Here is a 144,179-nt window from a genome sequence, read left to right on the forward strand (position 1 = left end):
ACAAAGTAATATGAATATCCTTTTCCTTAGTTATATTTTATCACCTTCATGTCATTCCAACACTGTTATTTCTTCTGTGGAAAATAAATAGGCTCTTTTCCACAAGAGTTTAACAACACTACTGCTCCAAAAAGGTCATAGTAATCCGTAGTAAAAGTAAAACTTTTGTGCTGTAAAGTTTTTGGATTATAATTATTATCATTTGTGGATATTTATTTGTTTATGTTTATAACTAGATTAAATGCTGATTTATTTTGTAGTCTAGTGAATTTATGGAATGAACTTATTGAAAGTTGATGGATTCATCATTTAGCTTCATACTTTGGAGTCCCTTGTAGTTCTTATTTAGACTTTTTCCCCACTGACCATGTGGATGAGCAGCCACCATATAGATGAGAGCAGAACGTCTGCTGGTCTCCAGGGTTTAGGAGGGAGGGAAAGGCAGGGTCAGGCAGGCTTTGCATCTAAGCTGAGCAGCTGTCCAACTGGCCTGTCTAAACTTTTAATGCAGCCATATCAGGGCTGCTGTTCCTGGAAGAGCACAGTATGACAAAACGAAACTCTCCAGTTGAGCTCTCAGCCTGGCTGCTTGTAATTGAAAGGGTCAGAGGTCAACTGTTTAAAGGGAGGGCCTGAGCAAATGGAAAAACTGAGTTTAAGCCCTCCACTTGTCACATTTAAGAGCCACAAGGTTCAAGGCCTCTCATGGGGGACAGACAGATGATCATTATAACGTTTGAATGGTGTTGCAGACTAGTGTTATTTTAGTATTATTTTTATGCTGCTCATTTACATTTTAGTTTACATTTTAGTAAATTTGTAGCTTTTTTTTTTTTTTTTTTTTGTAATTTTGCTTATTGTTGTTTGTGTGTGTACTGTAGGAAAGACGCATAATGCCCATAAAACGGGACTTTTCCCCATTCTTTCATAGAAAACCTTCTATGAATGACATAGAAATCTCCAGGACATTCGGTGTCTGTGTTATTACTGTTCTTGCATATTGCCTTTTGTTTTGTTGTACTGTATACTGTTTATGCATGCATATGAGAGAAACACTAGTTAATACCATGTTTGGTATAGGTATTTGGTAGGAATTTGTATTTTGATGATCTAAATGATAGTGCATATCATATGTTGATAAGTACAGCATGCAAAACATCAGTGTTATAAGAATCTTTTATAGTTTTGCACCAACACCAACACAGTTACATATGCAAAATACCATGCTCAAAGACAAAAAGTCATAAACGTTTCCTCCGAAAGTTTAAGTTACCATTGGCTCAATGACCCCCTGAAAATGTGACCTCCACAGAAGTAAAAAGGCCACTACATCAGTGTCTTCCCTCTCTCATCATCTTCTGCTGCTCTTCTGCTTCGTCTTCTGGTTGTTGCTTGTGTGGGACACCAAGTCCCCTTATACTAAATTCTTCCGGGGTATGAGGCCTCTTTGTCTGGTAGGCCTCAACTACAGTCATGTCTTCACTTTCAACCTGGGAGAAAACTCGCCCAACTACCATTGAGTCCGAATCTTTGTAGTTTGTCACTCTTCAAACCCTGGAAGAATGTGATCGCAATACCAACACCATCGAAACTTTTTCCCGGTTTCATTCGTTCAGTCACATTTGCCTTCATTATTTATTCATCCATGTTGTTTTAAAACATATACTGTATGACATTATTTCTTCAGCAGAACACAAAAAAATTATATTCTAAACTGTTTTTGTCCATAAAATATGGAAACTGTATCATTCATTCACCCTCATGTCTACAGTATATATATATATATATATACATATATATATATATATATATATATATATATACATACATATATATATATATATATATATATACATACATATATATATATATATATATATATACATACATATATATATATATATATATATATATATATATATATATATATATATATATATATATATATATATATATATATATATATATATATATCAATGGGGACCAATGTTGTTTTGGACCCCATTGAATTTTATTATATAGGGGTGACATGAGGGTGAATGAATGATACAGTTTTCATGTTGCCGTGAACTATCCCATTATTCTTTCTATAAAATATTAAAATTTATGCAGTATGACATAATTAACTGTAAATGGGCAGCTTTATACTACTGCTCCATCTTGAAAGCCAAATCACACAGAATAATAAAGAATGAATCAGTGCGTTATTGGCATGTAACAGCCAGTGTGGAAAATATCACAATGATAATGCACTTGGCCCACATGCGTTCAGGGTAGTGGATGCAATCCCTCACATAGCAGCTATATGTCTGCTCGTGATGGCCCGTGTTCACACCACCTAGTAAAGACTCAGACAGTGGGTGGCTCATGTGGGCGACTGGGCATATGACTGTAGAAAGACTGAGCCCAGAGAGCTTCACTACCACCAACAAGACAGAGCGGCCAGTGTGTGTAGGTGGCTATGCTGCTGCTTTCTACAATCTGGCTCACTCAGGAAGGAGTGCTGAAAAAAAATACACATATTGATCTGAGGACAGAGCTGTATTTGTCCTGAGCACTTCAGTTCTGTTCTGTGTCACATGGTGCACATAATAATTGAACAGTAGCTCTTCATGTCTGGACTTTCAGACAGACAGTCTGGAATGAAACTTTTCATTTTGCAGAAGGACATTTTTTGAGTGCACTGTCAAAGGTGTGGATAAATGCAGTTATTTAAGTGCTAGTTTTACTCAGCAGGATATCTTCAACACAAAAGAGAATGACATACAAAATAGCGTTTTGTTCAAAAGGGGGGAAAAATCAATCTGAATTAAAGTCCCAGAGTTGGGCTGTTTCTATGACAACTGAGACAATGCAGCGGATGTGCCCACAGAAACTTCCTATTCAAGGTACAGAAGAATAGCATAATTTCGCTTTTTATAACATTAAGAACACCCCTTGAGTAGGGGTATTCACTATGCAGCACTGCCTATAAAAAGGTTTAAACAAAACTAATGTCGGCCTCCTAATGTGGAATACAACATGTAATGAGGCTATTATGTTTGCGCAGTGTTGTGCTCTCACATAGGCTATATCTTTGATTCGCTGCTTTCAGCCAGGCTATGAATCACGCCAAACTATTTCTCCAGCCGTGTGATCACGCCTCTATGTTAGAATCAAGCCAATCACAACAGCCACTCTGTCTCTGGTGCTTATGTCATCAGTCTCAATAGAAGAATTAACAGTATGCTTTTAACTAAAGCTGAACGTCACCAAGTTAAACTGAATAACAAATATGACGAAAGTTTTGTTGGGTGAATGAGTTTCAATATGATAACATACTTAGATCAGCAGTGTTGTTTTAGTATTATTATATATTCCGGCTTTATTTGAATGAATGAATAATAATAATAATAATAATAATAATAATAATAATAATAATAATAATAATAATAATAATAATAATAATAATAATAATAATAATAATAATGAAATAATAATAATAATAATAATAATAATAATAATAATAATAATAATAATAATAATATATATATATATATAATCACGATTAATCACATCCAAAATAAAAGTTTTGTTTACATAATATATGTGTGTATACTGTATATATTTATTATGTATATATAAATACACACACATGCATGTATATATTTAAGAAGAATATGTTATGTTTATATATTAAATATATTTACATATAATATAAAATATAAGAATATAAATATATAAATGTATATACATGTAAATATTTTCTAAATATATAATTTATTTGTGTGTATTTATATATACATAATAAATATACCCTGTACACATACATTTATTATGTAAACAAAACTTTTATTTTGGATGTGATTAATCGTGATTAATCATTTGACAGCCCTAATATATATATATATATATATATATATATATATATATATATATATATATATACATATATATATATATATATATATATATATATAAATATCTGTATGTATACAGCATCTATCAAAGACTGCATGAACACATGAAATTAGTACTGCATAGGCGGTACTGTTGTACAGTCAACCCTTCTGTTCAACATGCTGGCATTTAGAGATCTTGACAAAGACAGACCATCTGATATGTAAAGCATGTTGCATTCTCCACAGTGTAAACTCACTTTAATGCAGTTAGCATGGCCAGGCACCATTTTCACCGAGCAGCAACTAGCTGACCTCGTAATGCAATAACAGAAAGGTCTATTCTATTAGCCCCAAGTCTGTAGCTTTCTTTGAGAGATAACTAGGGCCATTAGCTGGCAGGCATTTTAAGCAAAAGGACCTCTTTCTGAAAATAGCAAATCACACGGCCACCTAAATCACAGTAAATGCCATTTACAATCTCATCATTTTAAAGTCTGCAGTGCATTTATAACACAAATAATAATAGAGGTGCACATACTGAAGATCAGTCCAACAGGACAAGAAAATGTAATTTTATTTTAAAAATAGGAAAAAGGAAATTACAAACCAATGCAGAGGTTCACAGTTATGGCTCTTGTCCTATAATGTCACTCCAACCCTCTGTCTATTCAAACACTTGCACGTGTAGCCTAACAAATAATGGCTGAAGTGGCTCTGAAGTGAGTCTTTTTAACTATAGTACATTAATAGCTGCTGCTAAGGACCTCTGTGCGATGTCAGAAATGAGTAAACACCCCTGCAATACTAATCTACCTGACATGCATTTATGCAAAAAAGTTCACATTTTGTACCTGAACAAATCATTTTGAGCGAATAGCTTAAGAGGATGATTCAATGCCTCGCTCATTAAGAAAGTTACTCGTTCTGTTCTTGAGGTATTTTTCACAAGGTTAATACATTAACAGTGTCAGTATCTCGGATCTGTTCATTAAATATGCCAAGTTCTGTCATGATGGCACAGGATGAAGGGTCCTTAGCGCAAACTGATAATATCACAGTGTTAAACTACTTGTCACAAGCTGATTGGTTCATGTTCCATACGCAGCCAATGAGCTTGCTGCTTTGCATTTAAATGGCTGGATAACCTTCACTAAAACAGTGTGCAGTGCACTTTCAGAGTTCCTCTGAAACTTAACAGCTTGATAAGTGAACTACTTATTTCAGTGCATTATTGGGTTCGTCAGCTTTAAATTTCTAAACTAGCAAACATATACACAACAAGTTGTAAAATTATGCGCAGGTTATTTGAGAGAGAGTATAAGTAGAAGAAGCATACAAGGATTATCGTGTTTAAATAACAGCAGCAGCGAGCACTGATTGTAATGGATTACTTGAGTCCAAGTTCAAATAACTCTATGAACTGCTCCACTGTAAACGTAAGGAGCAGTATGAACCAGCGTTAAAGTAAAAAGGAAGTGTTTGTCTGAACTCAACTGGTTTTGCGAGAGAACGCAAATATCTTTGCGAGTAAATGTAAAAGTTTTGCGAGAGAATGCAAAATATTGAAAAATATTTTTTCCTTCCACCAACATCCATAGTATAAGAAACGTTGCAAGGAGACAAAGTAACGTGAAAAAAATGTTATAAATACGTTTTTGCAAAGTTGTGAAAAAACCTGACATCTGTCGTATTAAATAGGCCTATTTCGGAAAAAAAAACGTTATCACAACCTTTTCCACAACATGAATATAAAACGTTTTTATAACATAGTTGTGTACAGTTAGGGTGATATTGAATGACGTAACCCGTGATGTAAGATTTTGGTCATATTGCCCATAAGTCATTCACCCCACTATGGGAAGTCTTTTATGTCATCGCATAATGACATAAATTCTATCATCCCGGCAAATGAAAATACATCCAAACACATTCAAATAAAGTAATTTGTAATCATAACTTAAAATAAACAGCAATATCGTCATCATCATCTTGGATAAGTTTCTTACATTTGCATTTTGCAAAAGCACCCAAACTGGAGCTGATGTGCAAGCGCAGATGTCTTAAATATATGAAAAATAAAGAAAGTGAAGTCTTCATCAACTTTGTACAGAAACCATAACAGAACCTTAACGGTACAGAAATCCAGTTTATAAAGCCGCTACACTTCTTCCTATATTTTGTTTGGGTGCGACAAAGTGTCACTGTGGCCTCAAAGCTTACAACTCACCTACTTTGACTCAATTGCTATTCCTGAGGTGAAACACGGAAAACAAATTAAAACTATAAATACTACTACTACTACTACTACTACTACTACTACTACTACTAATTAGTTATTATTTTTATTATTTACTTTGCTTTGCATATTTATTTACACATTTATTATTATTTTTATATATATATATATATATATATATATATATATATATATATATATATATATATATATATATATATATATATATATCCATACATACATACATACATGCAGTATATATATATTTTATATATATTATATATATATATATATATATATATATATATATATATATATATATATATATATATATATATATATATATATCCATCCATACATACATACATGCAGTATATATATATTTATATATATATATATATATATATATATATATATATATATATATATATATATATATATATATACACTGTAAAAAATCCAACTCGCAAATTGTTAACTCAGTTTAAAAATTATAAGTTAGGTGGACACATTTTTGAGCACAGTGTTGAGTTTACTTATAAAAATTATTTAACTGCATGTTTACTACTGTTTTGTGCAATGAAAATAAACAATTAAGTTGGGAAAACGTAATATTTTGATTTCTTCAGTCGAGTGCTTCACTTACTGTCATTGCGCATGCGCAGTCTGTTTCCGCGGCATTTTGCACGGGGTTTCCCCTCATCAACTGCATTTGAGAAGGGGCTCGATGTTCTCTTGTTCAGGTAAGTTTTCTTTTAGTTTTATTATCGAAAATAACCTAAATAAATTACACAAATGCTTACCGTAAAATGTAACGTTGTGTTTTGGAAAGACTATTCTAAGGAATGTAATGATTTAGCGATCTTCTAGTTTACTTCACGTGCTTCATTTGAAGGCGATGTTCAGTTCGCTTTGTAAAATTTGAATTAAAACACAAATAAAATACACGAATTTATTGTGTAAGTTATAGTTATTACAGTAAACTGTATTTAAATGGAGTGTGTGTTGTGGATGGAGTTAATAGAGTCGTCCAGTAAGGTTATTTTTATGTAATCAAAGAAGCATACGAAAGCCATACTGAACACATTCATATGCCTAATGCGAATTACAAATGCTAAATTGAGAATTAATCTTTCTTTGGATGCTTGATTTGCGTTAGAGGAAGGCTTTAAGACTAAGCAGAATCCTCTGCCTGGTCAGTCCTCGTTTTGATTTCTGCAAATCGGTTTTGGCAAACGTTAATGCAAAAAACGTGATTATTGTTCGTCAAGCCACGCCACAAAACAGAGCACTAACGTTAAGTTACTTGGGAAAAAAAATCTGAGTGAATAACGTTACACGATTGACAAAAAAAGTCGTCACTATTGTAGTACTGATAAAATAGAGGGAAAAACAGCGTTTACATTTAAGTTATAGGGTATTCTTAACCTTGTTAACCGTGTGGTTGTTTATGATCTTAGACGTAGAACATAACGTGCTTCACATAACATCTGGTCTAAAACACCGAATATATTCATGTTGAATTATCAGCAAATGTCTAATATTTCAGGAGCTTAGTTTTTTTTTTAGCATACCTCTTCTTAGCACTATTTAATTGGTTAAATGTAATTTGGCATTGTTCTTTTGCATTGAATGTGATTTATCTAATATTCTCCTTTTTGTAATACTTGTGTTTTAAACAATTCATGTCAATTTAGTTAGAATGTAACACTGCATGTCAAACTGATTTTGTTTTTCTTTTCTTAGGTTTGGAATGCAGTGTAAGCTTTGCAAATTTTCCCACAGTAGCAGAGAGGTCCTCTTGAAACACTACAGGCTTCGGCACTATCAAGGGCGATCCTGGCAGCATCCTTGCTTGTATACTGACTGCGTCTGCACTTTTAAAACTGTAGGTGCGTTTAAAAACACATTTGACAAGATCACACAAACACACTGCTGCACTTAATGACCACTTTAATTTTTCATGTGAGTTATGTGATTTCAGAGATGTTTGTCAGCCATCCCAGTTTTTTAAACCATATCAGAAATCATTTGAGGAGGCATGACACAGTCAGTTGTCCTTTTAAAGATTGTGAGCTGACAACTAATGTCCTTTCAACTTTTAGTAGCCACATATCTCGGAAGCATAAATCTCAAGGTTTTGAAGATTTTAGCTCTTCTGTTACATTGCGAACTGATCGTTTGGAAAGCTATGAAGAGACAGGGTCGGAAGAGTCAACAGATCCTATGCAGAATCTGCAGTCAAATGTTAGTGATGTCACTGTTCCTGCAGTTCCTTCTGAACATGAAACAAACGTGTATTTAGAGCCTGTAGAGTATAGAAGTCTGGAGCACAAACTTGCATCATTGATCCTTTACATGCAGACAATTTTGCATGTTTCAAAAAGTGCAATTCAGGAGATATTAAGTTGGATGTGTGATATTGTTTCCTTGTCTAGGTATACAGCAAAACAATCGATCAGGGATATTTTAAGAAAGTATGAAAGTCACATTGATGAGTCATTGGCAGAAGAGCTTGCTGAATTGTTATCAGCAGAAGTGCTCAAAACAAATCCTGTTTTTACAGCCACTGCAAAGAAGGGTACTCTCTCAACAGAATACAGATGGAATGCTTATTTTAAAGAGTATTTTCAAGTAATTGATCCTGTGGAGTACCGATTTGATAGACTACACCAAAATAGCTTTGTGTATGTCCCGGTGTTGAAAGTTCTTGAAGTGTTGCTGAACAGAGCAGATGTCTTGGAAAAAGCTGTTTTTGTTGAGGAGGATTTACCAGGACAGTACACATCAACTCGTAGTGGGAAGTATTACAAAGAAAACCAACTTTTAGGGGTACAAAGTGATTGCATTTCAATGTCGATGTACACTGATGAATTTGAGGTTTGCAATCCCCTGGGGACTTCAAAAAAGATTCACAAAATCACAGCAGTTTATTGGGTGCTTCTGAATTTGCCTGCCAAATTCCGTTCTACACTTTCCTCAATACAACTTGCTATGCTTGGAAAAAAGCAGTGATATAAAACAGTTTGGCTATGACAAATTTTTTGATCCACTGTTAAAAGACATGAAAGACCTGGAGCAGAAAGGTGTGTTTGTTGAAGCACTGAATGCACATCTCAGAGGAACGGTGTATTGTGTATGTGCTGACAATCTTGGGGCTCACAGTCTTGGTGGCTTTCAAGAAAGCTTTCAGGCTGAAAACCTGTGTAGATTTTGCCAAGTCAGCAAAGATGACATACAGACACAATATGCTAGTTGTTTTCAGCTTCGAACCGTTGAACAGCACAACTCCATTACAAATGAACTGAGAGACCACCATGAGCTTCAGAGCAGACTGGGTGTAAAAAAAGAATGTGTTCTCAGTAAGCACCTTTCTTTCTTTCACCCAATAACTGGGTTCCCTCCAGATGTCCTCCATGACACTTTGGAAGGAATTGTTCCATCTGAGTTATCAGTGTGCTTAAAAGAACTCATCACAAAGAAATATTTTACTCTTGATACTCTGAACAAATGTATCAAGTCCTTTCCTTACAAGGACTCAGACAGAGTAAACAGACCCCAAGTAATTTCCCGGTCCAGTTTCTCAAAGAAAACCATAGGTGGGAATGGGCATGAGAATTGGGCATTACTACGCTTATTACCATTATTGATTGGTAATCTTGTACCCAATTCTGAGCCTGCTTGGGAAATTTTGATGGACTTGAGGGAGATAGTGGAGTTGGTTATGTCAGTCAAGTTCTCAGAAGCAATGCTATGCTTTTTAGAACGAAAAATTGTAGAACACAGACAACTACTCCAAGACACATTCCCAAACCTGAAATTGCGCCCGAAACACCACTACGTGGAGCATTATCCACACCTGATTCACTGTTTTGGGCCATTAGTTGAGCTTTGGACATTCAGATTCGAGGCAAAGCACAGCTATTTCAAAGGTGTTGTGCGTGATGTCCACAATTTTAAAAACATTCCACTCACCTTGGCAACTAAGCATCAGCTTATGATGGCCCATTATCTCAATGGTCCAAGTCTCTTTTCGTCACCTTTGTCTGTGCAGAAGGTAAAAACTGTAAGAACATGTACATTGGAAGAACCTGCAGAAGACTGCAGTTCGTAAAAAATACCCGCACAAAGAGGTTTTGTCACTTGCGTCTGATGTGCATTTGCATGGAATTCACTTCAGTGAAGGCATGATTTTGTCCTCAGGTCAATGCAGTGGCTTTCCTGATTTTTTCAGAATACTTAGTGTACTTGCCAATGCTAACAAGGTGGCCTTTCTTTGCAAAAGGCTTTCATCATGGTACATTGAGCACTACAGGTGTTATGAGTTTTCTGAAACAAGTGCAATTGAAATCCTTGATCCAGACGATCTTAATGATCCTCATCCTCTCACGTCGTATACAGTTCAGGGAAGGAACATGATTGCGCTAAAGAGATTCCTTCTCCATTAATTGTTCTTCACAGTCACACAATTTACATTAAAAGTGGGTCATTGTATTCTGATTTGAACTTTAACGTAACAAAGTATGTCACAGGTTGATGGAACTGTTCCCCAAAATGTAAATTACATTTTAGACCTGTATGACTTCCTAATGCAGAAGACAAAAGTGGTTGTTTTAAAGGGTAAGTTCACTCAAAAATGAAAATTCTGTCAATAATTACACACCCTCTTGTCAGTCCAAACCTGTAAGACCTTTGTTCGTCTTCGGTACATAAATTAAGATATTTTTAATTAAATCCGAGAGCTCTCTGACCCTCCATAGACAGCAAGGGTCCAACCACGTTTAAGGTCTAGGAATGTACCAAGAACATCATCAAAATATTCCATGTGACATCAGTGGTTCAACCATAATTTTATGAAGCTATGAGAACACTTTTTGTTGGTACTCTCCAAAATGCCACTAGGGTGACGTTGAGGAGAAGAATTGTTGTATAAAGTTTTTTTTTTTTTTGTTTTTTGCAAACACAAATAATACTCGTAGCTTTATAAAATTACAGGTGAACCGCTGATGTCACATGGACAATTTTGTCAATGTTCTTGGTACCTTTCTGGACCTTGAATATGGTAGGACCCTTGCTGTCTATGTAGGGTTAGAGAGCTCTCGGATTTAATCAAAAAAATATCTTAATTTTTGTTCTGAAGGCGAACAAAGGTCTTAGGGGTTTGAAACAACATGAGGGTGAGTAAATAATGATAGAATTTTCATTTTTGGTAAACTATTCCTTCAGTGAATTTGACAGTCTGCTTTTTTTTTTTTCTCAATAGAGCCATATATCTAACTTTAAAGATTAAAAAAGACCCGGAAATCTCAAAAGTACTTCATTTTACTTGTGCATTTTACTTGTGCATTATATCCCAAGTTTTATAATGTTTTTGGAACCTTTCAGTAAGTCAGTATACACTGCTGTTGTGTTGAAAAGACAGATATTCGTTCTAAAAAATTATTTTTTTTTTCTTCTGCATTAGAAAGTAACACAGATTTAGAATTATGTGACTTGGCAAGGCTTAGCAAATTATGAGTTTTTATTTGGGAACTACCCCCTTAAGTAATTTTACATGTTACCACATATTAAGCTTTGCCATATACTTAATGTACTTGATTTATTTTTAATCAGAATTTTGTTTTACAGAATATGCGGCTCCGTGTTGTGTTGGCCCCTGATAATATTAGGAGGCTGGATATTTTGGAAAATCTCACTTCGGTTGAACACTTGAAAACAATTCTTCAAGAAAGGGCTTGAAATCAAGGATGATTTTCTGATTCAGTTTGAGGATCCTGAGTTCGGAAATGAACTCTGTAACTTGACCAATATAACAGAGCTTCCACCAGAAAGAGCAGTGCTGAAGATACTCCAGAAAGTACCTGAAGACTCAGAACCAGAGACCTCGATTTGCTCTTTAGACACTGCCAGTGTGTCCTCTCCATCTGATAGCTCAAACCAGAGTTTCCCCTTTGTTTCTGTGAGACAGCATGGAAATTCTCAGTGGCCATCTCCTTTCCCGATTCCCAAGTTCTCTTATGATGTTGAGTTGCGGCTTGAGAAAGGGAATGGGAATTTTAAAGAAGATGGAACACTGCTCACTGTACCAAGAGAATTGAAAATGGACATCCTGGACAGCATAGCTCAGGCAATTTTTTCATTCAAAGCTTACCCAAACAATCAAGAGTTGGAGTCTGTGTCTGCTGCACTGATTGAAAAGTATCCATGTCTAAAGGACCCAGGCTCAGGAACAGGTTATCACAGCTGGACTATGAGCATCAAATATAAGATTGGAAACTACCGTCAGAAACTCCGAACAGCAGGTTGCTCTGAAGTCACTGTGAACCAAAAAAGAGTGAACAATGACTCTAGATGTTTAAAGAAAGCAAAGAGATGTGAGATAAACTTCCTCCCGGACAACCCAGTAGGGCAGACAGATTATTCCTTACAAAAGGAAAAAGATGCACTACAGGAGGAAATGAAGAAGAAACATTTCAGCATGGCAGTTGTTGACTCCAAAATGGATCTGACGTTCTCTCTGAGAAGGAAGGAGATAGTTGATGAAGAACCTCTTGTGGCTGATGTCCTAAAACAATGGCCAGCATTGTTTTTGGAAGATCAGGTGAGTTTATGTATTCGAGATGTTTTATTTATTTAAAGATTAATTAACTTGTGTGGTCTTAATTCTTACTGTTCACTCTGTGTGTGTGTGTGTGTGTGTGTGTGTGTGTGTGTGGTGTTAAGGTCTGTGCTGAGTTTTACAGAATTACACAAACCAACCTGAAGAGTACCTTTTTGTCTTCTTTGGATGAATACGCATCAAAGATGATTATGTTGTACCGATCATGTGGTGGAGCCTATGGAGATGAAATGAAGACCCTCCTAGACCAACTTGATCAAGTAATAATTTAACAAATTAAGTAATTCTTTTGTCAAATCATGTAAACATTGTAAAATTTGTAACCTGTGAGTGAGCATAATAGTTGCCCTTGAACACTCCACTTTTTTGGAAATGGGCTCATTCTCCAACTCCCCCAGAGTTAAAAAGTTGAGTTTTACTGTTTTTTTTTTTTAATCCATTCAGCTGATCTCCAGGTCTGGTGATAGCACTTTTAGCATAGCTTAGCATAGATCATTGAATCTGATTTGACCAGTAGCATCGTGTTCAAAAATGACCCAAGAGTTTGATATTTTCCCTATTTAAAACTTGACTCTTCTGTACTTACATCGTGTACTAAGACCAGCGGAAAATGAAAAGTTACGATTTTCTAGGCCGATATGGCTAGGAACTATACTCTCTTTCCAGCGTAATAATCAAGGAACTGTGCTGCCCTACCATTGGCCAGCAGGCGCAGTGATATCACGCAGCGCCTGAAAACAGCCAGATCCTCTTGCTTGCACAGGGAGTGTGTGTTGCACGCTGTGGACTATTTCCACAGGCGCTGCATGATATCAGTGCACCTGGTGCGGCCATGTTACGGCAGCACAGTTCCTTGATTATTATGCCGGAATGAGAGTATAGTTCCTAGCCATATCAAACTTTTCATTTTCCGCCGGTCTTAGTACACAATATAACTACAGAAGATTGAAGTTTTAAATAGGGAAAATATCGAAACTCTTTGGTCATTTTTGAACACGATGCTACTGGTCTAATCGGATTCAATGATCTATGCTAAGCTATACTAAAAGGGCTATCCCCAGTCCTGGAGATCGGCTGAATGGATTCAGAAATGGTAAAACTCAATTTATTAACTCTGGGGGAGTTGGAGAGTGAGCCTATTTCCAAAAAAAGTGGAGTGTTCCTTTAAAGGTAAGCCCTAAGCTTTTGGTTGAATATAACATGCATATAACTTTTTTCTGTGTCATTCAGGCTTCTGATGTGCTTGCTCAAAGAAAAGCTACAGCTCTCAAAGGTCTACCTTTGTTTATGAGGGAAAAGTCTAGAAACTTCCTGGAGTCATGCCTGGTAAGCGTGTTATCAGTCTGTTGTCAACATATACACTCATACCTGAGTTATGACCAGATGCTGTAAAGAGAAAACAGTTTTGTCTGGTGTCCGAAACTAATCTGCTAACTGTTCTCTGAAAGAGTAGAATGGAGGAGACAAAGTGTTGGCAAAAATGTATTTATTGAATAATCCAAGTTGAATCATTCTCAGTGATGAGTCTAACAGCACAAATTAAAAAAGGTGTTATATCAAAGCAAACACAATGGAAAATGACCAAACAATATAAAAAACTCTTTGTGGTCCAGCAGAATTTAATCAATTTAAAAATGTGTTTTGATTCTGTCTTTGTTGTTTTTTTGTTTTTTTTGATGCAGGACACAGACCCAGAAAACACTCGCACAAAAGGGATGAAGATGGGTATCTTAACTGTCATTGAAGATGACGTTGCCACCATCCATTCAAACCCAAATGTAAGGTGCCTGTCTGTAGTTCTAGAGGAGCAAGTTGTGTTGGATAATGTTCAAGACCTCCCTACAGCTGTTGCTCTCCTATTTGGCTTGATTTACGCTCTCAACATTAGCTATCCTAAAGAACTAAAATACACTTTTGAAACCATTCAGAAAGTGTTTATCGGCCTTGACCCCCAGTGCTCTGCAAGAGTCCAGTCCTTCAAAAGCAAATTGTTAAAGTTTAAGTAGCTGCAGTTCATATGGCTAATCAAAAGTGCAAGTACTGATTTGTTCCTGTTAGTTCAGTAGCTGTATAACAGTTTAACATATGCCAAAGACAGTTTTGAGTTTTAATGTAAGGTTTTATGACTAAGTTGTGTTTTAACAGTTGTAATACTTGATACCTCTAGCACATGTTGAAACTCTGAAGTCGTTTATTGCTGCTGCATTTTAAGATTGTTATTCTGGCTCTTGTTTGAGAACAATTTTGTTTAGCACTTTAAGAGCATTTGTGTTGTTTTACTCCAGCACTTTAAAGGCATTTCAAGATTGCCTCTCTTTCTCTTGCCTTTTATTTTATTTAATTTAATTTAATTTTATTTTGATGACTGGATTAGAACTATATCCAAGTCCAAGTTTTGCATTTCATGCTGACAGAAAATGTGTTGCTTGGCAGAATTGTCAAATAAATATTTTTCTGTAAAAATTAGTCTTTATTTGTGTTTACAGTATGGTTTGCAATCTCTGTGTTTGATTTTTAAAGTGAAGGCCATAAAGGAATCTGTGGAAGAAGTTTGAATGCAAGATTTAAAGCTGTAAATTAAAAGAAGAAAATTAAGTTGAACCAACTTAAAACATTAAGGTAATTTGCTGCAAAGCTTTTTTGAGTTTAGGGAACTTCCAGTCTGTAGTTCTCCCTATTCGTTTCTTAAAGTTCACTCAACCCCCTTTTTAAACTTTAAACAAACTCAGGATGACTAGTTAGATGTACTTACTGAGGAAGGTATACCTAACTTAAACTAGCAGTTTCAATCAACTTTCTACAATGATTTGGCAAAACTTTAATCATGGAAGTTGAGTAAACTCAAAATTGCTTTGCAGCAAATTACCTTAATTTTTTAAGTTAACTCAACTTTTTATTTTTTTTACAGTGTATATATATATATATATATATATATATATATATATATATATTTATATATATATATATACACACACATACATACAGTCTATTTATTTATTTATGTATTTATTTATTTCTAGTTTTGACAGGTTTGGCATTACACACCAGCGAGCCAGTGCCAGTAAGCACTAGTTGTATTATCAGTGCTGGACAGGTGGTTAAATTTAGATCTGGCATTCATGTAATTGCAAAGTCTAACAGTACGGGAACTCAAAAGTACATGCCTTACAGCATGTCGCAAGGTAAATATCTCATGTGTCTTACTAATGCAGGACTAACTGTGCAGGGTAGAGGATGTCATTCTGTTCACAGACTGTTAAAGTAAGCTACCTTTAGAAAAACGTAAATCGGGAATTCAATCTGAAGTGACCCTAAGAAAACTAGCTAAAATTAGACTTTTAATATGAAAATATACAATGGAATGAATGTATGTCGTATTAACAAGTTGTGTTCTAGTCATTTTGTTAAGATATTATTTTTCCCGTTATTTGTGGAGACTTTTTGGCAGTGTTTACTCAAAAACTGAGGTGCATGAGATCAATAAGTAAAAAAAAAAAAAAAAAAAAAAAGAAAAAAATTACAAAAATATTGAATCCAATGAGTTAATAATCTAGCAAGATGAGCATAAAATTAGTTTACATGCAATTTTATAAGGCCAGTAACCAAACCAAATTAGAACACCAAATTAGGAAAATGATTTTTAACACGATAAGGGTTAAAAGTGAAATACTGGACCTTACTTAGTCAAAAAAGGAGTTAGACAACAGAGATTACAGGTATTTGTTTGGATCAGCATTGTCTGATTTTAATCAAACTTCAGCAGTTTGTTTGTTGAAGGAGGCTGACCCGATATCTTGAATTTTTAAATGATATATCAAATAAAAAATGCCCCAAATTTTAATTTCAGAAATTGGAGCACCTTAGTGTACAACTCAGTTACATAGTTACCTATGCATACCTACTGGTATGCAAAACAACAATAAAATGTGACATTAAGTCTCACATATGTGAACACACAAAGTGAAAAACAAACAAACAAAAAAAAAAAACACTATTATTGTAATGAAAATGTAAATGCTGGAGAGGACAGCTGGATGAATATGCCACATGAGGTTGTGCTGCAGGGTGCAATAGGGTGATCTGAATCTGAATCACTGACTAAACTGAATTGCATGCTTGTCCCTCTTCACAAAGCTCCACTGGAGACTGCTTCACTCAGTGTTGTGAGATTAAATATGCATCAGATCAAGACAATTACATGTTTTTCTGGTTGAAGGAGGCCTCTCCGATTTAGACGGCTAACCTTCACTTGCCTTTTCCAATATCAGCTGTGGTAAACAAGACGGGTCGACAGGGAGAAGTGGAGAGAGTCTAAGTGTCTGTGGCCCTATTCAGTTAATCAGGCAGGTGAACACTTGCCTCATTTTGTTTAGATTAAAAAGGATTATAATTAGAAAGATGCAGAGCGCTGCTGATGTTGAATCCTGGCCAAGTGTGAGCACATGGCGTGTGTGGAAGGGTGTCGCTGAACCTGGCAGGAGTAAGAATGGCCAGTCTTCATGCTGGACTGCTCGCTGTGGCATCACTTTCAGGTCACCAGTCCCTGCCTCCACATTGTGTAAACAGCAAACGATAAGTGCTGCTGATGAGCTGTGAACCTTTACGTTCTCTGGGAAAGTGGTGAGAAATGGAGGGACAGTTAAAGGAGAGGGGACACTGTCCAGCTCTGGAAATGACGAATATTTTATACAAAGAAATTTTCCGCAAAACAACTGCATCATAGGTACTTCATCACACTGAAATGTGTTTATATGTCTCACGTAGACATCACAGCTGCACTCTTCCTGGCCAAGAATAGAAGCAGGACTTACAGCTGACCGAGACATTTGGCAAATCACTACAGGACTCATGCAGAAAGACTTTTTCATTTTCAACCCAGGCTCATTGGAAAAACATGCCTGTGGGCAAAATGATATTATGCTGCTTTGTGCACATTTAGTGACACTATTGAAGTGGAAAATGTCCAGTGAGTTGAGCTAAAAGCAGTTTGGAAATTAAATGTCCATTGTGTGGCACTAAATGGTTAATGCTCTATTGTGTTTGAAAAGACTGTATCACCTACACAAATCCCTACCTTAAACCTAACCGATAGTCTTAACACAAGTAATCATAAGATCAATACACATTCGCTGAAACATCCATGCTTCTACAAGTCTATAAGCTTCTCTTTTTTTATGACCCGTTTCATGGGACTAGAACCCAAACGTTACACATTACAAGTGCAATGCTGTACCAGGTGAGCTACTGACAAAGTTTGTCAGAAAAGTCATACATATGAAGCTGTATCAAAATATATTAGTTTACAAATTATGCACTATGATAAAACTGTTCCCTTTTGAAAGTGGTCTCTCATGTTGCGTAAAACACTATGGGGGGAAACTCCTGTTTACTCTGAAAACTTAAGCCTAATTTGTTCACTTTTGTGTACAAACTACACGAACACTACAGTACCTTGACTAGGTTTTATAACCTGGGTGCCCCTGCCCTTCAGGCATGGATCCTGTCCGTCTAATCACCCTGATCCCCTATAGGAGTGGAAAAGGTCTTAGTTATGTAGACCCCGGCCTCAGGTCCTGGGTTTCATTATTACCTCATGCTTCTTAGCAGCCTTATTGCAGACATTTATAGCACGTCACTATTGGATACATTCTCCATTGTGTTTTATGCAACATGAGAGACCGTTTTCAAAAGGGAACGCTCCGGTTACTAACGTAACCTCTGTAAAGCTGAATGATACACGATGCAGCTGTTGATGGCTGTTACTAGTGGTTGAAAGGTTCTGATAAAATGACATTCAGCACAGTTAGGCAGGTTTTGGTGGGCTGAAATGCCATTTGTTCATGCAGCTTCATGAAAGTGAACAAATCAAGCTTCAGTATTCAGAGTAAACAGGAGTGTCCCCCAATGCATTTTATGCAATGCTTGTTCCCGTTATCTAAGGGAACCAAGGTTACGGTGGTAACCAGAGTGTTTTCAGGTCATAACATAGTATTGTTCAATATCGTTCAAGTATTGTTCTATATAGGAACCGAACAAAAATAAATCTTTATTAATCTCTCTTACCCAGTGATCATAATTTGTGTTAACAGGGAAAAAAAGTTGGTGTTTTACTGCCACTGGTATTCATTTCAGCTGGCAACTACTGTGAATTATACTGTATGTATAGGTAAGCCTTTTTTTCCCTTTCTTTTTTAATTTTTTTTTTTTGGCAAAAGCATGTTTTTCCAGTGAGCCTGTATTTCCTCTCTTTATAACAGAATGTACATAACTTTGACAGAGTTTAAAAGCAAAAGCTTACAGTTACAGCTGGTTGATAGTTTAATCTGTACTGATCTGATCCTAAGAGAACTAAAACAAGGCCAGAGAATCTAAATATAGACCCTGCTTTCCACAGTATTATTAGGCTTGACCTACGAATGACTACATTTTTGTAAATATTCTTTTAGGCTGTTGTCCTTCAAAAATAGCAAACATAGCCATTCATTTCCCTCATGGGGTTGTTTGTAGCAAAATAATATTTTGACAGTTCCAAAAGCAATTCATATTTTGTAATATCTGCGTACATGTTGTATTTTAAGATTACATTAGGGAACATCTTGAAAACGTCTGTATCGGGAACTCTGCTTGAAGGTAAATAATCAGCATGTTGTTTTTGGACATTGCAATTCTTTCCTTACGCCCCAGCAGAATGAATAACCCTGGATGTGATATTATGGTTTAATAGCAGAATACTCATGAAAGAGATCCTGAGAGATTACAATGTGCATCTGCTGAATATGAATGATTTTCTCATGGCAAGATTTAGCAGCAACATGACAGGAAGAGCATGAGGCAATGTGACAGGCTTACCAATATTTTAAAAGAGCACCTGAGGCTGGTGTGTGCTACACATTCGATGTCAAACAGGCTTCGTTTACAGTCATAGTGGGAAGGCTGCTGTTTGGAGTCACTAAGTGGTGTGACTATTTTTAGTGCACTGAATGTCTATATATAGCATACTTGTAAGGTCATCTGGGTCACGTTTGCCAGTGTCATCTCACCATAAACAGGAGATGGCTGGCTAAAAGGGATTGTGGGTAATATTTCCTGTTTCACTAAATGTGAAAATGTTTCAGCCTTGTTATTATCCTGAGGGATGGGATTATTATTCTCCATCTCTAAAACAGCTTGGCCTGAAGATGACCTGTAAAAACATGAATGAGGTTAAGCTCTCTCTTGCTCTCTCAATGTCAGTCTACTTCATTTATGAGTGACCAAACAGAGCTTGTTTATTACATTTGAACTAAATCAATCATACACTTCAGGGAAAAAAAGAAAAATAAATATTATACATATATAAATGTTTTAATCACCACTAGTGTATGTATGATTGCAAAGAGGACATTCTAATTTGCATTCAAACAAATAACCAAGGTCTGATTAAGTTCATTAACTTGAATCTTTTTCTAAATGTATATGAGCAATAAAACTGAACTTGTTTTCTGATTGTCTTTATTTCAGTTCATCAATCACACAACTCAGAGAGGAAAGAAAATTAACTGATTTATTTATTGATCCCAAATTTTTAATCACCGCTAATTATTATAAACTATGATTGCAATAAAGATAACTACATAGCTACTAAAAAACAAATAAATAACATAGAAATATCACATGTAGAGAAAAGTTTTGAATTCTTCACTGTGGTAATAATCTATATGTATTGTCTAAAAAGTTAGTTTTCACTAAAACCAAAAATGTAGTGTATCAAAAGTAAGCAAACTTGACTTAAAACAGAGAAATCCTTCAGTGAGTTGATTTCACTTTCAAAACTGTAGTGACCAACTGACTGAATGGTCTAGAACACTCAGAAGTTAGAGAGAGACTTTAAGTGACACGCGTTCCTGGCAGCCTTTGTTTGGTGGTGTTGAATTCTGGTAGGACAGTCTCACAAATATAACAATCAGTATAACGCCTGTAAACAAGAACATAAAATGTGATTGCAGGAACTGCAAATTGTGTTATCCTCTTCTGTTTCCAATCATTTCAGGATGTTCTGAATGAGCTGTGTACATGTCTCACCTATAACTCCCAGAGTTCCGAGCAGGATGCCCACTGTTGACTGAATAGTAGGCATGCCCTGAAGCTGTTTTGGTGCTGTTCTACAGTTCCCCCTCACATTGCATGGGCAAACCGTCACTGTGAGGGAAACATTGACCATTGAGCTCTTTTTAAATGCGTTATAGGGACAATAGTTGCACACAGGAAAATAGGACATATGGAGCACTAGACTGAGGGTGATTGCTTCGGTGAGGTCTCGTGGGAAACTAGCATAAGAGTCAGACAAGATGAGACTGAGACAGGGAGGGAGAGAGAGAAGCCATGCACCTGTGGCCATGCATCACTGGAGACTGTGTGAATAGGATGTTTTATGAGAGAAACTATTAAAGCAATGGATGTGAATGCAGGACCCAAGCAGACACAACTCTATGTGACTCTATGGCCCCCATAGATAATTCCTATGGTATTTCTGCTGTAATTACAACAACTGCTTGTTTTAAAACTTTTTTTTTAAAAATTAAGATAAACTGGCAGTGTTGATATATAAATTAGATTCAGGATCCTGTAGGTTTTTAATACAAATAATTTATTGAGGGGGAAAATAAATATAATTTTAGATTTTATCTTTTTTTTTTTTTTTGCATAATTATTCATTAATAATAAATAAATAATTTTAAGTCATCCTGTGGCCCCTTTGAGAACCTCTTCTTGTCAGTTAAATATGCACATACCGTATGGTCAACATAAAAAAAAGATCAGTTTTTATTCAATTAAAAAAATGTATTTAATATGAATGAATCTTTTTTTTTATGTGATAAGATCAACTGGTTTTATTTTTTAATTAACCTGTATGCATGTTTTATTTATTTTTAAGCAAATTAAATCTACCTTCAACTGCATAAATCCATTTTTAACAATGGGCTTTCCAGGGAATATGTAAATGAAGGCAAAATCTAAATAAACATTGATTTAATTAAAAAAAAAAAAAAAAAAAAAAAACATCTGACCTATTATCACAACCTCACATCAGTGAGCTTTATGAGAAAACAAGGCTCCATCATTACAGATAATGACTACATTAGTGCTAAATTGTCTCACAAAAATCCTCTGACTGAACAGTCATTAAGCTTATTTGTAAATTTTTAATAACACATGAATGACGTGACTCTGCCTGTTTTATCATGGAAATGTGGCTTAATTGCTTTTTATGTGACGGGGGAATATAGTGAGAGATCCAAATTTAAACAATGTAATTTGTGACCTCCAACGAACATTACAGTCTCCTGTGAGCCAGTTTAACACTGTGTTCAGACAGTTGATGAATGCAATGTATGAACATAATCAAATGACGTACATGGTTTCCTTGTTTACGTAAACATGCTCTCTTTTCATTCATTCAGTTCTATGTTAGTCCGTGTGTTACCTGGCAGATTGATGAATGTGCTTCTGGGTGGAGAGCTGCTGTCTGAGATGGTAAAAGGTACAATGTAAACCTCTGGAGGCAGGTAAGGGACATTCAACGACAGGTTGGTGTGAGTGTCTGTGGAAAAAATGACATCCCAGCTTACATTTCTATGAAAGATAATAAAGAACAATGTCGTTGCTCTTATCAGTTATTATGTTGGCTTGGCAACATGAATATTAGCAATGCGCTAAAATATGTTAGCATGAAGTTAGTAATGAGTTACTAAAACATGCTAACAACATGCTAAAACATGTTAGCAACATGTTAAACTGCTAAAATTGTGTTAAACAGCTTCGCAATGTGCTATAACTTTCTAGTAATATGTGCCTGTTAATATATTAAGACAATGATAGCAGCATGCTAAATCATGCTATCAGTGCCAACTAACTAGCTGTATAATATAAGCATCAAACTTTCAACTTTATTTTAAACTTTAAGATGAGGCCATCATCAAAGTTTGTCCTTACAGACTTTATTTTCTTTAGTTATTTATATGAGTTATAATATTCACCCTTAACATTATAAAAAAAATAATAAGAAGAATTAGGTGACACAACATTAAGTCAAGCAGTCGAGTGTAATGCTGCTGTGCAAGTCTTATGGAAAAACTCCTCACTGGGCCCAATCAGGATTTGGCCATGTGACGTAGAAGCAAGAACTGAGTCCAGTAAACAAGAGGCTGTTATCAGTCTCTGCTCACTCTTATCAATGGTCCAAGAAGCCCCACTAGTGTCCTTTGACACTAGAGTCCTTTAATGTGCTAGTCAACAGGGGACTAAAGGGGTCACCATTACTAAACTTGTACAGGATTATCTCTCACAGGTATCTCTCTTGTCAGAGGTGACCATTATGTTGCCCATGGCCTCCACATCAAAAGCTTTTTGGTGGAACCACTTAAAGAAATGTATAGTTAATTCTACACAATATAGACAGTACAATACAACTATCTATCGGGACTAGAGGTCGGCCGATATATCGGGCCGATATTTGTCATTTTTTAATATATCGGCATTGGCCGATATCCGTGTTTAGTAGCGCCGATTTAAATTCAGGCACGTCGGCGGGCAGCCCCATGTTATTGGTGCGGTGGAAAGTGCTGCTGCCGCATGTGAAGGACCCCAAGCCAAAACTTTTGGAAGATTCAACAACAGTCCTGGGAGATAAAGGTAGTCAGAGAATTTCACTCTGTAAATGAGGTGGAGTAGGTGGCAGTTCTCACAAACACTGCAGCATGATTGAGGGCTAACGTTACTCCGCCCCGCTCACAGACAGCACCGTGCTCGGAGAGACAGAGCTGTCCTGGAGCAGCACGGTGAATGACATTTGTTGTGAAGCATGGTTTGATGCAGACAATAGCCAGGTTTCCATCCAACTCATTTGCATTTAGGGATGTCAATATTTGATCATTTCCATGATCGATTGTCGTTTAAATTAACAATCAATGAATAAGCTTAATGCTGCAAAATGCGTCTGCAGCGGTATTATTATTATTATTATGTGCAAAAGCCACTCGGAAAAAAGCTTTCTCACACCGAATTAAAGGGGTTTTAGTCTGAATAAAATGCTAGTAGCAGGACTGTAAAATGAATAGATGTGATTATGATCATTTGATAAAATGAAGAGAGCGCTATACGTTTGAGATCATTTTACTTTGTTGACTTTTTCCCGTCAAGGAAACCGCTGAATGCGCCTCTTTAAATGGTTTCGTGGTGCTCGTTGTTGTATTTTAAAATGCAATTGCAATGTTTTCAAATAACTGTGGCGCTTGTGGCTGTGCTGCGCAGTCAGTGAACTTTTTGCATTCCGGTAGGCCTATTTGTTTTAAAAAATCCTGCATTTACAGTGCATTAGATCGTGACAGTGCATGCGTGCGTGCAGACGAGGCCGAGCGCGCGCGGGTTTGGCTAGATGTATTTGGAGGTAGTTGCTCACGTCTCGTTCTGCACATATCCAAATGTTTCCATATTCGCAATGTATCTGAATGTTAAACTATAATATTTTTTATTTTTTTAATGTAAACTAGACGGAAAAGATCATCCTCTTTTCATGAGCAAAAACGTCCTTGGCATAACAGCAGAGTGGACCGGTATAACTACGGTCTATTTAAAACTGACCAGTGTAACCTTTTATATGTTTGGTTGAGTGTACTTAATCTTAATAATGAACAGACTGCGATGTAAGTTTGAAGTTAGAATGCACTTTAGATGTTCTGTGTCATTTATACCAAACACAAATGTTGCTGGTTGCTAGTGTGTTTGCAGCACTACTTTTATTTATTTTTTATATATTTTATTTTTTATATTTTTCAGTTTAATTGATTTTTATTTATAAAATTTTATTTCTTTTATTTAAATGTATATTTAAGTTTACATTTATGTTCCAACAAACTTGAAAAAATCTGCTTAATAAATGCTCTAAAACTTTTATGTAAATGATTGACTTTATATATATATTATATAATATATTATTTAATATATTATTTATATATATATATATATATATATATATATATATATATATATATATATATATATATATATATATATATATATATATATATTACCTGTTTTACATATTTAATACTTGGTCAGTTTATTGATTTGTTTGGTTAACTTTAGATCATTTTTTTTTTATTTGTAATTACCGTGCAGTGCACAAAATTAAGATTCGAGAGATGGTTCAAGTCTGTGCTCAATAAATGATGATAAGTTTAGAAATGCTGTGCATCCACTTATTATTAGTGTGACATTTTAGCATGCAAATGAAGGGGGAAAACTTCAAGATATCGGCCCTAAAAATCGGCAGCACATATCGGCCATCGGCTGACCCTGACCTCTAAACATCGGCATCGGCTATAGAAAAACCCATATCGGTCGATCTCTAATCGGGACTGTTCATAGTTTTCAGTCACGTGACTGGCATGAAGACCAGGAAAACTGCAAAACAAGCATGTTCTCTTTCATTCCATGAATATTTAGATCACTTCTCAAAAGAAGAAAAACAAAGATATGTGAGCAAACTTGGGCACATATACATTGTGAAAAATGATAAACATGGCTTAATGTAGACTGTCTTTTTAAAAGATCAAATTCAGTGTACACCTTACTGATGATGCGTAGTAAATAAAGGCAAGCAGATGACTTTCTTATTTGTAATTTAGATTTTTTTCATCCTTAATTCAAATTCAGTTTAAATTCAGAAACTGAACTCCATTAAGACAGTGAAGAGGTGGATGTGCTTGTGTCATGAGCGGACACACACATCACACAAGCTAAGACACATGTTCAGGGTGAAATATAAATTAAGACCTAGAGACGTCAGACTACGTCATCCATCACCATCATTCTCCACACGCTTTCATGATAGAGCAAAAAAGGAAGAGAGAGAGGTGAGTGTGAAAAAACAAACAACAACAACAAAAAAACTCACTGTTGGATATCTAAAGATCAGTCACATGAAAAGTCAATGGAAGTACACTTTTAGCCTCTCAACCTACCGGCCCCAGCTGTGAGACCATATAAATTAAAGGTAGCATAATTACCCTATGTCACTAGAGGGGGGCTTTTTATCCATTATCAAGAAGGAAAAAATAAACTGAGAAATACTGAGACAGAGACCAAGAAGAAAAATTGAGCGTGAAAGACAAGGAGTGAACAACAGAAACAAAATCAATTTGATTCTGGTCTGTGACTCAGACGCTGCAACTAAGTCAGCCTGCTCACCGGCATGAGCTTGGCATATTAACGACACCTAAAGCTATCAGGAAGATATCAGATCAACACAGATTTGTCTGAAGACACTAGACATGGAGGACAATTTCCTTTGACAGTACGCTCTTTTCCCCAGACCTGCACTGTGTGTGATTCAGCAAGTGGAAAGCATGGCACCCAATACTGATGACGTCTTAACTTGACTGTACAGATGCTACAGCCACAGAACAGCAGTTTTTTTTATTTTATTTTCAATTCTCTAATTTTATCCACATTTACGTCATTGCTAGAGGAGGTCAACATAACCGGGCATGTCAGCGCTATTGTGATTATAGAAGGTTTGGGCATATTAAGGGAATGAGTGAAGATCGTCTGACATGTATTTTTGCAAAGACTGACAGACAAATAGATCTTTAAAGACGGGTCACGTAGTTCTTGGGCGACAGGGAAGATCTGTCACTTCACATTCAGCCCGAGTATAATTCAGTTCATAGAGGGGCTGGAAGTGGGTAAAGGAATAGACAAACCATTGATGGGAGTGAGCTTCCAGTTGCGGCGGACAGTGGCGTCACTGCGGAGGGAGAAGTTGAGCCTTCCTCCATGCTGGGGCCCATCGCTGTCCCGAGAGGCCAGAACCAGAGCCTGATCCTCCCAGCGAGGTGTGCACAGGTATTTCCAGGAGTAATCGCCCACCAGAACTGGGCTGTTGTCATTTACATCCAGAATGTGCACTGTCACCAGCGTGGAGGCCGACAAAGAGGAATTGCCTGAAGGAGAGAAGAGGTGGCAGATAACATTTTCAGTATTTAGTGTGCATTTAGTCTGTGTATTTCAGTATGTGTGGAACGTCTTAAAGGGATAGCTCACTGAAATGAAGATTTTTTTCAAGAATGTTGGTAACCAAACAGTTTTGGTGACCATTGACTTCCATTGTATTGACAACAAAAGACATTTTTCAAAATATCTTCTTTTCTGTTCCATTAAAGAAAGAAACTTGTACAGATTTGGAATGACATTAGGGTGAGTAAATGATGACATTTTTAGGTGAACTATCCTTTAATGAGAGTTACGAGAGCGATACCGGCTCTATATCAGCATGGCTGTGATTAGGCCAGAGGCTGATATAGAGCCGGTATCGCTAGAGTACCAGAATGATATTGCATTCATACAACAGTTCGACGGAATGAGTGTGTAAATACATAAGAAAAACAACAACGGAGTGTATTTGAGAAAAAGTTTTTTTTTGAAATACTTCTTTTGTGCAGAGATTTTTATTTCAGTTTGAGATTTTAATAGATTTTTTCAAGATTTTTTTAATAGTTCAAGCCTCCGTCTTTAGAACTAGTAACGAAGGAACGTTGAGTCGCTTCATTACAAACTTATTGTATTACTGTATTAAAAGCTCACTGTATTATGTAGAGTATTATGAGAGAGAGATGGACTGAGAGTGTGATTCCCTACATCTGAAACAGCATTCATTCTTCAACTCAATCTCATGTTCACAATAAAACATTAGTCTGAATGTCTAAAATATGTCTGAATGTCTGAAAGCGATATCTTTGTTGTACTATCTTTCATCCGTTAAGGGTGATTTCCAATTACAGTGCTGCACACTGCATTTGTTGGCTGCGCCTTACAAGCTGTTATTAAAAGTAAAAATAACTTCCGTTTCAGTCTCTTTCAATATAAAAGTCTTTACTGCTGACACATCTTGTCACCATCTAATGGCGGAACAATGTCACAAAAATCACCATCACGGACACACACACACACACACACACACACACACACACACACACACACACACACACACACACACACACACACACACACACACACACACACACACACACACACACACACACACCATTTCCCAATACTAAATACTACTATGAATATAAAATATTATTTATTGAATGATAAACAACTACAACAACAGCCACCATAAAAGTTGCTAGACAATTCAGTCAAAAGTACAAAGGCAGCGCTCTAATATACAGCATTAAAGTTACGTAAAATATACCATGATAAGATGTTTCCTTCAGCTGAAACTATTTGCTCTGGAACAAATAATAAATTAATTAAACCAAAGACTGCCCATTAGAATTACTCTCATGTTGAATTATGAATTATATCTCATGTTTATCCACTATAGAGACATCAGAGCCAGCTGCAAATTCCAGAAGATCTGGCCGAGGTGAGGCTGCTCTCGGCGGGTTCATGAGCGCTGAACTGCCGCTGATGCCCTGGAGCCCACGTCTCCAAAATGTTGAAGCAAATTTTCAAATAGACCTTATCTTTATTAATAAACCGCATATTTGAAGTCTAAGACACAAAAACAGTATTATTTTAAAATTTTAGTAGATTAGGGCGTCCGCCATGACCCTCGCTGTGAGAAATACGGGAAGCGGAGTGATACGAACGGTGAAAGGGTGTGCCTGTAGCGATACCAGTACAATATCTCATGGTTCTCAACCAATCAGATTTGAGAACCAGAATGAACTGTTGTATAAAGTGAATTAAGCCATGCATTATTGATATCATGTACATAAACAGAGATGAAACTCTAGCCATAGTTCAGTGGATTTAAACTGTTGGTATAAATAAGCTGCTGCTGCGCCTGCTTGCACTGACACATCACTCTTTTCACTGCAGGAGATGGTTTAACAGAGGCATTAACTTGATGCTAAATATCGGTCAGGAGCTGCATTAAAGAGAAGCTACTTACTGCAGAGTGAATGCAGAGTAAATGGGTGGAGCTTACGTCTCACTCCTCCTTGCTAGACGTCCAGCGAGGAGGAGCAAATGTAATTTGTGCCTAATGGGTGGAGCTAGAATGTCCAACCACACCTTAACCTTACCCACAACTCTCCCTCCACCCCATTAGATGTCTAGAGAGGTGGAGCTGGAAGTCATTTGACTTTGCAGTGAGTACCACATGGCATTAAAGGCTGTGCAGACTGAGATTAGTGCAACAAAGCTCAATGGCATCAGTCTATTTTTAACCAAGAGAGAGCTATTATTATAAAACAATAAAGTTTGATTTGAAAAGGAATATTAAACTTCATAATCTTTTTTTTTTCTTGCAAAGAACAGCTCTTGCTGCCAGAATCACATTAGATGAAAAAGTACATAGACTACATATTACAGAAGAAAAAAAGAGAAAAAAAGCCTCCAAAATAAACAAATAACAAAAACACCAAAGATAAATTATAATTTTCCTGAAGGTGGCGAAAAAAAAAATCACATCAATCACTAGCAAACCCAAAGCAAATGAATAATAATAATAATAAAAAATTGCAACTAATTTCAGACAGACCTTTTTATTGAGTGTTTGCATTTTAAGCCTGCCTTGTAAAACATTCATATAGTTACACATTTATGAATTTACATATTTTGTTATGACACCTATATAGCAAAGACATTAATACATTGAGCTGAATTTTAGCCTCTTAACTTTAGAACTATTTTTGTAACCAGACTAATATTTCTCACAAAATAGTTTGAAATTAAACTATAATTGGCAGACCACCTGCGGTACCACCATGGACGTCCCAGGGCTTATGGACCCCCGGTGAAGACCCCAACACTAATGAATGACTAATAAATGACTGCCTAGCTGAAGACCAGACTTTAAACAAGAAATTTGTTAGATTTTGTAAAAAAACATCCTATTAATCCAGTTTGTTGCTCATCGATTACTATAAGTATGTCATTCATGGGTTTATCTCCCCTAAAAGTGTAATCATTGAACTTCCCACGCACCATCAAACGATTTAGGGTGGCCCACTCAGATTTGTCAGTCTTTTTCCAGCCTAAACTAAAGAGAGAGACTGGGGGGTAGCTACTATTGCAGGCAGAGCTAAAGGGTGATTAGCTGGTGTTGGACCATGGCTGATGTGTTATATGGGAAAAGAAATTCAGATTTGGTTATAGAAGTGCAATTCAAAATGTGAAGATTTGCCAAAATATGCAGAGATAAACAATGGGGCAAAACAAGCGGAATCTTTGGCTGTGCTTTTAAAAGATGTAGGAATTAAATGGAATGTTTGAGTTTTAATCAAGATGCATAATTTATGGAGCTTCTTCTTAACAGGTACCGTAAAGCTAAACTCAAGTTTCTGCCACACATGTTAGCTGTATATATATATATATATATATATATATATATATATATATATATATATATATATATATATATATATATATATATATATATATATATATATGCACAACAATTCCTTGAAGGTCAGAAGCTCTCAGATACTGGGATATGTGTATTATTTTTATCTATCATCTAGAGTTTTTTTTTTTTTTCCTCTTATACACTCTCTCTCATTTTCGAACCCTGCTTCAACACTCAAGGCCACACAAGACAGGGAGTTGTGAGTCATATCTCTTCTTCTTGTCTCATCTCTCTCTTTTTTTCTCCCCCGTAAACATTTGTGACTGAGCATTCTGGACTGGACTGATTTCTCATCTGAGAGTGCTGATGGGGGCAGAAGGTAATTGAAGGGTGAACTGTGACCTTCACACCTTAAATCTTTGATCTGCGCCCTACATTAAGGTGCGGAGAAATGATGTGGAATTCTATAGCACACACACATCGTTCACACACCGCAACATCTCAGTTGGTGACTCATTCACTGCTAGTTACAATGTCTGAGATTTCTCTCTTGGCATGTGGATGTGGCCCAGAATTTTCAATGAGATTTGATACTGAATAAAGCCTGTCACAGCGTTTTGAAATGTCAAGTGTCTCGGCAGCAGTGATGATTCTGAAAAAATGAAAGCCGAGGGATGTTGATTTTCTCCAGATGTCTCGTATTGATAGCATCTTCTTTTTGTACTTGCTCTGTATAATAACTTCAGTTTGATGGACATGTTTATTCAAACAAACAACATGAATTGACAGCCCTCCACAGTGAATGCACACATGAGGAGGGGGTAAATTGTCACTTACGCCCATCTTCAGCTACCACCTCCATGGTGTAGGTGCTGTTCTCCTCTCTGTCCAAAGCCTGGACCGTCTTGAGCTCTCCTGAGTACTTCCCAATGGAGAAATATTTCTTAGTGTCTCCTCTCAGTGAATACCTGAGGAAAGAACAGCTTTTGAATCACATATTCTCTTTCATAATCAAGCAATTATAACATTATGGATTATAATGAAAAAAAAAAAAAAAAATCTTTTAGTAAAATAATATACAAAGAATTACATTAAATTGATCAAAAGTGAGAGTAAAGACATTTAAAATGTTACAAAAGATTTTTATTTCAAATAAATGCTGTTCATTCTATTAAAAGAATCCTGAAATAAATGTATAAAATTTTCCACAAAAATATAAAGCAGCCCAACTGCTTTAAGATTTGAAATAATATGTTTTCAGCATATTAGCATGATTTCTGAAGTATCATGTGACACTGAAGACTGGAGTTATAGCTGCTGAAAATTCAGCTTTACCACCACAGCAAGAGATTACATTTTAAAATATATTACAAAATAAACCAGTTATTTTAAATTGTATTGTATTGTATTGTACTGTTTTAATGAATTTTAGATCAAGATTCAGATTCTTTTCTACCTTCCAATGGAAAATGATTGAAATCTATATAAACAACATACGACATGTTAAATTATGCTTCCACACATTTACACTTCTGGATTAAGAGTTTGTGTGTGTGTGTGTGTGTGTTTTTTAAACAAGTTTTTGTTTTTAAGCAAATAGTGAGTTTTCTCTGTGTGTTTTAGATTTTGAGAAAGATGTGTTCTTGTCAATTGAGATTTATTAATTTGGGGAATCTCTCATTGTTTACGAATGTAAGGGGCAGCTGGAAATTGTTACAGAATGGCAACTGATGTATAGATACAATTTGTATTGTGATTGGTAGTTTTACTAATTTAAATGAGTGAAATATCATCTTACCTGATTGGATGAGAGTCAGGGTCATAACCTCTGATTGTGGCAATAACACGTCCTGGCTCCTCCCCTTCTCTGACAGTGACTTCATAATGGCTTTGAGACAAAACAGGGCCTTCATTGATGTCATCAATAAAAATGGTGACAGTTGCTGTGGATGCTGGTCCGTACCTGCCTCGGACCAGAGCAACTGGGTTCTGAGCGCTCAGTACCAGTATATACTCATTCTCCCGCTCAAAGTCAAGCACCTGCACGCAGTTAGCCAGTGAGCACACTGTTAGTACATTACATTTTTTCAAGAGAAATGAATGGCACACTGTAATTATGAAAATAATTATATAAAAAGAAAAAAAAAAGCAGTGTTCTGATTTTCACAGGCAGTTGTCTTAATAATCTGTACCAGCACAGTGTAGACCAGGACAAAATCACACAATCTGAGAGTGTCTCACTGGTCATTACAAAAAGTGTCAAACTGCATTTCTGAAGGTAAAATGTGTTCAAATCAGGTTCTGAATGACCCATTGTATGCTCTGATGTCATTCTTCAGGCTGAAGGTCAGATATTTCAATGGATGCGCACACCTGCTGAAATCACTTTGGCTGTATGTCATACACTGGGATGTTTTCCAGAAAAACAAGGCTGTAATACAGAATGTAACAGAATGCAGATAAATGCCTATCTGAGATTGGGCGATGTCAAAACAGTCTTTGGTTATCCATACCTGTAATTGTCATCTTTTCATTTTCATTTCTCATTTAACTTAATTCTCAAGGCTTCACCTTTAATGCACGTTTACATTAACAACAAAAATCATCCTTATAATTTAGAACAAATTATGATGTTGACAAATGATGAAGAAAGACTGATGGATATTCCGAGTAGATTGAAGAATGCTTGCCAGACCCAGGGAATGAATTTGGGACCATGGTCTGACATGATGTCCTTGGGTAGTCAGCCGCTTCCATCACAGTGGTAGACCCATTAGTGGAATAAGTTTGGCATTTTATAGATACTCCAGATTTTTATGATCTGTGATGATAGTAAATGGGTGACGGGATCCCTCGAGCCAATGCCTCCACTCTTTGAGGGCCAAGCAGCTCATGGTTAACAATATCATAGTTACGCTCCACCTGGGACAGCTTTTTTTTTAGTAGAAGGCACATGGATGGAGTCCCGGAGGTTCACCCTGCCACTGAGAGAGGATGGCTTCCACCATGGTGGTGGATGCGTCTACCTCAACCAGGAAGGGAAGCTTGGGACCAGGAAGCACAAGGGTAGGAGCTGGAAAGCCTCTTGTGCAGCGGATGTCCAAGATGGGGACATGGGCCTTTGTTGGAGCCGGGATGTTAAAGGTGAGCTAAGCAGACTGAAATTAGCAATAAACCACAGGAAAAAGCTGGCAAAGCCCAGGAAGCATTGGAGGTCCTTGATGGTCCTTGAAGTAGGCCAGTCCCTTACCGCCTGGACTTTCTTCAGGTCCATTTGTATGACGTTGCGGTGAATAATATAGCCCAGAAAGTGAAGCTTGGGATGATGGAACTCACATTTCTCTAGCTTGAGGTAAAGATGGTGCGGTTTCAGCTTGGTCAGGACCTGATTCACATGGTGGCGATAGTCTGGGCCAACCAGAATCTGTGGATGACAGGGGAGGTCTACAGACTCCTGAAGACGTGGAATGCTGCCTTCAGAGCTGGAGATGAGGTGGGCCTAAGGACAGCTAGGGCCAACCTATCCCGTGGCATCAGAGAGGCTAAGAGACAGTACTCCAGGAGGATAGCCAATCGATTCAGCGACACCAGAGACACTCGGAGCCTGTGGCAGGGGATACAGACTATTACGGACTACAAGCCCCCACTGCGGCAATTTGACAGCACCATCTCCCTGCTGAACGCCGCCTTTGCTTGCTTTGAGGAACAAAACAGCACCACTTCACAGAAGACTCCACCTCCTCCCGGTGACCAGGTGATGACGCTGACCCCAGACAGCGTGAGGAGATCCTTCAGCAGGATCAATGCATGCAAAGCTCGGGGTCCTGACAATATTCCTGGACGTGTACTGAGAGACTGTGCAGGGGAACTAACTGATTTTCTTTACAGACATTTTCAACATCTCACTTAGTCAGGCTGTTGTTCCCACATGCTTCAAAACGACCACCATCATTCCAGTCCTGAAGAAGCCGTCTCCATCCTGCTTCAATGACTACCATCCAGTTGCACTTACCCTATTCTCATGAAGTGCTTTGAACGGCTAGTCATGCAGCACATAAAGTCTGCCCTCCCCCTCCCTGGATGCCTTCCAGTTTGCATATCGGTCCAACTGCTCGACCGATGATGCCATCGCCACTACCCTCCACCCAGCACTCACACATCTGGACAAAAAAGACTCATACGTCAGAATGCTGTTCATAGACAGTTTAGCATTCAACACAATCATCCCTCAACAGCTCATTCACAAAGTGGTCCAGCTGGGGCTCAACACTTCGCTGTGCAACTGGCTGTTAGACTTTCTGACTGGAAGACCTTAGGCAGTACGGTTAGGCAGCAACACATTCAGCACCATCACACTGGACACTGGGCCCCCCCAAGGATGTGTGCTGAGCCCCCTCCTCTTCACTCTGCTGACCCACGACCGTCACCGTCACACAACTCTAACCTCTTTATTAAGTTTGCGGATGACATTACTGTGGTGGGTCTCATTAGCAACAGAGATGAGACAAACTACAGGAGCGAAGTGAGCTGCCTGGCCGGGTGGTGAGGTGACAACAATCTCTCTCTGAATGTGGAGAAGATGAAGGAGATTGTTGTTGACTTCAGGAGAGTGCACACTCAGCATGCTCCTCTGACCATCAATGGTGCAACTGTGGGCAGGGTGAGCAGCACCAATTTCCTGGGTGTGCACATCACAGAGGACCTCTCTGGGACAGACAACACCGCAGCACTGGCCAAGAAAGCACAGCAGCATCTCTACTTCCTCCGCAAACTGAGAAGAGCCAGAGACCCGGCCCCTTTCATGTGCACCTTCTACAGGCACCATCGGGAGAATCCTGACTAGCTGCATCACTGTGTGATATGATGCCTGCAACGCGTCCTGCTGGAAGACCCTTCAATGCATAGTGAGAGCTGCTGAGAAGATCATTGGTGTCTCCCTCCCCTCCCTCCAGGACATCTACGGAACCCGTCTCACTCGTAAAGCCCTCTGCATCGCAGGTGATCCCACCCACCCGACACACAGCTTCTTCAGTCTGCTGCCATCAGGGAGGAGACTGCGGAGTCTCCAGGCCTGGACCAGCAGACTGAAGGACAGCTTCATTCATCAGGCTGTCAGGAAGCTGAACTCCCTCCCGACCTTGCCCCCCTCCTCTCTTTTTCCCCATGCACCACTGAACTCTGAACCTCAGTCCCCCCCAGCTCCCACTACACACTGGGACCTGCCCCAGACACTTTGTGCAGCACTGGTCTGCTCACTACCACATTCAGCATTTAACTGACCTCATTCAACTACCTCTTCTGTCAGTTTAAATAAAGAACTGCTCTCTGAGATTTTTGATACTTTAATCAGACTGAATAAGCTCTTTGCACTACAATCACTATGTCTGCACTGTTTGTTTACTTCACTGGTTTGAACTCTATCTGCCATGTGCCTTGTGCTTTACTTATCTTTATTTTTACATTACCTATTTGTATGTTTGTATAGTTGTACTTTATATTTTATCTGTATTTAATGTTCTATTGTTAGTGTTATCTGTATGCACCAAGGGTCTGAGAGTAACACAATTTAAATTCTCTGTGTGTATGTATTGTACAAAGCAGACTTGACTTGACTTGATTTGGTCAGGTTCCAGGAGTAGATCAGGATATCATTGATGTAGACAATGACCAACTGGTGAAGGAACTCCCGGAACACCTTGTTCATGAAACCCTGGAATACAGAGGGTGAGTTAGCAAGCTCTGCAGGTCCAGCTTGGTGAAGATACAAGCTCCCCACAATTGCTCCAGGGTGGGAGGGACTAAGGGTAGAGGATAGTTGTCCCAGTGAGGCTCTGTGACTAGAGGCTCTTATTATGATAAGGACTCTTAATTTGACACAAGACTGTTAACTTTCATGTATGCAAACACTTCCCTGTTTGTTTTGCACAAACTGAACACCAGTTAACACAGATCTATTTGTGTCACTGATCCTGTATAAAGTATTATTTAATGTTCCTGTCCTCATGTCATTTCTTCCTCAGTTTAACATTTAATTATTCTTAAATTTCACTATGTTGATTTATGTAATCATGTTAAATGTTTATTGTTTCATTATTACAACTTACATAATGTAAATAGTCATACTTACGTACTGGAAAATTTTCCCATCCCAAACAGACAAAAACCCAGTCACAGTAAAAACCACAATTTTGAAGATCGCATTCCCGCCAATAGATGGCACAGTTCATTGTTCTCATGTATGAGGGGGAGGTTGATGATCTGTAGAGTTCTTGGTTGAGCATTGTTAAGTATAAATAATTAATTCAGTTTGTTTTGTTTCTAATTTGTATGTATTTTGTCATATTATAAGAGTTTAAATCTTTGTTGCTGTTAAAGCATATTTATTTGTATTTATTAAGTTTCTTTATTACCTTTAATTTCCAAACGGTTTAGTCCAAGTAGGAGTGATTTAGCTTTTTAAGATGGCCAATCAGAGTTGTTGTGGGACTCGTAGAGTGAGCTGAAGTACAGCTGTGGCTTTACTTTATGGGTCAATTTATTGGCATAGCCAAAAGTTTGTTTGTAGATAATATGAACAGTTTTTTTTTTCTTTGTATGTATATTTGGACTTTCATTGTAAATATTGGCACACAAGTGAGAAAACTTAATTTTTTTGCACTTCTGAGAATAAACACTGAACTTTTGATTTCATTGTTACGTCACTTCATTTTTACGCCTTCATCTGCTGGTACATTTAGAGCAGTGGTGATTATACTATTTGAAACATCTCTGTGCCCCCCCTTTTTTTGCAGTTGTCACACCGCTGTCTCTCTTATAATAACGGTATTTGATGGTCTGAGCATAATAGATGCAAGGCCTCAAGCCCCCATCCTTCTTGCTGACGAAGAAGAAACTTGATGTGGCAGGGGAAGTAGATGGATGAATGAACTTCTGTTTCAGAGCCTCTTCAATGTACTACTCCATGGACTTTTGTTCTGGGATGGACAAGGGACATACCTTTCCCTTAGGCAGGGATGTCACAGGCAGCAGGTCTATGGCACAGACCCATGGCCGATGAGGTGGTAATTTTGTGGCCAGCTGCTTACTGAAAACATCCTAGAACACCCGGTATTCCTGTGGAATTTCATTATGTTCAGTGGGTTCTGGATTCCCAATAGAGGTGGAGTGAATGACCACAGTGGAAGAGATGGAAGATGATGGGCCTTGGTAAAGGTGGTAGACAATATGGTAGATGGTAAAACAATAATCACCCCACTGTAGGAATTCTCTGCTGGACCATCGAATGTTGGGGAATTCTGAGATAACCATGGGCATCCCAGGATGACATCTGTTTGAGCCCTCCAGCACCATGAACGAGATGGTTTCAGTATGCTTGCAGCCAATGTATAGAGTTCTAGGAGGTGAGCAGTGAGTGATCTGTCCCAGCAACCCTCCCAGGGCTAAGTAGACTTTTAAGGCTTGGGAGAATGGTTTCCTCTTGATATTAAGTTTCCTGAGTAATTCGGCAGGGAGATGAAGTTGCCTTCTCAGCCAAAATCGGATAAATCCATATTGAGCATTGGATGAAGGCCTCTAGTCCAATTATGTCATCATAGATGGCCATTTGTTGATGGATCTGCAGGTACAGACCATGCCAATAAGCCATTAAGAGGGGTGTCTCGTTCTCTAGTACTCGTTGATGTGATTGTTGGTGTGTTTGTGGGATAGTTTTTGGGTGTTGTCCATATTTCCCTTTGATTTGACTTGGCGTTTGGTGATTTGTTGGAGAGGGTATTAGCAGTTTGACCAAACACTTATTTGAAATGGGCGGTAAAGGTCGTCAGAGTGCTGTTAGCTGGGCCATTGGCATCCCAAATCGCTCTAGCCCATTAAAGAGCTCTTCCTGATAGAAGTGAAATGATGTATGTTATCTTGGTATGGTCTGAAGAGAATAAATGAGGCTGAAAATACAGGGAGCATTGGAGAAGAAAACCGTTTTTGCATTCCTCTGCCTCTCCACTGTAGGGCGCTGGCCATGCCATGGGACTGTGGTGTGGTGGTGAAGAAGATGTAATGGTTTGTGGGGGTAGAGATTGCCGTACAGCCTGTATGAGTTCAGTGAATGGGTCTGATACAGGGCGACGAACATAGATTGGGTCCAAGATGTGTTGTTGGTCTAGTCTTCTGTCACGACAGAAGAGGATAGATGGCAGATAAGCTCAACAGAGATCTTTAATTAGCAGTGGAAGCAATGGAGGCAAGCGATACACAGCAATGGTAAGTACACAACACCGTAAATAGTAATTCAGCAGAATGGAGGAATGAACAGTCTTGCAGGTACAGGCAGTCGGACGAGAAGACAGAAGAAGATGAATCCAAACTTGAATCAGGGACAACAAGATGAGGCTAGGACTATGACCAAAGGTAGAGAAGAGACGAGACTAGACAATGGTGACTGGTGCAGTGAGTGCTTATGAATGGTGGGTATTGGTGTGAGTGATTAGAATTCCGGGGTGAATGAGTGGGTGAAGTGCAGAGGTCTGGCGCTGCTCTGTTGGTTGACTCCGTGACAGTAGTCAGTGATGATGCAAATGCTGAATCTGTGTTTATGTTCCCAGAAAGGAAAAAAAAAAAATTGAAAGACAGAGGCAGAGTTAAAAAGACTAATGCTACTGACTAGAAGTGAATAGCATTACCGTTTTTTCCACTAGTAATATTACATCCAAACTTCACTTAATTTAATTTAAGTCACTTAATTCACTTGTATTTTAAATGGAAGACAGCATTCTGACCAGACCCTGATGTTCTGCCATTCTTTGCCCTTATTCCAGTTGTCATCCCAGTCAAGTTGAGTCAACCAATCAATCAACCACAACAACAGTGTACTGTACAACTAGGATCTACAAATCAGCAGCCAGAAACCTGATAGTGGTGTCCAGTTGGCCACTTCTCCACAACCAGACAACCTTGGAGGTTCAACCTTAAGACTTTAGAAAAATCAGACACTTCTTGTCATGTTACTTTGACCTCTTTTTTTTTCTAATTCAGTTTGAGAAACCTTTTTACAACAATGAATTTCTAAAAATGTTACACAAAGCTTAGTGCCCTTCACATGGAATAGTGAGTTCCTATATCCTTTTGCTTCACTTAGAACACATGAGTGTGTTCAGCACACCTGTTACTATGGACAAGAAATGAGCTGTTCTCAAATCCTCAGCCAATCCCTGCATTAAACTGACCATACACAAAAACTCACACTGGTCTCCAGTGTTGATTGCCTGTGCTGCAAACATGGCATACTGTAATTAACGCTTGCCAATTAAAAATACAATACAACCACTTAATTACTGAGCCACAGAACAACAACAGAGAGAGTTGTGCAGAGCAAACGAGAACACAGATGAACACAAGATAAACAAATGGCTCAGTTCCTTGACATATCAGCAAACATCAGGATTCAGAAACCCTCTGCTGAAATGTCAAACTCCCTGAAGGGAATGTGGGTCACAGTGAGGATCAGGCCTTGAGTCCTGGATGAATGGCCTGCTAAATAATGACTTAACTGCTTGTTTTCAAACAGTGTCCTCGAAAATATGTACACTTAATATGTACCCATTTAATTGTGCTATATCAAACTAAATGGCATTTGATACTAGACATTTTCTGGTCATTTACTTTATCTATATGAACTTTTTTTTTTTTTACCAACTGTGCAAAGACATTTTTAGTTCACATTGGTGTCAATTTTTGAACGGTATATAAACTATTTAAAACCCAAACATCTCTTTTTGTGAAATATTTGAAAAGTAGTGTTTGAGGGGCTGAGTGGTGAACAACTTAACACTTAAACCTCATCATGTCCTTAACTTTACCTATAAAAATAGCAGCTAGTATAAATGAAACTGTTCCAGCGAAGGTAAACACAGAGATAATTATAGTAACTCAAGAGTATGAACAATCATACATTTTGACGATTTGACGATGAGTATCTGCAGTGTCAGTCCCATTCTGTAAGCACTTCACAAAACTGCATGTGGCTCACTTGGATGTGTTTCGAAGTTTCCGACAGAACATCGAATTCAGATCACAGATTAAAAGTTGTATAAACATAGAACAATCACATTATGTCAGGGTGATAATTCAAGATTTTTCCCCTAGATCAGTGAAAAAGAACAGACCGTTGAAAGTTCTTTTCTTTTCTTTTTTTTTTAAAAATCTTTAGCTTTTCCCAAGCCCTCATTTAAAAAGAATGTTTGTGCTTTAAAAGCACATTCTTTAAAACAAGTGCAACCTGGTTTGATGTGTATCTATGCATCTATGACCAGCGGTAGTTTTCAGGCAGAGAAGATACCTTATCAAGGATGATGGCAGCTTCATTGGTCTGTCTGTCAGTCACTAGAGTAAAAACCTCCTCCTCATTCCCAGATTCAAGTCTGTAGTCCACCTGCCAGCTGTCCCCACCCCACTCATCCGCATCCCATGCCGACACTACAGTGACTGTGGTGCCCACTGAGGAATCTTCAGCCAGGTGGAAGGGTCCATACTAGAGAGACAGAAATGAATGAAAGATTTCTAAGATACTGTATGCAATTATGATAAAAATGGAGAATAGAGAAATCATTAATAGGTCTGTGATTAGAAACCACAATATTTGTAACAACTTTATGGTCAGAGCCTTTAAATAAATGATACAGTCATGGTCAGAATTGTTGGTACCCTTGGTAAAGTGATCAAAAAAGGCTGTGAAAATAAATCTGCATTGTTAATCCTAATGATCTTTTATTTTAAAAATTAAAAAAAAAAAAAAAAAAAAAAAATCTAACCTTTTATTGAAAAATAAGAATTTAAAAAGGTGTGTGGGGGGGGTGGTCTCATTATGAAATACATGTTTTTCTCTTATATACGTTGGCCACAATTAATGGTACGCTTAGAAATTCTTATGAGTAAAATATCTCTGAAGTATATTCCCAATCATATTTGCAAATTTTAGCACACCAGGGTCATTATGAACATGAAATTATCCAGCAATTGCTTCCAGTTTCACATTAATATAAATATGAGGGAAAACAAAGGTCAGATTCCTTTAATTATCCATCACAATGAATAAATATGTGACCCTGGACCACAAAACCAGTCTTAAGTCGCTGGGGTATATTTGTAGCAATAGCCAAAATTACAGTGTGTGGGTCAAAATTATTGATTTTTCTTTCATGCCAAAAATCATTAGGATATTAAGTAAAGATCATGTTCCATGAAGATATTTTGTAAATTTCCTACTGCAAATATTTTAAAACTAAATTTTTGATCAATAATATGCAATGTTAAGAACTTCATTTGGACAATTTTAAAGGCGATTTTCTCAATATTTAGATTTTTTTGCATCCTCAGATTCCAGTTTTATTTATTCAGGTTTCAGATGATGTATACATCTCAATTTCGAAAATTATCCCTTATGACTGGTTTTGTGGTCAAGGGTCACATATTGTTCTCAACATGAATATATTTCTGTTGTGCAGCAACAGATAATTGAGCTTCAAAAAAGCTGAAAAAAATGAACAAATTTATGCATTTTTGAGTGTTCTCCAGTTTAGAGAAACAAAACATGTAATGTAATGAAATATTAGCAATATACTCCACTGTACTGTACTTTTTTTTTTTTTTGAAAAGAAATGAATAATTTTATTTAGCATAGAGACATTAAAGTGAGGCATTAAAGTTCACCCAAAAATAAACATTCTGTCATCATTTACTCAATCTCAGGTTGTCCCAAACCTGTATGAGTTTGGCAAAAGAAGATATTTTGAAGGATGCTGGTAACCAACCAGTTGTCAATGGCTGTTTGGTTACCAACATTTTTCAAAATATCTTATTTTGCGTTCAGCAGAGGAAAGAAACTTATACGGGTTTGGAACAAGTGGAGTGCGAATAAATGATGACAGAAGTTTCATTTTTGGGTGAGCTATCCCTTTAAATTGACTGATAACAATACAGAATGTTGTGGGCCCCGTACTCAATCCCACGTTTCCCCTGAATGGCTGTCAATGGAGAAAGATGCTTTCTGAATTCAAATGGTGTAGTTACAACATCTATCAGCAGGACAACTACACAACCATGGCCACTTGCTGTTGTGTTCAGAGTCTTCAGAAGAGCTGTATTCTGATGCTAGTCACTCTTTCACTGGTCTGCCCAACCAAGAAATGTCAAAACACCTCCAGCACTTCACAACTAAACTCCTAACATACAGGCATGACCTTCTATAAAATGTTTCTACTTCAGGAGAGAGTGAAATAAAAATGAGGAAACTGAGGAAGAGAAGAACCAGAATGTTAGCTGATTGTGGCATGACAGTGTCTAGCAGGAGAGTAGAAAATGTATGTGTGTGTTTGTGAATATTTCTGCAAGCTGTTCATTAATGTAAGTACAGCACCATTTATCAAAACATCATTCATCTAAGAAGTTTTGGCTGCATTACAGTTCCTAAAATTCATTGTCAACTAAATTAGGGGATACATCATGAAAATGAAGGGCACACAGCCAGTGAGGAGAGCTTTATGGATGTTTCCAGAATGCAGAACAGAGCATGTCTTTCTCTTCTTTCCAAGCGGATCTAAATATACCTGCTGAATTCAAGCCAGCACTGCATTTTCACACCGGCACTCTGTCTGCACCCACGTACATCTCCTGTATTATTCACAACACGTAGGCGTAAACACGCAGGGTGTTTTCCAGAAATCAGGGACCACTGCCTGCCTACATCCTGCATCTGCTCTTCATCTCTCCTCTTCCCGTTATTTTAGTCAGTGATCATATCACTGTTTATTATTCAACTCGGCTGCATTAATGAACAAAGATGATGACATAAGAAAGGTGCTTAGGGCTGTTCTGCATAAGTGAATGCGCTCATGTAGCATAAATAGATAGCGCTACAAATTAGTAAGTGGTCTTATTTAGAACATCACCTCAGGATAAGAAATATTTCCAAAAATAGAAGAATCAGATATGTTATGCAAACATTTGAAATTATGCTCCACATTAACATCATGGGACAATACATCATGTGGGGAAGTCGTGGCCTAATGGTTAGAGAGTTTGACTCCTAACCCTAAGGTTGTGGGTTTGAGTCTCGGGCCGGCAAAACCACGACTGAGGTGCCCTTGAGCAAGGCACCGATCCCCAACTGCTCCCCGGGCACCACAGCGTAAATGGCTGCCCACTGCTCCACGTGTGTGTTCACTGCTGTGTGTGTGTTCACTGCTGTGTGTGTGCACTTTGGATGGGTTAAATGCAGAGCACGAATTCTGAGTATGGGTCACCATACTTGGCTGTATGTCACGTCACTTCACTTTACAATATATTTCATTTGTTTACTCAATGTAATTATGCACTGATATTAACATTTTGGCTTAATATAAGTTGATCTGGTCAATAACCAAATACATTTAATTCATAATATATATATCACACACACACACACACACACACACACACACACACACACACTATAATTTTCCTATAAATTAAAATTCATCTTAAAATTTGACACTATTATGTCTAAAATAAGAGAGAATCTTCAATTAATCATATACTGTAAATGCTACAAATGATTTTAGGCTTCCCAACATAAAAAAAAAAAAAAACTACATTAAAAAATAGATATTAATTTTGAGATTAGATAAAATCATTTTACATTTAACAACTAACTATTCAATAAAAAAAATCATAACTTCTGTCATAATTTACTCACCCTTGTGTCATTCCAAATTTTTTGGGGGGTGGGGGGTGGGTGGTGAGGAACATAAAATAAGTTATCTTTTAAGAATTTGGTAACCAAACCGTTGTATTGTATGAAAAAAAAATACAATATAAGTCCATAAGAACCGAAACAGTTCTTCAAAATATCTTCTTTTGTGTGCCGCAGAAGAAAGAAATGCACAGGTTTGAAATGAGAGTAAGTCATGATAGCAGTATATTCAACATCAATGGATACCAATAAATTAAAAATATATCATATAAAGTTGGCTGATAATTGATATGATATGCAACATTCATTCCTAAATCTTAAATATTTTCATGTAGAGATCTAGTACCTTGAATATAACAATCTTGAATATAATGAAATATATCCATAACTCTGTAATTAGAAACGCTATAATAAAATTGAATAAAGAAATGGCTTGCAAGCAAGCAAGCAATCAAAGATATGAGATCATTACTGGAGAAATGCAGAATTCATCTGAATAAACTTAATTGGTGTCATCCAATTATAGCTGTGAACACTGTTCATTTGTAGTGCTCAAAACTATAAAAAGAAACACTCCCAGCTAAATTACTACATGTCCATAAGCCTGAGATTAAAGCATGGATTCCCCCTGAAAGCTCTTTATCTCATCTGCCTCTGTAAATCACATTTTCTAGAACACAGGTCTTGTAAAAACAACACATACACTAAGAGATAAAGATAAATAAAAAAAAACAATTTTTAAAAGGGAGTTTTTGTAAAAAAAAGATATATAATGTGTGTTAAGGGTACTGATCTCATTCACCTTTGAGAATGACAGGGCAGAGATGCTACATGACATACTATTTATGTCAGCTGACACACTAGTCACACTGTGTGTGTGGAAAAAAAGTGACATTTGTGAGGTTTTTGTTGGGTCTTTAAGTTTGCTTAGATAGACTGACCAGAAAGTTTGAAAAATTTAGAAAGTTTGAAAGTTTTTAAAAAGTTTAAAAAGATTTAAAATTTTGAAAAGTTCAGAAGTTAAAAAAGAAAGTGATTAACATATTGCTAGCATTAAAAGCAAGTGACTAACATGTCATTAGCATGATTAGCAAAGTTGCTAGCATGTTGCTAGCATAATTAGCAAGTGACTAGCATGTACTTAACATGATTAGCAAGGTATCTAGCATGTCACTAGCATGTTTGTAGTATGATTAGCAAGTGACTAGCATTTTTTTAGCATGATTATCGATTGACTAGCATGTCGCTAGCATGTTTCTAGCATGATTAGCAAGTGACTAGCATGTCGCTAGCATGTTTCTAGCATGATTAGCAAGTGACTAGCATGTCACTAGCATGTTTTTAGCATGATTAGTGAGTGACTAGCATGTCAGTAGCATGTTTTTAGCATGATTAGCGAGTGACTAGCATGTTTTTAGCATGATAAGCATGTTACTAGCATGTCGCTAGCATGTTTCTAGCATGATTAGCAAGTGACTAGCATGTCGCTAGCATGTTTCTAGCATGATTAACAAGTGACTAGCATGTCACTAGCATGTTTTTAGCATGATTAGCTAGTGACTAGCATGTCGCTAGCATGTTTATAGCATGATTAACGAGTGACTAGCATGTCACTAGCATGTTTTTAGCATGATTAGCTAGTGACTAGCATGTCGCTAGCATGTTTCTAGCATGATTAGGAAGTGACTAGCATGTCGCTAGCATGTTTTTAGCATGATTAGCAAGTGACTAGCATGTTTTTAGCATGATTAGCGATTGACTAGCATGTCGCTAGCATGTTTCTAGCATGATTATCAAGTGACTAGCATGTCGCTAGCATGTTTCTAGCATGATTAGCAAGTGACTAGCATGTCACTAGCATGTTTTTAGCATGATTAGTGAGTGACTAGCATGTAGCTAGCATGTTTCTAGCATGATTAGCAAGTGACTAGCATGTCACTAGCATGATAAGCAAGTGACTAGCATGTCGCTAGCATGTTTCTAGCATGATTAGCGAGTGACTAGCATGTCACTAGCAAGTTTTTAGCATGATTAGCGATTGACTAGCATGTCGCTAGCATGTTTCTAGCATGTTTAGCAAGTGACTAGCATGTCACTAGCATGATTAGCAAGTTACTAGCATGTCGCTAGCATGTTTTCTAGCATGATTAGCAAGTGATTAGCATGTCGCTAGCATGTTTCTAGCATGATTAGCAAGTGACTAGCATGTGACTAGCATGTTTTTATCATGATTAGCGAGTGACTAGCATGTTTTTAGCATGATTAGTGATTGACTAGCATGTCGCTAGCATGTTTTTATCATGATTAGCAAGTGACTAGCATGTTTTTAGCATGATTAGTGATTGACTAGCATGTCGCTAGCATGTTTCTAGCATGATTAGCAAGTGACTAGCATGTCGCTAGCATGTTTCTATGATAATCTAGCTAAAACCAGTTGATTCAGTAAAGAAAACCAGCTAAAACCAGCTAAGACCAGCTAAGACCAGCGTGACAGTGGCCAAAACTACTTTAAAACCATGTTAAAAGCATGTTAAAAGCATGTTTCTAACCTGATTATCAAGTTACTAACATGTTGTTAACATGTTTCTATGATAATCTAGCTAAAACCAGTTGATTCAGTAAAGAAAACCAGCTAAAACCAGCTAAGACCAGCTAAGGCCAGCGTGACAGTGGCCAAAACCACTTTTAAACCATGTTAGAAGTATGTTTCTAGTCTGATAAGCAAGTTACTAGCATTTTGTTAACATTTTTCTATTCTAATCCAGCTAAAACCAGTTGATTCAGTAAAGAAAACCAGCTAAAACCAGCTAAGACCAGGTAAGGCCAGCGTGACAGTGGCCAAAACCACTTTAAAACCATGTTAAAAGCATGTTTCTAGTCTGATTAGTGAGTAACTAGCATGTTGTTTTCATTTTTCTATACTAAACCAGCTAAAACCAGTTGATTCAGTAAAGAAAACCAGCTAAGACCAGGTAAGGCCAGCGTGACAGTGGCCAAAACCACTTTAAACCATGTTAGAAGTATGTTTCTAGTCTGATTAGTGAGTAACTTGCATGTTGTTAGCATGTTTCTATGCTAATCCGGCCAAAACCAGCTTAAACCAGTGGATTCAGTAAAAACCAGCTAAAACCCAGCTAAGACCAGCGTGACAGTGGCCAAAACCACTTAAAAACAAGCTTGGGAGACTAGCCAAAGCAACTGATCAGCTTAGGCTGGTTTTAGCTGTATTCTCAGTAGAGAGTTTTTAAGGTTTGCTATGGTAGTAGACAACTTAAATACATTATAAGTCTTATTTTGTAAAAGTTTGCACCCCCTCAATGAAAGTCTATGGGATTTAAGGTGGTTTTGGTAGTCTGGTTTACGAAAACCATAAGCCGGATCAGTTAGAAAAGATATAGCAACCCGAGTCAGACCAGTCTGAAGGTCTGACCCGAGTTTGGTGGTTCTAGCTTGAAAGCTCTAGGAGGAGATAGTGTTTAAAATTTGGCTCAGAAGAATAATAATAATAACTAGATAAAAAAGTTCGTCAAGACAAACTTTAAGTTGGCTTGAGAAAGCCTGAACAGAAAGTTTGAAAAGTTTGAAAAGTTTGAAAAGTTTAAAAAGTTTGAAGTTTGAAAAGTTTGAAAAGTTTAAGTTTAATAAAGCAAGTGACTAGCATGTCATTAGCATGATTAACAAAGTTACTAGCATGTTTCTAGCATGATTAGCGGGTGACTAGCATGTCGCTAGCATGTTTTTAGCATGATTAGCAAGTGACTAGCATGTCATTAGCATGTTAGCATTTAGCATGATTAGCGAGTGACTAGCATGTCGCTAGCATGTTTCTAGCATGATTAGCAAGTGACTAGCATGTCGGTAGCATGTTTTTTAGCATGATTTAGCAAGTGACTAGCATGTTTTTAGCATGATTAGCGAGTGACTAGCATGTGGCTAGCATGTTTGTAGCATGATTAGCAAGTGACTAGCATGTCACTAGCATGATTAGCAAGTTACTAGCATGTCGCTAGCATGTATTCTAGCATGATTAGCGAGTGACTAGCATGTCGCTAGCATGTTTCTAGCATGATTAGCAAGTGACTAGCATGTCGCTAGCATGAAAATGTGCATGATTAGCAGTGACTAGCATGTCGCTAGCATGTTTCTAGCATGATTAGCAAGTGACTAGCATGTTCACTAGCATGATTAGCAAGTTACTAGCATGTTGCTAGCATGTTTTTCTAGCATGACTAGCATTTTGACTAGCATGTCACTAGCATGATAGCACATGAGTTAGCAAGAGCTAGCATGTCGCTAGCATATTTTTCTAGCATGATTAGCGAGTGACTAGCATGTCGCTAGCATGTTTCTAGCATGATTAGCGAGTGACTAGCATGTCGCTAGCATGTTTTTAGCATGATTAGCGAGTGACTAGCATGTCGCTTGCTTTTTAGCATGATTAGCGAGTGACTAGCATGTCGCTAGCATGTTTTTAGCATGATTAGCGATTGACTAGCATGTTGCTAGCATGTTTTTAGCATGATTAGCGAGTGACTAGCATGTCGCTAGCATGTTTTTAGCATGATTAGCGAGTGACTAGCATGTCACTAGCATGTTTTTAGCATGATTAGCAAGTGACTAGCATGTCACTAACATGATTAGCAAGTTACTAGCATGTCGCTAGCATGTTTCTAGCATGATTAACATGTGACTAGCATGCATGTGATTAGCATGTGGCTAGCATTCTTTAGCATTATTAGCGAGTGACTAGCATGTTGCTAGCATGTTTTAGCATGATTAGCGAGTGACTAGCATGTCGCTAGCATGTTTTTAGCATGATTAGCGAGTGACTAGCATGTGTACGTTTTTTAGCATTGCGAGTGGCATGTTTCTAGCATGATTAGCGAGAGACTAGCATGTCGCTAGCATGTCACTAGCAGTTAGCGGTGACTAGCTAGCATGTTTTTAGCATGATTGCTAGCGATGTGACTAGCATGTCGCTAGCATGTTTTCTAGCATGAGCATGATTAGCATGAGCTAGCATGTCACTAGCATGTCTCTAGCATGTGATCTAGCATGATTAGCAAATGACTAGCATGTACCACTAGCATGATTAGCGCTGTTACTAGCATGTCGCTAGCATGTTTCTAGCATGATTAGCAAGTGACTAGCAGTCACTAGCATGTCACTAGCATGTTTTTAGCATGTTTTTAGCGAGTGACTACCAGCATGTCGCTAGCATGTTTTTAGCATGATTAGCAAGTGACTAGCATGGAGCTAGCATGATTTTTAGCATGATTAGCGAGTGACTAGCATGTCGCTAGCATGTTTCTAGCATGATTAGCAAGTGACTAACATGTCACTAGCATGATTAGCAAGATTTATAGCATGTCGCTAGCATGTTTCTAGCATGATTAGTATGTGACTAGCATGTTTCTAACATTATTAGCATGGTACTATGATTAGCTAGATAGATAGATAGAAGATAATAGATAGATAGATAGATAGATAGATAGATAGATAGATAGATAGATAGAGTAGCAAATGACTCAGATGATAGATAGATAGATAGATAGATAGATAGATAGATAGATAGATAGATAGATAGATAGATATATAGATAGATAGAAGACTATAGATAGATAGATATAAATACTCAGATGATGATAGATAGATAGATAGATAGATATGATAGATAGATAGATAGATAGATAGATAGAACCATAGTTTAGAATAGTGTGATGATAGATAGATAAATAGAAAGATAGATAGATTAGAAATATTAGATAGATGAGTTTGAATGATTTCAAATGGATTAGAAATAGTACATAGAGGCGAAGCTTGATTGAGTCTAATGGGCTTCAGTTTGTTTAGATTTGAATTTTGACAGTTGGAGCTTGGCTCATCTGAACATTCCGTCAATGAAAGTCTATGGGATTTTTATGATTTTTAATCTTCATTTTTATGAAAACCATAAGTCTGATCAGTTTAGAAAAGATATAGCACACCCGGCGAGATCAGTCTGAAGAGCTGGGCTGAGTTTGGAGTCTGTAGAGTTAAAGCTCTAGGAGGAGATAGAGTTGAAAGTTTTTAGTCTCACGGAATCTATAACAAACTAGAATGTACATTTCCTGAAGAAAATGTGAGTGGTGCTTGCAGTGGCAAAACTCGGCCCTCAGTTGCTTAGGTCTTTTTATAGAGTTCATAGCCTGATTTGTCTCTTAGCTAATAACTATTAGCATGTAGCTATTCACTGCTAGCATGACTAGCATGTTTGAATTCCAGTTTGCTAGCATGAGTCAAAAGAGCCAACCGCCATGTCTGTATGATGTTCTGATTCAGAGATATAGGTCTTGCAAAACGGTTGCTAGGGTACTCTGTTTGGTTGCTAGGGAGTGGCCTGACAGCTCCCAATGACGATACTCCAAAGGATGCTTGACAGTATAAGCCAAACCCCATGTCTCTACGTGTTTTCTGATGCAGAGAGATAGCTCTTGCAAAACGGTTGCTAGGGTACTCTGTAATGGTTGCTAGGGAGTGGCTTGGCAGCTGGGAATGATGTTAATCGAAAGGATGCTTGACAGTATAAACCAAACCCCATGTCTGTACATTTTTCTGATGCAGAGATATAGATCTTGCAAAATGGTTGCTAGGGTACACTGTTTGGTTGCTAGGGAGTGGTCTGGCAGCTGCCAGTGATGATACTCCAAAGGCTGGTTGCCAGTATGAATGATATAAACCAACCTTTATGGGTTTATGACATTCAGATTTGAAGATATCCCTCTATGATTTGGGTTGCTAGGGTGCTCTAAATGGTTGCTAGGGCGTGGCTATGAAGTCTTGAAGGTGATTCGTGATTGGTTGTTTGCTGCCCCGAGTCAAACGAGCCCGCCCTCATGTTTCTATGACACTTCTATCCAAAGATATTAATTTGATATTTTTCAATGGAAGTCTATGGAGGTTGTTACTAAGGGGCCCTAAATGGTTGCTAGGGCGTGGCTTGACTGCTTCACAATGATTCTGACAGACTGATTGGTTGCCTGAGTAAAATGAGCCCACCCCAATGTCTCTATGACATTGTGATCCAGAGTTATGTTCAATGCAAAACTACTAGGTAAAGTACCATAGTAGGAAAAACCGCGCTGTTTCATGGGCGATCCCTCACCATAGTATGTCTATGGGGCAACTTTGGGGGGCTCTTGCGCCCCAGGGGTACAACTTATACCCCACTGCGGGGTATGTTCTCGCACAGCCTGATAGCCTCTCCAAATGTGTTGATTCACATGTTTCTGCGAAATTCTCTCTCGGAGCTATGATCCGTCAAAGTTGGCCGCAATGCATTGTCTATGCGATTTTTCGGCCGATATTTCGCCCGGTGTGCGAACATCGTACGCCCGATCGCTTATAAAAGTCATAGCACACCATTCCCGTATAGGGCGCACGATTTGACACCACTTTTGCGGGTCTGTGACAAAAACTGCGGGACTAGTTTACGCGCCGAAATTTGTACGGAATAATAAAGAAGAAGAAGAAGAATAATAAGTACGGTGCATAGTAATAGTGATGCTTTGCCTTCGGCAAGCACCACTAACTAGAATGTACATTTCCTGAAGAAAATGTGAGTGGTGCTTGCAGTGGCAAAACTCGCCCCTCAGTTGCTTAGGTCTTTTTATAGAGTTCATAGCCTGATTTATCTCTTAGCTAATTACTATTAGCATGTAGCTATTCACTGCTAGCATGACTAGCATGTTGGAATTCCAGTTTGCTAGCATGAGTCAAAAGAGCCAACCGCCATGTCTGTACGATGTTCTGATTCAGAGATATAGGTCCTACAAAACGGTTGCTAGGGTACTCTGTTTGGTTGCTAGGGAGTGGTCTGACAGCTCCCAATGACGATACTCCAAAGGCAGCTTGACAGTATAAGCCAAACCCCATGTCTCTACGATGTTTTGATGCAGAGAGATAGGTCTTGCAAAACGGTTGCTAGGGTACTCTGTTTGGTTGCTAGGGAGTGGCTTGGAAGCTGCCAATGATGATACTCCAAAGGCTGCTTGCTAATATAAACCAACCCCCATGTCTGTACGATTTTTGTTTCAGAGATATAGATCTTGAAAAACAGTTGCTAGGGTACTCTGTTTGGTTGCTAGGGAGTGATCTGACAGCTGCCAATGATGATACTCAAAAGCCTGCTTGCCAGTATGAATGATATAAACCAACTCTTATGGCTTTATGTCATTCAGATTTAAAGATATCCCTCTATGCTTTGGGTTGCTAGGGTGCTCTAAATGGTTGCTAGGGCGTGGCTATGAAGTCTTGAAGGTGATTCGTGATTGGTCCTTTTGCTGCCCCGAGTCAAACGAGCCCACCATCATGTTTCTATGACACTTCTATCCAAAGATATTAATTTGATCTTTTTCAATGGAAGTCTATGGAGCTTGTTACTAAGGGGGCCCTAAATGGTTGCTAGGGCGTGGCTTGACTGCTTCACAATGATCCTGATAGACTGATTGGTTGCCTGAGTAAAATGAGCCCACCCCCATGGCTCTATGACATTGTGATCCAGAGTTATGTTCAATGCAAAACTCCTAGGTAAAGTACCATAGTAGGAAAAACGCGCTGTTTCATGGGCGATACCTCACCATAGTATGTCTATGGGGCGAATTTGGGGGGCTCTTGCGCCCCAGGGGTAAAACTTATACCCCACTGCGGGGTATGTTCTCGCTCAGCCTGATAGCCTCTCCAAATGTGGTGATTCCCATGTTTTCTGCGAAATTCTCTCTCGGAGCTATGATCCGTCAAAGTTGGCCGCAATGCATTGTCTATGCGATTTTTCGGGCGGTATTTCGCCCGGTGTGCGAACATCGTACGCCCGATCGCTTATAAAAGTCATAGCACACCATTCCCGAATAGGCCGCACGATTTGACACCTCTTTTGCGGGTCTGTGACAAAAACTGCGGGACTAGTTACGCGCCGAAATTTGTACGGAATCTATATTACGAAAAAAGAAGAATAATAAGTATGTGAGATAATAAAGTGATGCTTTGCCTTCGGCAAGCACCACTAACTAGAATGTACCATTTCCTGAAGAAAATGTGAGTGGTGCTTGCAGTGGCAAAACTCGGCGCTCGGTTGCTAAGGTGTTTCTAGGCGGTTGTTAGAGCGGTTGCTAGGGTACCCAAGGTGGTTGCTAGGGTGTTGCTATGTGGTTGCTAGGTTATTTTGGGTGGTTTCTAGGGTCCCCAGGATGGTTGCTAGGGCCGTTGCTAGGGTACCAAGGATGGTTGCTGGGGTAATTGTGGTGGTTGCTAGGGTGTTGCTATGTGGTTGCTAGGTCACTTGGGGTGGTTTCTAAGGTGTTGCTAGGCGGTTGCTAGGGTGTTCTGAGTGGTTGCTAGGTGGTTGCTATGGTAACCGGGGTGGTTGCTAGGAAGTTGCTAAGGTACTTGGGGTGGTTGCTATGCGGTTGCTAGGGTGTTCTGGGTGGTTGCTAGTGGGTTGCTAGGCAGTTGCTAAGGTACTTGGGGTGGTTGCTAAGGTGTTGCTGGGCGCTAAGGTACTTTGCTATGGGTGGTTGCTAGGGTGTTCTAGGGGTTGGGTGCTAGTGGGGGTGGTTGCCTAAGGTGGTTGCTAGGTGGTTGGGTGCTAACAAACTTGGTGTTGCTAGGTGGTTGCTAAGGTGTTGCTATGTGGTTGCTTGCTAGGGTGGTTGCTAGGGGTTTGTTGGTAACCTGGGTGGTTGCTAGGCAGTTTTGCTAAGAAAATTGGGGTGGTTGCTTGGTGGCTGGGGTGGGTTGCTAGGTGGGGCTTGCTAGGTGGTTGCTAGGCGGTTGCTATGGTAACCTGGGTGGTTGCTAGGCATATAGTTGCTAAGGTATTTGGGGACTATTTTGCTGTGTGTGTTTGCTAGTGTTGCGGTTGCTAGGGTGTTCTGGGTTGGGTTGCTAGGGTCGGTTGCTATGGTAACCTTGGTGGTTGCTAGGCGGTTGCTAGGCAGTTGCTAAGGTACTTAGGTGGTTGCTAGGGTGTTGCTAGGTGGGTTGGTAGGGTGCTCTGGGTGGTTGCTAGGCGGTTGCTATGGTAACCGGGGTAGTTGCTATGCTGTTACTAGGTGGTTGGTAGTGGTCACAGATGGTCACTATGTAAGTTTATATAGGAGTTCTAGCATAGCATGTTGTTAGCCAATTTGAGCACTTAGCTAATCACTATTAGCATGTAGCTATTCAGTGCTAGCATGACTATGTATTTTTAGGTTGGAAGTCCAGTACACTGTGTTGCATGATGTCACAAAAGCCAACCGAAAACCGTTGTTTGCTAGGATGTTCTGGGTGGTTGATAGGTGTCTTGCTAGACGGTTGCTAGGGTTGCTATGCTGTTAGCTGGTTCACTATGGTAGCATGTAGCTATTGGCAACTAGCATGATAGATACTCCAATTCCAGTTTGCTAGCATGATCAAAAACCAACCCCCATGTCTGTACGATTTTCTGATGCAGTGTAATAATACTTGCAAAACGGTTGCTAGGGTACTCTGTTTGGTTGCTAGGGAGTGGCCTGGCATCTGTCAATGATGTTTACTCAAAGGCTGCTTGCCAATGTATAAACCAACCCCCATGTCTGTACGAGTGTTCTGATGCAGAGATATAGGTCTTGCAAAAACGGTTGCTAGGGTACTCTGTTTGGTTGCTAGGGAGTGGCCTGGCAGCTGCCAATGATGATACTCCAAAGGCTGCTTGCCAATATAAACCAACCTCCATGCCTCTACGATGGTCTGATGCAGAGATATAGGTCTTGCAAAGCGGTTGCTAGGGTACTCTGTTTGGTTGCTAGGGAGTGGCTTAGCAGCTGCCAATATAGATACTCCAAAGGCTGCTTGCCAGTATGAATGATAGAAACCAACCCTTATGGCTTTATGACATTCAGATTTGAAGATATCCCTCTATGCTTTGGGTTGCTAGGGTGCTCTAAATGGTTGCTAGGGCGTGGCTATGAAGTCTTGAAGGTGATTCCTGATTGGTCGTTTCCTGCCCCGAGTCAAACGAGCCCACCCTTATGTTTCTATGACACTTCTATCCAAAGATATTTTTATCTTTTTCAATGGAAGTCTATGGAGCTTGTTACTAAGGGGCCCTAAATGGTTGCTAGGGCGTGGCTTGACTGCTTTACAATGATCCTGATAGACTGATTGGTTGCCTGATTAAAATGAGCCCACCCCCATGTCTATATGACATTGTGATCCAGAGTTATGTTCAATGCAAAATTCCTAGGTAAAGTACCATAGTAGGAAAAACGCGCTGTTTCATGGGCGATCCCTCACCATAGTATGTCTATGGTGCAAATTTGGGGGGCTCTTGCGCCCCAGGGGTACAACTTATACCCCACTGCGGGGTATGTTCTCACACAGCCTGATAGCCTCTCCAAATGTGGTGATTCACATGTTTCTGCGAAATTCTCTCTCGGAGCTACGATCCGTCAAAGTTGGCCGCAATGCATTGTCTATGCGATTTTTTCGGGCGATATTTCGATTTTGCGCGAACATCGTACGCCCGATCGCTTATAAAAGTCATAGCACACCATTCCCGAATAGGACGCACGATTTGACACCTCTTTTGCGGGTCTGTGACAAAAACTGCGGGACTAGTTACGCGCCGAAATTTTGCACGGAAGAATAATAATAATAACTAGAATGTACATTTCCTGAAGAAAATGTGAGTGGTGCTTGCAGTGGCAAAACTCGGCCCTCAGTTGCTTAGGTCTTTTTATAGAGTTCATAGCCTGATTTATCTCTTAACTAATCACTATTAGCATGTAGCTATTCACTGCTAGCATGACAAGCATGTTGGTATTCCAGTTAGCTAGCATGAGTCAAAATAGCCAACCGCCATGTCTGTACGATGTTCTGATGCAGAGATATAGCTCATGCAAAACGGTTGCTAGGGTACTCTGTTTGGTTGCTAGGGAGTGGCCTGACAGCTGCCAATGATGATACTGCAAAGGCTGCTTGACAATATAAACCAAACCCCATGTCTGTACATTGTTCTGATGCAGAGATATAGATCTTGTAAAATGGTTGCTAGGGTACTCTGTTTGGTTGCTAGGGAGTGGCCTAACAGCTCCCAATAATGATACTCCAAAGACTGCTTGACAGTATAAACCAAACCCCATGTCTGTACATTGTTCTGATGCAGAGATATAGATCTTGCAAAATGGTTGCTAGGGTACTCTGTTTGGTTTCTAGGGAGTGGCCTGGCAGCTCCCAATGATGATACTCCAAAGGATGCTTGACAATATAAGCCAACCCCCATGTCTCTACGATGTTTTGATGCAGAGAGATAGGTCTTGCAAAACGGTTGCTAGGGTACTCTGTTTGGTTGCTAGGGAGTGGCCTGACAGCTGCCAATGATGATACTCCAAAGGCTGCTTGCCAGTATGAATGATATAAACCAAACCCCATGGCTTTATGATATTGAGATTTGAAGATATCTTTCAATGCTTTGTGTTGCTAGGGTGCTCTAAATGGTTGCTAGGGCGTGGCTATGAAGTGTTGAAGTTTATTCGTGATTGGTTGATTGCTGCCCCGAGTCATACGAGCCCACCCTCATGTTTCTATGACACTTCTATCCAAAGATATTAATTTGATCTTTTTCAATGGAAGTCTATGGAGCTTGTTACTAAGGGGCCCTAAATGGTTGCTAGGGCGTGGCTTGACTGCTTCACAATGATCCTGATAGACTGATTGGTTGCCTGAGTAAAATGGGATGCTTGACCATATCTCTATGACATTGTGATCCAGAGTTATGTTCAATGCAAAACTCCTAGGTAAAGTACCATAGTAGGAAAAACGCGCTGTTTCATGGGCGATCCCTCACCATAGTATGTCTATGGGGCAATTTTGGGGGGCTCTTGCGCCCCAGGGGTACAACTTATACCCCACTGCGGGGTATGTTCTCGCACAGCCTGATAGCCTCTCCAAATGTGGTGATTCACATGTTTCTGCGAAATTCTCTCTCGGAGCTACGATCCGTCAAAGTTGGCCGCAATGCATTGTCTATGCGATTTTTCGGGCGATATTTCGCCCGGTGTGCGAACATCGTACGCCCGATCGCTTATAAAAGTCATAGCACACCATTCCCGAATAGGGCGCACGATTTGACACCTCTTTTGCGGTTCTGTGACAAAAACTGCGGGACTAGTTACGCGCCGAAATTCGTACGGAAGAAATAATAAGAAGAATAAGAAGAAATAATAAGTATGTGAGATAAGTAGTACTAGTGATGCTTTGCCTTCGGCAAGCACCACTAACTAGAATGTACATTTCCTGAAGAAAATGTGAGTGGTGCTTGCAGTGGCTAAACTCGGCCCTGTAGCCACCCATGATGTCTGTGTGAAGTTGGGGAGCCGAGATATAAGTAGTTTATATTGCTTTATGGTTGCTAGGGTACTGAAAATGGTTGCTATGGTGTGGCTGCATAGTTTATGGGGTGATATTTAGAGACTATGTGCCAACCTGGATCCAAAAAGCAAGAACCAGTGTTTCTATATTGTTGTTTTGCTGAGATACAGCTTTTAAATGTTGTTAACCAGTTGCTAGGGTGCCTAAAGTGGTTACTAGGGCTTGGCTTTGAAGTAGTTATGTCACTACTTATGGACTGCTTGATAGGCCGAGTCAAAAGAGCCCAATCCCAAGCCTCTATGTCTTTCTGATCCAAAGATATGATGTCAGATAATTTTTCCAATGTTAAGTCTATGGGATATTTTTTCACACATTTTTTTCTTCGCCCTCAGTACGAATATCGTACATCCGATTGCTTAGAAAAGTCATAGCACACCTCTCCTCAATAAGCTGCACGATTTGACACCTCATTCATGGGTCTACGACAAACGGTGCAGGAGGAGTAGCGTGCCAAAAGTTTTTCAGGGCGAATAGTAATAGTAACACTAGAATGTACATTTCCTGAAGAAAATGTGAGTGGTGCTTGCAGTGGCAAAACTCGGTGCTCGGTTGCTAAGGTGTTTCTTGGCGTTTGTTAGAGCGGTTGCTAGGGTACCCAAGGTGGTTGCTAGGGTGTTGCTATGTGGTTGCTAGGTCACTTGGGGTGGTTGCTAAGGTGTTGCTAGGCGGTTGCTAGGATGTTCTGAGTGGTTGCTAGGTGGTTGATATGGTAACCTGGGTGGTTGCTAGGCAGTTGCTAAGGTCCTTGGGGTGGTTGCTAAGGTGTTGCTAAGCGGTTGCTAGGGTGTTCTGGGTGGTTGCTAGGCGGTTGCTAGGCAGTTGCTAAGGTACTTAGGGTGGTTGCTAAGGTGTTGCTAAGCGGTTGCTAGGGTGTTCTGGGTGGTTGCTAGGCGGTTGCTAGGCAGTTGCTAAGGTACTTGGGGTGGTTGCTAAGGTGTTGCTAGGCAGTTGCTAAGGTACTTGGGATGGTTGCTAAGGTGTTGCTATGTGGTTGCTAGGGTGTTTTGGGTGGTTGCTAGGTGGTTGCTAGGCAGTTGCTAAGGTACTTGGGGTGGTTGCTAGGGTGTTGCTATGTGGTTGCTACGTTACTTGGGGTGGTTGCTAATGTGTTGCTAGGTGGTTGCTAGGGTGTTCTGAGTGGTTGCTAGGTGGTTGCTATGGTAACCTGGGTGGTTGCTAGGCAGTTGCTAAGGTACTTGGGATGGTTGCTAAGGTGTTGCTATGCGGTTGCTAGGGTGTTCTGGGTGGTTGCTAGGTGGTTGCTAGGCGGTTGCTATGGTAACCTGGGTGGTTGCTAGGCAGTTGCTAAGGTATTTGGGGTGGTTGCTAAGATGTTGCTAGGCGGTTGCTAGGGTGTTCTGGGTGGTTGCTAGGATGTTGCTATGGTAACCTGGGGGGTTGCTAGGCGGTTGCTAGGCAGTTGCCAAGGTACTTTGGGTGGTTGCTAATGTGTTGCTAGGCGGTTGCTAGGGTGCTCTGGGTGGTTGCTAGGTGGTTGCTATGATAACTGGGGTAGTTGCTATGCTGTTACTAGGTGGTTGGTAGTTGTCACAGATGGTCACTAGGTAGTTTATATAGAGTTCTTAGCATGTTGTTAGCCAATTAGAGCACTTAGCTAATCACTATTAGCATGTAGCTATTCACTGCTAGCATGACTAGCATGTTGGAATTCCAGTTTGCTAGCATGAGTCAAAAATGCCAACCGCCTTGTTTCTACGATGTTCTGATTCAGAAATATATGTCTTGCAGGACGGTTGCTAGGGTACTCTGTTCGGTTGCTATGGAGTGGCTTGGCAACTGCCAATGATGATACTCCAAAGGCTGCTTGCCAATATAAACCAACCCTCATGTCTGTACGGTGTACTGATGCAGAGATATAGATTTTGAAAAACGGTTGCTAGGGTACTCTGTTTGGTTGCTAGGGAGTGGCTTGGCATCTGTCAATGATGATACTCAAAGGCTGCTTGCCAATATAAACCAACCCCCATGTCTGTACGATTTTCGGTTGTAAAGATATAATACTTACTAAATGGTTGCTAGGGTACTGTGTTTGGTTGCTAGGGAGTGGCCTGACAACTGCCAGTGATGATTCTCCAAAGGCTGCTTGCCAATGTAAACCAACCTCCATGTCTGTACGATGTTCTGATGCAGAGATATAGATCTTGCAAAACGGTTGCTAGGGTACTGTGTTTGGTTGTTAGGGGGTGGCCTGGCAGCTGCCAATGATGATACTCCAAAGGATGCTTGCTTGTATGAATGACATAAACCAACCCCTATGCCTTTATGATATTCAGATTTGAAGATATCCCTCTATGCTTTGGGTTGCTAAGGTGCTCTAAATGGTTGCTAGGGCGTGGCTATGAAGTCTTGAATGTGATTCGTGATTGGCCGTTTGCTGCCCCGAGTCAAATGAGCCCGCCCTCATGTTTCTATGACACTTCTATCCAAAGATATTATTTTTATCTTTTTCAATGGAAGTCTATGGAGCTTGTTACTAAGGGACCCTAAATGGTTGCTAGGGCGTGGCTTGACTGCTTCACAATGATCCTGACAGAGTGATTGGTTGGCTGAGTAAAATGAGGCCACCCCCATGTCTCTATGACATTGTGATCCAGAGTTATGTTCAATACAAAATCCCTATGTAATTCCCCATAGTAGGAAAAACACATTGTTTCATGGGCGATTCCTCGCCATAGTATGTCTATGGGGCAACTTTTGGGGGCTCTTGCGCCCCAGGGGTACAACTTATACCCCACAGCGGGGTATGTTCTCGCACAGTCTGATAGCCTCTCCAAATGTGGTGATCCACATGTTTCTGCGAAATTCTCTCTCGGAGCTACAATCCGTCAAAGTCGGCCGCAATGCATTGTCTATGCGATTTTTCCGAATAGGGGCGACGATTTTCACCCTTTTGCGGGGTGTGCGAACATCGTAGTTACGCGCCAAAATTTGTACCGAATATCGCTTATAAAAGTCATAGCACACCATTGCATAGAATAGTGATGCTTTGCCTTCGGCAAGCACCACGAGTTTTGACAAGTTGGCTTTCTCAAGCGGGTCTGTGACAAAAGTTGGCTGTTTTTGCTTTGTTTTAGTATTTAACTAGCATTTATATAGTGTGTGTAACCTTTAGTCGCAAGCTCCTTGACCACGGTGTGGTACTGCATCTGTGGGAACGTGGGCCTATTGTCATTGGCGTCTCCCACCATCACTCGCAGCTCCACAGGCTTAGCAATCTCTCTACCATCTGGCCTCTCTACCACTATGTCAATATGAAACTAAAAGGGAAAAGGGATTCTTTTGAATTCTCATTTGCAAAGAAATCAGTGTGTCTTCTGCTGATGTATTATAGTCACCTGGAGTACACAATGAAAAAAAAAATCATGCTCACTGGAATACCAAATATACTATATATTGAATAGAAAATTGATTAAAAAACAAAATAGAAAATTTGTTTCTCTGTGTCTAATACACATGTTATCTGATGTTATCTGATGTTATCTGATGACGGGGAATCTTCAGTAAGCAGACATATTTACATTGGAACATCTTAAAGGGATACTCCACCCCAAAATGAAAATTTTGTCATTAATCACTTACCCCGATGTTGTTCCAAACCTGTTAAAGCTCCGTTCCTCTTCAGGACACAATTTAAGATATTTTGGATGAAAACCGGGAGGCTTGAGACTATCCCATAGACTGCCAAGTAAATAACAGTGTCAAGGTCCATAAAAAGGTATGAAAGTCGTCGTTGAATACTCCATCTGCAATCAGACGTGCAATCTGGGTTATATGAAGCGACAGAAACACTTTTTGTAAGCCAAGAAAACTAAAATAATGACTTCATTCAACAATACCTTTATCAACAGTCTCCTCTGTCTCTCCATATCACCATATGCTGTGCATGCTCTTCTGTGTCAGCTGCGCCACAACGATGCTTTGTTTCTATGTGTATTTAGCTTTGATTTGAAATAAAACAGCGCATCCTTGTGGCGAGGATGATACAGAAGAGCATACACAGCATAGGGTGATATGGAGATACACAGAGGAGACTGCTGACAAAGGAATTATTGAATAAAGTTGTTATTTTTGTTTTCTTTGCTTAGAAAAAGTGTTCCCGTTGCTTCATATAACCCAGATTGCTAGTCTGATGGCAAATGGAGTATTCTGACAACAACTTTCATACCTTGTATGGACCTTGACACTGTTATTTACTTGGCAGTCTATGGGACAGTCACAGGCCTCCTGGTTTTCATCCAAAATATCTTAAATTGCGTTCCGAAGACGAACTGAGCTTTTACAGGTTTGGAACAACATGGGGGACATTTAGGCAACGTTCACACCGTCAGTGTTTGGGACTGACAACTGCATTTATTTTAGTGTGAGTCTTGAAATGTTCTGTTCAATCAGCAGTCTGAACATGCAACTGAAGTCAAGCTCATATTCATTTTGTGATTATCAGCTTTAACCATAGCAACAGTGACTAAAGTAAATATAAGGCGACATCCAAAATTGCAAAGTCTTATCACTTGTGACACGAAAAGAGTTCAACTGAGGTCTTCCATGTTAATTAATCAACAGAAGGTTTATACCTCAGTAAGCAGGGGATTTGAGTCACGCGCAGACCAAATAAACTGTGGAGGACGGTGACTGGATCTAAACCTTCAGATGACACAAAGCTCATATCTACATCTCTGAATATTACTGAAACCATACATGAAAACCCACAACATGTCACAGAGGGGCTTGCTCCCACTGTATAATGTGACATACGACTAGTTATGAGTCCTGAAAATTTACTGGTGTGAGTTTGGTTATAGAATGTGGCTGACACTCTCGTAAATAAATACAATTTGTTTGAATGCAACCATATTAATGACTCAAATACTGGACTGGCAGCAGCATTTTGCTGCTGAGTGAATGTGGCCTAATGGAGTTACGTGGCTGGAGGAGTGAAGTCATGTAACATCACTGTGTGATCAGTAACAACAATTGGGATTTAGAATGGTATATTTAGGAACAGTATTTGTATAATCCTCAAGCATGACATAGGATTTGGTGTGCTGTCAAAAACGTTTCTGAGTGTAGGACTCAGACTTTAACTTTAAGTCTGTAGGATATCAGACTTTAACATGGACTACTGGTGGACAACTTGATATAAAAAATAAATACAAATGGATACAAATGACCATCAATGAATGATATTGGAGTGTGGAATAAAATGGAGCTATGCAACATCATATTGAGGTTTTACAGTTCTCACTCTTGTTCTAATATCATTTTAATAACAAAAGCAAAACAAGTACATACGAGATTAACTATTGCACATTAGAGTTTCTGCAGTCATTCTGTTTTTATAAAATTCAGAGAGGGTTTAGCACATATAGTACTGATGTAAGAATATAAAAGTATGACAGAAGTTTTTTTTTTTTTTTTTTTTTTTTTTTTTCACCTGGTCCTGTGTTTCTCTGTCCAGAGGAGCATTCAGGTAAATGATTCCTTCCCTGTTGATAGTGAAAAGCATTTCTGGAAACTCTCCCTCAAGACTATACTCGACTGGACTGCCACTCCACTTCACCTGCAAACACACACACACACAAACATATGTTGGTATTGGTGGTTTATGGGGACTCTCCATAGGTGTAATGCTTTTTTATACTGTACAAACTGTATTTTCTATATCGCCCTACACCTAAACATACCACGCAATTTCACCACAAATTTCAAAACTAGCTTTCACTTATACAGAAAACTTTTTTAGATTTTCAAAAAAAACACCATTTAGTATGTTTCTAAAGCCTTTTGAATTATGGGGACACAGGTAGTGTGTCATACCAATGTCATTATACAAATGAGTGTCCTCATAAACCACCCAAAGCAGTGCACACACACACAAAATACACAACATAACCAATCATTATTACTGAAGACATTAACAGTAGTTAACTTGAATGAACATGTTTACCCAAAGGACAATCTTGAAATCAAGATTACTTTCTTTGTACAATGCTCACACAAGCCATCTGTGAAGGCACCATCCAAATGGCTTGGACATCAGATTTAAACAAAGATGAGATACAGTGTTTGAGGAAAACCCTGCCTGTTTAGGCACTGCTGAGAGCTAGCTGATAAGTGCGGTGAGCCAAAACAAACCAGCTGCCCTCGCGATGGAGGGATTTTCCACTGCACTGCAACAAATGATGCAAACGGTTCTTGAAAAAGGTGTGGAAACGCACCGAAGAAGGAGAGGACCCTGTAGAGGGGAGAGTGAGGGGGACATGTGTATCTCCTCAGTACCTCACCCTCCAACCGTTTGTTATGGAGATGGCTCTCCAAACTCAAGCACTTTGTATACATCAGTGGGCCTCTCTAAAGATGACCTGCCCACACTGTTATGAACCGTCAAGAGCAGGGCTTTGAAGAGATTAATGTGTGCCGTCCTGCTGTTCTAAAAATGGTGAGCACCAACTAAGGTGATGTCATCTATTTAGTTTCCAAAGCCTGTTTTTTGATAGAAGTGATAGAATCCTCTTAGGACGAGTCAGTTCTTGCCTTTGATGTTTAGTGCTGTGGACTGACAAAAGAGAATGTTAACAGTTGGATGTTGAATATAAATTCTTGTGATAAGGAGTCCATCCATGCACAATGAGGAGATGCAGGTTAATATGGAAGCCCTAGGAGGCCATTGTTATTTTTGTTCTGTTGCGTTTTCTTACGATCACGAGAAAAAAAAAAACTCACTCTTTCACCGATCAGTCGAAAATCATTTAATCGCATCTGACAAACATCATTCTATAATCATGCAGAAGTCCTGGACACTTGATCTGGCTAACAATTCAATTAATCACATGTTCTCAGTTACTATTGTGTCTATGATGATGAAGTTGTGGCCTCCTGCTCCTCCTCGTCAAGTGTTACTGATACTGATTTGGAAATGCTTCATCACTGAGTCACAGTAGTGAATCTCTGATCAAAGTCATTAAAAATAATAAAAATAAATTGCTCATCCATGATGCAGCCATCTATATTGGAGATATACATTTTAAAAAAATGAGGGGAAACAACTTTAATTTTGAGATCCTGATAAGCAACATTTGTTGTGTTGAACTGGTAGACAGGAAGTAATGACTTGAGAAAATTAATTCCTTATAGATGTTTCTGTGAAGGACAGAATGATCAGGCTTCTTCTAAACATATGTTTAGAACTTAATTAAAATGCAGCACTGCAAAATCCAAGCACCATGAAGAGTGTTTCCTGTTTAGATATTTTTACCAGCATCTTGTAAAATAAATCACAGAGTATCACAGATTTACTGGAACAATGCCTTTTTTAAGCCTGGAGCTTCATGACATCCTCCACAGACTAGATTTAAAATCCTTCTGCTGTCACCCTATCTGTGTCTCATACACACTCAGTCAAAAACAGCAAATTGTGGCTCTTGAGATGGGATTTGTCATGTAAGGTAAATCTGAGAAAAGAAAGAAAGAAAGAAAAAATTGGAGAGAAAAATTTGATTGCACTATTATGGCATCAGCTCAACACAATATCTATGAAATGGGGATTGGCCAAGACACTCAGTTTAACTGCTCTCCTGAATTGTGTCAGCCCTGTATTTGGTGGATTTGAGTGAGAGCAAACAAACAAAGCTGACATCCCAAGCTGAAGTCATCCACTAAGCATTATGATCAAATAAGCTCTTTATCTGAAATACCAAAAGTGTTTGTAGGAACACATGGAGTTAAGAGGATTGAGATCAACTTTTTTAGGTTTATTTTAATGCCGTTTTAAAAACCGAAAAATGGAGAATGATGAAATGAGGAGAGTACAGGCAACGCTGTCCAGCAGTGTTGCTATGAGAGACAGAGAGAAATGCACGACTCGCAGACTCTGAGTCCTTCATGACCACTAATCTGTTTCATAACCAGTGTAACTACAGCCACCCACATGCACATCACAGCACACACTAGTGGGTGGGAAAAGGCTTTTCCCATTTACAAAAAAAAAACAACATAACACACGTATGATTGTTCCTTATCTGACTCCCTTACATCAATAGTTATTTGATGTAAATTAATTTAAATATGATGCAATGCAATATCAATCCGATGTTCCATTACAGCATATTTTGTATTTAGATTATATTACTTAATATTTTATATATATATTTTTTTTTATAAAAATATTAAGTTATACATTAAAATACCGGTAAAATTGCACATATCAGAACCAATACTATAATGAAGAACAGTATTTCTAGAGCCTCAACGGTAAGACTCAAGTAATCCTTCATCCACATCACTAAAGTTATATATTTTTCTTATTTAAATATCAATGTGGCTAAGTAAATAAATAAATAAATAAATAAAACTCACAAAGTCACAAAAGCGCATACATTCTTTTATAAATGTCATTCACAGGAATTAACTTGCACACATTTAGCATATTACATGTTTTCTTTTCTTAAAAGAGTCCTGAAAAATTGTGATATCATCATTATTTCTTGTATCTACTGATAGCCCTAATATTTTAAAGTTGGAATTTTATGTTTTAGGTTTAAAAAGCAACATCAAAATCTTCCACCCTGCTTGAGTACATATAGCCCTGGTTGGGAAATGAATGCATTTCCAGTAATTTTAGTGGGTGGAAAGGCGCTGGTGTGTGTAGGAGGCGCCCAGAAAGAAGAGAGAGGAGGATCTTTTGCCACAAACCCACGAACAACTTGTGACTGCAAAAGATTATTCTGCAAACACATATCATATGCACTTCCCCTGCACACTGCGCAATTTTACTCTAATATCACTGGCTGTATTCAAGCATTTCTTTCTACAATACTTTCTACAACAAGATTTCACCTTTGCTGTGGAAATAGATGCAAAATTTAGTAAAGATAAGTGCTAAGAGGCCAAAAGTAGATGCCCCACATCCACTATCATGCCATCAGGTGTTCCATACACAGTGACTTTGTGTTAAGATGGCAGTGAGTCGTGACTAATATAATATCTGAACATCAAGCACAAGGTCATGTCATGATGAAAGCCATGTGCAATTGTGGGATGCTGCTACAACTTGCCTTTGAAGAGGATGGGTGATGTATGAAATATAATAAAGTATGTTATTTTTTATTATATATTCAATGATCAATGAAAAAAAAAAAAAACACACACAATATCTATCTCATGCCGTCAGTGCACCTAGAGTCCTCTGCTTTCATCGTACCTGTGAGATTGGGATTGGATATGGTCCAGGCAGATTCTCCTGCAGTCTCACAGGGTCAGGTGAGGCCCACGCATTCCCAGTCACCTCCACTAACACAGTTCCAGTGGAGAAGAAAGCGTTGGCCTTGCCGGCCATGTCCTGCACCATCACAGACAGCTTGTAGCGGCCACACATCTCTGGATCTAGAGTTGAGGCACCTGGACAGATAAAAAAACAAACAAACAAAAAAACAAAAAAAACCGGCTGACATACAAAGATCAACAACACACCAACAATAGCTGAAAAAGGAAAATATATAAATTATTTTATTTGCCCAACCGTTCCAAAGATTGGGATTTTAAATTTTTGAAAGAAGTATCTTACTCTTACTCTCACTTTATTGTGATGTTCCTAAAATAAGAGATGAGTAATCTCTTAATAGTAATTGTAATGTCAATTTTGACCAATTTAATGCATACTTGTTGAATATAAAATTATTCATCTCTTAAATAAAAAATACTGACCCAAACTTCTTAATGCTGGAAGTTTAAGTCAAATTAAATTTCTTTTATTTGGATTAATCTGACTACATTTGGTTGCACCACAAACAATTTCAATGTTTTCAATTGCACAGTTTCAGTTGTTGGAGTATAACTGAGCCTTTTCAAGATTTGATTGGTATGGTGTTCAGGGGACACTGACTGTTCTAATGCATAATAATACATTTATTAATTATTCTTGACCAAATATATCAGTTGGACTATTAATTTAATTCATCCTAATCTTAGTCACACACAAGCAGGGGTACTTTATTACCATCCTCTGTAAGGGACACTTCTCCAGTGATGGAACTGATGGAGAACATGTGGCTGGCAGGGATGCGTGGTATCTGGTCCAGAAGACTGAAGCGCAGGTCCGCGTGGGCAGTGTTTCGGTCGTCTCGGTCCAGTGCTTCCACCTGCATAAACGGGATTCCTGTGATAATGACACACACACATATATCAGAATTATTTATCACATGAACTGACACATTTAGATTGACAAGCAAATGGTGGCTATTTGCATATTAACTGAATTTCAAAAATAGCTTTTTCTTACAATTATATCATTTTAATCATATATTCAGTGTGAAAGGAGACAGGAAACGACAGTGAGAAGAGGGAGGAATGGGACTGGCTTCTTGTGCAACATATCAAAGCAAAGTTGTCAATTACCACTGAAAATAATTCAGAGAATATTGGCATGAGCTTAATTTTGTTGAAACCAGAATACATTCAAATTCCTTTAAATGCCCCATTCTTAATGTTTGATTGCAATCAAGTGATTGCAAAACAGCTTAAAATCTCGCAACTAGCCTGACATTCAACACAGGTCATTACTGATTTTCTATATTCAGATAATTGCCAATGTATATTAAACATAAGTGGATGACTTCACTGCACTGATAATAGATGTTGAATCATTATCATTGTTTGTTTCTTAAGTATGTTCGTTTTCATCCTCAGCATGAAGACTTTGAGGTCAGAGTACACGGGTCTCTTTATTGTGATGTTCCTAAAATAAGAGATGAGTAATCTCTGATTATTAATGAGCAAAATCATTTTTCATTTTGGTCTTCTTATTCACTCCAATCTCTGTTAGCGTTTCTGAGAAAACATTCAAGAACCTAAAGGACACATGAGTGTTAGTGCTTCAAGGGCATTTCATCTGTCCTCACAGTGATGAAAACATCTAACAGACATAAAAAACTCTTCATGTGTCTCATTATGGAAAGGAAAAAGGAGGGGGAAAAACTACCATTCATTTACACCACACTAAGCTAATTCTAACTGCACTACTATGCTACTCTAATTCATGGTGTGTAAGAAATGTGTGACATTCAGTCTGTATCTCATTTAGCATCTCATGGCTGTAGAAAAAGTCAAGGTGATTAGGATAAGCATCAAGCAAAGGCCTGCTGAGCGCTTCCCCACCCACCTTTGAGAAGCCCCAGCTGCACGCTGCCTCTCATGCTCTCTTCCAAGAACACTGGCACGTTGTCGTTCTTATCGATGACACACACCTCGACAGTAAAGCTCTGAGAGTGCATGGACTTTGTGAAGGACACCTGGGAAAAAAATGACTCAGGTCAAATCACTCAAGCAGCATGTCTTATTAGAGCTCAAACCTTTTTGCTTCACGTTGTTGGGCTGCCACCGGATGTATTGGATGTGGAATTTTACATGCTGAAAAATGAACTGAGTGGCATAGGTTTCATTTGAACATTAGAGAGACACTCAAGAAGCCATGTACTGTAGCTGCCAATGCTGAATTTACATGAATTTTAAAAGAATAAATGACAAAAACAAGTCTTTTTAAAATATAATTGATACATATGAAAGTGTATCATGATGTCTTCAATGTACTTTTAAAAACTTGCATTAAATATGGGTCTAAGACAAAGGAACATTTCTTCATTGAATGATTTTTAACAAAAAGCAAATTCATTTACGATTCTGCACCTCCAAAGAGTAAGACGGCTGCTTCTCTCTGTCCAGAGGTTTAAGGGCATACAGGAAGCCTGACTCCACCCCAAAAATTCCTTCATCGTCACCACTTACAGTCAGATCAGAATAGGTCAGGGGAAGATCTGGCAACTGTAATATCAAAATATGATTAATATATAAAACACATGTTATAGATATCAATAGAGTGAAATTGTATGCTCTGTGTAGTTGTCAAAAGATATTCTGATGAACATCTATTGCTTCATTCATTTGTATTACAGACACCATTATGTACTATGAGAAATGGCTCTGGTTGGCGCTGTCTCAGTTTACACTTGGCGTTAATGTGATCTCTGTATCTGGAATGGATGTTGTAAACGTATGCATTAAAAAGACAAGTGTAAAAGCTTTTGCGAACTGCCTGTTATATCGAGAAAGTTTGGGATTGGAAATCAGTGTACTCTTTTTAACGCTATAGTCATCATATCTGTATTCAAATCACGCAAACCCCACCCACTCCACCAAAGGCTTTACCAGGTCTGATATGCTCAGCCACCTGATTTCTTTTTAAAAAAAGAATCACTAGCTTTGCATTGATGTAATTTCTGCAGTTGTCACTCCCGAAATTTTGCATTGTGTAGATAGTCATTGGCCTTTTTAGCAGCAAGGAAACCTTACTGTGAATCACTTCTCATGAAAAAAATAAAAATCCATTAAAAGTAATTGATATTAATAATTAATAGTAATATACAGCATATTATTTACATCATGTCTGTACTTTGTTGGTAATAATAAAAGTGTCTGCGCTAAAAAAAAAAAAAAAATAAAAAATTAGATTTTGAACAGTTGACATTCAAATATATTCTGTTGGCCATTGCATCCATGTGCTCTTTGACTAGTTATAGCTGCAAAATAGCACATTGAAAAAAAAAAAACCTTTGCCACAGTGGTACTACATTTAAACATAATGCTGGTGTATCTGACACTTTTCACAGTTATGTTATTGCAGGAGCAGTGATCATAATCACTTTTTTTATTCATTGAATTATGCAGCCATAATTTTAATCAATTATCTGGATGCAGAAGCTACTTTACTGTATGTGGATAAATTAAACAAGCTACATTCTAATTGCTGGTGATATGTGCTTCTTGATTAAATCAAATTGTACATATTTTGCTGCCTTCAAGTGAAACATAACATGGAAGTACCCTAAACAAAACAAATGAATTTTATTGTGAACAATAAACCCACATAACAACATCAGAATTCCAAATTATATATGGAATATTAATTTTTGTCACTTACTGTATATAAGCTATCACAACTAGGCCTATCTGTGAAGCAAACTGTAAAAGTTGAATAATTAACACCATTCACTAAGGACTTGCTTTGTGTTCACTGATCTCTATACAGATTATACATTATATCATCTAATTTATAGACCAGTGTTTCTGCCAAGTTTCAAATCAACATGTTCCTTCCAACATCACCTTATGTACCATCTAGAATTTCTCACTTATGACTTGGCTTGGTCATTTGTGTGCTCAGAACTCGTAATTACGATATTTCCAACTACACTTGAAGAACACATTGATGGCTGTTAGTGTAAACACTGTTTGTGTAGTAGACGGTAATGATGTTTGGCTGACCGTTCTCTAGAAGTCTGTGAATAAACATGGCTGCAACTGTTGACAGCAGTTATGTGGCTCAGTGGTTGACACCAATACATATAGAGATTCTGAATTAAGCTGGGGATAAGGCTCCAAATGCTCTGTGTTCAGTACTGGCACATCCAATACAGGGTACAGTGTGCATGTGGTCACATATCTTAAATAGCACACAAACCTGGACAGTCAGTGTCATCCCAAAAATTCCTATCTGTGAATTTTAATTCTTTTGTTTGGTTCCTGGAATGTAACTCTGAAGATTGTCTTTTTTTTTTTTCTCCATGCTTGCCTAGCATATTTAGAATAACATGCCAGTGAGTGTTTGTTAGGAAAGGTAAAGATTGATTGAAGTGCTAACTGCACACACAGCATGACTCGCGTGGCACTTTGTAGCTTGCCTTTCCCTTTGTTCAATCTGAAATGCTGCCTACACGTCTGCACAGGATATCCAGGGAACTTTTAAACCCATGCTTGGTTGTTTTGATTGACTGCGGTTAAAAAGCTAGAGAAAATTGATCAGGTCTATCTGTGTTGCCTGTAGCCAAAATACAACACTCAACTGAGAGAAAAAAAATGAATTGCATCATACCTCATTTGTCACTTATTTTTGTAAGCCTAAACAAATATTATGTAGCCATCATTTTGTTCTTTCAGTGATTTCACAGGGTGTGGGTAATTATCCACCCACTCTTTTATAGGCCATTATACTTCATTTGGACATGGCACAGAGACTGTTTTGATAGCATGCCGTCAAATGCGAAAAATGATAAACGAAAAGCACTAGGACCCAAAGAGTGCTTCAGAAATGCCGCCAATTACAGTGTCAAGGCGATATGCTTTTTAGAGAGCAACCAGGCTATTACTAAACGACATCTGGTAAAGATGCCTAACACAGGGTTTGAAGTAAGGCATTGTACAGGAGCTCCATATTTAGTCTTATGACGACTGGTTTGTGCGTGAATTCCTGCTCATAATTACACCTTGAGTTCTGAGTGCTCTGGGAAGTCGGATGTAGGGTTTATTGAATGGCATGTTCAATGCTCTGCTTTTTCAGTCTTTTCTTTATGTTGCTCTTAGAAGCAGTCATTAAAACATTCTGAGAGCTCTTTAGTCATTCAGAACACGGCATAAGGACTGTCCATTTTAACCAACTAAATTCAGTCTATAAATAACATACACAACAATTTCTTTCATTTTAGTCTCTTTAGACAATATGTCACTTTGTCAGAACTTACAGAGATTAAAATTCTTAGCCTACTGAAATGTTCAGAACCTTGGTGTCACATCTGCTCACTTTTGAAAATTACATAAATACTGGTCTAGTCAACAACACAGCTAGACAATTTGGCAACCTGTATCGTCTTGTATTAAATGCAAAACCTCCTCTTAACCTTCACAGCTCTTCATAGCCCTTCCCCTCTTCATCTGTACGAGCTACTCAGTCTATACACACCTGTACAGGTGCTCAGTAAATAATCATAATAATACTTTTATTTATATTATTATTATTATTTTACTATGAACACATATGCACAATATAAGCCTTTATAAAGCTTTTACTAATATGTAAACTTTTGAAAGTCATTTTGTCCTCCTTACTTAAGGAACTCACCTTGGTGAGGTACCATGGGAAAATACCATCATAGTTTTCTGGAACACCAATTTTAAGATGAGCAGTCTCAGAAAGCAAAATGTTCTGAGACAGCACCTAAAATAGAAAGCAATTAATTGCAGAAGTAAATCATGTTGAGTTATAAACATATACAGTGTGTATAGAAAATAATGATTCTCCATATTCCTTTAAAATAATCACATTTTGTTGCTTTGTGGCCTGAAATAAAAATGGACACAGTTTTTGTTTTATCCAGCTGTATCCAAGTGTTTTATCCACACATCCAAGTGAAATATATAAAACCAACATGTCAGAAATAAATAAATTAATAAAAAACAGAATCACTGAGTTGGAAAAATGATCACCCCCTCCTAAAAATAACTTGTAAACTCAATCAGGTGTAGCTAATCACCTTCTCAATGGCACACAAAGCTATTTGACTTTCATCTGTGATCAGCTGTAGTCATTTTTATTCATTCAGCATGAAAAGAGCTTTCCTGGAGCATCTGAGTCCTTGGTAGTGCAACTGATGCAAACAATCATCTATGAGCGGCAAGGCACTGTCAGAAGATCTCTGGGATAAAGTTGTGAACAGGCACAAATCAGGAGATAGATAAAAAAAAAAAAATGCGCAAGCTTTATTAATGCCTAGAAGCACAGTGAAGTCTATTATTAAGAAGTGGGAAGTATTTGGTACAACATAGAACCTCCCTGGATCAGGACGTCACTCCACACTGCAAAGAGTCAGGAGGAAACTGGTCAGAGAGGCGAACGAGAGGCCTACAGCAACTCTGAAGCAGTTGCAGGAATTCATGACAAAGAGTGGTCATTGTGTGCATGTGACTACAATATCACAAATTCTCCAGAAATGTGGCTTGTATGAGAGGGTTCAAGAAAAGTCACTCCTCAAGAAAGACCACATGCAGTCATGACTGAGCTTTGCCAAAACACACCTTGAAGATTCTGAGGCAGATGAGACAAAAAAAGCATAGAGGTGGTAATGTCCTGTTCTGGGGGTGTTTCTCTGCAGCAGGGACTGGAGCATTTGTCAGGATAGAAGGACAAATGAATGGGGTAAAATACCGCCAAATTCTTGAGGAAAATCTGCCAGAAAGTTGTCAATGGGAAGAGGATTTACCTTCCAACATGACAGTAACCCAAAGCACACAGCAAAACTGAGCACACAGTGGTTGAAGGAGAAGAAGCTGAATGTCCTTGCATGGCCTAGTCAGACCCCAGTCTTTTATGTTGGTGTTATATCTTTCACTTGAATGTTAGCTATATGTTGCACTGAGTAAATAAAGCAGGATAAAACAAAAACTGTCCCGTCTTCATTTCAGGCTGCAAAGAAACAAAATGTGATTATTTGAAAGGACAGTAATTCTTTTCTATACCCACTGTATATAGTCCAAACAAAAAAGGTTAACTAAGAGAACTTACACTCAGTGCAATAAACCAAGCAATCAGAGATTCCATCCAGACAACAGTGGCCTTCACACTTAAGACAAAACAAGAACAACAACAACATTATTTTAGCATTCAGGCTTTGCATTACAGTTCAATCTTTTTATCTATTTATTTGTTAATGTTTATGAATTTTTTTTTTTAATGGATAATAATGGATTTACTTTTAAAGGTGCACTGCATAAGCTTTTTTTTTTTTTCCCTACTTGTGGCTCGTCAGCTGCTGCTATATTGTAGTTTCGCTGTAATGTAAATGTAGTCTAAATAATTCTAAGGATATTTCTCCAACATTCTGATCATTTCTTTGTGTGAAACACTGAGTGCACCTTTAAGCGAAAAAGTAATAGTTTGAGCGAAAGAATCAAGCGTGCCATCAGACAACTTTCCCTCCAGTTAATGTTAAACTCGAGTACACCTCATTAATGTAACATCACGTCAGGTGTCGACTTACTTTTGTAGCCTACGCTTTTTCAGAGATAGCTACAGGATTTCGGATAAAGGTTTATATACATATATATGTATATATATATATATATATATATACATAAAGCATGATAATAAAACAAGAATCCGCTTTAAAACATGTCAATACATTCTGTGCGTGTACCCAGCGATTAGCCTACTGTACATGAATGTAATCAAACAAACTAACAAACAAAAGTCTGTATAGGCCTACTCTACAATTACGTCGGGTAAAGAAGATAAAATAAAACAATAAGCTATACACCTTACAAAACTATAGTAGTCGAACTTTCTAAGAAAGTCAATAAAGTCAATTTACTGGAATCAGTGATGCGGTTGCTGAATAAGGCATCCGTGACCATGACAAAATCTTACACACGTCTTTGTTTATCTGAACATATGCTGTTTAATAAAAGCTCTTACCTTCAGTCCACACTTCCCGTGAGCGAAATTGAGAATGGCTTCAAGTGTTAAGAGCATTGCCTCTATTTTGTACCGGTTTAATGATTAGCTTTCTTAATTTGGCTGAGAAAACCTTTAACTACCTTGTTTCCTCCAATTACACAAATAACTAGCAAGTCCCTGGCTTGCATATGTATGGGGGAATAAATTACATGGTATAATAGCTTCAAGTCTGAACGAATGTGTATTTTGTGTTTGTAGCAGATAGAGCACAATGCAAAGTAAAATTGTATTTTTAAAAATTATTTTATTATAAAACCCATTGTAAACGTAACAAAATTAACAACTCAATAATATTAAATGGCATTAAGTGCAAATCAAACGTTTTTAAAAACAGCTCACAACACATAATTTATTGCTTCTATGTCGTTCATTTGCACATGGAGCATAGATGTCAGAATAACCATATCAGACCTCTTATATTGAAACATCCTATTTATATTGCCTCTTGCCCCTACCCACCCGACCCCCCAAAAAAACCCAAACCTTCTAGTTCAGTGTCTTGGCTGAGTTACGAACCTGCGCACTCAGTTTCAAGTAACATTTGATTCCATAAGTAATATCAACAAGAAAAATGACTTGTGCTCATCCCTTAGACATCTGATACAGCTCTAGTCCACATAAGGAAAAGAACCTATTTCTTTTGCCGTTGTGCAATCATACCCCATATCTCTCCAAAGGGAACATTGTGATTTGTGGATTTACCTCCTATTTACATGCGCAGAACAACTCTAAATATTAAGGCAGCAAAACACAGAAAAAATGTAACATAACAATAAAAAGCCTCATGCCAGTCAACATAATCAACATGATTTTGTCAGTTTTGTTTCATATAGAATCTCTTCTCAGTTTAAAAAACAAGTTCATTTTTGTCTGTACAGCTAGACAGTCTTCATATTAGCATGGAAAACACACAGCTTCTGGTCGTGGGTATCAGAGGGCAAATTAGTCCAGTTTTTCATAGCACTGACAGGTCGTGACAGGATTTGGACTTCTGTCTGAAGGCCATCTTCTTGTTTTTCCGGGCCACCATACGGCCCAGGAAACGTTTGGCCTTTTTGCTGATGCTCTCACGGCGCTTGCAGTTGGCCATCCGGCGGGCGTTTTCTTCCTTGCTGTCCTTGCGCAGGCGAATCTGACGGACGATGCCCTCGAAGAGATCACGCACATTGTGATGTAAGGAGGCTGAGGTCTCAATGAACTTGCAGTCAAACACAACGGCACAGGCACTGCCCTCTAGAGAGACGGGGAAAGAGACACACGTGCAGGTGAGCATGAACTCCATTACCAGAGGGATGGAGGCTACGTGTCATCATTACTATGCCTTCTGACTGTTCCTCAAAGCTCAGGAGACAGGCAAGTGCTTTATCCAAAACATCTACAACCTGACTGCAAAGTCTGTTTCTCCCTGCCATATTTAAAACGGAGAAGAAGGTGGCCGAAATCTTACCATCCACAGAAACTTCTCGTGACCGCACCAAGTCACTCTTGTTTCCCACCAGGATGATGGGGATGTTTTCCGACTGCCGAGCTCTGCGCAGCTGGATTCGTAGCTCTGAAGCTTTCTCAAAGCTGGACTTGTCTGTCACAGAGTACACGATGATGTAGGCGTCTCCCATACGCATGCACTGATCTTTCAGCCACTGGCTGTTGTCCTGCAGGAACAAATTGGATGGTTATGCAGTGAAAAGTTAATGCTGATCATAGCTAAGACATCACATTTTTAAAATCTATTTTATTTACTTTAATTTAGTAAAAATATTTCATTTGAAACATTTATAATATATATTTTTTTATTTTAATATTTGATGTATTTTAATTTAGATAAAATATTTAACATTAATGTTTTATTTATTTTCATTTATTTAAAATATTGTATTGTAAACATTTTTATATTATAGCCTACTATTTTATTTATTTACATTTATTTAAAATAACTCTCCATGCTCATTGCTTACCTGTTCCCATATGTCATAGAGAAGGACTGAGGTCTCCTCATCATCAACCACGAGGGATCTGTCATATGTGTTTCCTGAAATGAAAGGTGCAATAATTACACATCTGTAATGTCACACAAGCCTGTAATTCAAAAAAACACCACATCACTCCCAGAAATGATTAGTCTGAAAGGGAAATCTTGATCCAAGCTCTTCTGAACAGATCAGGACAAAATCAAGACATTTACCTGTTTCCTCGCAGTCGTTACTGTCTTCAACTCCTCCAAATATTCTCGCCAAACTCGACTTCCCGACGCCGTGCTCGCCCAGGAGGACCACCTTGTAGACCTGGGCGTCTGAATCGCTGCCGGACGAGATGACCGAGTCGGAGGAGTCGGACACGCAGCTGTTCCCGTGCTCCTCTTCCGGACTGAAGCGCATCAGGCTGGACAGCTCGGTGGGCTGAGCCTCGGGCATCGAGCGCAGCTCTCGGTCGTCCACCGGCATGCTCCTCCTGTGCAGGGTCTGCAGGTGGAGGGGAAACGGCATGCTACCTCTCCTCTTGTCCATGTTCCTCAACTTGTCTCCTTTGTTTAAGGTCATGACTCCAAACCTGTCTGTGTAGAACTATATTATAACAACTGTACACTATAATGACAGTTTGATACAAACTTACACCAAGCTATAATAAAAACAATAGCCTAATACTACCAAGAGGAGTTGTAAGATATGAAAACATGTCAAAATGATACTTACATGTGATTGCGACTACACCGTCTTCCGTTTAATGTCAAGATCGTTATTCCGTTTAACGCCGTTATTCTTCCGATGAGGGTTTCGCTTATGATCTGTGACGAGACGGATCCCTTATTTATGCGAGTGAGTGACGTCAGCCCGAGGGAGGGCTTGCCTCGCGGAGAATCACGCGTCTTTCTTATAGTAGTAACATCATTTCGAGGGAGGGGCGGAATCCAGCGCCCGTGATTCACAATTCTGCGAGCATTGCGAGGGCGTCCGGCAGAGAGGGTCTTCCCTCCCCTGCGCGTGTTCTGCATAAACGATGGGCTGAATCATGTTCCGCTTTTACTGCAGCCATGAAATGCCTTCTTCACTGTATGTGAATAAAATTCCTTCATGAAAATAAATCAGGGTCGGCTATAAATGTAGCCTATATATTTTTTTCTCCTGCTGAAATAGACATCTTGCTAGTTTTAACTGGTTTAAGCTGGTCTTCCAGCCTGAACACAGCAGGCACTGTAAAATTCGTAATATTAAAGGCAAAACAATGTGAAAATGATGTGAATTGGTATATTGTAAGATACCAAACCATGGTAAAGTATTATATTTCAATGGACTTTATGATTTAACTGTCAAATGTATGTTTTCGAAGTAAAAAGTATGAATTATAGAGAAAATGCATATATATATATATATATATATATATATATATATATATATATATATATATATATATATATATATATATATTTCTATATATTTCTATATTCTTCTATATTCTTCTATTTTTTTAAGCAAATTGTAGGCTCATCACCTTAAAATTTAAAAATGTATAGAGAAAGGGATTTTCAAAAAAAATTCTTGACTAAACATTTGTTTAGATTTTTGTTTAGATCTTATTTTGTACATTGGGGTGTTTTATCATAGCTATGTTATAGCATTATTTTAGAATTATGTGTGTTACCTTGGTGATCTTTTGCTTTGTTTGTGTGGTTAATTGTGCTCTCTAGTGTAATTATTGGTTTATCAGAGCAGCTGGAAGGTCAATTTTAAAAACATCATGTGGATTTTGATTGTGCAGTACAGTAACAAGCTTGGTTGGTTAACATATTATATGATTTCATGATATACAGTTATGAACTAAAATCACCAAGTCACCAAAACGTCACCATGTAATTCTTGAAACATCATCACTTTGAATTTCTATGAAATACTATGATGACATTTACCCAGGACCAGCAATTAACTGTTTTCCCCAGCATTCAAAAGCTATTACTCAAAGAGATTCTCTGATTAGTATTTGAATTAGTATCCATTGTCAGATTATCATTTATTTATGTTTGTTGCATGCTAAAAACATCATCCTATAATTTTAAGGGGAAAATCATGTTGGAGTATATTTATAGGTAGTTCAATGTTGCCATCTAGTGGTATATGATAGGTATTGTCACGTACAGGCATTTACCTGCAGGTGTATCAACTAACCCGTGCCTTGCCAATACAATTAAACTTTATTATTCCAGTTATAATCGAAGATACATTTTCATATTTTTTACTGTCATTTAACAGCTTATCGTATACGGGAGTTGCATATAGCACGTTCTTCATGTTTATCAGATCTGATTTAAATGAGTCTATTTTTTATTAGCATTTGATTCTGTGAAACTAAATGATTTCGGCAAGTCTTTTATCCACACTAAGCTGATTTCATACTTATTATGTAAAGGAAGTTTATATATTGTGATGACTTGCCAATGTTATGGGATTTTTTATAGCCTCACTGTAAAACACAGTAAAAAAAAAAAAAAAAACCCTTGTTAATTGGTTAACAGTAAGTTTCCGTACTATATACAGTGCAGTGAAAAATTGTGATTAGATTTAATGTAATTTCACAATAAGGTACTGCTAAAATTACATTTTTGGAAGTGAATGTAATTGTATTTGTATAATTTACACTACAAAAACAATAAATTGACACTTCCACAATTCCTTGCATGACACTTCATATTTGATGTTTTTGTTTTTGTTAACAACACAAAACAATTCTTCTTGTTTTTTTCCCCCCTCAGTTGTGTACAGTAGGGTTTTTATCTTACATGTAATGATGTTAAATAAATGTTTATTGCATTATTTCCGTATCGTGTGTTTGGTATTTGTGTGAATGACACTGTGCAAATTCTATATATGTTAGTATTTCCCTCCTTAGCTTGTGGAAGAGCTGCTTGTGATGAGTGAGATGATTTGTCATATGACCTTTTCATCACCACCTGGTTTTGGTGGTTGTCAGTGTATTACAATGGTACAAAACAGATTTTAGGACCTCAGTATGGTGGTATTTTAAGATTAGATCAGTAAATCAAATACAGTTTTTTACTGTGATTTTAAGTTAAGTCTGTAAAACCTAAAATATTGCTACCATATTTTTTTATGATATAGTTCCGGGCAACACATTTTACCATTTTATTTTACACTATAAAACAGTATATGGTAAACACACACACACACACACACACACAACAACATGTACTAATTTATTCACACAATATATGCTTTATTTTTTGTGCTGATGTATCCTGACATGACCTTTATACTTAAAGAGCAGACGCACAACAAGCAAAAATTAAAAAAAAAAAAATTCATAAATTAATGACGTAAATTAATATTTGAAGTTTGGTATTTATTTTCATGACCGGACCAAAAAAGACTTGCAATGTTAGCTAGTCTGGCAATTTATAAAAAAACAAAACTATTGAATAAGAGTTCTATTACGTGAAATAGTATCTATCATGCATTTTTAATGCATGCTAGTGAAAGCACTTTTGTGACTTGAAAGCCAAGTAAGTGTAATCTAAACAGACTCTGCAAACTATTGTGCTATTGTCCTTTAGACTTTACAAGACAAACCAGTTTTAATCTTAACTTCATAACACAGCTCATGTCTTAAAGACTACCATTTTCATAAGTCATGTGATTCCTCTCATCCCCTGTATCATTTGATGAGTATCAGCCTAACTTTTGTCTCTCAAAAATGCAATAACATAGAGAGTACTACAAGCTGGTCTGTGATGAAGGTTAATAATAGCTCATTCTAAAGAAGTTACCCTGCCCATATTATGAAGTGTAGTGTAAAGGTAATGCTGTATTAGGATCTGTCCATATACCAGTAAAGCCATGTTATTTGATTTATCTGCAGAAATGAAATATTTATACCGCAGCAACTACAACTGTTCTACAACTGGCCATAGAAAAATAATGTTTGCTTATGGTTAAGTGATTGAACTTTTTTTAATTAAACTAACACAACTGATTTCACATGTTTGTTTGTTTGTTTTTATTGGCAAAAACAAGATTTACAAAACAAAGCAGTGCAAATTATTTCTATTGAACGCATTCTCCATTTTGACCAATAAGAAATTTCTTTGAAAAGTCCAAAACTTTCTAAAAGTAAAGACATTTTGTACATATTCATAAATGTGACATAATTACAGAATAACATTTCTTTTTGTATCCACGAACTGTCAAACGAAAAAAAAAAAGAAAAAAAGAAAAGAAAAAAATGGTTCCACATGAATTCTCGATTACCACTGTTTCTTTTCCTGACACATTTTTAAACTCAACCTGGAAGCATCTCTCACTTTTTAAGCACTACGTCTTCCTGATCTGGTGTTGCTTGTTGAGTACAGCACTAGATATATATAAAAATAGCTAAAAATAATAACACTGTTATTATCACTCAAGTCTGGCTTGCCTGTAAGAGTTCTACACAACAGCGGCAGGACTCTTGGGATCACATGGTTCTGGTGGACAGACACTGGTTGACCACCTCCAGCAGCTGAGAGTTCTCCAGAGCTGCTGCCACTCTCTCTTTGTCTGCAAGCTGCTTATTGACTGGAGAAATAAAACAACTGAATTTTTATTTTAAAATGAAAATGGTGCTGTGTAATAGAAAAATATTCTTGACCTTAACCATATAAAGCCTACTGTGTGTGTATACACATGGATTTCTAAAGCATCTAATGTTTTGTTATCTGATTGACAGTTTATATTTTCATTGGTAAGTAAAATGCCTTTTAGTGTAATTCTACAACCATACGCCTTTAGCTCATGAAACATGCCTTTTTGCTGTGAAATCTAATGATATTTATGAAGTAAACATAAGAGTCATTTTTATATTGTTAGTGTAATTTTAAGGTGAAAATTTACTGGACTAATACTACTTAGATTTGCTTGATTATCCATACATCATTTGTTAGAAAAAAAAATCACATTAAAATATATGTAAAAAATATATTAAAATGCTTTTGAGGCTTCTGAATTGCATTTCATAATGTTTTGTCCCCAAAAACACATTGAAATGTTACTAAGACATATATATTGAGTGTATACAGTGATAACTGATATTCATATGCACACGATATTCAGTGTTTTGCTATACTGATTGATATTACGAGCTATTAGAAATTCATCTTGCATTATGGCCATATAAATAACATATGCACCAAATTGCATATTTTTTTCTCAGTTTGGGCCTTTAAATTAAATTGACATTTTTTTTCTTCCTCGAGTGTGTGAGTTCTATATTCTCACTTGATCATACAGGCCATATTGTATCAAATATGATACAAAACATAAAACACATTTGCAAACACATTTTTTTTAGATTGTGTCTAAAGGTGCAATAAACTGTTCAATTTTCAGACTACTTCACTGTTTTAGGGTTAAAGGGATAGTTCAGCCAAAAATGAAAAATCCTGTCATCATTTACTCAACATTTACAGTTAATGGTCCCACTGTCTTCCATGTTTAGTTGACCCCTTTAAACTTCTGCACTGTATATGGGGCATTTACCTGCATCCTCTGAGGCATGTGTGCCAGGAGTGATGTGGACATCAATCTAACAACAAAAAGATAATAACAAATGACTTGGATGGGAATTCCATATTCAAGTCAAGTCACCTTTATTTATATAGTGCTTTATACAATACAGACTGTGTCAAAGCAGCTTTACAGTAAGCCTAATTTAAGCTTAAATGTGTTTGGCTGCTCACTAAACTTACCTTAAATCTGTCAGGAAGGGAGCGCAGAAGCTTGACTTTGATGGACAGGCCAATGAGTGTGGCCATACTGCAGTGTGGGATGGTCGGTGTGAACTCCACAGACACCATGCTCTCCCGATCATTCACCTACTCAGGGAGCAAAACACGATAGATAGATAGATAGATAGATAGATAGATAGATAGATAGATAGATAGATAGATAGATAGATGGATAGATAGATAGATAGATAGATAGGTCACAGATCAGACTCACATTGACGCGCATTTGTTCCACGACATTCAGCTCTTCGAGGGACAGCGGGTGCTCCGGGTCATTGATCGATCTGATCAGATGTATTCATTTAGTTAAGGTCTGACTCAAAATAATCACAAATGCATTAAGTGAGGTTTCTGAAATAACGCAGCTTGTAAGTGTAACTAACTGTCATCGCAGATAATTAACAGCAACAAGGCTGACATGTCAAAGTAGCAGTGCAGCTAAAGCCAAATGTCGTGCTTTGAAAGGATATCGAAGATCTCTCTGTCATCGATGGGATCCGCGACATCTTCATCTTCATCAGTGGCAGTCAGGAGTCTTTCCCCCGATCGCTGAAATATCAGAGGATTGGCGTTTTCTAGGCGAGTTCCCCCCGACATTATTACCTCCTCAACGATCAAATTATTATACAACTAACACAATACGATCAATACACTATTGTTAGATAAGGTTGCCGACTCTGCGAAGTCGAAAACTAGCTAACCGGAAGTCAGGCTAAATAACGGAAATAGTATCCACTTTTGTTTTCAAAATAAAAGTTTTATTTATAAACGTTAGATACGATGTTAATTTAAACGGCACAAATAATAATAATAATAATAATAATAATAATAATAATAATGTCATTAAACAGAATAACCTCATGTATCAAAAAAAATAAAAATAAATAAAAAGAATGAATGAATGAATGTATAAAGGCGGGAATTAATGAATGAATGAAGAAATTAATAAATGAAATAAATAAATAAATAAATAAATAAATAAATAAATAAAATGTCTTGAACTTAGAGGGTTGACAGTAATTTTATTCAGCGTAACATAACCAACGGGACAATGCAAATATCTGTCTTCCCTTAATATTGTTAGATTTTTAAGGTTAAGCGTATCAAAGCAGTGTTCATCAAACTTGAAAGCTTGACCTTGATTAAACAGTGAGGTCAGGTCCATTAGTGAGCCAATCAATGCTTATTACAGTTAAAAAGAGCATTTTAACCCAAATGTTAGGCATCTTTAAGCCATCACCAGGAAAGCAACAGTAAAGCCAAACAGCACACACGGCCTAGCAATCCTATAAGCCAATACAATTACAATGATAGAGTTTAGAATAAATCGTCTTCATTGTGAGACAGCCAGCATTTTCTTGTATAATACATACTTTTAGATCCAATAATACATACTTTTAGATTTAGTCCAAACAATATGAATAAAGTTGAATTTTTACATTTGAAGATTTGTACTTCAGTATATGTATTTTAAAGAATCATCCCTAGCAATCTATCAAAAAGCCAAGACTTATGTTTGCTTACACACTCTTTATTGAATGTACTGTGCTCATTTGAATCGTGTCCAATTATACAATATATATAAGTGTTATGGCATTCTGGGATTAAAATAACTGCTTTAGCTGCCATAGAGAACTCATGAATTAGTATTTCACATTTGTCAGTTTGTTGTTTCATAGCATTCATAACGTTTTTTTATTTTTTTTTTTATTTTTTTATTATTATTCTTAGAAGCTCTGGCATTTTGAGAATGCAGTGTGTGCATTATTAAATAATAGATCACGTTAAACTAGCACAAATTTGCCAAGTACTTCAGTTCATAATGAGTCTCTTCCTGAGATGTTGAATCATCCACACAAAGGATTTATAGACAAAGAGATTATAAAGAGAGTCACATGTTATATTTAATGGACAAGTGCTTTTATTTCAGGCTCTTTTCCAACCAATGAGACTATAAATCTGGCAGCACTACTCAGCATTGGCCTGTAAAGTGATAGCCATCCACCCGCTGACAGCTTCTGTGTGCTTCTTTGAAGGTCTAAGGTTAATGGTATAGGGTGAAAATTAGCAAAGGAATTTATTCATGTGCCACAACCCCTTTCTTCTTTCCAGGAGGACATTTTATCCTTTCTAAACTCACAGAGGTGCTGGTATTGATCAAAGTCTGTTGGGTGAAATGTTAGTATAGTAATGCTTTCCCACATATTTGCATGATATGCACATTTGTTAATATTTTCATTAGCACTGCACTTATTGCCATCGTTCCCACTGCGACTGCTTAAAAATCTGACACCAAAATCTAAATTCTAAAGGTCTACTAGTATGTCTGCAGATCTTCAGCTGTGTCCAAATAGCAAATGACGCATTTTCTCCAGACTGAATGATTAAACCCAACGGCTGCTATCAAAAATGCCCTGATTCTCAAAGATGAGTGAGGATGTGAAAAAAGAGGCCTTTTGAGCTGATTTAAATTTTTATCTCAGCATCTCAGTTTATCTGAGATCAAAGCGACAGCAGAAATGATTCTGTAGCCACAAGGGGGCAGTCTTGCCACATAACAACAACTGACATTTATTCATTATGACAAGGACTGCAGCAATCTGCACTGGGTTTAATGCCAGTTGATAGGGAAAGCAGATAATCTCTGACATCCTTCTTTCTTTTATTCCCTCATTGGTTGAACACAAATAAGAAGATTATTTAAGGTGCTTTGAAAACAAACTCAATTTCTTTCTACAGTACAATACCAGAATCGGATCCATTGTTGGAAAAGGTGTACTCTTTCACTATTGAGATTTGTATTGTTAAAGAAAACAAGAGGTACTGCAGACTTTAAATATTCATTTTCAGCAGATGTTCAACAGATAGACATGCCTTTCAATACCACTTAGTTTCACCAACAAACACATGTGCACACGTTCCTTGCCAGTCACCTTTAGCTTGCCAAGTTGGGGTTTAAAAGATATTTAATGTTTAGTAATATTATCAAATTAATGACACTAACACTATGCAATGTGAACAAAATTTGACTAAATTGAGCTGCAAAAATGACAGAGCTGCTTTTCTGTCTTCTGTAAAGCTGCTTTATAATTGAATCATTTGTTTTCCTTTCTTTTTTTTGCTACATTGACACTGTTATTGAATTTAATTGAATCAGCACTGATCTGACTTAAACTGAATAACTGCACTACTGTTTTAAGTTAAGCTTCTTCCCAGCTAATATAATTTTGTTACAAGAACGTTCTCCAAATATTCAGTGTTGGAACAACAAAAAAAGTCCAGTTTTCTTGACGTTAGAGGAACGTTTTTAAAAGATATGATGTTCCTCAAGCGTTCTTTCAACTTAATTTCGATTTAAAATTCAGCATTCTAGGAACATTGATTTGTATTATTCCAAAAACATAAAAATATCCAGTTTCCTTAATGTTAGTATAATGTTATTTAAAGGTTAGTATGATGTTCCTGAAACATTCTTTTAATCATTCAAAAACCTGCTGTGAACAAGCACTGAAAGAAAGAGAAATAAGAACTCAAACTTCACCTTTCTTCAGCCACAGCCTTAGATGAACTGAAGATAAAATACACGAAATCTCTTAACAACTCCACAAACAGCATTACCAGCTTAAACTGTTACTAACCAGATATAGTTTATTTCTGTCAGACATCTACGGCAGTTCTTATTGATAATTAACAGAGGTTTAGATGTTGATGTCTTATTGAAAATGTTTTGTTTGAGGTCACCATCATGGAGATCAGTGTTCATGTTGTGCTATTGACCCTTGGCTTTTGTTGAGTTGCTTCTTTTGCAGCAATTGCAGGTGTTTTCAAAAAACATTTCTGAATAGTAGAAGCAGCTCAACATGTCTGTTTTAATAACAAACAAAAGATTGTATTAAAGTGGTTTAAATAACCCAACCAATATGAAAATAAATAATTGGTAACGCTGTTGTTGTACTGTTGTTGATGCTGAATGTTGATGTCTGTGAGTGTAGAAATACTTTCATTGGTAACGTTTTGTTTAAAACATCTTTTGTGTCATTAATAAACTCACAGACATCAACATTAGACATATGAAACGCAACAATGGTGACAAACTGCATTCTGCAACTTTCCTGTTTAATACTGTGAAGCTGCTTTGAAAAAATCTTGAATTGACTTGACTGCACGGACACTATTGGATGAGACATGAACTGAATTGAATTGGATGACGACATCACTGTGTTCTCCAGAGCTGCTTTAGGGATGAATTAGACTTAATCCATAATTGATGGACTTTACACAGTTATTGAACCGATTTGAATCAACAATGAACTGATTTTAGGTTAATAATGACTGTTCACTATTGTCTGGTCTGAGAGCTGCTTTACGGCATAATTGAATTTTGTTTGCACCACTGAATCACTATTTTCTTGTTTATCACTGTAAAGCTGCATTGAAACTATCTGTATTGTTTAAAGCACTATATAAATAAAAATCACTTGCGATATCTTGACACATCAGGACCTTTCTGAAGGCCATCTGACTGTTCCTTGTGGGGAGCCATAGCCCTCGTACAAGGGCCAGGATTAAAACTTGAATCTGGGCCTGTCTTGGTCCTGCTTTTGACATTTTAAGTGCAAGTAGGTCTGTCATTCTGTCATTATAGCAGAAGTTTCTCAAAAATGTACAGGGAGAGACTTGAAAATCCTGCAAAAATCTGTCTGGTTGTGATGAATAAAGAATGAACAGGTATGATATAAGAGGTATGAGGTATAATAGCCGACAGAGTAAATGGGGGGCACATACAATTTTAAAATGAGGGCATAACTAGATAGGAAACAAGTCGTGGATTACAATATTATTGTCAGGGTTGGTGAGCATGAGGGAGAGGTATATATAAGTGAAGAAATGTGTGCCACACAGATACTAACCCAACAATACTGACCTATTTAGCTGAACGCTGCCGTATCTATGAACATAATGACTTTTCCTCTGTAGCATCCCTTCACATTTAGTCAGAAAGTCAAATACCTTTTAACCAAAGTCAAAGCTGTTCACAAGTTCACAGTTTGGAATATGTTTTTGCAAATGACTTTGACAGAGATTTTAGACAATAATTGGCGGGCCATGTTCTCTCAGAGTGGTAAACGTCTCTAGGTTACGTATGTAACCCTAGTTCCTCGAGGGAACGAGACGCTGCGTCGAAACGCTTTGGGGAACGCGCTTAGCGTGAGCGACTCTGAATATCGTGTGTAATCTGTCTAATGGAAGAGTGTGACGTCACGGGCGGGGTGACGTAAGCGACCAGGAAGCTATAAAGGCACATGCCGCACAGCTGGCATCAGCTTCGAGTACCAGCAAGCGCCGGCAGGGGTGCCGGGGGTATGGCTCCGAGACGCAGCGTCTCGTTCCCTCGAGGAACTAGGGTTACATACGTAACCTAGAGACGTTCCTCTTCAGGAACTCGAGCTGCGTCGAAACGCTTTGGGGAACGAGTACCAACGCTGCCAGACTACCAAACCCCTGCCTAGTGTGTATCCGAAGAGCACAGCTTAGGACGAGAGGACAGAAGCGCCTGGAGTAACTAGCATGTCTAAGCCATAAATCTTGCAACTGTAGAGGGCGTGGACCACCCCGCTGCGTCGCAGATGTCCAGCATGGATACACCTGCTAAGAAGGCCTTTGAGGCCGCCATACCCCGTGTGGAGTGAGCCTTGGCTCCCAACAACGGGGGAGGACCAGAGGACTCATAGGATACGTTGATAGCCTCGACTATCCAACGACTAAGAGTCTGCTTAGATGCAGGAGAACCCCTCTTGGGGGACCATAGCATATGAGCAATTGGTCTGTTTTTCTCCACAGGGCAGCTCTGTGGACGTATGTGTCCAGCGCTCGAGCTGGATACATACAATTAGCTTCTTCTGGTCTGACTCTCGGAAGGGAGGAGGGCAGAAGGCCTGCAGTACTATTGGTTGTGGTGTGACAGAGGGAACTTAGGAACACAACCCGCTCGAGGGTATAGAAGTGCTTTGGCCATGCCGGGCGCAAAGTGAAATGAGTAGGGGCCACTGAGAGGGCCTGAAGATCTCCAACTCTCCTCAGAGAGGTAATAGCCAACAGGTCAGATGTCTATCTGATATATCTTGTATCGGTTCGCATGGAGCTTTACAGAGCCTCCAACACCACAACCAAGTCCCAGGGGGGACACGGGACCGTACTGGAGGCCTCAGCCTCAGCGCACCGTGGAGGAAATGTATCAGTAGGGGGTGTCTTCCCACTGATTGTCCACCGAGAGGGACATGGTAGGCCGCAATGACCGCCACGTAAACCTTTACGGTGGAGTGGGTCAACCCTGCAGAGAACCTGGCTTGTAGAAACTCCAGAACTGTACCAACTGGGCAGTTAGCTGGGTCAAGCTGGTATGCTCTGCACCATGAGGTGAAGAGTTTCCACCTCAGGGCGTACAGTTTCCTCGTTGAGGGAGCTCTGGATTGGAGGAGGGTCTCAACAACCTCGGTTTAGAGACCGGATGCTATGAGCTGTGCCCCCTCAGGGGCCACACCCACAGTTTCCACAAGTCCAGGCGAGGGTGAATTATCGTGCCCTGCGCCTGTGAGTGTAGGTCTGTCCTGATCGGTATCTCCCGAGGAGAGCCGTCGAGGAGCGAGACCAGATCTGAGAACCATACTCGGCCCGGCCAGAATGGGGCTACTAATAACAGCCGAACCCCATCCAAGCGTACTCTCGCCAGAACTCCCGGGAGCAGAGCGATAGGGGAAAGGTGTACAGACGAAGCCTCGGCCAGGTCTGTACCATAGGGTCCAGTCCAAGAGGAGCTGGATGAACTAGAGAGAACCAGAGGGGACATTGCGATGTCTCGAGTCGCAAAGAGGTCCAAAAACTCTCCATATCTGCTTCACCACCTCAGGGGGAAGCCTCCATTCCCCCGGGCCTCGGCCCCTGTCTCGACAGTATGTCTGCTCCAACATTCAACCTCCCAGGAAAATATACTGCTCTGAGCTAGAGGAGTTTATCCTGGGACCACAGAAGGATCTGGTGTGCCAGCTTGTACAAGGGGCACAAACGCAGACCTCCCTGCTGGTTGATATAAGAGACCACCGCTGTGTTGTCGGTGCGCACCAACACATGATGACCTCTCAGGTCTGGGAGGAATATTTTAATGCTTGATGCACAGCTAGCATCTCTAGACAACTGATATGCCATGTAGAATGGCGACCGCTCCACAGACGGCCGCGGGCAGGGTGGCCACTCATGACCGCACCCCAACCAGTGAGGGATGCATCCGTCGCTAGTGTTACACGGCGACCAGGAGCTCCCAGCACCGGGCCCTGATTCAAGAACCAAGGTTTCTTCCACATGTCTAAGGCACGGAGGCAGCGCCGCGTGACCTTGATAGTTCGAAGTGGATTGCCCCTTGGGGAAAATCCCTTGGTCTTGAGCCACCACTGTAGGGGTCTCATGTACAGCAGGCCAAGAGGTATCACGTTGGACCCAGTTGCCATCAGACCCAACAATCTCTGAAATTGTTTGACAGTGAGTGACTGGCCTTCTTTGGCTCTCTCGACTGAGATGAGGATCGACTCGATACGAGCAGGGGACAATCGTGCCTGCATCGCGGTCGAATCCCATACTACGCCTAGATAGGTGGTTCTCTAAACTGGAGAAAGTACACTCTTCTTGGCGTTACAGTCTCAAACCCAGCTCCCCCCATGTGGGCGAAAACGACATCTCGATGTCGAACCGCCATCTGCTCTGATTGAGCTAAAATCAACCAATCGTTGATATAATTTAGTATGCGGATGCCCCGCAGTCGCAGTGGAGCCATTTGAGCAGCATCCACGCACTTCGTAAATGTGCTGGGTGAGAGTGCAAGGCTGGACGGAAGTACTCAATATTGGTACGCTTCGCCCCCGAAAGCGAACCTCCGAAACTTCCTGTGTTGTGGAAGGATGTAGACATGGAAGTATGCGTCTATGAGATCTGTCGTAACAAACCAGTCCTCAGACCTGATTTGTGGTACAACATGCTCTAGAATAAGCAGTTTGAACTTCAGCCTCATAACTGACGATTTAACTGACGTAGATCTATGATCGGACGCAACCCCCTCATCCTTCCTTGGAACTTGTGAAATACCGGCTGTAAAACCCCGGATTCCCTGTCTTGAGGAGAGACCACCTCGATGGCCTCCTTCCCTAATAGGGTATTCACTTTTTGTTCCATAACCAGAGCCTGCTCGGGTCCGACCAACGTCGGAATAACCCCGTTGAATTTCGGCGGTAAGAGCCGAACTGAATGCAATAGCCTTATTGCCATATGCAGGACCCATTGAGATACATTTGGCAGTCATTCAAATGCTGCTAAATGATCTACTAAGGGAATCAGTCTCTCGAGACTGACCTCTGGTGTAACTAAGGCAGCTAAATCGGTGCCTGAAGTAGAACACCATTCCCAGCAACCGATCTAACTGTTTTAGAGACCCCCAAAGGGGTAGCAAGCCTCTCAGGACCGCTATGCTCACGGGCGGAAGAAGCTGAGAGCAGCGCTCGCTGGAAACTGCTGCGCCCTGGAGCTCTGGCAGGGTTGGCAGATCGATTTCCCGAGGGCACTGAGGAGAGACGGGCATCGTGTAATGTGTGTAGACACCACTCTACCCCAGTAGGGGCCGCCCTCTGCAGTCGTGACCGATGTGTCAGGACTTCTTAGCCGAGGACCTCCCAGCCTGAAGCACGGCCCTCAGATCCGGCTTAGGCTGGGAAACCCTGGCCCAGAGCGTTGCTTCAGCCACCGGTCCCGACGCGGGGGAGCGCGGGCGGCAACACTCTGATTTTGCGCCTCCTTACATGAGGAGACGGTACACCGAGAGGGCTGCTCCCGCCCAGCAGCCCCTCCAGTATATATATCTTCTCAAAGTGAGATAAATGTCATTATATTCCTCAGAATTTAATGCAGTCACACAATCAGACAAGTATACACGGTCTGAATTGTGATACAATTCATATCGAAAGTGATATATCGGACTTTTCATAGTCAGGTAAACACTGAATTTAATTCCTCAGAATTAAATGCAGCTAAACAACCAGACAAGTATACATGGTCTGGCGTGGTAAGATTCAGATCAAGAATCAAAAAATTATATATCTAACTTCTTTCAGTCAGATAAATGCCTCATTTAATTCTTCAATATTAAATGGAGCCAAACAAGCAGACGAGTAAACACGGTCTGGCTTGTGATAAAATTCATATCTAACTTCTCACAGTCAGATAAATACTGAATTTAATTCCTCAGAATTAAATGCAGCTAACCAATCAGACTAGTAAATACGGTCTGGTTTGGTAAGATTCACATCAAAACTGAAAGTGATGTCATACACGCGTTGCCTCGGCAGCGCGCGAGCCGCTTAGTCACACAAACAATATTAATCTCCTCGGAGTTAAATAGCTGCAGCTGCGAGTTCATGGTCAGAGGGGGAAGGAACCGCAGCGCGGGCTTCCGAGCCTCGAGAACGAACTCTAGATCTAGGGAACACGGGTGAGATAGGAAAAGCCGTCTCCAGCCCGTCCCCAGATATGCGAGAAGCACAGTCAGCCCCCTTATTTTTCCCGCGAGCTGACTGCGCGAGCTGCGCTCCTCATTAATGCTGCTCGTTATAATGTTTTGGCATAATATGCTTGTGAAACTGATGCTTGTGCAACTGATGTCTGTGCAACTGAGGTTTATGCAGCTGATGTTTGTGTAACTGCGAGCTCATCTACGCCCTCCGTGTCAATCTCCTCGGAGAAAGAAAGGCGGTGCGTCACGGCCGTTACTCAGGTGGAAGGACCGCAGCGCGGGCTTCTGAACCCAGAGATCAGGCAGATCTGGCGGGTGAGGTAGGAGATAGGGAAGCGCCCTTCTCCATTCCCTCCATCAGATCTATCTGCGAACCCAGCGAATGCAGGCGCCGCTCCGCCTCGGTTGAAAGCGGGACCAACACCGCGAGGAACGCTGGCGAAGACCCCCTCTCGAGGAAAGCCCTCCGGGATCGAAGCGTCCGCACTGGCCGTACACAGTGCAGGCAGACGGCTCCCTCAAGAGCTGAGTCAGCGTGCTTCGATCCCAGGCAGATCGCGCACAGACTGTGTGTATCCCCACTCGTGATTGTAGCGAGGGCAGGGAGGAACACACAATCTGAAACGCTGATCTGGATTCGCCTTTCAGATGTCTCATCTTAGCTTGCTCTTTGACTATTGCTTACTCTTTGAGGAGCTAATAGTGACAAACAACTATAAATAAGACTGACAAGACAGAATGACATGCACACAGAGCGCTTGCTGAAAGACGCGAAGCTGATGCCAGCTGTGCGGCATGTGCCTTTATAGCTTCCTGGTCGCTTACGTCACCCCGCCCGTGACGTCACACTCTTCCATGAGACAGATTACACACGATATTCAGAGTCGCTCACGCTAAGCGCGTTCCCCAAAGCGTTTCGACGCAGCTCGAGTTCCTGAAGAGGAACCACAGTTATGTTGTTTTCTTTTTCTTTTCTTTTTTTTGCCGAGAGTATTACAGATATTCAGTCTTGCAGTAGATTCATTTGTTTACTCTGGATTTCAGCCACACTGCTGATTAAAGACTCAGATGGCTGGTGGAGAGCCAAGTTGATACACACTCTTGGAGCACACTAGGCCTATGTATCTGATACACTTGTATCTATTCTACTTGAAGAGGTAATGATGCTGAATAAAGAACACAATAATAACTACAAATAAACATTTTAAGTACCGGATATTGTTGCTCGTCACTGTCTGAAAATAAACACATAAAATAAAGGCTCCACAAAGGGATTTACACAGTGATGTCAAGGAAGAACCACACTGAAAGTTTATTTAGGAAACCCAAAATGGTTCCTTTATGGCATTACTGCAAACATTTATTTTTAAGAGTGCAGTTCTTAAAATAATATTTTTCTTCTTCTTCTTAGTGTGGAGAACATTTTAATAATCTAATGAATCTTTTTCCACTTTAAGGACCTTTTGTGCACTGAAAAGATTCTATGAATGTTAAAGGTTCTTCATGGAACCATCGATTCTAATAAAAAACTTTTATTTTTAGGAGGGTGATCAAAACCCTGATGCTCTTCACCTAATGAATAAATGTGGACATGACATTAATTTGATTTTTTTTTAATATATATTTATTTCCCATGAACATTATTTATTATTTTAAAACATTCGCTAAGGATAATGTTCAAAACATCAGCCTAGCAACAAAATGAACACTGCAACCAACAGTAATATTATAGTAATACGATAGCAGTCTTCTGAGATCTTTTTTTTTTTTTTTTCATTCTGTGAAGTAATGTGAGACGTGAAAGTAGTGCCTTTATATACAAACAAACTTAAATATAGTCTAAATACTTATATAATTAAAACTTGGATGTGCACTTTTTGACAAATATGTGCAAAATATGCTGACTGCCACGCAGACTCTGGACTGAGATGTATTTGATGTGAGGGTTCTCAGGGACAGTGAAAATGCTGAGGGTGTTGGCATTGGGGATGTCACCGTGTTGATGGTGGGTTTGACAGGCTGAATCATTGGCCAGTTTCTTCAGCAGTTCAGCTGACTGGGCACAGAGGGGTAAGGAAAGCAAGTCAACCCTATTTATTTTGTCTCAAGTCAGACCAAACTGACATATTCTGCTCTCGCTATTACTGATACTTGCAATGTTATCATAACCATTAAAAGTGACATAAAAAGGTGAATTTCTTGTACATACTATATGATGAATATATGAAGCAGCATTTAATATTTTAATGGGCATAAAGCTAGGAACTTATGTATTCTGGCATATTTATATGTGGTCTTCTGTAGGCGTGCATATGGAATATGTAGATATAACAGTTATAAATGGTAGTAGGCATGCATTTGATATAAATATATACTGTATATACATATAATGCTATGTGGAATCTAACTGCAACACTGGAGGTGTGTTTGGTACATTTCTTTTAAGATGTTTTCTGCTGGATGAAGGTTAATCTACCTTAGGGAGTCACTCTGGATAAACACAAACATGGTAAACACTTTCATGTTTTCAAAATGATTGTAAGCACATTATGCTTTGTATGCATGCAGATGTGTGGACCATTATGCACAAGTTTAATTAGAAAGACTCAAAAAGCTCTGCAGCTTTAGCATATTGAGTGAGGACTGCCCTCATGTGCCCTGCTAGAAACTCTTCACAGTAATCACAACATTAACACAAAACTAACAGCACCGGGGAACAAACTAGGCTGGTTATCCTTCTCAGTTCTGAAAGAGAAAATGTATATAGTTATAAAATAAATTTGAATTGCAATAATTACAGTCACTTTGTTTTTCTGTAGAGGGAAACTATTTAATAAATGGAATATGAAATGGAAACAACTACTGCAAGATAAAAGCAAGCATGGCAGTCTACGTCATTTAAATTTTTGAACTAGCAGGTTTATCAGATGAAATCCTAAAATAATAATTATCCATATGATTATACATATAATGCAAATAATGCATGTCTACTACCCTAATTTGATGTTATAGCTTCAATACATGAGAAAGTAGCATGTAATATGAATATCTATTTAATATGTCATTATTTCCTGAAGTAGCTTTCACATTATTACTATCATGCAGTGTGTGTAATACTGTATTAAACAATAGTCAACGAATCCAAATGTCCAGTTAACATGACATGATATATATATATATATATATATATATATATATATATATATATATATATATATATCAACAGACTGTTCATCTTTTAAGTCCCCTTCACTATCTTCGTTTATTACCTGGACATAGCAGAGACAAGTCCTATAAAGATATTTATAAAGACGGAGATTAACTGATATAGTGGTAGAAATGTAACTTTTTTAATTTACAAGTGGCAGATTTACTTTAGAATTGCGATTGGGTTGTATTTAATGGTGCTATATAAAAATGGTGCTATTTAGTATCTTGTCATTAGTGGCATAATCAAACAATACACTCTCTATTTCAGCGTATTATAGTGGTTTTAAAAAATAAAAAAAAAAAAAAAAAAAAAAAAAAAAGGCAAGAGATTTCTGGATTTATATTGATCACATCACCTTTGCAGTAAAAAAACACAGCTTCTGTACTCGGGGTAAAGATGAATCACTTAGACACTTGAGTAAACAATGATTTGGGTCTTAATCTTAATATTCCGCATATAAATACAGTATACTGATCAATAAAATCATAACTTGTACTCACCGCTCGGTCCATTTCGACAAATGACGTTTTATGAAGGCCTCTCGTCTCTATTACTTTGATGCTTGTCAAGACGCGCTTACACCTCCTGCTGGTGAAGACGATTTACAGCAGATGAGATTATGCTCTGTAATGTACTGATTTTCCTGCTGTTCCCGGATGTGAAACGTTGAATTTACTGTCGAATTTGAACCACTGAATTTGTGGAAGCGAATTTGTAAAGCGAAATAAAATGGACTGAAACTTGTTTGTTGAATATTATAGGTTGTATTTTTAAACAGATCGAATATTTTGGAAGTGAAATCTGAAAGGTGAATATGGATTCTTGAATTTTTGATTATGAAAATCTGTTTGAAATGTCTTTAATTGAAATATTCATGGCTTAAATTTACAACCATGTTGGATATACGCCCATAATAATGCAAGACTTAAAAATTCAATGCATTAATATGCAAGTACGGTTAATGCAATGCATATTTTTTCAATTATTGTAATTCAACAAGCTTTTTTAATTCAAAAACATTTGGCATTATTTTGCTTCCATATTATACACCCCAACAATTTTTCTTGACTTGTTTAAATTTCTTTTACTGCTCTATCATTGATTACCTTACTCAGCTGGAACCAGAGAACCTCTTTGCTCGTCCCCAGAGTCTGTGTTTTTTCTTTTGCTTTTTATAGGTTATGAGACACATTTGGTCAAATGGACAAACAGAGATGACAGAGCATTTTTGCCAGTCTGATTTTGTGTATAAACAGCTTGTCAAGAGGCATTTTTCTTTTGTCTGAGCTGACTAGACTTTTCATTTTCACTTACCCACACACATATAAAGTTAATGACTTTCCCAACATAAAGTTCTTGTTATTTCACAAGAGGAAAGTGCAAAAGGAAAGAGTAGCTTATTATAATTTCAGTTTTGCACAAATTGAAAATGATTATGTAAACAGAATAAAAGTGTGTTTTTATTCAAATATGCTTTCTCAGTCATAACAATTCGTTGACAAAACAAGAACAAATTTGATAAAGAATATGCATCCATAGTGGAATTTACATTTCTGTTCCTCATAGACAGATGTACATTATCTGACTTAGAAATTTATTTGACAGAAAACAAAGCTGTCAGCAAATATTTCCTGATTTCAGACAGGCATATGCTGTGTTCATCATGCTTTTGGGCTGTGCATGACTGATTGTGAAGAAGATGAGACTGACAGCGGTGATGATTGTAAGATCATAGTGACAATATTGATGGAAAATGAAAACATCATTAGGCACGACAATAAAGTTATGCGTTTCATTTCAGTGCACTTACCAAGAATGCTTTAAACCAGAATCCATGTATTTTATACACAAGCACCAGAAATAAGTGAGCAGCCTTGTAAAGTGTAAAACTGCCCTATCAAAGAATGGCCTACAATTTTAATTTATTTTATTGAATTTCACCTTTCAAAAGAAATCTGAGCGGTGACCTCATTAGCAGTAATATTACACAAGGGCAGTTGTCAACTGAGAGTGAAATCACTGTGCTAGAAAAAAAAGTGTCTGATGTTAATGATGAATAATGAAAGGGTGGTTCAGCTAATGACAAACCTAGATTCACATGGGAAGGTAATAAACTCTCAGTGTCTTATTGCCATTGCTATAAAAAGTGTTGAAATGGTTGAAAAAAAAATATATATTTTCAAATGTCTGAACCAATTTACTCTCATCCAAAAATGTTCATCTTAAGTGTGATGTTAAGTGATGTTGCTTTAAGAAAAAACAATAATAGGTGCTCTTATTTTGTAAAGTATTGTGCAGCAAAGTCCTACTTGCTGGCAATTGAAATATACAGTATCTTAGACAACAGAGATAACAACAGTGTAGGCGCAGACATCTTATCACTGATTGCGTGTGCAGAATGCAACAGCCAACATTAACCATTGTGCTGCTCTATGCTTGTCATTATTCGCTCATGCACCTCTCAGAGAACCTGTGCAATGTATGGCTCAGGTAATGTTGAGTAAATTACACAGGGCGGTGGGCGACCCGCCACATTCCCTTAACTGAGCACTGACATCCGAACACTCCAGCTGAGCTTCTGCACATCTGATCTAGTCACGGATATGGTTATTGTTTTCCAGAAAAAAACACACACATACAAAAAACAAATGACTGGTGCTAGTTTTTGTGAAAATGGGCAAGTTGGTCCCAAGAAATGAAAGTGTGAGAGTGAATAATTGCTGGGCGGACCATCCGTTGCATCATGGGTATATTCATTGGTATGAGAAGCATTTGGAGTAGGGCTGTCACAATATTAGATTTTTCATATCACGCTTATTGTGGCCATACGAATTCACAATATCGATATATCACGGTATCTATAGAAACCTTGGGGGGGAAAGATATGAGTCAAATTATTTTTTACTTTGTTTACTGAGTTTTTCTTTTTCACCCAACGGACATAAGGATACTGATAAACGCAGGGCACAAGACTCTGGCTCTCTTCGTCTTCTTTGAAGCTCTGTCAAGTTCAACAGTATGATGAATAAATATTAATAACACTTTACAATAAGATGCCCTTTTTTAACATTAATGTATTAACTAACATGAATGAGCAATGGGCAATACATTTATTACACAATTTATTAATCTTTGTTAATGTTAATAAAACTAGAGTCATTCATTGTTCATGTTAGTTCAAAGTGCATTAATGTTTACAAACACAACTTGTGATTTTAATAATGCATAAGTAAATACTGAAACATGAACTAAGATTAATAAATGATGTGGAAATATTGTTTATTATTATTTATATATGTTAACTAATGTAATTAACTAATGTTAACTAATGAACCTTATTGAAGAATGACCACCGATGAGGCATTAAGTGCATGGCACTGCGACCAACTTAACATTTTACAGAGTTTAATGTAGAAATGTGGTCACTCAGTTTTTCAAGATCAGTTTTAATCGTGTAACTGTTAATAGATTTGAACAAAGAAATAAAGTGCTAATACGCACAGGCTGTATTGATTGCAAATACAAAAATAAGACGAGTAAAGAAAACTCAGTACTTATTAAAATATTCACCCTTTACTTAAATATATGAACACAGAAAACTGCTGTTAACAGGTTAATATAATGTTTCCCATTCTATGACTAGTATAATAATGGCAACTTACTCTGATGAACATGGCTCTCCTCGGAGCAGCTGTGAGCGCTGCGTCTTCTTCTTGTGTGACAGTGTCAGTGTTAAGGCACAATACTGCCACCTGGGAGCTCAACCAGGTACTGGCGCTGGAGTATTTACATGTGGTGTTATCATAAGAGAACTGTTCATTTTAAATATTGCGGTTATCACTAACATATAGTATATCGTCACACAGTAAATTAACACGATATCGATAATTGTAGTTTGAATATCACGGTTATCGTCAATACCGGTATATCGCGACACCCCTAATATGGAGAAAGCTGCATAAAGCACAACAGAGTGAACAAAACACAATGTTTCTTCAGCCAGGAAATTACTTTTTATGGAACAAAGCCATCACTAGTAGCGAAGGGCTTTCAAAACCCCTAGACCATGGGTCTGATTTCTCTCTGCCGCTGTTAAATGCATAACGAAAATTGAAGCGAGCTGATTAGATCAATCTAATAGTGAGGGCTAAATTAATTTTCAGAGGGCCACTTTAGGGAGGTGATGGAAATGATTCTGCTTCAAAGTCAGGTGGGAAAGAAAGTGAAGGCGTGTCTTTTCACCGAGATCAAATTAAAAGTATTTTGCCATCTTTGCTGTCCTTCTTTCTTCTTCTCTTTGATGCAATGCCATGTAAGTCCTTATTTCACTGCATGCAAAAATTAAAGATGCATAAGGCTTTTCTGATGTAGTTCAACTAGTGTCCTCCAAAACCGTTTAACTCTCTATGACTGTGCATTTTTGAAATGGTTGTTAATATTTGCAGTATTAATGAGATGGCTAACTGTTACATTGTCTTTCATAGAATTATAATGAAGGAACATTGAGTACAAAGTACTATCATCTAGTGAATGTATCAAAGGCATGAGAAAAATGAATATGAATGCACTGAATCAAAATAACATATTTCATTTACAAAGTAGAAAATTATCCTTGACTGGTCAGGTAACAATGCTATAGATTGGCTCTGCTACCATTTACACATCTTTGTCATCACTGTGTCCTTCATAAAGGCACTAGTCCCTGTCTGTCAAATGAGCGTTTCATGACTACTCATAAACTGTGGTCCATCTCTTTTAGTCTCAGCATAACATATATGCAAGCAATAATGTATATTAACTAAATTTTAAAAGGATATTTCAACAATAATTTTGACTAAATATAAGTATGCATTACGTACAGTATCCATCTTATTTTTAATGCAATAGTGGACATGGCCATTTTTTAATTAATGTGCAAGGTCAGTTGCTTCCAGTTATTTTAATGGTTATAAAAACAAACAATAAAAAACAAAAAAAAAACTTTATTACACTGCCTGATGTTCATAACAACAGCTAATGAATTCGAAATCCCACACATTCACAAAAAAATTGCTTATGCATTGCTTTCTGCACTGAAAAATAAGGTGGATGCAATAAATTTAGAAGATAAGCTTCTCCTCTTTCCATTAATTCCTCCCTGGTTCTATGCATGTATGTATGTGTGTGTGTATTTATGTGTTTATGTAAAAGTGCCTCAAGGATCCCTTACTTCTTGTTAATTTTTATGTTAACAGTTAACATTATTCCTGTTCATTGTGATTGAGGACACATTAAATTTTTCATTTACTCATTCACTTACTTATTTACTTTTTTCATTTTACTTATTTATTTTTTCAAATAGTACCTTTAGTTTTTTTTTTTTTTTTTTTTTTGTCTCTTTTGGAATTTGCTCTGCTGAATGTATCACATGAGCTTTTAAAAATGCATTAATTTTCAAAACAAATGTAAAAATTCAAACATACCTCAATTTCTGTAGCATTTTAATTTAATCAACATGATGAATATTTTATCACAAGATATTAATAGATGTTAATTACATTTCTTTTAAAATACATAAGATTTTAAACTTATTATGCAAATAATTTATTGGATCTTTAAATAGTTTAAACTTGGCAGTAATAAAATAACTATTTTGTCAAGTTCAGGTCGATTTTATTGTTTTAAGGATAATCATAAACTGCTGCAATATTTGATTGTGTCTACCAGTAGTTCTGGCAGAGACCTGTAGCTCTCACTGAGTGAATCTATCAGCCAGCTGATGGCTTTTCATCAGGGTGCTTCCTAGCCTTGGAGAACAGATCAGGTTGATAAAAGGATGTAAAAGGATTAGGACTTCAGACAGCCAATGAGTTGAGACAGAGGGAAAAATAGGATTACTGCTCTTCTCACTGTGGTCTCTGTACATGCTGGGTGGTTTACTTTAATGACAGAAAAAAAAAGAAAAAAAAAAAGAAATTCACATGAGAAAAAAAGGGAATTATAAATTATCTAAGATAAAATGTTTTGATCTTTTATATTTTATTGTATTAGATATTTTAGATTAATTTTGCACAGATCATTTTTCAAATCACAAATTCATGAACATATTCAGCAGAAAGGATATGTGACAACCAGAAGGGATCTTAAATAATGAAGCACTTTTGTTCACACACCTACCACAGAACAATGTCAAAGTGGATAGAAGACATGGTTTTTTAAGTAGTTCACAACTTGTTTGATGTCTGTGAAACACGACAATGTGTTCCACCGAATAAGAGTTGCATTTGTGATAGATTGTGACTAAAAACAAATAGTGTTGTGTCCGAGCAAGTCCACCTTGTTGAGTCCGAGTCGAATCCAAGTCCATAACCAACTGATTTTGAGGTAGTTATTTATGTCTTGTTTTCCTAACTGGAAGGTTTTTTTTTTTTTTTTAAACACAATGTCTGAATTTGTATTATGTTTGAGTATAAATCCACCTGAATGGGTACAAGTCCTAGTTCTTTCAGAATAGCAGCCCGAAGTCCAAGTCCAAATACCCCAACTCTAAAAACAAATACACTACTTTGATAGATAAAGTGGTCTAGTATGAAAACAGATTAAGCTGAGTGTGTGGTAAGTCACTTTATTTTTTAAAATCATTGCTTTGCTCGGAAATCACACATAAATATATGTATCTCAGTGCTCAGTTTGTAATGAAGGCAATACTTTCCCATCCATTTGGTGATAGCCGTTGTCTTTGTTGATCTGGGGTTGAGGTAAGGCCATTTTCCTCATTTCCTCTCACTGCGCAGTCCTGGGGGCAAGATATGATTTAAAGTAGACAGCAATTTCACTCGAAATGACTGGCACAAGACCTCCTGAACCTTTGCAATGGAACATGGCCATAGGGGACGTTTTCCTGTTTGCATTTTGCATATTTGTTGAAAGTTGCCTGTGGCTCTGCTGCACTCTAATTCAGTGTTGCATATTATACTTGTCCATGGCTGTAAAATATAAGTCACAATGTTATATTCTTATTGCTTACTTGCACATGTTGGAAACATTAAAACATTTTGTGTGTCATTGCAGGTTTGTGCACATGTATATGTTATTACGGTATGTGCAACATGTGCCTTTATTTTCATCCAGACAGATTAACTAAAGTGAGAATTAAGCTCTTGTGTTATGAAGGACTCTGGGAAAGAAAAAGATTTTTTAACGACTGGAAATTTCTGCTGTCGTAAAATCATTGACTGCTATGAAGTCCTTGGAGGGTTTTTCCTTGCACGGCTGATGGACCAATTATGGACTTGGGAATGTGCAATACTACGATAGCTACAGTCACACTAATGCCGCCCCAATACATGTCACAGCACAGAGACCAGATAAGATGCCATCAAAGGCTGTGCACCTCAAGCCCTTCGTGCCATGTGCTCCCGTACACACTGTGCCCTAATGAAGAGAAATAACCCACTGAAATATCACTTACCCGGAGCAGCCTGAGACAGCTGCCTTAAATTAAAGCAGTTCTATCATTAGTGCACTGTGCATGCAGCAGGCAGAGCACACTCGATCCCTCATGCACAGTCTGCTGAAGAAACATCCATAGCTTAGTGTGACTGCAGTGTGTATTAGAGTATTAGTGAAAGATGAGCTTTGATTGGCTGTCAGAGGACCCGCTTTGGGGTGATTTTCCCAATTAAATAGAGCAGCAAGTGGCACAAGCCAACTTGAAAAGGGTTGGAAGAAGAAGTGATGTTTGATAAGTTTACAATGGCCAGATGGGAGAGATGGTTTGCTACTGCAGAAATGACAGCTTTAATGTTGGTTGTTGTGCGATAGCCTACATCTGAGATTGAAAAAACTTGGTTAAGCTGTGCCTTTGTTTATACTAACATATTCTGTTTTATCATGTGTGAATCTTTGATCCACCCTTTTGTGATGAATGACATTTGTTTATTGCTACTGGAAGGCACTGTTCAAGATGCTGTAGTAATTGGTGAGGAAAAGTTATATTCTGGCAGGCACACTTTTATTCAGAGTCTGTTATATTAATATTTCAAAGGCCTCCAATATAACATTTATTTTACAGAAGACTTAATACATTTAAGTATGTTATATACACTGAACAAAATTATAAACGCAACCCTTTTGTTTTTGCCCCCATTTTTCATGAGCTGAACTCAAAGATCTAAGGCTTTTTCTATGTACACAAAAGGCCTATTTCTCTCAAATATTGTTCACAAATGTGTGGCATATAAAGATGCTGATTTGACAGCATGATTAGTGCACAGATGTGCCTTAGGCTGGCCACAATAATCGCTTGGGGTCCTATAGTGACTATCCAACATTAAGAAAGAACTCAATTTGTTGTGAATCTATCAAGGCCATCCGATTAGAACTTGGAATCACACTACATTTTTTATTCATAAAATTCAGTCATATTAGCGTAACAGACTCACCATGTTGTAATTTTTGTTAGATAAAAACTCCACTGTAAATAATTTAACAGTTTTTCTTTTTTATTATTTGGTTATTTATGTCCTTTCCAAAATATTTTTTCTGTTATATTAAGCTGTATTCCTCATGGGCCACGGTTGGATGGTTTCCATAGTGTAAGTGACATCAGGTGGGAGCATTTGATTGCTACAATTTTAGCAAAACCAGACTTGCACATGCACACACACACACAAATCTTGCATGACAGTTCATCATTTAAAGACTACGCCCTTATTCTGTTTTATTAAGACAGAAAACATGTATACTGTGTCTAATTAAATTAAAAGGGCCATTTTTAAGTGCCTGCAGCCAGTCTGGGATTTTAATAAGCATATGAAAATGGAAACAAATTAATACCCTCTTAATATAATATCTCATTAAATGCTTAGGTGGGTGGTGCACAGCTCCCCTGACAATTGGCGACTAGAGACAGTTGCTGAGAAATCAGACAGGGTGGAGGAAAGAAGGGAACGATAGAGGACGGATGGATCGGTACTAAATTCTAAAGCATCAAATCAGCATTAACCTGCCACAGGAGGATCAAATTGCCCTGTCAATGGCTTGTGCAATGTATTCTCTTTTAAGAATCTAAAACAAGACCAAATACTTCTGACACATTGACAACTATGCTCATAAAGTCATATTGCCTGCTTGAAGATTTTATGATGTTGTTATTTAATTATTAGGTTCAGCACAAGCCACTTCTGGGGAAAAGAGAAAAAAAATGCTTTGAAAAGTTTCCTCTAAAGTAATATTTTCATATTTGATGGTGTGATGTTTATAGTAACAGGGTTCCAGTCAACTCTTCAGTAACCTATTACAGTATGTCAGATACAGATCTGAGCTCGGTTAGTATGCAGATCAACCAGTCTGAGTCGTAAACAAATGGCTCACATGCTCACAGACTGATCAACAGTCTCCACTCCAGATGTTCTCTAACATCTGCACAATTTGACAATACCATACAGTATGTAGAACACAACTAATTCAATGAGTCCAAGTCAGGAAGCTGTTCACTTTCACTCCATATTTTACAAACGTAGCCGGCGTTGTGAGACTGTTGACTGATCCATTCTTTGAAAGTGAAGGAGGTGGAAACAGATGTGCAGCTGTCATCTCTCATGAGACAGAAGATGTGTTACAAATGTAGCAATCTTGTGCAAACAAAGTGCTGAAACAGGCAGAGCTAAAAAGAGAAGCTGGTGCTGGTCTGGATAAAAAAGATCCCTGTTGTTAGACGTGCATGTCCTTCGCTGGCGGAATGGAGGACCTTTGATAGGGAAGCTTTGAGACATTATAGTGGGAATGGGATTCATTTCATTCCAGTGTTTTGGATGAGAATATGCCATACTAAACACTTCTCTAACTGCTGCATCCTGCAGTTCCCCTGAAGCTGGTGCCATGACTGCTGACACTGAAACAGATGGTCAGCATAATCACTAATGATGATGCCCATGTGACAGAGAGAAAACAACTTCTCAGATTTGCTGCTGCTGTTGTAATGTTTGTGAAACCACTGGATTGCTAAATGAGTTATTGTATAGAAATATAGGACAGCTGACATCAAGCACTTCTAGATTTTTAAAACCACCTCACGTTATACTTGAACACCTTATACTTCATAGCACTTGTGCTTCTGACAGTGAAGTACACATGAAACAGTCTATGCTGAATATTGAATAGTAAACAGAGGAATCACAGTGGGGGAGTGAAGAGTTGAACTACTCTTTTTCAGCAAGCCAGTTCCCCTTGGAGTTAAATTATTAAAGCCATCTCTGAACATCTTTATTTTCTCTTGGGTGAAAATGTTTTGCCTCCCTGTAAAATTACAAATCTCTCAAGCTGCAGGTTTCCATTAACACAAAGGCTTTACTGCAATCGCTGTTTCAGACTGAAACACAAAAACTCAAAATTACAATATGATAATAGGACAAATAAAATCCTTGTTAAAGAATATCAAATTAAATGATCATTAATGTACTTTCATATTCAGTATTCAAAACCCAAACCACATTTTGTTATTGATATTCAGACACAATATTTATAGTATTACTTGGGTGTGGTAATATGAAAATTTAACCCTGTAATGCCCAACTTATGAAATAACATAAGTATTTAAAAAAAAAGAAGAAAAAAAAGTTTGTTTAGCCTATGTTTTTTTTTTTTTTTTTTGATACAGTGCCTCAGGGTTTTCACTCTGTATCTCTCTATAATATGTGATATGACAATAAGGTGATATTTAAAAGCTTAGTTTTATAATCAGTGTAGTTTTTATTGCAAGAGGCTAAACTTAATGCAATGCAGTACAATGATGATTGAGAGATTGTAACAAATTCCACTGGAGGTGGAACCCCAGTGCAGTTTAATCCCAAACATGAACATAAATATGAACTTGCCAAAACATGGCAAACTCACCATCAATGTTACACGGAACCTAGACAATGAAACATGAGGGGTGACAGACCACAAAACAAGACAATGAACCAACAAAAGCTTGACACATGAACTAGGGTAGCACAAGGAAGGAACACATGAGGGAACAGGGAATCACATGACAAACCAGGAAACTAGCTAAGAGCATGAATACAAATTAAAAGACATGAACACCAACAAAAACCAAAACCAACTGTGAAATTTCCCCCCAAAACCTCAAAACCCCAAATGTTCAGGAGGGTGATGGAGCAGAAGTGGTTCAGCGGGCAGGACTTGAGCAGGCTCTGGAGCAGATTCATGGACTGGAGAGCAGTGTGCAGCCCATACACACAACAGGGACTTCCAGACTTGGGAACAGATCTGGACCAGATCTGCTCACTGCACGCACTGAACTCAAAGGTGGATCCATAACATTGGCAATTAGTCTCATCTGTCTTCAGATGTATAAATAAATGATCCTCAAAAGCCTGAAATATCATATGTGATTCATTTGAAAATTCTTTTTTTCAAAAAAAAAAATGAAGCAAAGCAAAATGAAAAACAAAACAAAACAAAATGGATAACAGGTCAACCTCCAAGTTGCTTCAGTCCAGTAAGTGTTCATCCTGAAATATTACTAACAATATAAATGTATTCTTGTAAAAATATTTGGTAATACTTTATTTTGATAGTCCACTTTAGACATTCTACTAACAGTAAGTAACTTTGCAACTACATGTGAACTAGCAGTTAGTAGAGTTTTAGTAGACTGTCTGCTAAATATCTTCTAACACTTTCTTTGTCAACTTATTGTCAACTTATACTAACCCTAAACCTACCCCTAACACTAACACTAACCCTAAACCTACCCTAACAGTCTATTCTGAGAGTTAGTAAACATGTAATGGCAAAATAATGAGAATTAGTTGACATGTAGTTGACATGTAATTACAAAGTTACTTATCGTTAGTAGAATGTCTAAAGTGGACTATCGAAATAAAGTGTAACCAAATATTTCATATATATTATATATATAATACATGTTGCATGACCCGAATAAGGGTGTTTTTAGAATAAAACTAAAAGGCCTTTTACTTGATAAAAACTATAAACTATCAATCAGATAACAGAAGGCATGTAGCAGATTATGTAAGTTTTGATCATGTCAGTAATTTAGAGGCCTTAGAATCAAACACCTATAAATATGATGTCCTAGGTGTCACACCTATTGTGTTCACACCAACTCTTTTTTGCTAAAATATCACCCTTTTCTGGTGGATATCTGTCGCACTTACTGAAAAATGGAAGAGGGATGATATTAAAAGCCATCGCTGACATTTCTGTAAATTCCTGATCACATCAAGCTCACCAAAATAAGTATAGGAGCACTGCAAGACTCAATTAGGGAGCAGTTCATGAGGTGTGGTGATTTTGTTTGGTGTTTCTGTTATTGTCTGTCCCCTTACAGGACTGAGACTCAGAACAAGGAGTGTCTTTTGGAAGGGTACCTTTTTCCCATTTCCGAGCTTGTGATTGGCTGTTTCCATCAGAGCGGGGGAACACAGTATGGCCCACCCCTCTTTCCTCCGTATTCCAAATGTATTAAGTCCAAACATGATGGAAAAAGATTGAACTGTCATGCAGGCATTCATTTGTCCATTAACAGATCATGTAAGATGTTGCACTACACATCGCTGTCATTGAGAATACTTGTTTCTCTGAATAAGTATAAGATTGTGTTATGGTGTGTTGTAGTTTGGATCAGTTTTAAGGTTTGAAAACATATTTACAGTATAAATGGATTTGGATGGCTCTTTGTGATATCTCTTTGTTTCACCTACTGCTGCTGCATCTGGAGGTCATAAAGAATTTTATGGCAGTCACAGGCCAAAACCTTAGAAATCAGTCTATTGGTGGGTGAAGGGCAGAAATTGCATTTTGACTAATGAGAAGTCCTTTCCGTCTTTTTCTTGCCCTCTAAGAGGTATCTGGCTGTTGTCCTGGCATCTTCATCTGATGTCATTGGACAGTTTGCTTATGTTAGTCCACCAAGATCCAATCAAAATGTAGCAAACCTTTGTCCACTATAGTGGTCAGAGAGGGGCCCCGCCATAAACTGGGCCCTGGAATGTGCCGTACTACATGGGTAACATTACACTGTGAATTTTTGTTCTGTTCTCTACCAACATGTATGAGCCTTCAGTGAATGGACTGCCTCAACACAAAGGATAAAACACAATCATACAAGGATTATGTGGCAGGTTTCTCTAGTACTACCATGTTCATATTTTGCATTAGTTTTACTTTTGATTTATTCATAAGCCTACCAACTAAAATATGTGCAAAAACTGCCAGAAAACAAACAAACAAACAAACAAACAAAAAACAAACAAACACCAAGTGTTTCCAGCAGCTGTTGTAACTTGATAAAGCAGTATGCTGCTGTCATAATTTTCTTGTAATTTGACATCAATTATGTATGTGTAAACAGTGTGCAGGTTCACTGGATCTCTGTTCTACTAGACTTCCATTTACACTGGTTCCAAGCATTTACAGAGGCCTGGGCTGTAAATCATTCATGTACTTTAGGCTCTGAATCTTGTTTTAAACGCTTATTTTGATGCAGTGCATGCAAGCCAAAAAGAACAACACCAAAGTGAAGCTTCCAGCATAGCTCTGAAGTGAAATGAATTGATTGTTTTTTTTTTTTTTAGATTTACACTGAAAAATACACTGAGATTTAGAAACAGGTTTTCAGACTGATATGACCTCACGCCTACACCTCCATCTCTCTTGATAGAACAAAATTAAAGGAATTTATAGGGGAAACATAAAAGTTACATATATAAATGCTGCAGTGCTGCAGTTTAACTGCTCCACGTTTTGGAGTCAGAAGCAATCATCTGTCTAAAAGGTTAGCAGTAGCATATATAACATGAATTTTAACATTTTTAAATAGTGTTTAGTGCTGCTTTAAACAAAAGCAAACAAGCTAGTTATACAAACAAACCAAAAAAAAAAAGAAAAAAAAAAAAAAAAAAGCTTTGAAAAAACATTGCCTGAATCTAAATTGATTTACCCCTTTAAATATGGATTTTTCTTTCAAATTGCTCCTTATTTTGGCAGGCATTACTTTGAAGTTTTGTTTTGCCTCAGTGTACAGCTGGCAAGTGGGTTCATTAATGAGTTTACATTTGTCTGCATGCCTTGTCAGAGAATATATTTGTGTGTATGTGAGCTTCACTCAGATTTGGCCGCTCAGACAATAACAGTATCAGAGTTGACACAGGCTGTTGGCAGGGGTAATTGTTTTGAGTCTTACCCAGAATCTCTCACAGGATTTAAGCATAACTGGATTAGCCCGAGGCTCTGCAGTTGAAACATCCACTCTCTCACTTTTTTAACATTTAATCAAGCTATCAAACACCATTCTATCTTCTCTCTGCAGGTCAATTCAAGGCTAAAGTTGCCACAGATACGGTTTCATGCCTGTTTTCTTGTACCCACACCACTGCACATACTGAACAGACTGAACAAATGCCCTGATTTTTCTTTTTTTTCTGTTTATGGCCAGATGTGCATTCTCAAACAATATACTCTCATTGACCTAAAGCACTTAGAGCATGCGTTAGATCCTCCTCCTTTCTTGAGGAAAGATCATGCAAGCATCACGAGACATCTCACATCCATCCACTGCTTAAAATTCAAAGAACACAACCAGTGCCGACCACAGAGGAAATGCTTTAAAAAAGATCAATGTGCTTGCTAAAGTGCTAGACTATAAATAAGCTTTAGAGGGGCTGTTTCTTCTCTGTGCATTCCAAACAGCAGTCAGAGAGTGATACCCGTGTCAGAGAGAGGAACCGAAATGCTCCTTATTCGAACACCTTCTCCAGCTGCACCAGAAATTTATCCTCGGTGATTACATACACCCAGGAATAATGAGTCAGGTCAGGAAGCCCGTTGCTTTCATTTGCTGATAACCACTTAATGTGGACTTGTGAAGCATATGGCTTTTAATCAAGACTCTCCAGCATGATAAATGCAGGGTTTGCATATGCCCGTAAATTTTTAAAGTATTGAATAAAATTAGATAGAGGGCATAGTGTCCTGTTAGTGTGCCAGCTTAGATTCAAAAACAGTAAGCGCCAAACAAAGGCATTACAGCTCAAGTGTATCACTTTGTCTTTTAAGACATTATAATTTTAAGCCATTGTCTAACTGGCAAGGTCAGACCAATGCTATACCAATTGAAAATATAATACATGGTAGACAAGGACTGTCCTTTTAAAAAAAAAAAAAAAAACAAACAGCATATGCTGGTTAGGCTTTGAAGCATGGCAGCTGGTTATGAGCTGGTCCTGAGTAGGAGCTAGTTGCTTAGGACTAGCTAATAACCAGCTTAAACCATGCTTCAAAAAATAACCAGCATGTGCTGTATTTTTATTTTTATTTTTATTTTTTAATCAAAATGAATCAAAATGAAGATGGTGATCATTATTTAAACCATATAGCATTTAGTCTCTTAGGACATGGTCTGCTCCTTATCGAGCCTGGGAATGATTTCAAGTGATACATTTGAAATGTAAATATTTGAGTGTTTACTGTATATTTACCCTCCAGAGGAAAGTACTGTCTTTCAGTCTTGCTTGGTAAATCTAAATTAACTGTAAAGTAGATACATGAAAAGTGAAAACAAATACGAACAACAATATCTTTAAGGCTTTTCATAAGGTGAATGATACCCCCCACCCCGTACATCAAGCTCTGTATTATTGCCTGAAAAGCCAGTTGTAATCTCCTTTGCTTAATGCCAGCAATGTGTGTAACAGCAAGTGCAAATTTCTTTCCCAGAGTTCCTGTTGACACAGGGTCCTTGCATTTTGTGCCACTGCAGGATGTAACATGTCTAAAAGATCTTAGACTAAAAATGCTCCAGAATCACACAAACAGTTTTTAAATATTAACTTTTAAGTTTCAAATGTTTTATTTCAGAGTTCAAACCAGTTTATCCACATTTGATTTACATCATGATATGAAATTTGCACTTCTAACAATATCAATACTCACTTTGAGCTGCATATATATATAGACCCCTTAATCGCCTACGTCACTGTGACGTCACCGCTCTAGCTGGAGGCAAAACATAAGGAAGAACTTATAGCAGGCGCGCTAAAAGTTTGAGGTTTTGACTTTAAAATGTCGTCTTCTTGTGTTTTTGGCTGCCAGAATAGAAGGAACAGCACTTTTTGTTCAAAACAAAAGTTTCACCGGATCCCGGCCGACATTCATTCACAGAAATCAAGAAGACAATTGTGGTTGAATGCAATACTGCGTACAGACTAGACAGAGACGATCATAAATAATGCGCGTGTTTGCAGTGCACACTTCATATTAGGTAAAATAATCTATGCATATGTACTGGTGTGTTGGTTTTATCTAGTACAAATCAGCAACTTTATGTTTTATAGGTGAAAAGTCGCCAACCTTCAGCGCACTAGCTATCTTAAATGTTAAACAAACACACAGCGATAGATGTGTGTGCCATCCTTTGAATGGTCTCTTAAAATAATCCACATTGCTAATCATAGTTAGCCCAGCGATAGGTTACGTTAGACAATAAGCCCTGACAAAATTACCCAAACCACCCGAAAGTAATTCATGTTGTCTAGGAAATATCCAAAACCTGGTTAAAAATGTTTCCAATGAGAACAAGATACAAGAACTACACCAGGCTTAGCTAAAAAAAAATAAATAAATAAATAAATTAGGCTACTGTAATGTTATCCACTCGTCATTATATTTTGGTCAGATAACCAGTTTGGTCAGTGAACTGAGTGATCAACTGAATTAATTGATAAATGTATGCTAACTCCCACTTTTTTTATTATTATTTTTTGTCACGGTCCCGCAGAGTCAGTGACTGTACATATTCGGACAGTTCCGAACCTTCTTCTGCATCCATGTTTAAGAAATCCCTCCTAAAGCGTGCTAGTTTACGCTTGTCTACATTGCGTCCGCGCCTCTTTTTGCCTCCAGCTAAGCCCCGCCCACCCGGAGACGTTGCAATGTTTACAAACTTTTAAGGGGTCTATAGAAATACCCTGAACTTTCCACACGAGCATGATGTGTCATTCTTTACAAACCAGCCACCAGTGTTGCTTTTGAGTATCTTATTCTACTCAAACACACACTTTCTTGGTATTATCTGATGATAAACTGCAATGCATCATCCTGCAAGGTTTGTGCATTACAGCTGCAATGTAGATACCAGTGGTGCAAGCAGTTTTGTAATTCTGAGATCCCATTCAGTTCTATTCTGTGAATTAACCCTACCCTGGTTACTTTAAGCTATTGATTTATAAGTTTATGCATATTCAGATTTCACACACACAAGGACCAATAACATTTACTCACTATAACATGGGTGCCTTTAGCAACATTTGACTTTGAAAGAGTTGCTTCTTGCACATTTCTCAACACTTAGTGTAATGAAAGTGGCACTAAAAGTGTGTTCGGTTTAATCCCAAATGGTTGAATGTGAATCTGGTAATGTTTTATTTTGTTGGATGTTGTATATCACAGCAGTTCAGAAATGAAATGTCAGTTGGTTGTACAAGTTGAATACTCTATCAATACAACATCCAATTTACACTAAAACCTAAACCTAACTGGTGACAGTGTTAACAAAAGCAAATGTGACATAAAAACACATTTGAAGCAACCATGCAATTTTAGATTGCTTCTACCAGTGAACTGCATTGCAAGTGCAATGCTATACCAGGTGAATGTTTTGTTATAACACAGTATTGTGCAAGAAACCTTGCAAACATAAGTCTTTATTAATCAAAATCTGCTCCTGTAATCAAAATTTATGTGAAAAGGAATAAAAGTTATTGTCGTTTTTCTGCCACTAGTATTAATTTCACATGGTAACTATAATAAATTATATTTATTTTTTGGAGTAGTTTGAGGTAGGTAAAATGAGTCCTCAGAAATGTTTTAGTCTTGAATGGCTGTGGTTGTAGTTGTGGTCAGGCCAGTGGGCTTGTGTGAATTAGTGAAGGGTTCTGATACTGTCACTCCAGCTGACAATGCAACAGACCATGATTGGTATTACACTTACTCTTACTTCATTGGTTACACCCCTCTGCATGTAGTTTGGATATCTCTGTGTTGTGCTTTATTAGAATGGGACAGATTGGATTAGGGATTTATTGTCCTCAGTGTAAGTGAGAGTCTGAGGGCAAAAGTCACTGGCACATAATGCATCTTCTCAATGTGCGCCAACTGTCACCTGTAAAAAAAAAAAAAAAAAAAAAAAATTCATGATCCCAGTGTCGTGTCCCAGTCTAGGCACTTTCCTTTGTGTCCTTTGAAGAGGGTGATGAATGCCCCTGTGCAGCTGATAAATAGGCAGAAATGGCTTATGAACTGAAAGCATTGTAAACCTTGCTCTGAAATCTTTATCTACTATACGACTTTGTGTTTCTTGTGTGGAAAGATAGCCTTGGATAGACCATCATCAAGATTATGATCTCACCATCTGTCCATCAACCACACTAAAATAACCACTCTTGTAATCGCACATGTGTCTCCTCGAATATCAGGTGAGATCTGTCACAAATTGTTCTCAGATTTATATGTACACACACTAAAATACATAAATAAAAACAAACAAATACATACACAAACTTGCAATCTTGCTGTTTCTTTGTAATTATTTCAAGAAATATGCTAGTAGTGAAAATTATGTTAAATTCATTTTTAAATTTATTATTAACAATATTTACAATCAAATTCTTAAAAAAATAATAATAATAACCTGAAGTGTTCTATCCACATTAATTTTACACTAATCAGTCCCAACATTAAAACCACTGATAGGTGAAGTGAATAACATTGATTACTGTATATCATTACAGTGTCACATGACAAGGGGTGGGATATATGAGCCAGCAAGTGAACAGTCAATTGTAAATTCTTGAATTGAATGAGTTGGAAACAGAAAAAATAGGTAAGCAAAAAGGTATGAGTGATTTTGACAAAAGCCAAATGTAGACCGCTACATCAGAGCTTCTCTAAAATCACAAGTCTTGTGAGGTGTTCCTGTTATGCAGTGTTAGTACTTACCAAAAGTGGTGAATAGAAGGACAACTGGTGAACCGGCATCAGGGTCTTGGTCACCCAAGTCTCACTGATGCACCTGAGAATCAAAGGCTATCCCATCTGGTTCAATCACCCAGAAGAGCTTCTGCAGCTCATATTGCTGAAAAACTTAATGCTGGCCATGATAGAAAGGTGCCAAAACACATAGTACATTGCAGTTTACTGCACATAGGGCTGTATAGGGGCAGAGTGCCCATGATGACCCATGTTTTCCACTTAAAGTAGCTACAGTGAGAACATGAGCATCAGAACTGGACCATGAAAAAACGGAAGAAGGATGTCTGTTTTAATGAAAGTTAATACAAGGTGTCATAATCTATAGAAGAGCAATCAAATATACAAGTAACGTCAACTCTCTGCTGTTGTTTTATCATTTTAATCATTTAATTGCCTTTGAAAAAGTGCAAATAAATGAATCTATGAAAAAGCAATTAAAATTACTATGTACTTTGTTATTGTGTCTTAAACGAAAGTGCATTTGCATCGAATGCAGCTTCCATAGCAGGATGCTGCAGTCCATCTCTGATATTTTCTTTAGAAGTGGATTTTGGAAGGAATGAAGGGAGGAAGTAAGTGAGAGCTGTGTAAGTCTACTTGAATGGGGGATGATTTACAGCAGTGGGGAAAGCACTCGAGGCCTTGTCAGATGTTGTGTAACACATACAAATGGCCATGTCAAACACATTAATTTGATTGGCCTTTACCATGAAGGATAAAAGCCACCTGGCTCATTTTGTTTTAAAAAAGAAAAATGCTAATGTTGTGGTGACTCGCTCGCTGGATGCTCGTTTTTACCCGTTGGATCCATTTATGTTTGTATAAATGGTTATTTATTCCATTGAATGGAGGACGACTTTTCATTGTGCATGTTAAATTCAAAGTGAGTGAAAGTCAGTTACTTGCAGGCGATAAACACAATGAATGTCTGAGTCAGTGAGAGGTTGGTTTGTTATGTGATGCCTTGAACACTTCCATTAAGACAACAGAATGCAGTGTTTTAGCAAGGAACAATGTCTCTGCCATTCATCAGGAGATGTGTTTAGGAAGAGCGGAAGAGAGTGGAGCAGGGTTCAGTGAAGACTGCAGCAGAGAGTTAAGAGTTATTTGACAGGGTGACTTACATTTGACTAATGAAATGAACCGTGAGTTGTACGCCAGCTGTGCTCAGTTGGAGATGCTAGCGAGAGTAATGTGTTTTTCAGCTGGAATTGGGCCTATCCTATTGTGAAGAATACATTACAGTTCATGACACACGTGGGATGCTGGAGTGTTTAGCTGAGACACAACCGTCATGCAGCTGCCTGGTGTTAGTGCACTAGAATAAAAAAAAACAAAGTGCCTTTGAGATGTAAAAACCTAAAGAACTATTTTTTTGTTTTTTTTTTAAAGAAACAACTTTTATTTCAACTGTGTTTTCAACATAGCAATGTTTTTTTTATTTTATTTTATAAATGAATGTCTTATTTTGACCACCATACCTTTAATAAAAAATAAACATTATTAGAGGTGACTAACAACAACTATGGTAACATGTGCCTTATTTGATCAAAATATATAATGTTGCATTTTTATACATTATGAAACAAAAATGCTTGAGAACTCAGAAGTCAGATGTGAGGGAACTGAATACACAGTATTACACACAGTCTTATAGAAAGAACTGACATTAGAGAGCGCCTTCTTTCACAAATAATGAAATGAAAAAATGAGACAGCAGAATAGCAAAAAAAAAAAAAAAAGGTTGATTCAATTATCAAAAAGCAAATGACAAAAAACAATGCAAACTCAAAATACCAAGTTGTTTATGGCAACAAAAATGAAAATATTGAACTGGAAAAAAAAAAAAAATAATAATACTAATACAAATACTAAAAAAAAAGATATAAAAAATAAACAACAATAATAATAAATTAAGAGAGTCATGTTTTAACGAAAGGCAAGGAAATTGGATGCAGCGTTTATGGATGTCAGTCATGTGTACCACACAGTTGTGAAGCTCTAATTGACATAGACTCCTTTTTAATTTTTTGTTGTTTTTCATCATGCTTCTTATAGAATCCATTTTACATCCAAATCTGAGACAGATCTTCTACACAAGTCCCAGAAAACAAAAAAAAAAACAACAACAACAACATGGCCTTCTCTTTATTATTCTGATGTCTTTTTTTTTCTCCACAATATCCATATTCCCATATGATATCAAATCCCATTCCTCTCTGTGATGTGCCATAATGGTAGATATATTTAGATATATTTATATATACGTAGTTATATTTTCCCTTTGTCGTTTGGTACATAAAGTGAAATCATTGGGAGTTGTTTGGCTGTGGTCTTTTAGTAGGCAAACAGGAAGGGGAGGAGCTTATGTAGGACCAGCAGACTGGTGTAAAGGAGTGGCTCAGTGGTTGCAATGGCTCCAGAACCTGCACAAAAAAAAAACAGTGACAGCAGAGAGAGACAGAAATGAGTTTTTGTTTTTTCAAATATTCATTTACCAAGAACATTAGCATTAGTTTGGAAAATGGAGCATTTTCATTGCTTTTAGGAAATTGAGGAAATGTATTGCATCCAAATCTGATTCAGCATGTGGGTCATGTTTCACGTTATTAAAGCCCTTCAGATGGCTCTTTCATAATAACTGCTATGAACAGCAATTTACAATAGCAAAACACAGTGTGCTCTGCTGGAGATGTTAAAAAAAAGGCACACATGGAGAGGAGAGCCTCTCAATGTAAGCTACATGACCTTGTGTGGAAACTTCATGACATTTCCTCTCTGTGACTGACAGCAAAACAGCAGCCCACGGGCCTTTTGAGTGCTAGCCAACAACGCCACAGCAGAATACAGAAACAGATTGTGACAAGAACGCACTTACACAAACAAGAAAATGCAAGAAGGATACATTTTGATCACAAATCCCTCCAATATAGACATGTACGCAAGACATAAACTCTGGTAATGATTCATTGCTTAACAGGGCTGCAGCGCGGATTACTTTTAGAGTGTGAAACGGCCGTCTGTTTTCTACAGTTCTGATTTTCCCATGGCCATTTCTCACGGCGCTCCTTTACTCTTACTCTCCCGAAGAGATTAGCATGGCGTGACAGCAACAGCTAGCTAGCACAACATCACACCAGCTCTAGAAGCATGTCTTACAGTGGGCTGGAGCATGTCCATATGTCTGCAGAAGCCACATTTATTTTGCTTCCTCTCTTCTATCATCATTATTGTAGAGGGAAGAGGATGGTGTTGTACTCATGCATGGTTGGCTGATTTGGTGCAGGGTGGTTGTAAATCGGTGTGATTCAATTTCATGCTCTTTCTGCAAAGTCAAATATTACAGCAGGGCTTACTCTTGATTTGACACAAAGAAACATTCAGCTTTTCTGTCTGAATTACTGAGACATCCACTTACGAAGATTAACCATGTTTTTACTAAAAATATAACAAACAAACAAACAAAAAAAAAAATATATATATATATTTTAAATGATTCAAAACAGTAAATCATTTTCATTTGTTCAATTGATTCAAACTTTTGAAAAACTCCCATCGCTACCATCAACACGTTCAAAGCTTGCACAGTCATATCATGTTAGCTTACCTGAGCATAACCAACTTCCATCCACTCCTTCTATTTTACACAGATCTATCATTGAAAACATGGATTGCTGGAATAACTTGTCACTGGCGGAGAAGCGTGGTATAACGAATGACATCAATGGTGAGGAAAGAGTTAAAAACTGATATTTTGAAGCTATAGTAGGTCTGAAACCTTAGGATCTTCCAAGAATCTTCCTTAAAAATGTCACTCTGCATGCAAAGAATTTTTTTTTACCAAGGGACATGATAGATACACACGAGATTAGATTAAACGATGGTAAGTGATAACATTAACAGACGTGCAAATCAGCTAAAATGGCAAAGTCATGACCCTGACTGCTGTGGAAATAATTACAGTCAGCATCGACGCAGAGGGCTTCTGTGTCCAGTTCATTACTCACATGTCATCAGTAATCTCCTCCTCTTCCTCATTTAACCCTCTAGAAAAGAATGTTAATCTGTCTATTCGCTTAACAACATATAATGAACACACCCCAGTGATCAGGGTCAGTGCCACTTTTAATAATATTTTATAACCTTTGAGGGATTATGGTTCTCATACAGTGTGTAGAAAATGGGAAGGTAAATTGTATCCCCACAAAAACCCATGTTGTTTGTTTAATAATTCATGCTGCTCCAATAAGGGCAAGTTATCTGAATCGTTTAGTTCTGCTGAATTGAATATTACGAATATTTCAGATATATGCAAATTTAGGCACGTCCACAGCAGACTAACTGCATGCAGGATATTTAGTCTCTAACATTCATTTCTGGGTCATTTGTTCCCATTGCTCCTTTTCTCACTCTTTTAACTTTATGCTACATGAAGCATCCTGCCTCAGGTCTTGCCACAACCTTGAGATTAAATTTTTTATGTAGACTAGTCACTGTAAGAAGCTGCATTTTCTTAACTGGCCCTGTTCTTAAATGTATTGGCTCACAGCGATATTCACTTCCGTCCAGCCCTCGGGCCAAGTAGAAATGACCTGACATTCTGTATTAGTTTCCCCTGATGCAATGCAGGGAACATGGCTATTGTAATGAGGGCAAATCATCCTGATGTACGTGCAGCCCACTTCTGAATCATTTTATATTGGTAATAACTTCAGTATTATAACTGCAGTGTTCTTGCTACATTACAGAATTTCTGAAAATAAGTCACATGTCACATTTTGCTTTTATCAGTTGTTTTCACTCCCTTCTGATCTCAGCAGGTGTTCTTAAGCGGAGCTATAATGGCCCTTGAGGGCCCACTGGGAGATCAGAAGCAATGGACTCTAAAGATGAAGGATTAGAGGGTTACTGTGTGATCATATCTGTTGAGCTGAGACCATGTTCCTCTCCCTCTGAGGGATAATAGAGTTTCAGCAGCTCACTCTACACACCTCAAAATCCAATTGACTATGTATTGTCGAAAATGTGCTTTATAAGCTACAGGCATATATTGGGCTGCCCCAGCATGCCTGTGAATGCAGAGGCTGGTGTAGTAAATCAATGACACCTGCAAATGATTTTTCGTTTCAAGTACTTAAGATGCTGATGGATCTATAATGAGTTATAATATCAAAACCATGGTCCAAAATGGCAGTGATTATAATATCTTCACATACAGTAAGCCTATGAAAAAAAGAATCAAAGAAAAAAAAAAAGATAACGGAAAAGACACGGAAGGTGACACTTGTTCCTTCTGGACAAGAGCAGAGGCTGATTTAAGGCTGAATGGCTGAAAAAGAGGCTAAGCCGACACACTCAGTAGTATACATACTGATAATTTTTAGCCATTTTACATTTATGAAAAGACACCCAAACAATATGCTTCTGCTTAAATACTCTATGTTTTTTGGCAGCAGCTATTTACATTTATATCTAACCAGATGGAATATAGAGCTTTTGTTCTTATGATGAGTGATATCTTTCGGTCAGGTTCTTGGTTACTATTTCTGTGACATAGCTCCAGGTGGCCACACCCATACGATAAATTTACTGAAATGAAGAAGCGCTCCATGTGTTTATTAAACATTAAAACATGGATGTGTTCTTAGTTTTACTCTTTTCAGCTGGAGCACTTACTGACAGAAAACTGCTTGGTCTAAAAGCGACTTCTGTGTGAGCTGTGCTTCACAGATCGCTATACTATTGGCAATTGACAATGGACCTCTTTTGCCCACAAAATTTCACCAGTGTGACCCCACCTTAACATTTCTGGAACGTGTTCTGACAAAGCCAGCCAAAACAAGCCACGTAACATGGGTTCATTTATTCAATAGAATTTACACAAAGACACAACATAAGAGGGGAGTGTCTCGACGAAATAAATCTGGTCACAGGAGACCAGATAGAAATAGCAATGCATCCACCTGACCACTTGAGTTTGGTTCATCTAAAATACTTAGGTGGAAACAGGGCCTGATAAAAGACACAAAGTGTCTTGATTTGGCTATTTTGTGATCGACTGCATTGTATCACCATTTTTGCATTTGGTGTGGATGGACAATTTGCTTCCAATGGAATATAGTCATGTTACACCTGGTTAGTGCACAATGCAAGTATAAAACTAAGTAAGATGGAATTTACAGTAGTAAATAATGCAAATATTGTGTAACAGCTAAAAGCATCTCGTTTACACTACATGCAATAGTGTTACATGCTATCAATACAGATGTAAATAGAAGTAACTTGCTATTTAACTCTGTAGGGATTGTCTGAGTTGTGATGGGTGGGGTTAGTGAAAACAGTCTTTGATTGAAACAGCTGACAATGAGTAGTGAAGCTGTCTTATTTTTCTCTAGATTGGCCATTTATTCTGTCACCTCCTATTTTTAAACCTCTTTCTACACCGATTTTAGCCAGCTATCATATATCTATTATTCATGGTCTAATGCTTTATGCTCCGGCTTACCTTCATCTCTCTCTCTTTCTCTCTCTTGCTGTCTATGTGAGTTATGTAGCCAAACAAAAACTAGACTGAGACAATGTTCCCCTTGATTTCCCTAGTGAAGTCAGCAGGTACACAACTAAACACAGTGTCCCAACATGACAGAAGCTTAGATGAAACAATTAACACTCGCCTAAGAGTGCTGAAGTGCTTCCCACACAGTGACAATGCACAAACATTTCCAGTTAAAACATGTCTGCGGCAAGTGGGTCTGCAGCTGGATGAGACTCATCAGGTAAGTGTGAAAGCTGTCCAGCACCACTAAACACTGGGTTTCTCCCCTCAAGCATGCAATCAGCCCACCACCACAACCCCCTGTGCTCGCTCTCAAGGGGGAACGCATTTTGATAACAGGTGTTTTAAGTTTGCAAAATGTGTGGGAGGCAAAAACTGTGCTTGAAAAGTAAGTAAAACTGAATCAGGAATGGCACACGTGTGTTCTGTGGAATTATCATGCACGCAAAATAGCCTGATTGATGTTTGAGAGCGTTAGATCAAGAGGGAACGCTGAGTTCTGAGAAAACACACTCACACACAAACAGAGACTAGATTAAAACAGCTGTGCAGCTGGAGTGATATAAACCTATCAAGGGCACCAGGTCACCAGAGGTGGCATTATGCTTTGTGGGTAGAGATTGCATAAGCCAGTTTGTGCTTCTTCTCTTTTTTTTCTTTCTCTGTTTGTCTTCATTTTGTTTCTTTTTGTCTTTCTCAAAACTAAAAGGATAGTTCATCCAAACGATGAAAACTGTCATCATTTGCTCACCCTCATGTCATTTGAAAGCTGCATGACTTCCATTCTTCTGTGACACACACACACACATATTTTTTTCCAGCTGTCAATGCAATGAAAGTGAAAATACAAAACTACAATGACTTTGGTCCAAAAAAAAAAAGTAAAAAAATAAAAATAAAAAATTAAATCCTACAGATTTGGAACAACATGTGGTTGAATAATTTGGATGATCTACCTATTAAATTTCTCAATTTTCACCCCCTCCCCTGTCCAATCCCTCTTTCTGATGTAACTAGCCAAATTCAAGGGTAAATCTTAAAATGAAGCTGTGTAATTTGATTATTCAAACCTGCTAAATCTTTGTAAAATAATTTTAACATCAATTTAACCTAAGGGCAAGCACAAAGAGCAATGTCATTTATATGAAATTAGCTTCTGAATTAATTAAACAAACTGTATGCTGAGACAATGTCTTATTCCATCAAGCATTATGGCATTTAATTATAGAGCATGTGTACAAAACACACATTTTAATGCTTGACGCTCTCATGAGAAGAGCGATCAAACAGAAACTATTCCTTAGAGACCTGCATTTTTTGTAACCTTATTGTTCTTGGGCTTGGTGGGCATCTGTGGCCATTTTCAATAGCATGATGAGTTAATCTGTTCTTTCCAGTAAGGACAGACATGCCACCCAGTCCTGCTGGGAAAAATAACAAATAAAAGAAGCAAAAGCAGCAAGAGGCTATTCGATGCACCTGACTGCGTACAGAAGGCCAAGCTTATCAGCTCCTGCCCATGGCATTCCTTAATTGTTTCTGCCACTCAATGAGATGACATTGTGGAAAAGTGACAGATGCATGTTTCCAAAAGAGGAGGTGTGTGTGTGTGTGTGTGTGTGTGTGTGTGTGTGAGAGAGAGAGAGAGAGAGAGAAAGAGAGAGAGAGAGAGAGAGAGAGAGAGAGAGAGAGAGAGAGAGAGAGAGAGAGAGAGAGAGAGAGAGCGTGAGCAACGAGGGGTGAATTTTCTTTCTCTCCTCAAAAGCTGCTACTGTGGTCAGAACTGAAAGGTGCAATCCTTCAAATGTGGCAGATGACTCTTTAACCTTCTCACTCCAATGACAAAAACAGAGCTCTTAACCAAAAAGTGAAAAAGAGACAGTCAAAATAAATTTGAGATCTTTCTGTCAACGTTAAATGTGCCAAAGCATTTACTGACTCATGACAGAGGGACTAGGGCTGGCTGGCTGGTTCATTTGAATCAATTTGCCTGACTCTGTGAATGACAGGCATAAAACTCCCTTCTCACATTCAGAAGTGTAATGCGGGCTCTCCATCATAATTATTGCAAAGGTAGCCCACAAAAAAATTAAAAATAAAATAAATTAAGGAAAATAAAAGAAATAGTCTAAAACCTTACACAAATGATCAATGAATGTCAAAAGAGGGAGAAGCACTGGAAATTTGAAAACCTAGCTTGTATTTCTAGCAAAGGTAAATTACCTAAATATACAATTTTAATAATAATAATAATAATAGGGTTAATTAATGATTTTGTATGACAAGCCAAAATTTAACCTCATCTAAAGAGAGAACAATAAAGCATGGGGCAGAAGAATACATAGAGAGAGAGGGAAATAAAGCCTGGAATGCAATACCGTGGAGGATCAGTGCACTGGCCCTCTTAATGTCCGACATGCTCGCCAAATGGCTGCCTCCATGTCTGGCTGCACTAAAGATAAGACTGGCTGAGCATGTTGGCACAAATACAGTCACTCGCACACAAACACTGATGTATATATACACATGGTTGTCATGGTCCCAAAGTTTCCAGCATGTGCCACAGTTTTATATAGGATCAAATGCATCCTGTTGCTTAAGCATCTTCACCAAGAAAGAATTGCATTCCAAAAAAATACAAATAAATAAATAAACATTTGACAATTTAATTTTGTTTGCACAGGGAACTTTGTTGTAGCCTGTTTAAAAGCATGAATTATTATATATATATATATATATATATATATATATATATATATATATATATATATATATATATATATATATATATAAATCAAATATTGACAAATCTTGTTTTGTGCACATCATAAGAAAAGAAAAGAAAAGAAAAGAAAAGAAAAGAAAAGAAAAGAAAAAGAAACTCTTACAGGTTTGGAAGAACTTGAGGGTGATTAAATGATAACGATTTATATTTTTGGTTGAAATATCACTTTAAAGGCATTGTTATGAGAACCTAAAATTTAACTTAATTTCCCATAAGAAGACATGAAATGTTACATCATTAAAACAGGATGAATAGGATGACAACTTATCTTGCTCACCATTGAATTCCAAGAACATACTGCTGACAGGAGTCTCTCATGAGACTTCACTGGGTAGTTACCTTCCACTATAACTGTAAACCTCACTGTATCGGTCTATAGTCCACAGTGTTTAGGAGTCACTGCAGGATAATGCATCCCTGTCACAAACAAACTCCTCTGGCTCAGACAGAGACTTCATGTAATCGCCCTCTGTTGTCTTCAGGAATCACTCCCGCAGTGACAGAAGCCCAAGTCAGAACACACCCAACCCTCTAAATCCCCAATGAAGCCCCCAATAAATAGAGGCCCTGACCTTGAGGCAAGAGTTAAAGAGACCAGGTGATATCTTGATAACCTTTCTGTCACATTGCACCATGGTCATAAAGAGACAAGAAGGGTCGAGACTCTGCACTGAGGCTGGACAGATCGCAATGGCACTTCCTGCTTAAGACAGACATGGTGTCACCAACAGCTTTTTTCACTCTTGCATTTTCACTTACACAGCATAGAGTGCATGATAAATAAAACATCACACAAAGAAAACACACAATTTTCAACTGCCTACTGAGCAGACAGAGATTTGATATGGCACGGTGACAAATTTAACCTTCCAGCAATCGTGATTATTCTGAGATGTGCTTCACTGAATAGTATGCACATGGGTCACAACAACAGCCTATAGTGTGGCGACCAAATGTCCCCACCGTGATAGAACATCCTGAAATCACCAATCCTGAGAGGTGCAGTCAACTGTGCCCAAGAGGAAAACAGCTTAATAAACATAATAAATAATGCCTTAATGAAAATCTATAAATGCAAAGAGTGTAAGGCTAAGGACTAAGAGAAATAAAATGTTAGCTCACTATAAAAACAAAAAAAGTCAATGGAACGTCCCACCATGATAGAAAAGCAATGTGCCTACAGGTTTTGCCTACTCCAAATATCCCCACGGGAATAATAAAATCTGAAATTGTCTACATTGTGGAGGCCAGCCTATGGTCCACATGCGAAAAACAGTCTAATAAACATACTAAATGAATGGGCGTAGTGAAATTAAACCTGGGTGAGGTTTAGGGGCAGAGCAACACAAATTAATGGCCTACTGCCATTACACAAACACACACACATACATTTTGAAAACACAGACACCTCTCTGTTGGAAGGTATTTCAAAAACAAAATATGCTTACTCATATTATAAGGATAATATCAAAATTAAATGCCTAAGTATTAAATAAACATAAACATCATTTCAATATGAGCCACATGCTATAGTAGGCTACACACCAAGAATGTTTTCAGACGTATTCAGCTACGTCCTGTCTTCAAACATTAATTCCATTAAATAAATAAATACACAATCAAATGCTGAACGCCTGATTATTGTTCCCCTCTAGACCGCTCGGTGTCGCTGTTGCACTGTCACTCACCGGATCCGTGCTGTTGTCTCAGGATAGATGAATTGCCCGGCCGAGGCGAAGCTGACGACTTGACTGCAGAGCCCGTGGTAGTCGTTGAAGGAGGAGCGGGTCCTATTCCAACCGGCGGATGCACGCGGGGTTTCCCCTGACCCTGGCCAGGCTCAGAAGTGGCCCGTCCACCCGTCGCTGCGTTGCTGTTCCTCAGTGGCCATCGGTTCTGGATGTGAGACACGGCCTCCTCGGCCAGCATTCCCTCGCGCGGTGTCACGCGCAGAGTGGCCTGCACCTTGTATTCCTGAGTCTCATCAGAGTACAAGTCCAAAACCCGACACTCATACACTCCCTCGTCCTCCTTCCGCACACCCGATAGGCTGAGCTTGTGGGAAATAGCGTTGCCCTGGACCCTCACCGTCTGCTCACGAAGAGACATAAATATCACGTCACAACAGGTTTTGTGGACATGTAGTTTTTGCAGCCCAGTCTTATTATATCCATTGCTATTCGTATTATTTACTACTAAGCAAAGCTTGACCGAAATATCGGGCGTGCGGCTGGTTAGTTGGTGAGTCTTACAAAAGTAGCCTACATTTTAGAGGCTAAATTCCACACATTAGCCCATAATGTGCAAGTTGCTACTTCTAGTAAGCAAATTAGTTTTATATTTTCATCTGTAACGTTAGCCAAATAGATCTTTTCGAATTCGCGTTCGCTCGGGAGGTAACCATAGCAACAGTACGCCCGAGAACGCTGCATTAGGAACAGTTTCGAACGCTTCATTTAGCCTTCTGATAATGTTTATTACTTTATTACTGGTTCACATCTCACACGCGGGCTATAGTCTTATCAAAACTAGTTTTATTATTTTTATGGTTATTATTATTTTAATAGTTGACCCATCTGAAAACCATTATAATACATAGCAGTTACTGAAAGTTTTTTTTACAAGTTTTATTAGGCCTACTAGCTGAAATGTCACAACGTTAGACTGCAGGCAACAGCAAATAGGCTACGTCAGATGTGTATACAAAGTTATTTATTTATTTGACCTTTATGAAAACGCAAGCACGTTTCCCCCTAAAGTTTTGAAAACAAATTTAGAGAAGCCTTTATTTTTCAGGCTCAGCTGAATCTCTAGTCATATCAACAGATTGTTGTGCTCATTGTCTCTAGTTTAGTACACACACTTTGAGGATTTCAGAGGAATAAATGTCACAATAGCGTTTTTTTTTTATTAATTATTAGCCTAATTACTTTCATACGTAAATATTTTCGTTTTCTTTCGTCAAGCGAGATTCTGATTCTACTAAACATCACAAAATGTTATGAATAAAAAATACGGTTAGTGTAAATACGGATTGTAATACTCACGCTTATTTTCGTAGCGTCCCGGTGGGCAACCTGTAATAGATCACATCAAAACAACATGAGGAGCCAGCAGGAGTAGTTTAATTAGGCTGCCCGTGTCACAATATCAATGTGCAACTTTAACTGACGCTTGGAAAACCTTACAATTAATAATAAACGAGAGGGCCATTCACTGGCAGTAGCACCATGGACAGCAACAGTTTGCTTTGATGCTGTTTTGCGGTCTCTTTCATATTGCTATGTGACAGGATTCGTATTACTGTTTCAACTTACATCTAGTGTTTCATATGTCACTTTCAATATAGGAGAACTTCAGGTCCATCGACAAAAGCTGAGATGCACAGGTAGACTTTATTTTTGATTATGTTTGTCAGTCAGCAATTGAAATTTATGATATTGTTTCTTGTACAAGAAACCATCTCGAGGCTTGGTAAACACCTTGTACCAGCTAATTATTTATTATTTATTTATTTTTGTATAATTAAGCATGACGTCACACTCCTATTCTTTTTTTGAATGCCCACCCACAGACACACAACCCAACTTGATTCAACGGCATGAATTAATAATTAATCGCCTCAGTGCGTTTAATTGAGAAACGCTTATCACAAGGGATCCAACTAGAGTCATCTGGACACGTGAAACCCTGCCACATCACAAAATGAACGAAAGAGAACAAAGAAAGCGCCCTTTACCTTGGCTCTGTTGGCCGGAGCGCTAATCTGCAGTTCGTGGGCGAGCTCTTTAGGGGCCGCTTCCTTGAGGTACCACCACTGAATCTCCAGAGAGAACGGCGAGACTCCGATGGCTCGAAAAGCGCACGGCATCTCTATGTCCTCGCCCTCACCGACACTCACATCTTTGGGCACTTCAGTAAATGTGGCTATGAAGAAAACACAACAGCAGATAGTTTGTTTAAAAGAAACTCATCAAATAGATTCACTAAGGCACATAATATTTAATATGACACAGCTATCGTTGGTGTTTTAAAAGCGTTGTCTTGAACTGTATGTGGCTTTAGTAGCCTATGGTTTAGATGACAGTATATTGTCAATTCTCCACAAGCAATCATAACAACTTATTACGTTTACTACCCATATGCATATAATAACAGGTTCCATAATATGCAACGATATTGCATAATAATAATAATAAATAAATACATAAAAACAATGAAACTTAATCAAGTACAATGCCGTAATTTCACATGAGTTTAAAAAAACAAAACAGAAAATAAATAAATAAAAACAGAATTCTAACAGACCGAATAAATACGCAACATGGGAGAGAGTAAAATCTATTCAAGTTTACTCACCATTTACACAGAATAGCAGGGGCGCATTCAGAATGAAATAATAAAGGACGCTGTGGAGTCCCCGTTTTTCCATGTCATAAACAGGGTGGTCAGATTGGAGAACAGATGGTAGCGGTCATTTGACCTGGGGATACAGGTTTTATTTCATTGGCATCTCCATACCTTCGTCTCATCCGGGTTTCTTCTTTATAAGATGTAGTTTCTTCCCCGAAATGTAGAATAAAAGGACTGAAATCTCCGAATAAGATACTCCAAAACGATGCTGCGTCAGTCAAACAAAATGTAAAATCCAATGCTGCGGACCAAAACCCACTCTCTGTTGGGAAAACTGTGTGTGAAAAGTATTATTCTCTCGAGTAAGTATCCTTTGCTCCTAAAGAATCCTCTGTTCCTCCGTTTGCTTCCTATCAAGATCAAACTTATCAACAGTAGGAAATCTGCTCACTTTGGTGTCTATAAAAAGAGAAAAAATCCGCGATTCGTTTCCACCACCCATCACAAAACAATCCTGTGTCTAAATCCGCAAACCAAAGAAAAAAAAAAAAAGAAAAAAATAATACTAAAAAAAAAAAAAAAAAAAAAAAAAAAAAACAACGTCTGAGGACAAGAGATTCCCTCGACGTTTTTAAGGAGCAGTTAAGCACTTAAGCGAAGAAGCGGCATCGGCATCGGTGGATCGTTCCAGCTCGCGCCACCGGAACCCTCTGCTTTGTGAGTGAGCTCGCGAGCAGCGAGGAGGCGCTTTGGCATTTCCAGACCACTGACAGACTGACAGGGTTTGGGAGCAAACTAACCGTCTCTGTCTCTCAAATCAGCATACGGCTCGACCAATAAGAGGAAAACCGTACCAGCAGACGTGCAAAGCAAATCACTGAAGAAAGAAAAAAAACAAGCGCTTCGGCGATTTCTGCAGTTTACTCTGCGAGAGCAACACGCGACCATTAAAGTAGCAGGCGTCGCGTCATGACCAGAAGTATTTCATTTTAATATGAAAGTCTGATAGCTCAGATTAGGCAGTCACCCTTAATCTCTCTCTGTCCCATCATTTGCCTCTGGTAATAAAACCATCGAGGTGCGTTTCTTCTCCTCCCTGTTGGAAAATCCAGATCAAGTAACTGTTTTGGTCTGATTTTTGGGACATGGTCAACTGTCCTGCTAGCACCAGCTAATGACCATATTAGAGCACAAACCCCTATTACAGTATGTTCCAAAACATACAATAATAAACTGGAATACAATGAAAACTAAATATCGGCACACCTCCTTTAGCCCATACTTCACAGGATTGCAGGAAGCAAGGGTTCAGTCTTCAGCCTTTTCAGCTCTTATTCTATAAATATGAAGAAAATTATAGTGGTTTTTATTAGTGTTCAGTGAGAGATTCTGCATAAGCAGGGATACTGTTTTGGGAAATAAGATGTGCAGGTGTCTGTTGGCTTTGGTTTGGATATCTAGAGAGCTAAATAAAATCTAAATAAAAAAAATAGCCAAATATCAGCTGATATACTGACCAATAATAATAATGATAATAACAACAACAACAACAACAAGTATTATTATAAGTATTAGTAGTATGACTTCTATGTAAAGGTCATTAATGGGGTAGTTTACCCAAAAATGAAAATTATCTCATGATTTATTCACCCTCAACCCATCCTAGCTGTATATGACTTTCTTCTTTCAGACAAATACAGTCGGAGTTATATTAAAAAATGCCCTTGCTCTTCCAAGCTTTATTATGGCAGTGAATGAGGGTCACGATTTTGAAGCCAAATAAACAGCATCCATCCATCCATCCATCATAAAAAAGTTCTCCACATGGCTCCGGGGGTTAATAAAGGCCTTCTGCAGTGAATAGATTTGTGTAAGAAAAATATCCATATGTAAAACTTTATAAACCTTAATCTCTAGCCTCTGCTATAACTGTTGAACGTGTATTCACGAGAGAGTGGCGTACCAGTCGATGACGTTGGACGTAGTCATAGCATAATCTCCAGTGAGAATATGCTAGTCTCACGATAACCAAGTTTTGTTTAAAGCAAAGGAAAACTTGGCTTATATCAAAAATCGTTTAATATATACAAATCCTCATTTTGTACTTCTGATTCATGATCGTTGTTTTATTTTTTCTCTCCTCTGTTAATGATAAAGTTTTAAATATGGATATTTGTCTTACACAAACACATCGATTCACTCCAGGGGGCCTTTATTAACCCCCTGAGCCGTGTGGAGTACTTTTTATGATGGATGGATGCACTTTATTTTGCCTCAAAATCTCGATGACCATTCACTGTCATTATAAAGGAATATGGAAGAGCCAGGACATTTTTTAATATTACTCAGATTGTATTTGTCTGAAATAAGAAAGTCATATACACCTATGATGGCTTGAGGGTGAGTAAATCATGGGGTAATTTTCATTTTTAGCAGACATTAGCAAGATCTTTGTAGATCCATATTCTAATACTTTAAGATGTGTGCTGCAAGACAAATACAAACATATTTATTCACATGGAACTGAAGGATGTGTCACCATATCTGACCACTAAACCAGAATTCGCCCTGGAGTCCCAGGCTTGTGCAGCAGAGTGCTTCTCTGGCTGAATCCTAAAACAGCCCTCCCTCCCAGCTGCCTGTCTGCCAATAATGTAGCACTTGTTCACCCTTACACTCCCATTAGCACTTCACCAACATGGAAGAGAGAAACTAAGAGAGAGAGAGAGAGAGAGAGAAAGGCATGGCATTATTGAAATTAGGGTTTTGCTGTTATTGATGTATTGATGCTCAAGAGATGATGATGAGAAAGAGAATGCAAGAGTGCTCAATGTGGTTGAAAAATAAGATGAGAAAGTATATGAGATTGAGAGGGAGAAATAGAGAGAAAGTAAGAGTATCAGAAAGAGAGAGGGACTGAACAGTAATCTGTCCTTCTGTTGTAGGAAGATGCTCATCAGTCAAGTACTTTGACAACATTTGCCAATATACCTTATAAGAGTCAGATTTCTATTGTTAAACCATGCAGAATGGCTGATGTTTCTGATTTCCTTTTCCTGTACATTCCATCATATTGCTCTCCTCATTTTTGTATTTTTGTATAGACGGTCAGCTGCTTGTCCTTGACAACAAGATTAGCGCCAGTATTTACCTTTCGTGTCACAATCCAAACCTTTACACAGCATAATGCTTTTGCTGAATACACTCCATCTTGGTATGTATGTCCACAAACAAACACACATGATGAGCTCAGAGTGCATATATTTGAATATTTCTCTAATGGATGTAAAGGTGTTTGTACACACACACACACACACACACACACACACACAGGATTTTCATGTTTTATAGATACATTCCATAGACATAATGTAATGATTTTTATATTATAAAAACTGTACAATTCGATTCTTTTGAAAGAAAATTAATGTATTTTATTTAGCAAGGATGCATTGAATTAATTAAATGTGACAGTAAAGACATTAATAACATTTGTATTTTCTATTTCACATCAATAAAGTAAAAAAAAAAAAAAAAAAGTATTACATTTCGACAAAAATATTAAGCAGCACTGTTTCCACAATTGATAATAAAAAGAAATGCCTTTTGAGGATCAAATCAGCATATTAGAATGATTTCTGAAGGTTTATGTGACACTGACTACAGCGATGTCTGCCGAAAATTCAGCTTTGCCATCACAGGAATAAAACACATTTTACAATGTTAGTTTTCACTTTATTTTTAATAATAAATGGCTAACACAAACATGCACACACTTTACATGGATGCAAATAAATAATGTTACGTAAGTGTAAATATGTGAATAATTGTTCATAAATTAGTGTTTTGACAAAGATAGAGAAATGCACGATCATTTATTTATAATGGATATAGTATAAGTATAGACAGCTAAATAACCTAGATCACGATCACTCAGTAAATGTAAGTGTAAATACCACATTCGGTTGGGGGTCTGAGATTGACTCGACTGAGAGGTAGTATTCAGAGTTAGACAACTGTGTCACCTTCAGTAAGAGAAACAGAAAAGCACATAACCAGTCAGAAGCCTGTTTTCTTGTCTTATAATCGTGGGGAATCGTGACGTTGTAACGGTGACTGGACCAAGGTCTCTTCAGGTTCCCTTGTCAGCTGGCTGATGCCATCTAAAATCTCACTTCTCTTGTGCTGTTGCACAGTATTTAGCAGAAAGCACAATGAGATATTTATGATCTCTGGGAGGCTGCTTCTGCTGCTGGCCAGTCTCGAGAGTAAGAAAGCTATGCCAGGGTAACAGCAATTCTAATTCAGGAGCAAGCAATGTGATATTAATGCATGTAGCACGGTAGATGTAACCTGTAATGTAATTTAAAGCAACAGCTGATGGCACTCTGACTTTTCCCATATTCTCCATGCTATTTTCCCACCACTGAAACCAAAGAGGCTATAATATTCATTTTTTTTCTTCTTCTTTTTTTCCCAAATCTGTCTGCTTTCATTGAGTGACCTGTAACTTAGTTCAGAAATGGTAGGGTCTTCCAAGTTCAAATAGATCTGTGTATAACTACACAGAACGGACATAAAAAACAGTTTATTGGTAACGTACAATGAAGTTTTAAAAAAAAAACAAGATTTCTACAGTTACATTCTGAGTCTAATTTAATTCTAAAAAATTATACTCTTGCTTTCCAACACTCTTGCCTTGATAATTGTGCTGCTACACTTAAATAAGTCCTTCCATCCAGTCCTTGGCCCTCCTAGTTATAATAAGAAAATGTAGAAAAGACTCTGAAAGTCTTTTTGACCTATTCACAAATCTGCTCACAATATAACAGTTTATGTCAATAGATCAAAATGTAATTTCATTTGCAATGGAGAAACACCTACGGCTCCATCTTTGAAGACTTAAGTGCAGAAGTTTTACTTACACAATGTTTCTTGACGTAAACTTACAACATTTTCCCTGACATAAACGTACCTCATTATTTACTTGGGGTTGGTAAGACTTTTTTTTTTTTTTTTTGTATTTGAAAGTATTATCTTATGCTTACCAATGCTGCATTTATTTGATTAAAATGTACAGTAAAAATGTGAAATAATTATCATAAAATGCATAATGTAAATAACTGTTTTCTATTTTAGTTTAAAAAATAAAATATTTCTGTGATGGCAAAGCTGAATTTCCAACGGCCATTGCTCCAGACTTCAGTGTTCCATGTTTCTTCAGAAACCATTCTAATATGCTAATTGGGTGCTAAAGAAACATTTCTTCTTATCAAAACAGTTGTGCTTTCAAAGAACATTATTTATTTTAAATAATCTTCTGTGAAATTACAAGTCTTTACTGTCACATTAGATCTATGGATCCTTCATGAATAAAAGTTTTGATTTCTTGAAAAACCCCAAAACTTTTGAATAGTAGTCTAAATTTCAACAACAACCTTACAGAATGCAATTTATTTACTTCAGAGGACTGCACAATTCAAAGCCAGTTTCTTGCTTTTGCAAATTTCACTATAGTACATTTGGTATATGGGCAGAGGCAGGAGAGAGAGAGAGAGAGAGAGAGAGAGAGAGAGAGAGAAAGATGTGCTTGTGTATATGTCTTCATATTATGTGCTGCTACATAATATTAGAGGAAAGCTAATAATTGTGATGTGTCACACGTTGCCGTTAGATGGTTTCATGTTCTGTCTTGAGAATGGCTCTTACTTCTTTTGTTATGTTAAATTGAACAAGGTTGAGTACGACACCATCCCTTTCCTACTGTGACACGGGCAGATTTAAATTGTAAATCAAGTTTGCATCATTCTTTTTGATATCATAAGATGCTGATCAGGGAAAGTGTGCATGTTTTGGTTTGTGTAATTTTCATAATTCCAGATTCACAAGTGTATGTCAGTTTTAGGTTTAGATCAGTATTGTATGGAATATTTTGTATAACTGCAGTGCTGTCATGAGTACCTGCCATTAAGACTCATCCACACTCATGTTTCATCCATCAGGAATATCTGAATCTGCAAAAAACAGGAAACAGAGGTCACTGTGGTAATGTAACCCTCTCACTCGCCAGCACAGAATTCGCTGAGAGAGAGAGAGAGACAGAGACAGAGAGAGATAGAGAGAGAATAAGAGTGAGAGCGCAGTAGGGAAAAACGCTTCTTGAAGGGTAAGTCACCCAAAAATGAAACTTATGTCATCATTTACTCACCTTCATGTTGTTCTAAACCTGCATGACATTTTATTTTATTTTTTATTTATTTTTTTCGAACAGACAGTCAGTAGTGGACCATGCCATCACAGAACCATTGATTTATTTCTTAGTGTGAAGAACATTTTATTAAATGAAAATAACCTTTTCCACTATGAAGAATGCTTTGTCCATAGATGCCAATAAAGGACCTTTACTTTTTAAATCGTATCACCTGAACATAATTTCCCCTATTTTATATGAAAAAGACAGCCTCTCTGAATCCTTAATAATTATATGAACAGAAGCTGAGCTTAGGACAGAATGTATGGATCTCTGCCTCAACAGACCAGACAGAGACCTAGACCACTGCTTTAAGCTTGCTTTAATTTAGCATGCTTAAGCTCGGAGTAAGAGAGACTTAGCACCCTGCTGCAAGCTTCCTAATCATCCAAAATAACAGGCACCAAGGAGGAAAAAGGTGGATTCTAGGACACATTATGAACACTACGCCCACCCCCTCTCTGTCTTAATGTCAAAATACACTAGATTCATTTTCACCTATGCCATCATAAATCCATGCAAGCAGCGGAGTTTGAATGTAGCTTGTTGCTGTGTGCAGCATCATGGGAGCATCTTTAAGTGCTTTATGGACACTTAAAAGGGGGCTGCATGCTGCGAGATGACATGATGACTCTCAGATGCAGAATGTGAAAGCTGCTTATTAATGAAGCGATGCCTCAGAAGTGCTTTACTAGGACATATGTGCCAAGAACAAGGTGTCCTGTTGACAGAGACTCTTTTAAATGATTAGGGAAACCATAATTTGCCATTTGTTTAGTCGTTCCGTGCTGTCTCTTGTGTTCTTTCTTTTTCCTTTCTCTCTTTCTCTCTTTAGAGAAAGGACACATCATGGTATTTATTTGCACTGGAGAGGCTCAGATTACTACCATTTGTTCTCAGCATGGAGAAACTAAATCAGCGGGTCCCCCTTCAAAGCCTCGTATCAGCGTCATTCAGTCTCCCTCTCTCTTACTTTCTCTCTCTCCTCATTGTCCTTTTCCCTGACATTCTTTCTCTTGGTTCATTATAATATTGCTCACATTGCTCTCTGTGCATCCCACCAAGCAATCGTTCCCTCCTATTTGGCAGAGTACTTCAAAGAGTAACAATTAGTGTTGAGTATCAATCAATCAGTCAATAAGTCAGTCAATCAATCAATACTGGTACTATATTATTACCAAATAATCTAATCAATCAATAATCAATATTTATTTAAAGGCACCATAACACAGCTACTGCATGAAACAGACAATGCAACCAGTTTTCCGATTCCACAACTAATGACACTTATGTACCAGGTCCCGCATTCACAAAATATTTTATCTTACCACTAAGAGTTCTCCTAAATAGCAGTAAAAGATTTTAGCGATTTTAAGAATTTTTTCTTAAAACCTGTTCACAAAGGTGCTGAGACAAACTTTTACGAAGGAATAGAGAGAAGTCTTAAGCTAAGAGTAAGGGTGGGGTTGACCTCATTGCTATGGATGATGTCAGCGGGCTTTCTAACTATGCACACAGTGATTGGCTGATAGGGGAGGGGTCTCATATTCAAATAAAGGTTTAAAAATAAAAATGTTGCAACATTCAAATAAATATTTTAAGATGCAGGCTAAGAGTCACTAATTAAACAATGCTTCTCGTAAACAATTAGTGAATATGCATGTAAACAGCCTTTTAATTTACAGAGTAGAATAATCATGGCTGATAGTAATGCATTCAAATGTAAAATAATAATAATAATAATAATAAAAAACTGGATGCAAGAACACCTGTTACTTCTTGCCTAACTGGTTAATGAAAACAAGGATATAATCAAAGGAAAATTTAGAATTGGGATAACCTCCAAAACTAAAGGCGAAACGTTTTTAAAAGGTCATTATCATCAAATGTTTCTAAAATGTTTACATTCAGATTGCCGCCAACAGCCATTTTAGAATAGTTTGTGGTTTGATTTTAGTGACTTAGGAGTCCTCTTTACTACTCCCAACCTTTCATGATTTAGGAGCTAGTTTTAGAGCTAAAACACTTTGTGAAATACTCTTAGAGCAAAAATTTAGGAGTCCTAAATTTAGGATTGACACGGCCGTTATTTTTAAGTTTTTTTTCTCCTATCGGCGAGTTATGAGCTACTTTTAGCCTTAAGATGTTTTGTGAATACAGGCCCAGATCTTTTTTAGTGAATGACAAAACATTACACACACACACACACACACACACAGATGGTTATATATATATATATATATATATATATATATACCATGAGATGGTTTTTATATATATATATATATATAAAACCATCTCATCACTTAATATATATAGCTAAAAATTCTTAATTGTAATTTTAGGGAACCAGAACTGTTACAAATAATGGAATAATTCAATTACAAGATTCCCATCCATAGCAATATTCCTAAATGCATGCAATCTGACCTTTATTTTGTTCATTATCTTGTATTTGTTCATATTATCACGTGACAAACAAAAGGAGCATCTGGGTAAACACATAGGGAGACAACACTAATTAGTGGTTACCTGTTGCTGAAATTGGAAGAGTCCCACTGCAGTATCAACCCAGAAACACAGTGTCATCATCACTAGCCTTTCCCTGTCCTCCCTACTGTGTCCATCTGGAGAAAGGCTGTGGAGAACAGACCAATTTGAGGAGCTTCTGTTTACAGTACATAGCATGTGAAGCATATGGAGATGACTTTCTTTTTCATTTTAGTCATCATCAGACCAACCAGGCATTTGATGGCAGATTAAGAGAGAGAGAGAGAGAGAGAGAGAGAAAGAGAGAGAGGATGGGGATGTGGGCCAGCTCTTGAAAGCAGAGTCTGTGAGAGGCTCCTGGTTGTTTATGTGTTGTTCAGGCTGCAGTGCCCAGAGAAGTGTACAGTACGTGCAACAGCTCTGAGTTCTAAATATAATCCTTTTAGAGGATGATGCTCATGTTGCCACCGGCTCCCCAAGTCACTCAGTCACAGCAGTCAGAGGTCATACGTCGCTGGAATGAATTTACTGGAATGGGGTGCTGTTGTCATAAGTGATGAGTTTGTTGTCAGCAGTAACGCAGAGGATTAGTGCCGTTCTAATGCTGAAAACAACATGGGGAAACAGCAGGGGTGGGGGCAAAGTTTTAATATCTGAGTAACTGCACTACCTCTCTTACATCTGTTTCCGCTCACTCAGACCTCACTAGATCAATTTGCTTCTTTTTTTTTTTTTTATATAATGATTTGTTTTTTTTTTTAGTTGTCTGTCAATAACCTCCACCTAACCCTGCCTTCGTTCTCTTTAAAGCACACAGACAGTCCAGACAGCTAGGAAGATTAAAGTGAACAGACATTAAAAAGACAAGAATGGGGTCGTTTCATTCTAAGTTTCAATAACTTTTTGTACTCTTTTTGACAAGCACCTACTGAGTCAGAAACTGCAAAATAAGGAACTGTATTCTTCTTGAAATACTGCATTCTCTCTGGAAAAGTTTTTGTAAACAATTGATGGTCATCCCAAATAATCTTTTAGTGAATATTTACATTAGGAAAATTAACATTAAGGCCAAGCCCATAATAAGCCAGTGCTTTCCCTATCCAATCTTTTTTTTTTCTTCGTTCTTGAAAAAAAAAATCTGTGAACATGGCATTGTCTCAAGAAATAGTTGCGTACACGAAACCACTGAAACAGACTCAAAACTATGTAGTATACATGCCAGACCAGTGTGTGGTGCTGTAATTCTGCCAAAGAGATATACTAAAAATGGAAGAAGACTTGGATCACGCCCATAAACCTTGCACACTGTAAACAAACATTTTTGCTTTAGTAATTTTTGATTTTGCTTTAGTAAAGCTAATAGGCTCAGTAGCTTCTGCAGCATGAACACAAGCATGTAGTCCACCATTGTTATTGTTGTTGCCGTTACATGACGTAGCGGTGTCTGACTCGGGTCGAGATATGGGGTGGTGACATCATCGTTTCACATAATATATGAATTGGCAGTACGCAAAGGTGTCATTTTCAGATTTATCCACTCTGGGACCCGGTTTCAAAAAATAGCAGTTTCAGGATCCCAAATGCAAGATCTGTCAGGGCGAAACGCAGATACAATACAAAATTTTTATGTATACAGCTAAATGCGTCTCTGTGTGGACGGGTTCTAAGTGTATTACGGTTTCCACAAAAATATTAAGCAGCACAACTGTTCTTAACGTTTGTCTTAAACATTGATGGATGGATTTTATACTCAGATTCAATGAGTACAACATATTTTCAGAAACAATGAATTATCTTTCATTCAAACTGGTTCAGATTGATTGGGGTTGGAGCTGATCTCTGCAGGAAGGTAGCTCTCCAAGAGCAGGGTTGGAAACCCCTGCATTAGATGGTATAATCTGTCCCTGCTTTTTTTTTTTTTTTCCCCAAGGTCAGAAGATTGACACATAAAAATTCACATCTAATTTTGGATTTAGGGAACAGTGGATGACTACATACTCTGTGCTTCCTTTGGTTTAGAGCAGTGTCTCTCAATCTGGTTCTCAGGGTCCAATCTCCTGCAGAATTTAGCTCCAACTCTAACCTGAACAAAATCAAGGTATTCAGGATTACTTGAACATTACAGCCAAGTGAGTTTGATAAGGATTGGAGCTAAACTCTGCAGGACAGTGGACCTCGAGGGCCAGAGCTGAGAAACCCTGCTAGAGCTTTTCTCTAGTCAGCCGTTGCAGCACTGCCCACAAGGCAACACAGCCCCAAGGGATTGGGTCTTCAAAGCTGAAATCACCCTGGTAATGCAGTGGCTTTAGCAAGGTTTTTTTTTTTTTTTTTTTTTGTCAAACTGCCTGAATTGGCACAATAGTACAGCTCCTTGGGACATCAATTTATCACAGTAACTGAAAGTAGTGGTCAATTACATGTCCCTGAAATAGTTTGAAAGGGAAGTTTGAATGGCAGAGCTTATTACAGTTAAATTCCTAGAATGATAATCATTAAACTTTTATTTCATAAGTATGAATAAAGTCTGATGAAACAGAGGAAGAAGCACTGCTATAGTAAGAAAATAATGGATCCTGGAAAATATGCTAAAAATGATGTATATGCACAAAAAAGTGCATCCCATTAACTTTCTCTTGCATTCCTTGTAAAATTCAAAAGCTTCTTCTCTGCTGCTTTGTATATACAAACATTGACGCACATGCCCATTTATTCAGACTGAATACATAAGCCCCACCTTGGAGTGTTCTCTGTTTGCCTGTATTTGCTCAGGGTTTCCTAGCTTGCACCTCTATTCTCAAATGTGCCAAATAAAAGGAAAAGTCTCTGCATCTTTCTGATCATAAGACATGCCCACACCTTTTTATATGGCTCCACTTTAGGAAACGTGCCTTAGATCTTCAAAGCCCAAGGCATTATACACAGCTCAATACCTGATCCAGCACCTCTCTCCACTGCAAGCCAGATTTTATCATGACAAAACCTTTCTGCAGACTCTCGGAACCCTGATCTTCATTTGCATTTATATTGATGATGGCGACAGGCAGCTCTGCTAAAGCTCGCCTCACCATGAAGCATCATTCCTAAAGGTGACAGGGAAACTTGGATGGTAGGTGACAGAAATACCTATGTAAAAGGTAATGCCATTTGAAAAGAGCTTCCAGAGCATTGCTCGAGGGAATATCACAAACCAAGCTCATTGGAAAAATGTGCCTGCAGTGACATTTCTGCAAAATGATTTTATGTCGCTTCTTACATGTTTGTCCAGTGAGTGGCACTAAAACCTGTGAGCAGTTTCATCCAAAACAGATAAATGTGAATCTGACAACATTTTATTACTTTGTTTGTTGTATGTGATGCAGCAGTTTGGAAATGAAGTGTCTCATGTGTGGTGTGAAAAGTTTAATAATATACCATGTTTGAAAATGATGTACCTACATTAAACTGTATCCTAAACCTAAATGATACTGTTAACAAAAACAAACATGAGATACAAATGTAACCATTTATGTATATATGTATGTATGTTTGTATGTATGTATCATCATGACTCATGTTAAACTCATGTTAAACTAATGACTTTATGAATTTCTTCACTGATAAAATAGATAACATCAGAAATACAATAACAAATGTAGATTCTACAGCGTCTAATACTTTAGGTTTATCTATCGCACCCAAAGATAAACTGCAGTGCTTTACAACTATAGGACAGAAAGAGCTAAATAAACTTATCACTGCATCTAAACCAACAACATGTTTATTAGATCCTGTACCCACTAAATTACTGAAAGAGTTGTTACCTGTAGCAGAAAAAACACTTCTCAATATTATTAACTCGTCGTTATCTTTAGGTCACGTCCCAAAACCATTCAAGCTGGCGGTTATTAAGCCTCTTTTTAAGAAACCACAACTAGATCCTAGTGAACTGGCAAATTACAGACCCATTTCAAATCTTCCATTTATGTCTAAAATTTTAGAAAAAAGTTGTGTCTGCTCAATTGTGCTCCTACCTGCAAAAAAAATGATATCTATGAAGAATTTCAGTCGGGTTTCAGGCCCCATCATAGCACAGAAACTGCACTTGTTAAAATTACAAATGACTTGCTTCTTGCATCAGACCAAGGCTGCATCTCATTGCTAGTTTTACTTGATCTTAGTGCTGCGTTTGACACCATAGATCACGACATACTCATAGATAGATTACAAAACTATACAGGTATCCAAGGGCAGGCTTTAAGATGGTTTAGATCCTACCTGTCCGATCGCTACCACTTTGTTCCATCTAAATGGGGAGTCATCTCATTTATCACCAGTAAAATATGGAGTGCCACAAGGATCTGTCCTAGGTCCTCTGCTATTTTCAATATACATGTTGCCCCTTGGTAATATCATTAGAAAATACGGGATTAGTTTCCACTGTTATGCTGATGATACTCAACTATATATCTCAACAAGACCAGGTGAAACTTCTAAATTATCTAAGCTAACAGAGTGTGTTAAAAATGTAAAAGATTGGATGACCAATAATTTTCTCCTATTAAATTCAGATAAGACAGAGATATTACTTATTGGACCAGAAAACATTACACAGAATCTCGTAGATTACAATTTGCAACTAGACGGATGTACTGTTACTTCCTCTACTGTAAAAAATCTGGGTGTTATATTAGACAGTAACTTGTCTTTTGAAAATCATATTTCCCATGTTACAAAAAACAGCATTCTTCCATCTTAGAAACATTGCCAAGCTACGAAACATGTTACCTGTTCCTGATGCAGAAAAGCTAGTTCATGCATTCATGACCTCTAGACTGGACTATTGTAATGCACTGCTAGGTGGTTGTCCTGCATCCTCAATAAACAAGTTACAGGTAGTACAAAATGCAGCGGCTAGAGTCCTTACCAGGTCAAGAAAATATGATCATATTACCCCAATACTACAGTCTCTGCACTGGCTACCTATTAAGTTCCGTATCGGTTACAAAAATATTATTACTTACTTATAAGGCCCTTAATGGCTTAGCTCCTGCGTACCTAAGTAGTCTTCTACCACGCTACAACCCATCACGCTCCCTAAGGTCACAAAACGCTGGACTTTTGATAGTACCTAGGATAGCAAAGTCCACTAAAGGAGGGTAGAGCTAGATCTGCATTTGGCTCCCAAACTCTGGAATAGCCTTCCTGATAATGTTCGGGGCTCAGACAAACTCTCTGTTTAAATCTAGATTAAAAACACACCTCTTTGGCCAAGCATTCAAATAATGCATCTCATAATTTTGGACTGCAGTTTTATCTGATCAAATGTGCATTATTATTCTTTAGCTTGGGTTAAACTAATTAATTTTACTTGGCTGGAACAGCAGCTACGCTAATTATGTCTCTATTTGTTTCTCTGTTTTTCTCTGCTACTAGGATTTACACAAGCTCCAGTCTGGATCCAGAACACCTGAGAAGAGATGATGCCAGCCCCTCAGAGGACCTCAGATGATGCTAACCCAGAGACAACATACAGAACCACCACATTTTGCTATAAGTTTGATTGCATAATTGCTGTTAATAGTGTTAATCGTCTGTTTGTTTACGTCTTTTTATTGATTTTTCTGAACATTTCTGCTATATGCACATGAACTGACAATCACCACTGATAAGCTACTACTAAATATTGTAGAAACTTAATTTTCTGTAAAGTTGCTTTGTAATGATTTGTATCGTAAAAAGCGCTATACAAATAAACTTGAATTGAATTGAATTAAACGGGACTCAAACCTGAGCGTTTAGCATTGCAAGTGCAATGCTGTACCAGCTGGGCTACCAAGTTTACTTTACTATGTTTACTATGTCAGAAAACCATATATAGAGCTGTTTGTGTGACATAAACATCAAAATGCATTAGTTTACAAATTATCACTATGGTAAAAGAGTTTTTAGGTCATAACATAGCATTGTGCAAGGAACCATGCAAAAATAAGTCTTTTACTAATCAATGAGCTGTCCATAATCTTTGTGAAAAGAAATAAACATTGTTAGTGTTTTATTGCCATTAGAGGTCATTCAGACTGGAAACTTCAGTGAATTGTATGTATAGGTATGTTTTTGGAGGTAGTAGCACATTTTTCTAAAGAGCATCGGTTGGAATAATGCCAACCTGGAAAAGGTGCATAAACTGATTCTGAAAATGAGTGTAACCGGCAGAGTAGTCACTGTCTGGGTGAAGTTTGTCCCTCTGCAGCTACGGTATCCCTCTGATGTCACGGTGTCCAGCTGGCTGCTGAGTGGTTAACAATTCATTAGCAGCCAGGTGCTATATAAGTCTTCACTGTCGGGCTAAGAGAGATTCCCTGGTCTACAGTCTTGTTTCTGTTTGGATGTGTGGCTCCTCTGTGTAACCAAGGTATATGTAGATGTTTATACGATGTAGCAGGCTAAGCATTTAGCATTGTTTGTTTAATACTGGGTTATTGGAAAATAGGTGTCAGACTGATTGCCCAGACGCTTCCGGGTAGTCGTGCGGTGTACTACCGAAGGTATTTTTGTGCATCTTATTGCGTTACAATGTGAGTGTCATTGTGGGACATGCCTTTCAGTTTAATGAGCATATTTGCACATAGGTCTCGGGCAAGGCACCTGCCGGGTAGCTGTACCACCATTAAGACGCAATATCTAAAAGGTAAATGTTTGTGTTACAGGTAGAACCGGTGTGTTAGAATTGATAGTCTTGAACACATGCAAAATGAGTCTGATTGTGTTGTCCTGATGTAATGCATGGTTGTGTTAATTGTCAACCCTTAATAGAAATGTATTTAATGAATATATTGTGTGTAACAACTTATGTAGGATTGTGAAGACTGGTGCAGGGGCTCTTTTTCCACTGGTCATCTTGTATGTCACCTGGAGGCAGATTGCTCCTGCTGCTTTGCCTTGCCTAAATTAAGTGTATTGATAGTTGTGCCTTTCTTTTATATTTTCTTTTCTTTGTTTTTAGTTATTTTGCTGTGGCCTCTGAATAGTGCCCCTGTCGGACCAATGTGGTATTGGCTGTTCCAGTAGTATACATAGTCCTGTTAAGATTCTGTTCAGCTGTATACCTTATCCATCCTGCTAGTGATAACTACCTCATTGCCTTCTTCCCTCTTTCTCCAGAGTATTAAAGCAGCTGTTCATAGGAGAGGTTCCTGGGTCTGTCTTCGTGCACTGCACCTCGTATTGTAGTGGTAAACTGCACCTCACAATATTGATTGAATCACTTGTTTTGTAGTGGTTGTGCCTATGTGTGTGCGTGGTGTGTATGCTTTTGACTATAGGCACCAGAGTTTAGAGCACGGTTGGTGAACTTCACGTTTATCCCGGACAGGTAACCTACCTTGACAGCGAATTGATATGGTCCTGTTACACTGCTAATCATAGTGTCTCTGGTAGCAGCCAATACCAGTCCTGGTCTCTCTCTGTAGGCCAAGTCTTTTTGGTTGCAATTACTGTGCCTCTACCATGACTATGTGGCTCTTTTAATTATACTATTTACTAATAAAGTTTGTTTTTTTTTTTTTACTGAAAGCACGTCTCTGTTTAGTTCATCTTTGGTGTATTTCTATGAACCTGCTTG

At 38.2% G+C, this 144,179-nt stretch overlaps 6 protein-coding genes and 1 long non-coding RNA gene across 8 annotated transcripts; 2 read left to right on the forward strand and 5 right to left on the reverse strand.

Annotated features, from left to right (window-relative positions):
- The first annotated feature begins 10,117 nt into the window (after positions 1-10,117).
- Positions 10,118-15,045, forward strand: LOC122145783. The gene is made up of 5 exons (XM_042761375.1): positions 10,118-10,174; positions 11,846-12,718; positions 12,841-12,996; positions 13,967-14,062; positions 14,419-15,045. The coding sequence occupies exons 1-5, from the start codon at positions 10,118-10,120 to the stop codon at positions 14,740-14,742; spliced, it is 1,506 nt and encodes a 501-aa protein (XP_042617309.1). The 3' UTR covers positions 14,743-15,045.
- A 5,209-nt stretch (positions 15,046-20,254) lies between these two features.
- LOC122145784 (cadherin-17-like) lies at positions 20,255-42,734 on the reverse strand. Its single transcript, XM_042761376.1, has 9 exons — positions 42,708-42,734; positions 40,408-40,599; positions 32,041-32,117; positions 31,876-31,965; positions 30,915-31,045; positions 26,479-26,718; positions 22,200-22,316; positions 20,798-20,914; positions 20,255-20,690 (listed from the first exon to the last, which is right to left on the reverse strand). The coding sequence occupies exons 1-9, from the start codon at positions 42,732-42,734 to the stop codon at positions 20,590-20,592; spliced, it is 1,092 nt and encodes a 363-aa protein (XP_042617310.1). The 3' UTR covers positions 20,255-20,589.
- Positions 42,735-60,322: 17,588 nt separating this feature from the next.
- On the reverse strand, positions 60,323-74,560 carry cdh16 (cadherin 16, KSP-cadherin). Its single transcript, XM_042760616.1, has 9 exons — positions 74,537-74,560; positions 73,628-73,685; positions 72,188-72,283; positions 68,923-69,057; positions 68,399-68,528; positions 67,238-67,396; positions 66,443-66,639; positions 62,678-62,803; positions 60,323-60,503 (listed from the first exon to the last, which is right to left on the reverse strand). The coding sequence occupies exons 2-9, from the start codon at positions 73,661-73,663 to the stop codon at positions 60,324-60,326; spliced, it is 1,059 nt and encodes a 352-aa protein (XP_042616550.1). The 5' UTR covers positions 73,664-73,685; positions 74,537-74,560; the 3' UTR covers position 60,323.
- Positions 74,561-74,802: 242 nt separating this feature from the next.
- On the reverse strand, positions 74,803-77,737 carry LOC109087626 (GTP-binding protein RAD-like). 2 transcript variants are annotated; one of them, XM_019101835.2, is made up of 5 exons: positions 77,269-77,737; positions 76,761-77,125; positions 76,534-76,607; positions 76,026-76,230; positions 74,803-75,811 (listed from the first exon to the last, which is right to left on the reverse strand). In XM_019101835.2, the coding sequence occupies exons 1-5, from the start codon at positions 77,565-77,567 to the stop codon at positions 75,534-75,536; spliced, it is 1,221 nt and encodes a 406-aa protein (XP_018957380.2). In that variant the 5' UTR covers positions 77,568-77,737; the 3' UTR covers positions 74,803-75,533. The 2 variants fall into 2 exon arrangements, with proteins under 2 accessions (XP_018957380.2, XP_018957386.1); XM_019101841.2 differs by having other exon boundaries at positions 76,761-77,129; positions 77,269-77,731.
- Positions 77,738-80,566: 2,829 nt separating this feature from the next.
- LOC109087646 (cytosolic iron-sulfur assembly component 2B-like) lies at positions 80,567-83,080 on the reverse strand. The gene is made up of 5 exons (XM_019101858.2): positions 82,817-83,080; positions 82,561-82,640; positions 82,308-82,433; positions 82,099-82,144; positions 80,567-81,138 (listed from the first exon to the last, which is right to left on the reverse strand). The coding sequence occupies exons 1-5, from the start codon at positions 82,941-82,943 to the stop codon at positions 81,038-81,040; spliced, it is 480 nt and encodes a 159-aa protein (XP_018957403.2). The 5' UTR covers positions 82,944-83,080; the 3' UTR covers positions 80,567-81,037.
- Positions 83,081-115,949: 32,869 nt separating this feature from the next.
- LOC109091099 (V-set and transmembrane domain-containing protein 2B-like) lies at positions 115,950-128,757 on the reverse strand. Its single transcript, XM_042760618.1, has 5 exons — positions 127,846-128,757; positions 127,226-127,413; positions 126,534-126,563; positions 125,175-125,577; positions 115,950-116,571 (listed from the first exon to the last, which is right to left on the reverse strand). Exons 1-5 carry the CDS (start codon positions 127,916-127,918, stop codon positions 116,483-116,485), a joined length of 783 nt encoding a protein of 260 aa, XP_042616552.1. The 5' UTR covers positions 127,919-128,757; the 3' UTR covers positions 115,950-116,482.
- Positions 128,758-143,064: 14,307 nt separating this feature from the next.
- LOC122145465 lies at positions 143,065-143,756 on the forward strand. Its single transcript, XR_006160346.1, has 4 exons — positions 143,065-143,103; positions 143,188-143,246; positions 143,562-143,607; positions 143,720-143,756. It is a non-coding gene; the product is annotated as an uncharacterized LOC122145465 (long non-coding RNA).
- The last annotated feature ends 423 nt before the right edge of the window (positions 143,757-144,179 follow it).

Source organism: Cyprinus carpio, chromosome A7 (genome assembly GCF_018340385.1).
Source record: "Cyprinus carpio isolate SPL01 chromosome A7, ASM1834038v1, whole genome shotgun sequence".
NCBI classification, from domain to species: Eukaryota; Metazoa; Chordata; class Actinopteri; order Cypriniformes; family Cyprinidae; genus Cyprinus; species Cyprinus carpio.

Bases quoted from the DNA above. Each gene is read 5' to 3' on its own strand.
- LOC122145783 (XM_042761375.1), top strand. From the start codon at position 10,118: ATGGCCCATTATCTCAATGGTCCAAGTCTCTTTTCGTCACCTTTGTCT. The intron at 12,719-12,840 runs GTGAGTTTATGT...TGTGGTGTTAAG, and splicing joins CATTGTTTTTGGAAGATCAG to GTCTGTGCTGAGTTTTACAG. The intron at 12,997-13,966 runs GTAATAATTTAA...TGTGTCATTCAG, and splicing joins TCCTAGACCAACTTGATCAA to GCTTCTGATGTGCTTGCTCA.
- LOC122145784 (XM_042761376.1), bottom strand. From the start codon at position 42,734: ATGTACGTGGGTGCAGACAGAGTGCCG. The intron at 22,317-26,478 runs GTTTGTCTATTC...TTTTTTCCACAG, and splicing joins GAAGCTCACTCCCATCAATG to ACACTCACACCAACCTGTCG. The intron at 20,915-22,199 runs GTAACACACGGA...TTTCCCTCACAG, and splicing joins CACATTCATCAATCTGCCAG to TGACGGTTTGCCCATGCAAT.
- cdh16 (XM_042760616.1), bottom strand. From the start codon at position 73,663: ATGGAATCTCTGATTGCTTGGTTTATTGCACTGAGT. The intron at 72,284-73,627 runs GTAAGTTCTCTT...TTTCTATTTTAG, and splicing joins CTTGGTTTATTGCACTGAGT to GTGCTGTCTCAGAACATTTT. The intron at 62,804-66,442 runs GTACGATGAAAG...GTGTGTTTGCAG, and splicing joins ATCCAATCCCAATCTCACAG to GTGAAGTGGAGTGGCAGTCC.
- LOC109087626 (XM_019101835.2), bottom strand. From the start codon at position 77,567: ATGCAGAACACGCGCAGGGGAGGGAAGACCCTCTCTGCCGGACGCCCT. The intron at 76,231-76,533 runs GTAAGCAATGAG...TTGTTCCTGCAG, and splicing joins TCTATGACATATGGGAACAG to GACAACAGCCAGTGGCTGAA. The intron at 75,812-76,025 runs GTAAGATTTCGG...CCGTCTCTCTAG, and splicing joins ACGAGAAGTTTCTGTGGATG to AGGGCAGTGCCTGTGCCGTT.
- LOC109087646 (XM_019101858.2), bottom strand. From the start codon at position 82,943: ATGTCGGGGGGAACTCGCCTAGAAAACGCCAATCCTCTGATATTTCAG. The intron at 82,641-82,816 runs ATATCCTTTCAA...CTAAATGAATAC, and splicing joins CGATGACAGAGAGATCTTCG to ATCTGATCAGATCGATCAAT. The intron at 81,139-82,098 runs GTAAATGCCCCA...TTATTTCTCCAG, and splicing joins ACATGCCTCAGAGGATGCAG to TCAATAAGCAGCTTGCAGAC.
- LOC109091099 (XM_042760618.1), bottom strand. From the start codon at position 127,918: ATGGAAAAACGGGGACTCCACAGCGTCCTTTATTATTTCATTCTGAAT. The intron at 127,414-127,845 runs GTGAGTAAACTT...TTTTCTTCATAG, and splicing joins CCTGCTATTCTGTGTAAATG to CCACATTTACTGAAGTGCCC. The intron at 126,564-127,225 runs GTAAAGGGCGCT...GATCTATTACAG, and splicing joins CTCCGGCCAACAGAGCCAAG to GTTGCCCACCGGGACGCTAC.